Source organism: Protomyctophum bolini (assembly GCF_963924005.1).
Source record: "Protomyctophum bolini genome assembly, chromosome: 23".
In the NCBI taxonomy this organism is placed as follows: domain Eukaryota; kingdom Metazoa; phylum Chordata; class Actinopteri; order Myctophiformes; family Myctophidae; genus Protomyctophum; species Protomyctophum bolini.
The window spans coordinates 4,069,278-4,170,892 of NC_137884.1; the positions used below are offsets into that span (position 1 = coordinate 4,069,278).

The window sequence follows — 101,615 nt, forward strand, 5'->3', positions numbered from 1 at the left end:
TGAAAAAAATGAAAAAATAAAAAAACGATGGGTTATAGCCCATGTTTTTTAAAATTTTGAACAAAAAAAGTTAGCCTCGTTTCTCATCATTTTGGACCATGGGCTATAGCCCATATCGTACGGCATACTATAGCACGCCGTTTTTCATCATTTTGGAGGATTTGAAAAAAATGAAAAAATAAAAAAACAATGGGTTATAGCCCATGTTTTTTGAAATTTGGAAAAAAAAAGTTAGCCTCGTTTCTCATCATTTTGGACCATGGGCTATAGCCCATATCGTACGGCATACTATAGCACGCCGTTTTTCATCATTTTGGAGGATTTGAAAAAAATGAAAAAATAAAAAAACGATGGGTTATAGCCCATGTTTTTTGAAATTTGGGAAAAAAAAGTTAGCCTCGTTTCTCATCATTTTGGACCATGGGCTATAGCCCATATCGTACGGCATACTATAGCACGCCGTTTTTCATCATTTTGGAGGATTTGAAAAAAATGAAAAAATAAAAAAACGATGGGTTATAGCCCATGTTTTTTGAAATTTTGAAAAAAAAAAAGTTAGCCTCGTTTCTCATCATTTTGGACCATGGGCTATAGCCCATATCGTACGGCATACTATAGCACGCCGTTTTTCATCATTTTGGAGGATTTGAAAAAAATGAAAAAATAAAAAAACGATGGGTTATAGCCCATGTTTTTTGAAATTTGGAAAAAAAAAGTTAGCCTCGTTTCTCATCATTTTGGACCATGGGCTATAGCCCATATCGTACGGCATACTATAGCACGCCGTTTTTCATCATTTTGGAGGATTTGAATTTTTTTTTAAAACGATGGGTTATAGCCCATGTTTTTTGAAATTTTGAAAAAAAAAAGTTAGCCTCGTTTCTCATCATTTTGGACCATGGGCTATAGCCCATATCGACGTACGGCATACTATAGCACGCCGTTTTTCATCATTTTGGAGGATTTGAAAAAAATGAAAAAATAAAAAAACGATGGGTTATAGCCCATGTTTTTTGAAATTTTGAACAAAAAAAGTTAGCCTCGTTTCTCATCATTTTGGACCATGGGCTATAGCCCATATCGTACGGCATACTATAGCACGCCGTTTTTCATCATTTTGGAGGATTTGAAAAAAATGAAAAAATAAAAAAACGATGGGTTATAGCCCATGTTTTTTGAAATTTGGAAAAAAAAAGTTAGCCTCGTTTCTCATCATTTTGGACCATGGGCTATAGCCCATATCGTACGGCATACTATAGCACGCCGTTTTTCATCATTTTGGAGGATTTGAAAAAAAATAAAAAATAAAAAAACGATGGGTTATAGCCCATGTTTTTTGAAATTTGGGAAAAAAAAGTTAGCCTCGTTTCTCATCATTTTGGACCATGGGCTATAGCCCATATCGTACGGCATACTATAGCACGCCGTTTTTCATCATTTTGGAGGATTTGAAAAAAATTAAAAAACAATGGGTTATAGCCCATGTTTTTTGAAATTTTGAGAAAAAAAAGTTAGCCTCGTTTCTCATCATTTTGGACCATGGGCTATAGCCCATATCGTACGGCATACTATAGCACGCCGTTTTTCATCATTTTGGAGGATTTGAAAAAAATGAAAAAATAAAAAAACGATGGGTTATAGCCCATGTTTTTTGAAATTTTGAACAAAAAAAGTTAGCCTCGTTTCTCATCATTTTGGACCATGGGCTATAGCCCATATCGTACGGCATACTATAGCACGCCGTTTTTCATCATTTTGGAGGATTTGAAAAAAATGAAAAAATAAAAAAACGATGGGTTATAGCCATAGACTGTAAAAAATATGGACAAAGCGTTCCGCGGGTCTAACATGAACGTAAAATGAAGCCTGTCAGTCCTTGCAATGGAAGTCGCCATCTTTCTAGATCCGTTTTGGCCCAGCTGGCCATTGGCTGGCCCAGACAACGAGGCGGGACATCCCCCCTTCTTCTTCGTTGGTTTTTATTTGACTCGAGTGGGTGGGGGATCCCGTTCATAGACTATAACGGTAGCCACGCCCCTCAGAACATGCGCGACTTTATGGTCATTTCTTTTATAAATGGGACCATAATTTTCCAAAAAGAATATTATGACATTAGAAATGAGACTTTAAACTAGTGACTGGAAGCAGAAAGTATTCATGACCATGTTTATTAAGGTAATACAGTCTAGGTGAAGTTGGGCCCAAATACATGGACTTCTATGGGGCTATGGGTTTTTTTGAGCCCAATGACAGCGCCACAACAGGCCATTATATGAACTTTCATTTCCTTAGTGGCTTCACAAAATATCTGTCTGACTGCCCCCCTGGTTATAGCCCATGTTTTTTGAAATTTGGGAAAAAAAAGTTAGCCTCGTTTCTCATCATTTTGGACCAGGGGTGCCCACACTTTTTTGACTTGAGGTCTACTTTTAAAATTGCCAGCTCAAGGTGATCTACCAACCCAAAAAATATTATCCCATTGCTTAAAATAAATAACATTAAGGCATTAGGACTGTTTCAAAATCAATTCTATTTATTCACCTTTTCAGTTACCCCACATTGCAAAGAAGAGATTTTTTGTTAAAGTTACTCTTTGTAATAACGTCAATCAATTTCAATTTGTAATAACATATTGCTCATAAAATGTTACAAATATTAAAAGTATCACACATAAAAAGCATACACAATCACATGAAGGAATAATGCACCACTCAACTCAACCAGAGCAGAACTCCCACCACAGGACTCTGGCAATCAATGAATACAGTTGCAACCACTATATTAATGGAAAGTATTTCATACAATTTAAGTTAAAAAAATCTGAACTATCCCTTTAATCAGATGACTGCTTGCAGCCTTGCACTGAATGGAGTCCGTCAGCGCTGCGTAATCCGGACAGTCACTGCTGACAGTTAGTCTTAAACAGGCCTCCAAGGCTCCAAATGATCGTCCGTCAACGTGGAACGATATTTGGACTTAATTATCTTCATGTGGGAAAACGCTGATTCACATAAATATGTGGAGCCAAATAACGCTGTGAGCGAGGCTGCACAAGTCCTGATGTTTGGATACTTTTCCTTCACGAGTAAGCTCCAAAACTCTCCATCGCGGGCGCGCAACTTTAACTGTATCACTGTATCAGCCTGCAGTGCCATGATCTCATTCTCCAACGCAGAAGAGTTCATGTTAAAAAGTGTTGCTATTTTCGAGGCAATGGAATCAACATCAGCTTCTGAATGGGAAGCACATGAATGTAGCGATGGGCTCGAGTAAGGCAAACGCAGTTGGACTTGGAATGTGACATCGTGAAAAAATAATCTTCTTCCCACTCTGCATGGAAGTGATATGTTTTAGGCTTCATTGCCGCGCGCATCTTTCTATATGAACAATGATGGATAGATATCCTTTTAATTTGTTTGTTTAACAACAGAACAGACCCGACGTTCGCCACACTTGAAAACAAGGCACTGCATTGTGGGGGTTTTTTAAGCCGTCGCCGCGCCGTCGCCTGCCCGAGGCGAGGATTGTTTTTTTTTTTTTTTTTCATGTCAGGGCCAAGCGGTCTACCTGCGCAGCGCTTGCGATCGACTGGTCGACCGCGATCGACGTAATGGGCACCCCTGTTTTGGACCATGGGCTATAGCCCATATCGTACGGCATACTATAGCACGCCGTTTTTCATCATTTTGGAGGATTTGAATTTTCTTTTTAAACGATGGGTTATAGCCCATGTTTTTTGAAATTTTGAAAAAAAAAAGTTAGCCTCGTTTCTCATCATTTTGGACCATGGGCTATAGCCCATATCGACGTACGGCATACTATAGCACGCCGTTTTTCATCATTTTGGAGGATTTGAAAAAAATGAAAAAATAAAAAAACGATGGGTTATAGCCCATGTTTTTTGAAATTTTGAACAAAAAAAGTTAGCCTCGTTTCTCATCATTTTGGACCATGGGCTATAGCCCATATCGTACGGCATACTATAGCACGCCGTTTTTCATCATTTTGGAGGATTTGAAAAAAATGAAAAAATAAAAAAACGATGGGTTATAGCCCATGTTTTTTGAAATTTGGAAAAAAAAAGTTAGCCTCGTTTCTCATCATTTTGGACCATGGGCTATAGCCCATATCGTACGGCATACTATAGCACGCCGTTTTTCATCATTTTGGAGGATTTGAAAAAAATTAAAAAACGATGGGTTATAGCCCATGTTTTTTGAAATTTTAAGAAAAAAAAGTTAGCCTCGTTTCTCATCATTTTGGACCATGGGCTATAGCCCATATCGTACGGCATACTATAGCACGCCGTTTTTCATCATTTTGGAGGATTTGAAAAAAATTAAAAAATTAAAAAACGATGGGTTATAGCCCATGTTTTTTGAAATTTTGAACAAAAAAAGTTAGCCTCGTTTCTCATCATTTTGGACCATGGGCTATAGCCCATATCGTACGGCATACTATAGCACGCCGTTTTTCATCATTTTGGAGGATTTGAAAAAAATTAAAAAATTAAAAAACGATGGGTTATATATATATATATGTACGGCATACTATAGCACGCCGTTTTTCATCATTTTGGAGGATTTGAAAAAAATGAAAAAATAAAAAAACGATGGGTTATAGCCCATGTTTTTTGAAATTTGGAAAAAAAAAGTTAGCCTCGTTTCTCATCATTTTGGACCATGGGCTATAGCCCATATCGTACGGCATACTATAGTACGCCGTTTTTCATCATTTTGGAGGATTTGAAAAAAATTAAAAAACGATGGGTTATAGCCCATGTTTTTTGAAATTTGGAAAAAAAAAGTTAGCCTCGTTTCTCATCATTTTGGACCATGGGCTATAGCCCATATCGTACGGCATACTATAGCACGCCGTTTTTCATCATTTTGGAGGATTTGAAAAAAATTAAAAAACGATGGGTTATAGCCCATGTTTTTTTAAATTTTAAGAAAAAAAAGTTAGCCTCGTTTCTCATCATTTTGGACCATGGGCTATAGCCCATATCGTACGGCATACTATAGCACGCCGTTTTTCATCATTTTGGAGGATTTGAAAAAAATGAAAAAATAAAAAAATTCAAATTAAATGGAGTTGGAACAACTGATGTTCAGGAGGAGGAGAAACGCGCATTGGCCCTGCCCTTCATGCCACTCTCCTCCCTCCACGTCAATCTACCCGTCCCCTTTTATACCTGCCCAGTACCAGCCAGAATCCTCCTTGCTTCGCCCGCCTCGCTGCGTCGCACACTAGCCGCCTCCACAGGCTCTCGCAACCCACCCCCACCCCTTCACCTCCATAGCAGCTCCTCTCCCCGCTCCCCCCAAAGGAGCCACTACATCCACCTTGCCAAAAGTGGATCAAACGATTAAAACAAAACTCTCTCCCCTCCTTATCAGGTTCCTGCGGGGGGATATCGTCCATGCGCACCGTAAGACGAACGCCTTACGACGAACGCCACACGACGAGTGCCATTCGACCTCCTCCCCAAAGACTCCAGGGTCGGCGACCCCCCCCCGGAACCTACTCGCCCGCATTCATCCATCCCACCTTCATCCTTCCATTTCTTCATTGTCAATAAATTCCTTAAACCTTCCCAATGGCGTGTTTATTCCTACTAGTGAAATACAGGTAATTCGAAAATGTTATTTTTGTACTTGTGTTTCTCTTCTTTATATATTACTTTACTGTTGAAATGTAAAATTTACATTTCAACGAAAGGACCTGTAAATGACAACACAAAAACTAAGGCACTGGTGTCGTACTTCTGGTTTACCGGAACGGGGTGCAACTCCCTGCAGTGCCCTGCTCAATGTGTTGTATTTACATGGTTCATTGGTCCATGGTCTCAGAGGTCATCGCTATAGTCTTCATCATTGTTGAGGATTTAAAAAAAGGTGAAAATCGTGGAAAAGCGAAAGGCTATAGCCCATGGTCCAAAATGATGAAAAAAATTATCAAAAATTCAAAAAACGATAGGCTATAATCGCTATAATACTCCGCAATTAGCATTTCCGCAATTTCCGCAATTTCCATTTTTGCAATTTCCGCAATTCCGCAATTTCCGCAATTACGATTTCCTAAATTTCCTAAATTTCATCAATTCCGCAATTTCCGCAATTCCATTTCCGCAATTCCGCAATTTCCGCAATTACCATTTCCTAAATTTCCTAAATTTCATCAATTCCGCAATTTCCGCAATTCCATTTCCGCAATTCCGCAATTTCCGCAATTACCATTTCCTTAATTTCCTCAATTTCCGCAATTACCATTTCCTCAATTTCCGCAATTCCGCAATTTCCGCAATTACCATTTCCTCAATTTCCTCAATTTCCGTAATTCCGCAATTTCCGCAATTAGCATTTCCGCAATTTCCGCACTTTCCGCAATTTCCATTTTTGCAATTCCGCAATTTCCATTTCCGCAATTTCCGCAATTCCGCAATTTCCGCAATTACGATTTCCTAAATTTCCTAAATTTCATCAATTCCGCAATTTCCGCAATTCCATTTCCGCAATTCCGCAATTTCCGCAATTACCATTTCCTTAATTTCCTCAATTTCCGCAATTCCGCAATTACCATTTCCGCAATTTCCGCACTTTCCGCAATTTCCATTTCTGCAATTTCCGCAATTCCGCAATTACCATTTCCGCAATTTCCGCACTTTCCGCAATTTCCATTTCTGCAATTTCCGCAATTCCGCAATTACCATTTCCGCAATTTCCGCAATTTGCTAATGTTTCCCATCCTTTCCGGTAAATACAACACATTGAGTAGGGCACTGCAGGGAGTTGAACCCCGTTCCGGTAAACCAGAAGTCCGACACCAGTGCCTTAGTTTTTGTGTTACACACAGTTACTAAACCATATTTTTTTCTTATGATCACAAATCCAGAGAGAGAGAGAGAGAGAGAACAGTGATATTGTTTTTGAAAGACTTTTTTAAATGTGCACTTTTAACATCAGACAAAGACAAAGCCGTTTGGATTTCTGGTCCATGTTCAAAGACACAACTCTTGTTTCATTTAAAGAACATTTATTCAGGCACTAGTCATCATCATCATCATCATGGCTACACATTGGCAAAGCAGCTTTGTGGGTCATGTATGTTTATACGTCAACAAGTCTCTAAAGGCCTATTCATGCTCCAGTTTTAGGTGATACGGTGAAACGGTGGTTAGCAAAAAGAGAAATGAGCGCAGTGGCGTGCACACTGCACAGACATTTTGAGGGGCAGGAGTGAAAAAAGGGCACCTTGTGCGGTGCGTGGAACAGCCAGCTGCCTTAATAATGTGTGACATTTATAGATTTGTGGACATAAATAATACAATAATATAGAAGCTTTTAATCTAGAATTGATCAATGTCACCATGGGCCACATACTGTAGACTGTACAAAACAAAAGAAAATGAACAAAGTGTACAAAAAACAAACTTTCAAAAGGGCACATTGCTATCAGAGGGCAAAAGGGCAGGTGAGCTAGCACCACCTAGTGCACGCCCCTGGGTGAGCGGCGTGAGTCGCTTACCACCATGGTGTGATCAACCTGACATCATGTTCTAGTTTTCAGTGGTCACCTTATCACCTAAAACTGGAGTATGGATAGGCCTTAAGGATACAACAGTGAGATGGTTACTTCAGAATCCATGGTGCATTTGAGAGTTATGGAGTCAACTACTCGCAAAGCGTTTGGTTGCAAGGAATTGCATGGCAACCCTTTGGTGTGGTTTGGGCTTTAGATTATACTGTCTTCAATGTTATTAATAATATCATGACCAGCTATATAAAGTGGCACAAGTACTGTAGTCCAAATAACCCAACATTACATGAGCATGAAGCCACAGTCAAATCCAACCCAAATTGGGCAAATGAACCCTCAGTGACGCGTACGTATACACCGATGATTACACTGTACATTCATTGTTAATCTAAAAGGCTGGATTTATGTTTTTTTTTAAAGATAACAAACAAACAAGGCATGATATTCGTCCCATTAAGACCAGAGGCTGATTCTAAAAATAAATGTCTTCTAAATCATTTTTCTGAAAAACCCTGTTTCTAGGTCAGTGGCTCTCAAACGATGCATGTCATGTCAAGGAGCACCTCAATTATTTGGCTGCTGACCGCCCCATCTCAAAATACTTTGTTCCAGGGACCCCCCAGAAGCAAATATTTGAGTTACAAATGTTTGCAAACACCAAACGTGAAAGTACTAATGTCCCGTTTTCAAATATATAATAATCTTTAGAAAATAGCAGATCTACATGCTTACGACGCAAGCTCTGCTATTTTCAAATGGTCGACATGTATATACAGTAGGGCTGAAGTGGTTAATGTATGTTTTGTAATAATCAAAATCTACAAAGTAACTAGGAACTAAAGTTTTCAAATGAATGTAGTACAAGTACAATATTTGGATCTGAGATGTAGTGGAGTAGAAGTACAAGTATTGGAAATTGGAAACACTCGAGTAAACTACAAATACCTCAAAAGTGTACTTAAGTACATGTACTTAGTTACTTTCCACCACTGGTGCCCAGCATATGGCTTCAGGCAATAAATACCTCAGTAAGTCTGCAGTAAAAATACACAGTACTATTTAAGCTACATACGGTATACACAGGTATACTGCATTACATTTCTGTCATATGACCAAAAGAAATCAGAGATAATATGTAAATTCAGGCCATTCAATGAAAAAAAAAAAAGAAAAAGAAGAAACTCCTTCACATGGCAGAATGAGGGCTAATGTATTCCACAAGCTAATAAAACTGTACTACATATAGCAACATTCTAATTAGTTACAAAAGGTAGCAACATGTCATAGACATAGGCTTGGGGTCAATAAAGGAAATTTGCGAGGAACAGGGTATCCATATTTTAAGGTTGTGTGACCTTTCTGGCTGTCCGGAAAGGACAATGGTGTCTACACAGCAGGGATAAGACTTTGTGTGCTATAATCTACTGCATCTACAGCCACCATTCAAGCCACCATTCAAGCCATAATGCATAATGACGACTTTAGGAAGATACTGTAGGGAGTGTAGGCCACCATTCTGCAGTATTAAACAAAAACAAAATTAAAATTAAAGATAAATGCAAGAAGTAACGACACATCACAGATTTAAGGAGCAGCAGGACAGATTAATCATGGGCCGTGAACTAACAGTTTGGGCATTTTGTTTTAGAGTGGTGCAACCACTCCAAGGAACAGCAATGTCCGTGTTCACCTATGTGTCCGCCTATGTGTGTGTTAATGAGCATCAGCCACCAGCAGGGGTGCTCTCTCTCTGCCAGAGACAGAGAGAGAGATAGTGCTGCACGTTCTGCACTGTTTCCTGCTAATGAGAGAGAGAGAGAGAGAGGGGGGGGGGGGGGGGGGAGTTGCACCACTCAGTTCACATGGGTGTGATTTATTTTACTGCGGCTAGCCCGCACCCTCGCATGGGTTTTCACTGCGTCTATAGCCCTCACCCTCACTGGAGGCCATGTTAGCTCACTCACCCTGAAAATGGGAAACGACATGCGCTGTTGAACATCTCCGACCCAACCCGAGCTTTAAAACCCATTTTGGGCAGATCTACAAGCTCGTAGCGCGCCACAGAGTGGCGCGCTACGAGCTTGTAGGTCTGCTATTTTTTTTAAATCGAAGAACGACTGACATAGAAACATAGCTTTTTCAGAAAAGTGTCAGGATGTACAGTAGAAGACATTTTTTTCATCTGATCCCGGGTCAGAATGGGTTAAGTAGAGAAGAATAAGAGCAAATTTAACGCTTGCGTGTGAGAGTGTTAATGTGCCCATAAGTCACAGCTGAGGAACTTGCAATTCCACACCTGCTGGTTTTTACAACGTACACAGTACCGCAACACATTGATGAAACTGCAGCAAACATTTGGCCCATTAAAAGAAAGAAAAACATCAGCAAAAAAACACTAATGAGCTAATATCGGAGTTAAGGGGATGTTGCGTATCAGGCACAGAGACCAGTGCTAACAGCAAAAGACGATACACCAAGAGAACCGGTCTTTGATCCACTTCTGAAAGGCTGAACCCAAAGAATACACAAGAGCAAATTAAATTCACTTTTAATACTTTAATGGGCGTGGAAGTGACGAATGTTTGGACATGCAGTGTAGTGTATTCAAAGTTAAACTGAGAACAGATGGGTGGATTTTGTGGGGATGAACAGAACATCAGTGCAAGCTGACAACGTTGTATCGTTATCATATTGCATATTGTGGGTTCAGTCTTTCAAAAGTCTTAGAGTCTTTGACAAAAACGATGGGTTATAGCCCATGTTTTTTGAAATTTTGGGAAAAAAAGTTATCCTCGTTTCTCATCATTTTGGACCGTGGGCTATAGCCCATATCGTACGGCATACTATAGCGCGCAGTTTTTCATTTTTGAGGATTTGGAAAAAATGACGAAATGACAAAAACGATGGGTTATAGCCCATGTTTTTTGAAATTTTGGGAAAAAAAGTTAGCCTCGTTTCTCATCATTTTGGACCGTGGGCTATAGCCCATATCGTACGGCATACTATAGCGCGCAGTTTTTCATCATTTTTGAGGATTTGGAAAAAATGACGAAATGACAAAAACGATGGGTTATAGCCTATGTTTTTTGAAATTTTGAAAAAAAAAGTTAGCCTCGTTTCTCATCATTTTGGACCGTGGGCTATAGCCCATATCGTACGGCATACTATAGCGCGCCGTTTTTCATCATTTTTGAGGATTTGAAAAAAATGACGAAATGACAAAAACGATGGGTTATAGCCCATGTTTTTTGAAATTTTGAAAAAAAAAGTTAGCCTCGTTTCTCATCATTTTGGACCATGGGCTATAGCCCATATCGTACGGCATACTATAGCGCGCAGTTTTTCATCATTTTTGAGGATTTGAAAAAAATGACGAAATGACAAAAACGATGGGTTATAGCCCATGTTTTTTGAAATTTTGAAAAAAAAAGTTATCCTCGTTTCTCATCATTTTGGACCATGGGCTATAGCCCATATCGTACGGCATACTATAGCGCGCCGTTTTTCATCATTTTTGAGGATTTGGAAAAAATGACGAAATGACAAAAACGATGGGTTATAGCCCATGTTTTTTGAAATTTTGGGAAAAAAAGTTAGCCTCGTTTCTCATCATTTTGGACCGTGGGCTATAGCCCATATCGTACGGCATACTATAGCGCGCAGTTTTTCATCATTTTTGAGGATTTGAAAAAAATGACAAAATGACAAAAACGATGGGTTATAGCCCATGTTTTTTGAAATTTTGGAAAAAAAAGTTAGCCTCGTTTCTCATCATTTTGGACCATGGGCTATATCCCATATCGTACGGCATACTATAGCGCGCCGTTTTTCATCATTTTTGAGGATTTGAAAAAAATGACGAAATGACAAAAACGATGGGTTATAGCCCATGTTTTTTGAAACTTTGAAAAAAAAAAGTTAGCCTCGTTTCTCATCATTTTGGACCATGGGCTATAGCCCATATCGTACGGCATACTATAGCGCGCAGTTTTTCATCATTTTTGAGGATTTGGAAAAAATGACGAAATGACAAAAACGATGGGTTATAGCCCATGTTTTTTTAAATTTTGAAAAAAAAGAGTGTTATCAAACGGCTACGAGCTTGTAGGTCTGCTATTTTTGAAAAATCGAAGAACGACTGACATAGAAACATAGCTTATTCGGAAAACTGTCTGGATGTAGAAGATATTTTCAGAATCTGATCTCGGGTCAAAATGGGTTCAGATCAACGTCAACGACAATCAGCCAAATCGGCCAACATACGAGAGAGATGGATGAGCTGCTAGTCCCGCCCACATGCTTATGTCTGCTGAGAAAACAGTTGAAGAAACCAACGAGGTGTATTCAGGATCAAAGTCAAGACACACATTCACAGACAAGACAGATAAGTGCTACAGTATTACTATATAAACAAGTGTATTGTCCACGGGGCTGGACACACCTGTGCTACACATAGAAACAGACGACTGAAGGTCATTACACACCCCGGGGTCGATGCGAATAAACCATCCGAACAAACGACGCAATTGTTTCACATCAACATACGGATTGGCGATTTCATTCACGTGGAAACAAATTGACTAAAAATAAATAGGCCTTTCTCGCCTCGTTGCTCATAACACGAACGGCAGTTTGAATAGATGCAACCTATTCGTGCAAAAATAATGGCGCCCGGCATGTACGGACCTTTACACACTCTAAGAAATGACATGAAACACCTTCAGTAGTACCCGGTTTCCCAAAGCCATCTTAACCACATTAACCCTGGCAAAAAAACAGCTTTAAGGCCTGCAGTAGTTTTCACTTGGTCGTACACTGGTGTCAAATAGAAGCTCACGTGTCACACATCTTGCGTCTGTCCGAGCACAGAGTCAGTCGTAAAGCAGCAGTGCATAGTTTACGTTTAATTAACTCGGGCCCCACTGCCAGAGACGTTAAAGAAAATAAATATATTCTGCTGTTGTGGGGGGAAACCACCTGAAACCACCTGACTCCATGACATTAACCATATTTTTAAAACAATGCAATACTGCCTCATCAAAGTGACTTCATATATTACTTTATATATTACTTGCATGAGAGGGGGAGAGGTTTTAGTCGTTTAGTTAGTCGTTTCAGCAGACAGTTTGAGGGTCCAATGGAGTAAAGAGGTTTTGTCCAAAGTGCTTTTTAACACTCTTCATTGGTGCAATCATTTTTTAACCACCACACAGACGTAACGGTTGTTCAATAGCATTGATTTATGTAAAAGAGAAAAAAAAGAAAAACCTCAAAAATGGAGTTGGGTGCTTTCCTCCAGACAGCGACAATATGCAACTGCATGACTTTGTTATATTGCTCATCTAAAAACAAGCCCAGGGAAAATACCGTAAAGATCACTCCTTAAGTCTTGATATATATGCATACTCATCATCTTTTCATGTATTCATAGTGACACCGGACAAGTATAAAAATACAGAGAAGCAAGCTGGTTCTAGATTGAAAATCCAATATGGAAAAGTCTTCCTTAATGTTGAGTGTATATGGCACATACATGCCAGAGCAACGGTATATGGTCCTTTAAGATGACTTTGGGAAACTAGGGTCCATTTCTCTTATCTGAGACCATAGACATATAAAGGTAGCCCATTTCGGCTCTGGAGCGTATGTGCTCGAGGGAGGGCAAAAAGAATGCAGAGATTCCTTTGCGAAGCACTGCGGAAGCATGAGTGTGCGTGTCAAGAGCGCATGTTCGGGTCTGATAAGTCCCGGAAAAGATGCGCTGTGATTGGCCAGTAGTCACTTGAGTGGCAACGTGATGTAGCGTGCCTTCCACTCTTCCGGCGTACTTCCTCCCCCAGTGTAAATTCTTCCGCCCTCCCGTCGACACACATGGCTTCAACGAACTGCAGCGTCCAATGAGGCATCTATTTTTTATATATATATATATATATATATATATATATATATATATATATGTCTGAGACAACCAGTTGAGTTTTAAATAGTCATTATCGAGCGCTCATGTCGTGTTCCCCAAACGTTACAGAGTTTGCTTGGCTACCGTGCGGGTCAGCTGACGATTCCAGTCTGTGGCAAAGACGTCACAACCAGATGTATTACACTCGCATTTATTCAGTGTTCGATGGGGTGGCTTTCTGTGCCACCATTTTGCTCACACAAACCTGCTTGCCTTGTGACAAGGAGTAAAAGGGCTACAAATCCACAGAGCATCAAGTCAAATAGTGCCTTTGGTTGTGGTGCGCTACAATGTGATGTGACACATGTCTGTCTCAAATGTGTCACCAGTTTCAGCCTAAATGTCTTCACTATCGGCTTGCATTTGGCAGGTATATATCTACAGTATAATGGCAATGGCTGTTATTAGCTTGGTTCCTGGGGGGTGGGGGTGTGGGGGGGGGACAAAAAATAAACAGATATCTCATTTTGGATTTTGCTTCCTGCTCCGTTTTAGAATACGCCACACTTGATTTCCATTTTCCAACATTCCAGAGTTCACTTACTTAGTTTGAAGTTTCCAAGCTTTCCAAGTTTCCAATCCAGAGTATTGTGTTTGTCAGTTTTTCTTAGGGTCCTATTGTGATCAGAAAGCTGGTTGGTAGAGCCACCATCAGCGACTTACTGCAAAAATAATTTGGCAAATGTTTATGTTAAGGACCCCTAAACGGAACTGTATTTGGTCAGGGACCCTCACATTAAAAGAAGCTGATAAACTATTTATTTAAACAAGTATGAAATAGTGTTAAATTAATTTAGCGCGCACACACACACACACACACACACACACACACACACACACACACACACACACACACACACACACACACACACACACACACACACACACACTCTCCTCAAACGGCTGCTAGTTCTTCATTTAAGGCCCAACAAACGAAGGACAGAAGCAGGCAGGCTTTCTAAATCTAACACATTCTGCTTCACAGCAGCAGCGTCGTCTGGGCAAGCAGAGAGGCCTTTGAGACGTGTGCCCTCTTTCTCCAGAAGGCTCTCTCTGCTAACTGACATTGCAGAGGTTCGCTCCAAAAACTCCTCGTCTTATCTTTTTGGGTTCCCTTCGTGGGCTCTCTGCTACCGACATTCTGAGATTCGCTCAAAAAGCTCTACATCATTGGTTCTCAACCTTTTTATACCGAAGTAGCAAAAATATTTGCCAGTCCAAGTACCACCATAATAACTGATGTTAAAATACAGGTAGCGTAGACCTGCCCCATCCTATTCAGCTATTACATTCAATTCAGCCAATAATGCTGCTGCTCTGACACTAATCAGCACAACTGATGACATATCTAATGTGATTAATCCGTTCTCAAATATTTTATTAACGGCTAGCTGTGCTGATTTCAGCATGGCTGGAGAGCCTATTTCAACCAATTGCTTGGTCAAGAAGAACTACCTGTAGTAATATAAATATTTCATTCCACTTCTGTCTTTTTTTTCCCCTCCGTTTTTTGGGGCGACTCCTGCGTATACCACCAGAGAAGGGCTCCAGTACCACCAGTGAGTGGTACTATATACACGTACCACAGGTTTGAGAATCACCGCTCTAAAAACGTCTTTATCCTTTTTCGGTTTCTTTTTTTAGTGTTCTCTGTCGCGGCGGCGGACGGGCACGGCGAACAGGGGCAGGGTCCGGCAGGTGGACGACGAGGACCCCTCAGGCGACGGAGCGGTGCCGGCGGCGGCGGGGGCCGCTAGCGGGCCGGGCGACGGCTGCAGGGGCTTGTTGCCGTGGTCGACGCAGGAGGAGGAGGAGGAGGAGCCCGTTCTGCCCCCTGGTGGTAGGTCCTGGTAGGCCTCCTGTGGGTACGAGCACTTCCTCTTCTGCAGGGCCTCGGCGCGCGCCGCCAGCGAGCGCGCGCACACGGTGAGCAGCACGATGAGCGTGCCCACCAGGAGGGACACGGTGGGCCACAGGACGCAGTGCAGGAGGACGCTGGCGTCGTGGGAGCGCCGCCACAGCACGTCGTCCGGTCTGGGAACACACAACAACAACAGCGACAACGTAAACAATGAAGCACAGCACGTCGTCCGGTCTGAAAATACAGCAGCAGCAACAACAACAATAAGTAAACAACAATCGCACAGACCGTGCTAACTGAGCGGTGCAGTGTGTGTGTGTGTGTGTGTGTGTGTGTGTGTCAAGCCCTCCTCCCTGGCCTGTGTGTGTGTGTGTGTCTAGGCTGCTCAACAGTGCCATATTTGGTCACATACTCCAGACAGACACACGCGGTCATTGGAGCGGTGTGCACTGCTCAAAAAGGCAAGCGTTGCGGTTCACTGGGAGTCAAGTTAATGCAAAATAAAAGAATAAAACATCACAACGTTGACTTCTGAACGTTGTGGATTTGATAGGAGAGTAGACTGTGAAGCGCTGAAAGAGGAAGTCAAGATATCCCCGTCTGGAACGCAGCATTAGCAGTGGTGTTAAGTAACTAAGTACATCTATTCAAGTACTGTACTTTTTTTGTACAATTTTGAGCTATTTCTTTATTGAGTATTTCCAATTTCCGGTACTTTTACTTCTACTCTACTCCATCTCGGGCAAATATTGTACTTTTACTCCACTACGATTATTTAAAACTTTAGTTACTATAGTTACTTCGTAGACACTTTTGTCTTCAATGTTTGTGTTTACACAAACACTGAAAGTTGGGCATATAGGAGGGGCTAGCGCCCCCTCAAAAATGTCCCGTCCAAATAAACCAATAAAGTAAAATAGTGCGTTAGTGTTTTAGTGTCCTTGAGCAAGACAATGAGTATATATATAGATGTGCTACCCGACAGATAAGACAATGACACCCTGCAGTATGTGCGCTACCCGACAGATAAGAAGCCGGTCGATGCCTTGCATGGTTGTTTCCTCTGTCTGTGTATATGGGTGAATGTAATGTACACTGTAAAGAGCTTCTGTAAAGAGCTTCTGTACCCCGATTCACCGGCACATTTCACTGCAGCCTTCACTTATAAAAGGTGTTATAGCCTTGCATGCTTATTCATGTCCTGCAGAGTCACAGAAGACAGGTCAGCATCCAGATAGCAGAATCCATGAATAATAAATGTTTAAAGCTGACACATTTAGGGTGCTCCCTCCACGCTTCTATCGTTCCACTCAAAGAAAGTTTCCGCTGGTACGTTAATGGAATAATGGAATGGATTACACGGACGACATGTTTACAGACATGCAGACGAAATAGAGAGGGGCAATACATCTGCTGAAGAGGAAAGAAAAGGTTATGGTATATATTGTAGAGCAGTGGTTCCCAAAGTGGGGGTCCGGGGACCCCCAGGGGTCCTTGAGGCAGTTCCAGGGGGTCCCCAGCTAAATGATAGTTTGGAACCAAATGGACACTTTATATGGGTCTGTAACTCTGATAGTGTACACATGGAACCAAATGGACCCTAACATTGTACTGTATATACAAAAAAAAACTAAAATTGGTTCCATTTGTACACTCTCAGGGTTAAATTAACATTGATTTTACAATATAAATTGGGGTCCCAGAGATAGAAATGCCATTAAATGGGGGTCTGTAGACTTATATGCATGTCAAACTGGGGGTCCTTGAAATTGAACGGGTTGAGAATTCTCTTATCGTGCTTCCTGGCATATCTTTTCAAATGGTCTATGAGCCAATTAGTGGCAATTTGGGGCTTCTTGACATGAAGAAGTTTGGGAACCTGCACTGTTGTGTGACGGAATAAGGAATTCTAGACTATTTCCTTATTTTTCTAGCGCCTTAAAATTTGGAAAATAGTCTTCTATTCTTGAAAGCAAGCAAAGACAATGACCTATACACATCCGACACAATAGTGAGTTGAAAAGTGTTGAACCTGATGCTATCAGGCGTTCGTTCAAACTTTTGTCGTTCGCGGGAGTTGTTTACTTTCCAGCTGGCGCAGCTACCATACGTCATATGATTGACAGGTGGTAGCTTTATTGTCACATTGCAGTTTTACGTTAAGTAAAAAAAAAAAGTGGATTTGTTTTTGTGCATAGTTCCATAGCCCATATCGTACGGCATACTATAGCGCGCAGTTTTTCATCATTTTTGAAGATTTGAAAAAAATGACGAAATGACAAAAACAATGGGTTATAGCCGATGTTTTTTGAAATTTTGAAAAAAAAAGTTAGCCTCGTTTCTCATCATTTTGGACCATGGGCTATAGCCCATATCGTACGGCATACTATAGCGCGCCGTTTTTCATCATTTTTGAGGATTTGAAAAAAATTACGAAATGACAAAAACGATGGGTTATAGCCCATGTTTTTTGAAATTTTGAAAAAAAAAGTTAGCCTCGTTTCTCATCATTTTGGACCGTGGGCTATAGCCCATATCGTACGGCATACTATAGCGCGCAGTTTTTCATCATTTTTGAAGATTTGAAAAAAATGACGAAATGACAAAAACGATGGGTTATAGCCCATGTTTTTTGAAATTTTGAAAAAAAAAGTTAGCCTCGTTTCTCATCATTTTGGACCATGGGCTATAGCCCATATCGTACGGCATACTATAGCGCGCCGTTTTTCATCATTTTTGAGGATTTGAAAAAAATGACGAAATGACAAAAACGATGGGTTATAGCCCATGTTTTTTGAAATTTTGAAAAAAAAAGTTAGCCTCGTTTCTCATCATTTTGGACCGTGGGCTATAGCCCATATCGTACGGCATACTATAGCGCGCAGTTTTTCATCATTTTTGAAGATTTTAAAAAAATGACGAAATGACAAAAACGATGGGTTATAGCCCATGTTTTTTGAAATTTTGAAAAAAAAAGTTAGCCTCGTTTCTCATCATTTTGGACCATGGGCTATAGCCCATATCGTACGGCATACTATAGCGCGCCGTTTTTCATAATTTTTGAGGATTTGAAAAAAATGACGAAATGACAAAAACGATGGGTTATAGCCCATGTTTTTTGAAATTTTGAAAAAAAAAGTTAGCCTCGTTTCTCATCATTTTGGACCGTGGGCTATAGCCCATATCGTACGGCATACTATAGCGCGCAGTTTTTCATCATTTTTGAAGATTTGAAAAAAATGACGAAATGACAAAAACGATGGGTTATAGCCCATGTTTTTTGAAATTTTGAAAAAAAAAAGTTAGCCTCGTTTCTCATCATTTTGGACCATGGGCTATAGCCCATATCGTACGGCATACTATAGCGCGCAGTTTTTCATCATTTTTGAAGATTTGAAAAAAATGACGAAATGACAAAAACGATGGGTTATAGCCCATGTTTTTTGAAATTTTGGAAAAAAAAGTTAGCCTCGTTTCTCATCATTTTGGACCATGGGCTATAGCCCATATCGTATGGCATACTATAGCGCGCCGTTTTTCATCATTTTTGAGGATTTGAAAAAAATGACGAAATGACAAAAACGATGGGTTATAGCCCATGTTTTTTGAAATTTTGAAAAAAAAAGTTAGCCTCGTTTCTCATCATTTTGGACCATGGGCTATAGCCCATATCGTACGGCATACTATAGCGCGCAGTTTTTCATCATTTTTGAAGATTTGAAAAAAATGACGAAATGACAAAAACGATGGGTTATAGCCCATGTTTTTTGAAATTTTGAAAAAAAAAGTTAGCCTCGTTTCTCATCATTTTGGACCATGGGCTATAGCCCATATCGTACGGCATACTATAGCGCGCCGTTTTTCATCATTTTTGAGGATTTGAAAAAAATGACGAAATGACAAAAACGATGGGTTATAGCCCATGTTTTTTGAAATTTTGAAAAAAAAAGTTAGCCTCGTTTCTCATCATTTTGGACCATGGGCTATAGCCCATATCATACGGCATACTATAGCGCGCCGTTTTTCATCATTTTTGAGGATTTGAAAAAAATGACGAAATGACAAAAACGATGGGTTATAGCCCATGTTTTTTGAAATTTTGAAAAAAAAAGTTAGCCTCGTTTCTCATCATTTTGGACCGTGGGCTATAGCCCATATCGTACGGCATACTATAGCGCGCAGTTTTTCATCATTTTTGAAGATTTGAAAAAAATGACGAAATGACAAAAACGATGGGTTATAGCCCATGTTTTTTGAAATTTTGAAAAAAAAAGTTAGCCTCGTTTCTCATCATTTTGGACCATGGGCTATAGCCCATATCGTACGGCATACTATAGCGCGCCGTTTTTCATCATTTTTGAGGATTTGAAAAAAATGACGAAATGACAAAAACGATGGGTTATAGCCCATGTTTTTTGAAATTTTGAAAAAAAAAGTTAGCCTCGTTTCTCATCATTTTGGACCGTGGGCTATAGCCCATATCGTACGGCATACTATAGCACGCAGTTTTTCATCATTTTTGAAGATTTGAAAAAAATGACGAAATGACAAAAACGATGGGTTATAGCCAAAAAAAAAAAACTAAGAAAGGGAAGAAGAGAGAGGTGAGTCAAGGCAGGAAAGAAGAAAGGCTGGATTGGTCCTATCCTATCCAATCACCTGCCAAGCTTGAAAAAAGGGGACGGCTTTCTTCAGCGATTGGGCTACAACAACAGTTTTGATTTTAGTCAGAATGTTTTAGTGTTAGTCTAGTTTTAGTCTGTTAAATATAATTTATCATCATAGTATTAAGTCAACAAAATCAACACTACAGTGTCACATGTCAAGCCTTAGAGGGGTTGTGAAACATTTGTTTCACAACCCCTTTAAGGCTTGACATGTGACACTATAGTTACTCTATATACGCAAGTATATAGACTATATACTGTGGTCAGCACGGGATGGATTATGAATTCAAATATGAACGTTATGTGATTGCAAGTAATATAATCTGTTTGAGATTAAAAACTGTTAAAAACAGAAGGTATTAATCTGAGTAGACGAGGATATGGTGGATTAACCCTGGACAGTGGACACGTTTTCATTTTCAGAGCACACTAGTCACCTGACCTCCCTGGGGGGGGGGGGGGGTTATTACCAATGGGCCTTCATGTGATCTTCCAGACCCCTGGACGGTTGCCAGGGTCATCTGGTGTCCCTCGCCTCGGTAAGCCTGGATAATATAACACCTTCTCCGCTCCCAACAGCCTAGCACATACTGAAATAGACGATATCCCACTCTGTGTGTGTGTGTGTGTGTGTGTGTGTGTGTGTGTGTGTGCGTGCGTGGGTGGGTGCGTCACCTCCGCTGCTGGTTGAAGAATAATGAATGAATTGCATTTTTATAGCGCTTTTCCAAGTGCTCAAAGCGCTTTACAATGGTTCATTCATACATTGGGAGGTGAAGCGGCGAACAGTCGACGCCAGCGTCCTCACTTCCCTCATTCACACACCAATGGTGGTGAGCTCATACCGACCAACTCATTGGAGGCAATGTAGGGATCAGTGTCTTGCCCAAGGACACTTCGACATGTGGACAGGAGGAGCCGGGATTCGAACCGCCGACCCAGGGATCATTGGACGACCTGCTATACCTACTGAGTCACAACCGCCCTTGCGTGCGTGCGTGCGTGCGTGCATGTGTTACCTCCGCTGCTGGTTGAAGAAGCAGGTGAAGCTCTGGGTGCTGACCTCCTTGGTGAAGTAATCCTCCCACATCAGCACATTGTCCCTGTTCTTCTGGTTGTCCCGCTCACAGGGGGGCACGTAGGAACACTACACGCACGCACACACACACACACACACACACACACACACACACACACACACACACACACACACACACACACACACACACACACACACACACACACACACACACACACACACACACACACACACACACACACACACACACACACACACACACACACACACACACACACACACACACACACACACACACACACACACACACACACACACACACACACACACACACACACACACACACACAAACAATGCGGCCCACAGGTTAATATCCGAACATTGATATATTATTGATTGTCTTTTTTATGCCCAATGTTTTGTATTTAGTTCATAAAGTTAACATAACTATAACTAAAAGCATTTGAAATTAAATAAAAAGGTTACTTTTCAGGATTCCAATTCAAAAATAGACAAAAATTGTTCAGTATTCAAATATAGCAAAATTAGCTGATCTACAAGCTCAAAACGTGACACATTTTGAGCATGTAGGCTATTTTTGCTACGACAGCAATATGCAATGTGGCCCTCTGGAGTGAGTGTGGAACTATAGTGGCCACCCCTGCTTTTGAGGATATATCTACATTTGAGGAGTGTACATTTTCGCTGTGCCGCACTGATGTGCAACCACAATATAAATGAGGCATTATTACTCCAAGTCAAACCACTTAACCTGACCTAGAGGTCAAATCCTCAACCGAATCTTCCCCCGATTGAAAGCCTGACTCGGAAGATATAACTTTTTTTCCCAAAATTTCAAAAAACATGGGCTATAACCCATCGTTTTTGTCATTTCGTCATTTTTTTCAAATCCTCAAAAATGATGAAAAACGGCACGCTATAGTATGCCGTACGATATGGGCTATAGCCCATGGTCCAAAATGATGAGAAACGAGGATAACTTTTTTTTTCAAAATTTCAAAAAACGTCTAAAACCACCATTTATTTTTTGTGAGGACCAGGGAAATTGTCCTCACAACATCAAATCAAATGACATGTTTGATCCATCATCTCTGATATTTACAGTAATGCATATCTGACATGGCAGGCATGACCTATACTGTGTCACGTCTTTGGCTAGTCCTTTTGGCCGATCGGAATCAGCCATCTGTGTTTGGTTTTGTTATTAACAGGCATTCTTCCCAGACCATTAATTACTCAGCTTAAGCCAATATCGAATGGATTTTTGGACACTGTAAAAGTCACGCTGACCGAATCTTTTCAGTTTCTCGGAAAACAAATCAAGTCAACTCCCGGGCCGGGAACTCTTGATACGACCGGTACGCCCCATGTGATGATGGGAGCATACGGTTCTGACTGGAAGGTTACAGATGACCATTTCCAATAACCCTATTAAAAAACAAACCAATCTATTCCAATTCAAATCTACGATTTTACTGTGTAGTGTTGTACCTCTTGGAGCGCACCAAAGGGGTCCCAACCTCGAACACCTCAACGACACAACAAAGACCAATCTGAAAGACCCGTTTCGTTTTAATGGCTATAGAGAGACTGTGTACCAATTTGCGTGATGTGTGGACAAAATCTGTAGGTGTACTGTCAAAATGTCTAAAATCGGCATCCTGGTGGCGCTGTAACAGGCCCATGTGAAACATTTGGGGCAGAGGTTCAGCTCTGGCATCCAGTGTGTGTGCACAGTTTGGCTGCGGTCAAGCCAACGGTGGCAGAGATTAGGGGCCCTGTTTTCATCATTGATAAACCCCTTGGCTAAACCCTAAACTTATTTTCCTTTTCTTTTTTTTTAATAGTAAAAGAAAAGGCAAATACGTTTAAGGGACAAGAAGTTTAGCACTGACCAAAGTAGGGCCCTAGCTGTCCACAGACGGACACACACACACACACACACACACACACGCAGGGCTCGACACTTAGCATTTTTCCAAGTAGCACGTGTGCGCCTAAGTTGAAAAATCTAGTAGCACACAAATTATTTTAGGAGCACGATGAAAAATGATGTATTTTTAAGGGGCGCTAGCCCCTCCTATATACAGCCTTTGTCCCCACACATCTCAAAATGAGCCATTGACGATCAACAGAGAAATTTCGTCAAAATTCTGCTAAATATGACATAAATTAAACGCCATTGACATTGAAGGGAAAATGTATGTCATATGTAAACGAGCAAATCAGCTAATCAATCACAGGCAACAGTCATTCTGATTGGCCAGTATGAGATGATATCTGATGTATGATGACAAGAGCGCCCCTCACTTAACACTTTAACTGCTACAGGTTCTAGCGGACCATGGCTTACTGGTGCTGAAGGGTTAACATGGGCTTTTTGAACTTTTTGGGGGGCCCACAGCGAGGGGCCTCTTATAGCGTGAATCACACCGCATAAATCAAAAGAAAGCCCAACTTGTCCACTTCAATTTTAAAAAAAAATTATGATTCTACCATCTTCCATTCTGGAGATATTGACCTTTTTCTAACACCTGCTTTTGCCTGCACGCTGCTTGTGAAAAAAAACAACAGAGATATGGAGGCCTGAAGTTGACAGACATTTCAGTTCAGTTTTTTTAGTTCAAAAGACCGATATAAAATTGAGCACAAATAATATCCTATACAAACCATATACCGAATGAAAGCCCTGAATGTCTACTTTTAGGAGGAAAACAGTACACATTGTACACATATACAGTTTGTCACTAATTGGCTATTGAATGCAGCTTGCGCCCACCAGAGAACTTTAGAGAAGGCATGGACCCGAAGAACTATTATTCACAAAATAAGGCCTATAGCGACATGTACATACTATATACCGTATGAAACAGTAGACTCTCTGCTTTCATAAGAAAAATACCACCCAGAAAAATCACACCCCTGTGAAGTGAGCAGTGCAATTGCACTGCTCACTTCACAGGGGTGTGATTTTTATTATTATTACAGTATTAGTATTTTTCTTATGAAAGCAGAGAGTCGACTGTTTCATACGGTATATAGTATGTACATGTCGCTATAGGCCTTATTTTGTGAATAATAGTTATTCAGGCCCATGCCATCTCTAAAGTTCTCTGAAAAAGATAATTTTAGAGAAAGCATGGACCTAACAACTAAATATTCACAAAATAAGGCCTATAGCGACATGTACATACTATATACCGTATGAAACAGAATACTCTCTGCTTTCATAAGAAAAATACTAATACTGTAATAATAATAGAAATCACACCCCAGTGAAGTGAGCAGTGCAATGTTGCACTGCTCACTTCACAACATTGCACTGCTCACTTCACAGGGGTGTGATTTTTATTATTACGAGTAAGACGCGCGAACGCGGAAAGCGAACGCAGATCGTAAATTGCAATAACAATTAGAATAAATTACAGACATGATCTGCAGGGTGTCATAGTTAGTGCTTGGACCACGCCAGCTCCATATATGGTCACAAAAGACGCCATCACACTCATGTCACCATGACTCAGCCATAACCATATAAGGAGTCCCCAAAGCAGGACCACGCCATCACACTCATGTCACCATGACTCACAAATCACTCAGCTCCATATATGGGCACAAAAGGGCCAGGTCCACATATACAGTAAGCGAGACAGACAGACAGACACACACACACACACACACACACACACACACACACAGACAGACAGACAGACAGACAGACAGACAGACGTGATCTGCTAGGTCTCATAGTAAGTGCTCATTGCATTCGCAATTACAGTATTAGTTTTTTTCTTATGAAAGCAGAGAGTCTTGATGCACATAATTATCTGATCATAAAACGGACTTGGAAACTTTCTTCTGCCTGCATCGTGGTCAGTCTCTCTCCTAAGTTGTTAGAAAATATAAATCAGCCTCAATCGTAGCCCCATATGTGCCCTCTCCCTACGCTCATTGAACTCATTCTGTGATTCGAGCTACAATCGCAGTAACAGGGGGGGGGGGGGGGGCAACTAGGCTTTGAGGAAATGATCTTGCATAATCAACATTATTGTCGATTGTCGTGTGCCGCTCCAAACATGTCCAGACATACCACTAACCTCATCGATCCAGTCTCGCGTATCTATAAGGTGAGACGCGAGACTGGATCGGATTGTGTCTGGACATGTTTGGAAAAAAAAACAACGACGATCGTGGATGGATGCGGCAGAAGCAGAAGCAGCACGCAACGTGTTTGGAAGAAAAAAAACAACGGGAAAGCACCACCTGTCGTTGCAAGACAAACACCCGTATGTTGCTGATAGACAGATAATAATCGATCCGATTATGTCCTGCCGTTCATTTTATCACATTAGGTGCAGGGCAGGCTGCTCGACGGTGAGTTTATAATAGCCTGTTGTAACGAGAAAGGGGGGTGGATGGTTGGATACGGCAGCAGCAGAAGCAGCACGCAACGTGTTTGGGAGAAAAAAAAAACCGAGAAAGCACCACCTGTCGTTGCAAGACAAACACCCGTATGTTGCTGATAGACAGATAATAATCGATCCGATTATGTCCTGCCGTTCATTTTATCACATTAGGTGCAGGGCAGGCTGCTCGACGGTGAGTTTATAATAGCCTGTTGTAACGAGAAAGGGGGATGGATCATGGATGGATGGATGCGAGCAAAGCAACAGCAGCAGCAGTACGGCTCGCGATCAGCGACCAACGTATCATGGCGGTCCCTCGATAATGATGTGCAATCTGTCGATGACTAACTCCACATGTGTCTGGCAAACGTTATGAAATCAATTATATACGGGCAGAGAGCAAATCGCGTTGTATCTTGTTCCGAGAATGAGAGTGCAAGCCTTGCAGTTGAAAGCAGTGGGGAATCGGGAGTGGGGGGGGGACTGCCAATGCGATCCAAGAGGAAGAGACCCCCCCCCCCCACCATTCTCCCTCGGGAGAAACCATGTAGAAACAGGAGGGGAGGGGGAATCGAGTGTATTCACACAGACAAGAGCATTGTCCCATCCATTTTAGATCCCCTGACATCTGCGTTGGTCTATGCCGGACGGCCGTCTCCATTACGTCGTACGTCCTCGCATAGACCAACCAATAGGCGGTGCCAGACGCTTCTCAGACCAACACCTCTTTTCAGCAGGGGGGGGTTTTAACTCTTTTTAGAGCCGATCGGTGTTACATTATGAGTTGTCCGGGCGCAAATATAGTTGAACTATAGTAATCAATAAAAAAACGTTTTTTGGACCATAAAACGTATAAAAACGTTATGCGCTTCTTAGGGGTGGCTATAATAAAACGTTTAAAAACGCTTTCAGCATTCTATGAGTTAACATGGGTGTGATTTTTCTTTAATGAAGTGATATGAGGTAGGGGTGGAAATAATGTCAAAATATTATATCACTATCTTTTCAGCAATTATCACAAAATAGTGATATTCATCATATCATTGTTATGTTTGTTTTCATATAATATATATAATCAATTTGTTTTATGCTAATACTTTGTAGATAGTAGCTCTGTTCCATTCCATACCTCTAATACGTGCAACACATTAGAGCTATGGACCAGAGCTAGATAGATAATATGTTGCTCATGGATGGATCCGTTTTTATCCTGCTGTTCTATCATGTTAGTGTGACATTCAGACAGTGCAGAGGCTGCTCGATGGTGAATTAGTATTGTAACATTCTCCTTGGATTTGACTGACTGACTGATATTAATACGGTAATCCAGCCAGTTCGGTCATTCGCATTATCATTTACGCTGGGCACACGCTTTTGTAAGCAAACGCTAAACAAGGGTTGTTTTTGATAAACATCAATCCGTCGACTCCATGTGTGTGCGCGCGCGTGCGTGCACGGCTGCACGCTGTTTCACCCGCTTTTGGTTAAAAGTAAGATACGTTTGAACTTTGAACATTACAAACAAACTTTGCAAGCAATTCCTTCTGAATCTGTGCTATCATGCTAATGCTATCCCGTTGAGTTCGCTCTGACTTCTTTTCTGTCTGCCGCTGACAGGGAAGAGCACGGAGCAGCAACACAGGGAGGGGAGGGGCGGTGGGAGCAAAGGGGACAGATCTTCAAATGAACGTTGTTAGCTTGTAGCTCTTCTCTTTTTGGCGAACGACACCGCCGTTCAGAAATATAAATTTAGGTATAGAACCACGACTATAGAATGTGCACTTGCTGTAGACAGAGACTTGTCTTTATCACGATTGAATGGTCAAATCCTGTAGTCGCACCTGTGCTACAAATTGAATTTTACAACTCGCACAGTGATATTTTTAGTCGCAAATGCGAGTACCTAGTCGCACTGTCGAGCCCTGCACACACACACGGAGTGCAAAACATACTCTCCCCATGCCTCCGGCCTGGCGGCGACAATAATAAGTGACAGCCAGGCCTACTTATTCAAACAGTGATCTGTTGATCCATGCTATGTGAATGTAAATACAGTTCGCATGGAGAATGTATAAAAGTATTTTCTCTAGGGAAAAAAAGGTTCTATCAATCCAGTGTGTGTGTGTGTGTGTGTGTGTGTGTGTGTGTGTGTGTGTGTGTGTGTGCGTGCGCGCACGTGCGCTCACGCAATAAAGTCCATGTCTGTGTCCATTGCCCTGTGTACACGTGTTTACACACACACACACACACACACACACACACACAGTGACCGACAGGTCACTGTGTGTGTGTGTGTGTGTGTGTGAGAGACACAAACCAGGCACACACACACACACACGCACGGAGGTTGATTGGCACCCGCCGCCCAGGGAACAGTTTCTCGGGGTAATGTGTACTGAGTTCCCATGACAACGGTGTGATTTGCGCAGAGGGAGAGCACGTTATCTGGTGATTGTGGACCTGAACTGCTGCTTCACCTCCCTCTCTCCCCTTCTATCATTCACATGCGCGCGCGCGCACCTCGCCCCCTAGGAGCTATGATATAAAAAAATAAAAAGCAGAGACTGTGAATAGACTGTGTGTGTGTGAGAGAGAGAAAGCGTGCGCTCGTGCAATATTGTCCATCCTGGGTGCCCATTGCCCTGTGTGCACGTGTTTATGCACGTTGTCATGTGATGTCATTGTGTGTGCGTGTTCAGTGTTCACCCTCCTCAGCATGTAATTACTGCAACTGTGACCGTCATGTGCCAATTCCCTTTCTTTTCCTTTTCTTTTCTTAAAAACCTTTGTCATCGTTCAACCACTTGAACTCTAGCAACCCGGGTCTGTGGGCAAAGAGGTAATCGATAAGCACACAACGCATCGCAATCACAACACCGGTATAGTGTGTTCGAGTGGTCAACACGAGGCTATACTGTAGCAATGTACTGCAGAAATATTCTGTTACAAGTAAACGCCCGGAAATTCAAAATTTACTTTCATAATTCCATTAAAGTTTATTTCAGTCAGACAACTCATGGAAGGAATTTAGAATATATGTATTGAGCATAGATATATGAAGCATAGATTGGCGTTCATTCCCTGTAGTAGCCTCTGTATGAATATACATTTTTGTTAAGATATAAGCCAAATATAATTAAGGAACAGGGAATTAATGAAGACCCCCAAGGGTATCTAGAAACAACCTATACAGGTGGATGCTGGGGAGGCAAAACTTCATGAGCAGCACAGTAGTTAAAGGACCACTTCACCACTTTTCAACACCTCTTCATATAATTGATCCTCACTAATTCATGCTTTCATCTCTTCCCGACTCGACTGCTGTAATGGACTATATACTCTCCTCACCGCGTCATCTATTCATCAACTACAATTAATTCAGAACACAGCCGCCAGGATTCTTACAAACACCAATCGCAGATCACATATCACACCGGTGCTCGCTTCACTTCACGGTTTGCCCATCAAATCCAGAATCAACTTCAAAATAATTTTAACCACTTATAAGGCGTAACATGGGCTGGCCCCACCCTACCCTACATCTCAGACCTTCTGCTTCCAAAACAAAATGCAAGATCACTCCGTTCCTCAGACGATAAGGGCCTACTGAAAATCCCGGCGACTCAACGGGTAACCAAGGGGCGACCGGGCATTTGCCGTAGCTGCTCCCACACTGTGGAATGCCCTCCCCCCTTTTATAAAGAATGCAGAGTCTGTTGAAAATTTTAAGAAGTCACTGAAAACATATTTATTTCGTTTGTATTTTGAGCTGTGATTTGTCGTTTTGAATTGATTGTTTTTTTACCTTGTTGTACAGCACTTTGTAACTGTTGTTGCTTTATAAATAAAATGTACTTACTTACTTTAAGTTACTTACTAATGTTCATGATAAAACACCACCATTTCTTCCTACTCAGTCTGTGTCTCATAGGAGGGCTTTGGGCAGTCCGGATACCCGTCCACCAGTAACAACATCATTAGGCATATATTTTTTTTTAAACAAGATTTGTTTTAAAATATATTTAGATTTGTATTATCGTGAGAACGATGGCTTCAACTTTTGCATTGCATTTTCAGGCAAAGAAAGCCCATGCCGTTTCTATTAGCTTGGATTCACCATCGATGATGTCACTGGTAGACGGGTTTCTGAACTGCCCACAGCCTTCATATGAGACACAGACTGAGTACTTTAGTATTTTAGTATTTCATCACCAATTATAGGAAGAGAAGTTGAAACGTGGTGAAGTGGTCCTTTAAGCAGCGAGGCAGCAGCAGCTGCAGCGACGCACGTTGGTCCTCCAATCAATAGCCAACACGTGTTTGAACGACATCGTGGCCGCGCTCAGCCCTAAGCCAACGCCCGGCTCCTCCGAGCCCACGCTTTTACGGAGGCTTCCCCGTGGCAGTTCACTGGATCAGTATAACTCATGTCCCTCTCTGAAGCGCCAGTATATCACAGCAGGAGTTGGCCTCGCTGGACCAAGCATTAATCATGGGAATCAATAGACTGTGCGTCTGCTCTGGTAACATGAGCTCCTCGATCAACACTTGGTTATGAACCACGGGAAGCGCACGTTTCACCTCTCTGCTGCGCTTATATGACCATGATTTTGACAGCACATTTTGATTTACCAGTTTCAGTCATAGTCTTTTGAATAATCTTTTTGTCATCTGACTAAATATGTGGTGGACTAAATATCATAACACAAAGGGCTCTATTTTCGTCCATGCTAAACCCCTTATCCCTACTTTTTAATGATTTTTTAAAACATTCTTGAATAGTTAAAATAGCCAATCTACAAGCTCACAACATGTCCATGTAGATATTGGCTATTTGAACTATTCAAAAATGTTTTTCAAAACAGTAAAAAAAAAAAAGAAAGACAATGTAGTTTAGGGATAAGGGGTTTAGCATGGACGAAAATAGAGCCCTTAATGACTTAATGACCGGAAATAGCCAAGCCATAAGCTCACACTGCTTGTAGATCTACTATTTGTGATGAATTAGGAAAGCTGGTGTGCATGTTAAAAGATTTACACACAGAGGCAGACAGACAGACAGACAGACAGACAGACAGACAGACAGACAGACAGACAGACAGACGGACGGACAGACAGAGTCAAACTGATAGACAGACAGACAGAGTCAAACTGACAGATAGAACAGATGAGATGAGAATAGTGACGCCATGACAAATGACTTTATACGAGAGTCCAATGGAGTAAATCAAATTAGCTCACAGACACTGACAAACACTTGAACGCATTACACTTGTAAAGGGCACTGAGTCATTGCTTAGCATCGATTCCAACTCCATTTCTAAAGCCAGGGCGCTACACACTGTTCCCTTTTCAAAATGATGAATAGTGGCGCGATTAAATGTATATTTAATACATTTAAAATAATCGATTATCCTCCTGCCACACTAATTACCGGACGCTCACGTCGTTTATCCATGTCTCTTCTTCTATAGCACAGGGGTTCTCAAAGTTTTTTTGGCTGCATGGAGACCCCCGGAAATGCTTTTGTCTCGCGTTTGTACAGTATGTGACACAACACGGCATGTACTGTACAACATCACGTCTTTCTACCTGCAGCTTTGACGTTGAATGTTTTAAAAACTAAATGTATTGTAATTGGTTCTAAATAATGCTCTCAGGACGGATCAGAAATTAAGCCTCTCTTTGCAGGGTGCTACGATTGAGCAGGTTAAAGAAGTTAAACTGTTAGGTGTCACTAATTGACGAAAAACACTGTCATGGTCCACTCGGATCAATAATATAGTGGTGAGGATGAGTAATGGCACATATGCCATTAGGAGTGCTCATCTGCCAACAGCACTAATACAACAATCAGACTATAGTCATACAATCTCTAGTTCTGTCAAATCTGGACTACTGTCCTGTTATTTGGTCTATACTAAGTGCATCAAAGCAAGAACTTATATAGTAAAACGTCAGCTTGCTCAGAACAAAGTGGCAAGACTAGCACTTCATTGCTCTGTCAGGACTATAGTGTGGATGCTGAGTGAGGGTGAATGACAGACTGGAATACAGCCTCATACTGTTTTTAAAGAAATTGTATTCCTCACAGAAACCCTTCAGTTTGTTTCTACAGCTATTACCTGCAAATGGAATACATTTATTATAATACTAGACATGCACTACTAAATGGTCACTTTATTTTTCCTCTGCCCATGTACAGAGCCACTGCATAACCCCACATTTGACTCTAACAAGAAATAGGCCTACAGTACATCTTGTTTCGAATGTCATGCCCCTCGGGAGATAAGAACGGCTAGATAAGAATATATTGAAAGTATATTCACAAAGTAGTAATCGCCAGGAAATAATAGTCTCTCACACACACACACACACACACACACACACACACACACACACACACCTGTCTATCAGTGCACACATGCAGATAAAATCATCGATCATGTTCCAACAGGATGACAGCACATGACATTCTCGCTCCAGATTGGATCAGTCAAGGAGAGAGGCCTTCTGATTGGACGGTAATGAGGAAACGACATTTATCCAGACTGGAAGTTTAGGCGCAAACAGCAGATATAGCACTATAGAGGGAGGGAGCATGTTATTTATTTATTGATAACGAGCACGTTATTGATCAGGCTTATCGAGCCGGGTTCTTATATCGAGCCCACTATCGAGCATTTTCTATTATTTTGTGGAAAGACAATACATTCTGAACAGGACTATAGGGCCTTCAAACACTACTGTTCTAACAGACAGTTCTAACAGACGGAAGGCAATTTACCTTTTTACTTTTGGTATAATAATATTGAAGAAACTGTTAACTGGTTATTGTGTGTAATACCGGTGACTTTAAAGGCGTCATTTTGTTTCCCCGGGCAGCGCTGGTTGGCACGTATCAATACACCTTTAGACTGATATGTTTGTGCCAGCATGGGTGATTACTGATTTGATTTATTTCTTGATCGCCTCGTCTTGTTTAAACATGACGCCATGGGCAGCTATATGCTCGATAACAGGTTCGATAAGCCCAAAGCTTTATTGATACCATCATACTGGGTACTCAAGCTTGTGATCAGGTTTTTATCTGGTATTAGGTGTCGAGCTCACTCCCTGGATAGTACAGTAACATCAATACAAATCTGTGAAAATCCACAACTAATTAACTAACTAACATTTAACCACTTCAATTCAGCGGTGGAAAGTGACTAATTACATTTAGTTAACCCCTTTAGTGCGCCGGAATTATTCAAAATAAAAGGCGCTAGAGTGCCAAGCAGATGGGGGTTCCATTACCCCCCCAAAACCATTACTACCTCGCCCTGTCAGATCTGATGTCTCTCTAGAAGCGTTTATATCCCAAACGAGATGCTTGGTTAAGTCAGAAATTAGGACAGAACATTGCCGTTTTGATCAAAACCATGGACTACGTAGATGCAGAGATAACAGACAGTGTGTGTGTGTGTGTGTGTGTGTGTGTGTGTGTGTGTGTTGTGTGTTGTGTGCGTGCATACGTACAATGACCTGCGGTTGTCTGCCTGTCTCCACCACTAAATAGATTAACATGGAGCCAGAGGGCCGAGAGAGACAGAGAGACAGAGAGAGAGAGAGATAGAGAGAAGAGGCTCCATCAGCCAGACAGCCTGATGGAGGGAAAGGGAACTGGTTGGAATAACGTGTTCCTTCCAGATACGCACAGGAGACCTGCACATGCAGACTTTAAAAATAGTAGGCTACTGGGTCTAAAAGTGCGTGTGTTCGTTTGTGCGTATACGTACGCACACACGCACTCTAAAAAGCCTGGTGTATAGCTCGGCCTTTAAACTCTATTCGACTTTATTCGATTTTTCAGGAAATGTTTATATACAGTAGTATCTCCCGCCTTAACGGGTATAGTTTGTCAAACAGTTCGTTTCCGAGGAGCCTCGTTTGTTTTGACCTAGTTTGGATCTGCACTGCAGAGCTCTCCCTCTCTGAGAGAGAGAGAGAGAGAGACAGTGAGAGAAAGAGAGAGACAGAGAGACAGTGAGAGACAATGCGAGACAGAGAGAGAGAGAGAGAGAGAGAGAGAGAGAGAGAGAGAGAGAGAGAGGGAGACAGAGAGAAAGAGACAGAGGCTGAGAGAGACAGAGAGAGAAAGAGAGACACAGAGATAGAGAGAGAGTGACAGTGAGAGACACAGAGAGAGAGAGAGAAAGTGAGACACAGAGAGAGAGAGAGACAGTGAGAGAGAGAGAGATTCTCGAGAGAGAGAGAACGGGGGGTACAGGGGTGGGTAGGGGAAAGGTCTATTGCCCCCCCCCAGACCTCTGCCTCGTTACAGTTAATTAGACACTGGAGGATGAAGGAGGGGGGGGGGTGGGGGGGGTGTACATGCACTTGCACGATTCAACGTGCACACATCACATGCCCAAGATCAACTACAATTTTACAACAGGTCGTTTCGACTTTCGAGGAAGCAATCCGATTGGTTGAAGTATAGCCAGTCGTATAATCGAATTACATTTCATAAAAATGGTGTCGGATGGTTTGACTATAGCATCCCATTGCTGAGAGGTCGGCTATAGAGGCAAAAAGTGTTTGGTTGACGAGAGACGAGGCAGCCAATACGGCAGCCAATGAGAACGATCGCTTGCTAGTACGGCCACTATACGGCAGCCAATGAGAGAGATGGCTTGCTAGTCCAGAAAGGCAACGCGACCGATCATAAACCAGCTCCGCTGGGCTTCACACAGAAGCTGGTAAAAACCCAGCAGCACATTAAAAATGGATTAAAGTGCATTTACAACAACCGCTTCTTCCCAGAACTGATGGACTCATAACCTTATTCTCCTCCACGCGTGCGCACACACACACACACACACACACACACACACACACACAGTTTTACAGTAAGTGCATGCACTAAACAAAGCTACACAAGCTCCACAAGTTCACACTGCGATACGTTCAAGATTCAATAATTAATTTGCCATGTCAACAAGTTGATAGGAATTTGTCTTGGTTCATACTCAACATATACAGACAACCATAGATACACAAACAAGAAGGACAGTACAATACAAAAACAAAAACCAGCAGCATAGGAAATTACATTCCGTTTTTTAAAGTGCTATATGCATATACTATACGAGTTCAGATGTCTAATGGCTACGGGGTAAGTGCTATCCCTGAAGCGACATGTTGAGCTCTGGATACTTCTATATCTCCTGCCTGATGGGAGGAGATTGAAGAGGTGATGTGCAGGATGGGAGTTGTCTGCAATGATTTGCCTTCCTAATTATTCTGGTGGAATAGAGTGAGGAAAGTGTAGGGAGGCTGCATCCTATGTTTTTTGATGCGCGACGTACTACTCTTTCCAGCTTTGATTTGTCTTGAGAGGTTGTGTGACCAAACCATACAAGCATAGAGAAGGTGAGAACACTTTCAATAGTGGCCCTATAGAAGTGAGTCATGGCTGCTTGGCTGACTTTGAACTTCTTAAGCTGCCACAGGAAATAGAGACGCTGGTGTGATTTGCTTATTATGAGACTGGTGTTAAGATCCCATGATAAGGACTCATGGATGGTGGTCCCTAGGAACCGGAAGGAGGAAACTTGAGAGCAATCGGCAATCTTTTGAAAATCTATGGGTCCCTGGCACAAGATCCATGCATCAGTGTCGATTTCGTCGACTAAAACTCAAATCAATAATCAATCATATTTATGACAGTTAATTATAAAAAAAAAATCATGATTATGAATCCTTAATGGTCATCACAATGGGGTACAATTTTGCCTACTCGTCTGTGTCTCAGAGGGCTGTGGACAGTTCAAAGACCCGCCCACCAGTAATCCTATCCAAGCTATAATAGAAAACGGCAGCAGGATTTCTATACCTTGAATGTTAGCATGATATAATAAAAGCCATTGTTCTCGCATTAATACAAATTAGAATTAAACAAATCTTGTTTGAAATGACCAAACATGTCACTGGTGCCACTCTAAAAAGACAAAAAAGAAAAGGCACCATGTTATAATGACCATTAGTGATGACAAATTATATGAAGATAGGTTGAAGTGGTCCTTTAACTAACTTCATAAGATTGTATGAGTGTGCTAAAAGCCAAAAAGAATCCCAAGACTGAAAATGCGTTCGTTTCCTCGATAACTCCTTTTAAAATTATGCCCTCGGGGGAGAACTAGCTTCTGACATTTACCTTCATACCCTCTTTAAATTACGCAGGAGGAAATTACCGATCAAGAAATTAGTTGTGTAATAGTTAAGCCACTCCTGTTCATTTTCCCTCTGGTCCTCATGCACGCACGCACGCACGCACGCACGCACGCACGCACGCACGCACGCACGCACGGTACTAGTTGTACAGGGCTGGTGACAGGGAATATCAGGCAGGAAGGTCAGCTATGAACAATAACAGTTTATAATAATCAGCTGCTGTTTCCTGGTCAGAGGAAATGAAAAGGACTCATGCTCACAGATTTCTGAAGTCAGGATTATTTACTGCATGTATACATGACTGAAACACACACACACACACACACACACACACACACACACACACACACACACACACACACACACACACCTAAGGACCAAGGTTGTTGGAGATTATTTCAGCACAAAGAGCTCATGCAAATAGTTCAGAATCCTTCTCATGCACAGTCCTGTAGTATAGAGAGAATCGTGGCCAGTGTTGCCAGATGTACGATAATTTTCATATTTGTAAGATAATTGTACCGTTTGTACAATCCATAAAAAGAAATCCCCTAATGTAAGATAATTTCGCTATATCACAAAAGGTAAGTGAATTTATAAAACTGGCCTGGCTGCTGATTCAGGATCTGGTCTGGCTATTCAAAATAAGTCAGGAAATCAGGAAATCTGACCCCAGATCTGTACTTATCGGTTGCGTCTTTCTGGCAGTTTCAGGCTTTTATTTGAAATTGCCAGATTCCACTCAGCACATGTTTTTGTCACGTATAGGAGTCTCAAACAACTAAGGTTGTTTCTTTACACTAAACACGCAATGTTTTGTCAAATTAAATATTATTGACATGTGTGATTTCTCTTTTTTGGGCTATGTATACGATAGTTTTTATTCTTTCAAATACGATTTTAAGCCTCCGGTACAATAATTCAACACTGATTGTGGCTCAGTCTGACAGAGAAGCAGGAAATGGTGAACACATTTCCCACTCTGACAATTATCTCTGGGTTCGAGGTTTTTATTAATTCATTTTTGTGATGAGGAAATTGGTGCTCTCCACAGCTCATTCTAATACCTATCTGTTTTGACCATTGATCAATGGCTATAGTACATTTTTTCGTCGAAAAGCATGATTTTCATCATTGTTTTTCCCAAAGCATGGAAAAACGACATACACTCTGAGGAAAAGATAAGCATATTAATAAGTCATGTCAACTCTACCCAGAGAGAGAGAGACAAAGACAGACATTAGGAGAGAGAGAGAGAGAGAGACAAAGACAGACATAAGAAGAGAGAGAGAGAGAGAGAGAGAGAGAGAGAGAGACAGACAGACAGACAGACAGACGAAGACATAAGGAGAGAGATGGAGAGAGAGACACACAGAGACAGACATAAGGAGAGAGACAGAGAGAGAGAGAGAGACAGACACAGAGACAGACATAAGGAGAGAGCGAGTGCATGAGACACAGAGAAATGGGCTAAATTAGGGAGGTGATTTCCTCCTTTATATTATAATGATGTTATGTACGTAAATGTCAGGCTCTGTTGCTGCCCTCAGGGCATACGTTTAGACAGAAACACTGTCTGTCTGTCGTATAGACAAACTATGACATGCAGTACATTATGTTGAAATTATGTGAATAGTACACCCCCCCTTGAGTGTGTGTGTGCGTGTAGTTGTGTGCAAGAGCCAGTAAAATGAGTTACAGTCAAGAGAGGACATGGTGACAATAAGAGCTCAGAGGAGAGGAGAGGACAGAACAAGGTTGCAGAGGAGAGGACAGCACAAGGTTGCAGAGGAGAGGAGAGGAGAGGAGAGGAGAGGAGAGGAGAGGAGAGGAGAGGAGAGGACATCATGACAGGACAAGGCTGCAGAGGAGAGGACTCTCGTAATCTCCCTCCAAGTCGTGTCACCAGCTAGCTATGCTGACAACACGCAAGTAACGATTGACCCAGAGTCTAGTAATGTCACGATTTTGACACAATCGTCTAATCACAATTATTCTTGCATAATCATCATCATAATAGTTTCGGTGTTGAAAAATGTCCATGCAACATTTTCAAACATTTTCCAGAAATAGCAGAAATGGTTAGGCATTCACGATTCACTCTACTCAGGAAACGAATCAAATCACGATCACGATCCGATTTTTCACGATTTTGTAAACACACTTATTTTCCAGACAAATTATTTTTTATCTTGACCGGTGCCCGGCTGTATAGAGCACAGAGTTGGTAACGATGTTAGTCGGAGATCCATGCCCCACTCGGCAATACCCGTTGTACCCGTGTCAGAGTACCTGTTCCACCCATTTTATGCCCATATATGGAGATTTCTGTGTCTGTCTCTCTGTGTCCCTTTATTCCTATATATGGAGTTCTGTCAGGCATGCCCAAATATGAAGTGTTTTGCCTAATCTCAATGTGACATCATTGAATCTACAGGTATAGGCTCATTAGGTCCACTGGCAGAGCTTGACCAGAGCCTTTTGTGGTGGTTCTGGACAACCCATTACGCATTACAGTCGTACACACACACATACTCTGACCTCAACAAACCCCTAGATCACCATATATGGAGCTGACCTGTTCTGACATCACAATGATGTTCGTCCAGCTTAACTAGAATGATCAATTGGCAAATTTGGGCCCTGTCCGGAGCATGGGCTGATTTTCTGCTGTTTCTGGACAACTGGCTACGGATGGATGGACTTCACACCGGGCACTGCACTCAGGCCCCTTTTCCACTGGTTGGTTCCCAATCAGTTCTTTTTGGTTTTTAGTCCATGAGCCAGAGCTCCAAAATTGGAACGTTAATTATGAATTGAGTGGGCAAAACCATACCTATATTAGATCGTCCTCACCATGAATCTTCCCCAGTTGAGTACTTACGCGAAGACGATGATTTATTGTATTAACATTTTTACATTTTTAAATATGCAAATTAGGCATTATGTAGGAAAATATGCAAAATAATCGAAAATGTGGAAGGGTTATCATGTATTAATTTACTTGTATTGATCCTATAAACAATTTAATATATAGGTCTAGTTTTTCCCACCAATTTGAACTGAACCGTGTGTGTGGAATGTGTGAAGTCGGCGGGGCAAACATTTCTCGAGTTACGTGGATTACAGACATACAGTACACACACATGTACAGGGACGTGGTGCATTTATATTAGGCTTAAATCGATTCATATCGTGGCCCGTTTGTATCGCTATATCACAATATACGATATATCGTTACATGGATACATGTTTCCTTTATATACACAAGCCATTTGTCATATCTGCTCTGTGCAATTTGTGATTACGAAGCCTAAAAGCCAAACAGAGATCTAAATTATATACAATTAAATTGTTAAATCGGCAAGTTGCCACCCTGCCGTTAACTTAATGGCAAGATGGCCACCATGTGAATGGTCTATAACCAGCATTATCACGTTTCACATGCTGGAAATAATATGTTGCCTTTGTCTCCTGAAGGCCTGGTTTGCTAAAGTAAAATGCACTTCTCATTTCACTTCCTTGGCGTTCGAACCAGAGCCTTAGATATAGACAAAGTTACACAAACTGCGCTCACTTCATGGGGCCAGTCCAATGGCGGCTCTCCTACGTAGACTTCTATTGGGGACTCGCGACTGGGACAAGTCCTGGACCGGAAGTATAGGCAGAAATGCATTGGACTCAGGCAACAGCCCAGCTTTAATGATCTTAAATCCATTTATTTTAGTTGTTGTTAATTGTTTTGTATAATCATACAACATAAACATTAAAGAGACTTTAGTTGTTACTGTACAATACTTTAAAACAGTTGTCATGTTGCACAAATAACTCTTATTTGCGCCGCCCTCGTTGAAAACAATAATATTTCCAACTCCAGCTTGGCTCAGTTCAGGCTGCATGAACATCGCTCGAGCGCTCGGTTTCTGCCCCCTCTATATCGTAACTCTTCTATTAGATGGCTCTGGTTCGAACATACTGACTGTTTCCACTATAGGCATTATGTCTTTATGTTTGCCCCGTTTGTTTATTTATGGTTGTTTTGCTCCAATGGTATTTCAGTATTTGTTTTTTACTACAGAGTGTACTGTACAACACTTTGGTTCAATACTGTTGTTCTAAATGTGCTTTATAAATAATAGACTGGATTTATAGGACAACCTACTGGAAGAGCCTCCAGAAAATCCAATACATTCAAAACAACAGCGCTGCTATAGGATCCAATCCAGATGAGAGAGTGAAAATATTTATGAGCACATCAGATCACACCCTAACCCCCGTCTCCCCTATAGCCTGGACGGTTAACCAGGCTACGTCTCCCCTAGCAGGCTCCCCCAAGACTGAACACCCCTTTGACCCGCCAGCACATCCACAGCAATGCTCCTACAAAGAACCTTCTCAAAACCTCCTCAAAAGAACCTCCTCAAGGAACTGCAGTGCTAACCCCACGACCCGCCTCCTGTATACTGCAAGGCCACTTATTTCACAGGTGCTCTCTGTGAAATACAGAGAGCACCACAGTCGGTCGATGGTTTTATTCAGTAAGCCTTGCCGAGCCCTCAGTGGTGGAAAGTAACTATATGGCAAGTACAATTTTGAGGTTCTTGTACTTTATTGGAGCGTATGCAATTTCCAATAGTTTTACTTCTACTCCATTACAGCTCGGATCCAAATATTGCACTTTTACTCCACTACAATTATTTGAATACTTTAGTTACTATAGTTACTTTGTAGATTTTGATTATTATTACAAAACAACACATTTACCACTTCAGCCCCATCTACATTTCGGCCATTTGAAAATAGTCGATCTATAAAGCTCACAATTGCGTCGCGATTGTGATACATTTCATAATTTGAAATGGGACATTCTACTTCTAGTACCTTCTACTTTTGGTACTGTAAGTACATTAAAAAAAAAAAAAAAAAAAAAAAAAAAAGAATGTGTTCGTTATGCATATCACTTTTTGCCAGCTCGGGACAGGGGAGAAATATCGTGTGTTGACCTACAGTACAGGCAGTCAGGCACTATGGTTTCCACCAAGAACATTACTTATGGATATACAATGTACAGTAGGCAATACACTTACACTATACAGGGACTGTCATGTTTTTACTGTGTGTACAGGCCCAGGTTGCCTATATATCTAAGTATTACTGCGTGTGTTTCTATTCTAAGTAGTGAAACCCTTTTCCGGTGGTCTTGAGACCTGTACCAATTTTGTGCTTTAATGTTTATATTTAGTTATTATTTTCTATATTAGCGTGAGTGCATGTGTTCATATTCCGTTATGAACATAACTTGTGGATTTAAGAGGATTGTTTACAGCTATAGGCTCCAATGTGCATGCGCGGACTGCGTGGAACAAGCGTCAGTACCGTCAGTGGTCAGTCTCCGAGTGTATTTCGTCTGATCTGGAATGCCTTTTGTTTTAATTACCTGCTGCTGTTTTAACTGCTACCACTGCTTTTACTGCTTTTTATACGGCTGCTAACGGGTTTGGCTTATTTACGTCACCATACAAAGTTTAGGTTTAGTTCAGTTCGTGTGTTTATGTTGTGAATGTGTGTGTGCAAAATAAATATAAGAAAACTAGTATCTGAGTTGCCTCGGTGCAGGTGTCGCCTGCTAGCCTGCTGTGTAGAGTTTTTGCCAAGTAGTTTAACATTGTCCCAGACAGATGATTGCCTCGACGGAGGGCTAAAATTATTAGATTAATATGATTGAGTCTAGTGATTTCCGTACAGGGACCCTGGTTGATTTGGCCATCTTTATAGCCGATGTAAGGTGGCTGGTGATGATAATAAAATAAGGAAATTTGCCGTGTGCCTCCCGAGCTGCATGTCGTTAAGTTTTCACAGATCCACCAAAGAGATCCTGCAACATACAAGCCCTTTGTAGAGACATTATGAGCTCATTTTAATGCTCACAAAATGTCACGTATACAAAGTTGGGACACCCAAGTGTACTGTAAACTAAAGAAATTGACCCCAGTCGTCCCGTTTCGTAGGCTACCCCGCTAACCACGGGGTTACAAAAACAGATGGCATTTGACATAATTCCTGCTGGGATCCACTCGTAATTTCCGATGGCTTGTCATGGAGCTGTATGAATAAAACCAAACACTATAAGCTAAAACCCTAAATGATTCCGGGGGCTCCAGGCAACAACGCTGATTGGTCAGCTGGCATATCTCTTGAGAGATTCTACTGTATTTTACTTTGTCAATTCTTTCTGTATTTGCATCTTGAAGAATTTCCCCCTTCTCTCAAGTTTCAACTTCCAACACGAAACAAACTTGTTTCACTTCATTTTTGGCATTGCAGCTGAAATGGCTTGGAATAGTTTCATAGAGAGGATGAAAATTAACGATTTGAGTGGTTGTTTAGGCTTCAGTGGGTATAAAGAGGTATGAAAGGGAAACATTCATATAATACATTTGATTTTAAATTCATGGTGGAGCCCCTTTAAGTAAAACATTTGAGTAATTTTCCCACCGAAGCTTTTGTTTCCATTTTAAAACAAAGCTTTTTTTTCTTATCTATACTGAGCTTACATCCTTTATAGGCTTTATGCCTCCGTGCGATTTTAATCATTTTAAACGCTTTGTCTGGTCAAGATTTATGTCGCTTTTAAGCCAAGGGTTTGGTTTTTTTAATACTCTGTAGCACTTTGAGTTCTGCTTCAAAACGTAAAGTGCATTACAAAATGTCTTACTGTTAGGAGAGGATGGAGAACAACACACAGAGTATAGAAACAGGACTATAAACTCTTCAGTTTAGAAACAAGCACCTACAAGGACAAGCACAAACAGAACAGAAGCATCAACGTACAAACGTAGTAAAGGAAACAAACTGTGAATATTGATAAAAAGGTTTAATCTAGCAGCAGCTGTGTAGATTGACACAACTATATTATGGCCAATTCATTAGCAGAAATAGGTTATTTTCAAACAAGCTGAACAAACTTCTCAGAATCAGCTCTGCTTTATTGTCACATCTTTACAGCAGTGGTTCCCAAAGTGGGATCCGGGGACCCCCAGGGGTCCTTGAGGGAGTTCCAGGGGGTACCCAGCTAAATGATAGTTTGGGACCCTTATGGGTCCATTTGATTCCAGTTGTACACTCTCAGAGTTAAATTAACAATTGATTTCACTATATAGATTGGGGTCCCAGAGATAGAAATGCCATTAAATGGGGGTCTGTAGACTAATATGCATGTCAAACTGAGGGGGTCCTTGAAATTAAACGCGTTAAGAATCACTGCTAGAGACGTAAAAATCTTCTCTTATGGGGGTCCCTGGCATATCTTTTCAAATGGAGGTCTGCGGGCCAATTAGTCCTTGACATGAAAAGGTTTGGGAAGTGGTGAAACTCGTGCATCGTTTACCATCGCAGCGTTATTTCCATACAAGAAAGGGCCTAAAACCTATGCTAATTAGTCGGGGCAGGCCAGTTAGGGCCCAGTTAGGGTCTGATCAGTTAGGGCCGGGCCTTACATTTCAGGCCCGTTGAGAACTCTATACTAGGGATAGATAAGTGTACACCTACTACTAGCTTACATTGTCGCTCCTCTCCATAGATATTGCATTGAAAACTGCCGCCCCATAAACTTTGCATTGAAACTCGCCAGTCGCCACGCTGCTGGTGTTAACATGCAATCAAATGCATATTAACATAATGTATGCTCACACCATGAGTGGCGACCGGCAGACAGCTCATGTGTGAAGCAGCTTTATGAGCCTCTCTCCTTCCTCTGTTCTGAGGAGGCCACCGTGTCCCTGAAATGGTGCATGAGTATCAACCTAGAACACTTTGAGGGAGGCTATCACACAAAGGGCTGTGTGTGTGTGTGTGTGTGTGTGTGTGTGTGTGTGTGTGTGTGTGTGTGTGTGTGTGTGTGTGTGTGTGTGTGTGTGTGTGTGTGTGTGTGTGTGTGTGTGTGTGTGTGTGCGTGCGTGTTGTCCTTGCATGGCCAACAAAAATGGAGAGAAATAAATAAACCCCTTTTCTCTGTGTGTGTGACTCGGTCGTGACTCGAGTTTCCCTTTAATGTCATGCCTGTGCACTGGTCCACAGGTGGCTCATTAACGACAAATCCTAATGGACCAATTAGATCATACATGGGCAACTGGCGGACCGGGAGCCACATGCGGCCCCCACCTTCACTTACACACATGTTAATATGCGAATATTGATTAAATTGATTAAATGAATTATTTCAGCTTTTACAATTTAATTACTTCAATGACTTCAGTCTATATTAGTAGCTGAATGAATAATATTAGAATGTTTTTCTAAAAATTATTAGGACCCTTTTCTAAAAAAAAAAACTCTGTACAAATGTGTACAAATGGACTAGACTACCCCATGCCGACCCCCACACAGAATATATTTATTCAGGATTTAAATTCAAATATAGCAAAAAATAGCAGATCTCCAAGCTCAAAACGCATTGCAGTGCGACACATTTTGAGCTTGCAGATCTGCAATGTCTTTGCAATGTGGCCCTCTGGAGTATGAACTACTGTAAGTTTGACTGTGCAGTTAGTTCTCAACCTTTTGGGATGCATGGGGACTCCCAAAAACCTTTAGCCATGTCTCATACTTTAAATAAAATAAATAAAATTGTATGCATGTATAAGAAATACATAATTACAAATGACAAACTACAAAAAAATACTACTGCTAAAATATATATAACTCTAAAATACAACTGAGCACCCTCTCTCTCTCTCTCTCTCTCTCTCTCTATCACCTACCTCCCCAACTCTGACAGTCTGCCCACTCTCTCCTTCCCCATCTCTCCCCCCCCTCCATCCATCTCTGTCTCATTAGTACTAGTTAAAAAGGTCAGACAACACAGAGAGAGAGTCCCTGTGACACATCCATCCAATACGGACACGCTTCATTTACCTCTATCCCCTCTCCGCTGCTCTCTGCACCCATCTTTGGGTATAGACCAGGGGGGCAGTCAGACAGATTTTTTGTGAAGCCACTAAGGAAATGAAAGTTCATATAATGGCCTGTTGTGGCGCTGTCATTGGGCTCAAAAAAACCCATAGCCCCATAGAAGTCCATGTATTTGGGCCCAACTTCACCTAGACTGTATTACCTTAATAAACATGGTCATGAATACTTTTCGCTTCCAGTCACTAGTTTAAAGTCTCATTTCTAATGTCATAATATTCTTTTTGGAAAATGATGGCCCCATTTATTAAAGAAATTACCATAAAGTTGCGCATGTTCTGAGGGGCGTGGCTACCGTTACAGTTCATGAACGGGATCCCCCACCCACTCGAGTCAAAATAAAAACCAACGAAGAAGAAGGGGGGGAAGTCCCGCCTCGTTGTCTGGGCCAGCCAATGGCCAAACTGGGCTCAAACGGATCTTGAAAGATGGCGACTTACAGTGCAAGGGATTTCAGGCTTCATTTTACGTTCACGTTAGACCCGGGGAACGCTTTGTCCATATTTTTTACAGTCTATGGTATAGACCCCTACATATTCTGTACAATCAAAATCCTTTATTTGTGCCAAGTACTTCTTCACACACAAGAAATGTATTGAGTGAGAATGTCACTGAAGTTTGCATGGACTTAAAAAATAAAATAAAAAAAGAGGTCCTGCTCTTCAGAAGCTTTATACTGTATATCAATTTGGTGGGTGTGTACTGGTGATATTCAGACTTTTTTGAAGTCTCCCAATGCTGGGTTTGCAGAACTACTATAGGAAGAAAGGAAGTTTTTTTTTTTTTTTTAGGATAATTCATAGAGAAGGAGAACGATGTATTCATAAGTAACTGGTTATGTATTTTGTTTATGGTGTGGTGTATCTTTGTGTATGTACATTTTGTTAGTGTCTTGTAAGCCTGTGCGGGCTGGGCATCTTATGATGTAGGACACTTTCATTAAAAACAGTATCTATCCACCTACCTACCTATCTAGATATCTACCTATACCTACCTACCTACCCCTAACCTACCTACTAGCGACAGTAGAAACAGAGCGCCGGGAAGATCGGGCTCAGGCCCAAACGCAGAGAAAACCTCAAATAATGGCGGTCACTCCCATCCGTCACGTATAGGCAGACCTCTACGGAGGCTATAGCCACATGGTCACATATACCAGTATAAGGCTGCTAGGGCACTGCATCAAGCACCCGGAACTATACTAAGGAAGGAGCCTCTTAGGTTTTATCAGGGAAACTCTCCCTGAAGAGGGCTTAACGACCAAAATGTTGGTTTCCCTGTACTCGGCATCCTGAATAAAAGAAATTGGCACTTTGGCTACCAGTAAGACGCCTGAGGCCGAGGTCGCGTGCTCGCATCTGCGTGGTTGACAGCAGACTGCTGGGCGAGCGCTGGCGCTTTGGAATGGGGGGGCAGGTGTCAGATCAACATATGGAATTAATTCTGTACTGGCCATACGTATATGGAGTGTGTCTTAAGTGTACAGGGTTTGCTGAGGGCAGATCAACATTATGGAATGTCAGAACAGGTCAGAATAGGTCTAAGGGTGGCAGCGGGGACATTCTCTTGAGTGTACAGGATATGAAATAATATTAAAAACAAAATGTAGGAAACCAAAGAATAAAAAGGGAACCATAGAAATGTGTTCGTGACCCACAAATGGGTCCCAACCCACTGTTTGGGAACCAGCACTATAGTCCACAGGATATGCAACCGTGAAAATGTGAATTTGATCGGAAGGAACCCTCGTGAGTGTTTCTTATGACGACGATAAACAATATGATATGGCATGTCGTCCAATCCCTACTAGGCTCATCTCGACAAAACATGCACAAGACCTGCAGAATATTTAAATAATCAAACATGATGTATTGTAAGCCTATTGTACGCTCTTCGCAATTTCCACTTCCACAGAGGCGGCTCTGATATGCACATATACTGTAGTGCCACGTAGACTAACCTGAAAATAATGATTGTGGCTTCACCCCGCCATAGAAAACGCTGTACCTGGCCCTTTATAATGCCATTATGAAGCTGCTATCAGCCGTTTGTTTATTCTCACAACTACATAGTCGCATAGTAAATGAGAGAGAGAGAGATGGAGATCAACTGTAAGTGCATGTCATGCACCTGAGGATGCACTCAGTCTCAGTCACTCACGCACACACACAACGTAAAACCGCTTCATCTCCCACTCTCTATCTCTATGCATATCAGTGCATCTCTGCATGCTATAGAGCCCCTACGGTCTAATAATGTATCACTTTGCGCGCGCGCGTGCAAAGTGCACATGCACACAAACACACACACAAGCAGTCTGTCTGCGAACGCAAATGTCCTAATCCATCAGTAGGACTTGACATGCAGGTAACCGGAAAAGTTGGTCCCTTTGATCAGCAAATATTAATGTCAAGTATTGTTCTCACCCAGAAATGTGCATAGAGGGCTTCTTCAGACTTGGCTCTGTCTTTGCCCTCATTTAGAATTCCATGAATTATGCCCATATGCCAATCAATCATCCATATTAACACAAAGCGTGCTAACAATTCTGATTTAACTGCATGCCCCTCACTGCTACGATGATAGCATTGGACCTTTTCCTAGGCCGACAGTATCTCTTATAGCGAGAATCACACAGCATACCTCAAAAGAAAGCGTAACTTGTCCACTCCATTCTGGAGATATGTACCTTTATGTAACAGCGGTTTCATGTCAGACGCTGTGTATCGTTCCAACTGTAGTAGTAGTAATAGTTTGCCTGCTGTGTCCCCCCCCCCCCCCCCCCCCCCCCCCCCGGGTGTGTAGAAAGGCGATTTAAAGTAATCAATAAAAACATGCGGTAAACAGACATCTATACGTGTCCCGCACCGGACCGTTGGGATTCGAACAATGTAGAAATCCCTGTCCCGCGCGGGGTGTGTTAATGCTTTAGGGCAGATTCACACCGAGTCCGTTTGATTCAAACTGTTCCATAATACGATTTCCTGGTCCCCGCTGGCCATGATTCACATTGGCCTTGATTCTTCCGCACTCCGAGTACACTTCATTCAACTGTATTCAATGCTTTCACATTGCAGCGATCCGTATCCGAGTACACTTCAAATCGGTCCCGAGACTACCTCCATGCGGTCCCGGGAACGGTTGGGTGATCTGATCCGGGGAATGGTACGCAGCATTCACACAAGTACCACAACATCTGCCAAGTGGTCCCGAGTGCAAAAGAAACAACTGGATTATGAGTAAACTACAAAAACATATTAACTTAATTCCCACCGGAATTAATTAAATAATGATTACTATATCGCCCCGTTAAAACAGGCCGGCGCCGTTACTGCGACTGCTAAACAATAAGCGTTGTTTTGACCAGAAATGCCGCCTGGGAGGGGGATTTGGAGACTAAAGCGACTGAAAGTGTGCGTGCGCACGCAAGTGTGTGCACACGCAACCAAGATGGCACAGTCCAGCCTACGTATTTTGGAGTGTGTCTTTACAAATACAATAGGCCTGAGTGGCTGGCGTATCCGTCTGGGCACCTAGGCTGGTGGTAATGATCATAAAACTTTCATTGTAGCTTCAAGCAATTTCAAGATGTGTGGCAGATCATTATTTTGTGATTCACATTTACCACCACTTTGTACTTTGTTATCTTAATTAACCGTCACGCTATGGTTTAAATGAATTACATCATAGATTAATTAATCATCTGAATAATCAATTCTGAAAATAATTGTCCATGGTAGCAGATTTTTTTCCCCAAGCTCATTTACATAGCCTCTGATGTATGTGGTGCCTCCAATTGTTACATCCGTCAAGGGATTTGTCTCAGAAGATGCCTAGGCAGGTAGACTGGTAGACAGGTAGACTGCACAACATGTAGAATGAGTCGCAGAACAGTTCTGTTGTGAACTTGTGACCAATCTTTGCGACTAAGAGCCTTTTTGACGGGTTCATCTGCCAACTGGAATAGTTTATGAAGTTTCACCTACATTGGTGGGCTGGAATTAGAGCGCCTAAAAAAAGAAAAAAGTGGTAGTGTTCACCCTTCCTCCCTCTTGCTTGACTCCGCCGCAAATCCACTTTCAACGTTTTTCTGGGGTGGGGGGGTTGTTTAACAATAGGGCTATAGACATGGCACAACTTCAGATATTTGCATACTAGTGCATATCTAGACAACAATGGATTTTTTCCCCTCCCCAGGGAGAACAGCCAAGTCCAGGGCCTTGGGGATATTTCTTGCTAATTCGTCTAAAAGTGCCACATGCAGGGTAGGGCATGCTCAAACAAACAAGTACATGAACCACGTGACCGTGCTGTTTTATTCTCCCTCAATGACAGCACTCTCTAAAAATCTCTGGGGCGCCCGAGCCGGTGATCACCTTGGGAAACTTTGTGACAACTGAAGAAGCCGATTTAGAAGGATGACAACGTTTCGACCCCCTATGGGTCATAAGACCCATAGGGGGTCGAAACGTTGTCATCCTTCTAAATCGGCCATTTGGCCATAGCCACTTTAAATGTGATGACCTCATCACATTTGTGATGACAGCTATGGCCGTTTTTTTAGCCCAAGGAGTGTTTTTTCGTGCAAATTCAGATTCAGAAGAGAACCCCCTAGTGTGACACATCACATGCTACACAGCATAATTAAATGTATAAATCTTTGCCTTATATAGTAGGTTGTTATGGTACTCCAACTTTCAGCAGCTGTCACAAAGTTTCAGAAGGTCGCCAGCTCAGGCGGGCGCCCTAGCTAAATCATTAGAGCATGCCCTGGGCTACATCTGTTTTCATTTTTAGAAGAATTAGCGCAAAATCATCCTTTTCTCTCCCTAAGGTGCTTCACTAATATACCTATATGGAAATTACTTAAAATGAGAAGTTTTGAAAAGATGACTGCGCAGTTTAGCAGAATGGAATTGCACAGTAATGAGATCACAAGTCGAGGAATGATGTTTACATTGTAAATATCTATCATACAAAACCAGCTACTTGCAATTCTCTTTCTACTGTTAACTGACTGTGAAATTAAATGTATATCATTGATACATAATGTCCCTGTATTTATTTACAGAGTGCTTCAGTGAGTTTGCTGAGATTTAGCTGTTCAAATCATGTTTGTTCATGAGAATTCCAAATACTAAAAATCCATACCCGCTCTTGGCCTTTCCACTCTCTTACGTCTAGTCTCTTAACCCATTTAGGGTTGAGGCCGATTTTAAAAAATGTCTTCAAAAATAAAAAATCAATCAATTTTCTGAAAGACCTATTATGTTTCTATGTCAGTGGTGCTCAAACTTTTCTTTTTCATGTCAAGGACCCCCAGAATTATATGTAATTGGCCCCGGACCCCAATCTCAAAATATGTTGTTCCAGGGACACCCCAGATGCAAAGATTTGAGTTAAAAACCTTCGCTCTGAAAGAATATATATTCATAGATTTGCGCCACATTTTCAAGATTAAAAAAATAAAATAGCAGAGCTTGTATATCTGCTTTCAACAGCTAAATGACTTAAAACACCAAAAGGGGTTCCCGTCCTGAATGGGTTAAGAGATCATGGGAGAATGTTTATTTAAACTCTGCATGCATGCAAATTGAATCAAAATCCAAAGACTAATTCTTATGATTTACCAATTTGTGCATTCCGAGTGGCCCACAGGTGGGGCGGCCATTCTGGGATTTGCCCAACAGCCCAATCTGATGAGAGTTATGTTAATCTTAAAATGTTGATCAAATGCTATTTTCTTTACTTTATGCAAACTTGGGCAGGCAGCAGCTGCTCTTGCCTGCGCTTCGAGATCGTGTCGAGACAGTTTGAAAAACGTAGTTTGAATGAAGGACCCCAATGGAAATGAGCCACAGTGCTTTCTTATGGGGTTTAAATCCTCATTGAACTGTACTTTCCTGTGCTTCTTTTCTGCAAACTGTCCACAAAGTATTCAATCAAAGACAATGTGGCCATCTGTCATGCCGAGGGTCACGTGCAACGTCTCTTCTCACCCGCCACGCTGCGAACCCGGCCCGTCGCTTAGGCAACCCAGTAATAAATATAGAGGGAGATGTGTCATCGATGCCGTTTGGTAACCATGGCACCCGTAGAGGCACTATGTCGAAAATGGAGAGAGAGAGATAGAGAGAGAGAGAATGATGACAGTGACAAAGGAAAGAGGCTTGGATGAGCGACGAGGGAAAGATAGTGCGGGATAGATGGAGAACAGAGAGAGAGAGAGAGAGAGAGAGAGAGAGAGAGATAGAAAGGGAAACCGTCTGTCTGTCACACATACACACAGTCTCTCTTTGTCAGTTAGTTACCGGTATGCCAGTTGTGCTACAGATAGACAGACACCATACAGTGGGAATGCTAGCAGCATCCTAATGTTATGTTAATACTGAGGAGTAGAGCAAGACCTCTCACTGCCTCAGCTATCTGTCAGGGAAATGCGCACACACGCACGCACGTGCACACACATGCACCACCCCCCCCCCCTTGTAGACCAGTCATAAGGTCCATGGCCCTCCTTTTCAGCTCAGCATCTCAACTTGACAAACGTACTGGACTCCTGCTGCCACCATGTCTGACAGCAGTTTGACGGCAGTGAAACTGATCCAGGCTGGCCTTCAGAGGTCTAGGCTGATGGGTACCAATTATATACTGTCATGTGTTCCGACATATTCTCGCCGGGGGAAGCGGTCGCGAAAACATAGTGTAATCGGGAGTCCGCAGTGAGCTGTGCTTTCTTTGGAAATGTACTGTTTTCTGGATACTGTTAATAAATCAATCAATAAATGCTGTTCCGCTGCACGCAAGCACTCCCAAGTTGGTTTGCTTACATGTGTGCATAAGCTATAGCGAGTACCAAAATATCCTAATAACCAAAATATAGACAATACATTAAACAATTCACTCATATGAAATTAACTACTATAGGCCTACTAATAATAGGTAGGCCTAATAGAAAATAATTTTGCCATTGTCAGCGATATCTTTTAAAACGAACCAGCAATGACGATAAGAGATAATCCATTTTTAGACACACACACACACACACACACACACACACACACACACACACACACACACACACACACGTTTAACTTGCCATGTTTAAGAAAAAAGTTAACTTTTTTCTTGCCAAATACGTTTATAAACATACCCCATTAATATTGACGATGTGTCGTCATGGGCATCGCAGCAGACGAATATTTGTCTTTTTGATATGTCACACTACAAGATGAAAAGATTAATTAATTAGTCGGGAGTTCAATATCACGCCCGACACAGGACTTTTGTCGGGAGTGACAAATCGGGCTAAAATCGAGCAGTATGTACAGGCCTAAGACGAAAATCGACACTAATAGCTGAATATAGGAGGGGCTAGTGCCCCTCAAAAATAGAGGAGGCGTGAGGATGATGTGTGAAGGGCTGAAGTAGTTCTGAGGTTCAGGTCAACATGTGGTACTGCTGGTGCACAATAGTGTTGTTGTTTACACTGTCCAATCACAACAATACCTGAATTAAAAGGCCAGGGGTTCCCAAAAGGGGCGGCATAGGTTCAGGGGTAGAGTGGCCGAATGGCCCCCGGTTCGATCCCTCCCGGGCCTCCCCCAGAGTTAGTGTCGAAGTGTCCTTGAGCAAGACACTGAACCCCTAATTTCTCCTGACGAGCAGGTTGGTGCCTTGCATGGTTTCCTCTGCCATCGGCGTGTGAATGTGTGTGTCTGAATGGGTGAATGTAATGCACATCTAAATGTAATGCACATCTACTCTATGTAAAGTGCTTTGGATAAAGGCGCTCGGCTATACTGTATAAATGCACCATTTACCAAAGAACTCCATGCCAAGGACACCAAAAATAGACATAGCCCTCTGGCTGTTGTGCCCTCCATTTCAAAATGTAGATTGAATATTTTCTAAAATGTCGACGATAAAGACAATTATTCAAATTATTCTTTCTAAGATGATTCACTTTTAGGTTTTCTTTTCCTTTCACTTAAGTCTCCTCTCCAATCACCCCCCCCCCCCCCCCCCCCCCCCCAACAATAATCATCATAATAATTCCAAGTTTATTTGCCTTTACCTTTGGGTTGAGGACCAGCTGGTGTTCATCAAAGTGCAGCAGGGCCACGGTGTTGGACTCGGAGTTGTTGACAAAGATCTGCAGACACGGGTAGAGGGAGGTTCCCTTACAGTCCGTACCGCACGTGAACACGCACTCAAACATCTCCTCTGGGCGTAGGACAGACACCACCTGGAGAGGAGAGGAGAGGAGAGGTTCTGAACTTCTCTGTACACAAAATTAACAATAGTACCATTTTCTTACAGACACACACAAACCTAATTTATGGCCTTAAACGTATAGGGTGGGATGATATGGGTACCTCACAATAAGATATCCGTGGCTATAGGCGCCCCTTGATATATATCATGATATTCGGTATATTACGATATTCAATATATTGCAAGGGATTTCATCAGCAATATATCACGATATCTGTAACGGAAAATGAAAAAATAACCATAAAAAGGCAAATATGTGGAATTATGAATTTATTCCAAAATCTTACAAGATTCGCATACTGGCCAATAAGTAGGCTACATGATTCTTCTCTCCTCCAAACAGTAAAACACTGACTGACTGCAACTTGTCCACGACTTGTCTGTCCACGACTTGGGTAGCCTACTACTACTAAAACTAATGAATATCACGATATTGGGGGAGGACGATACGAGAGATATATATCTCACAATAGTTTGGGTCCCGGCAGCGGGTATAAACGTCTAAATTCCTCGTTTGGAACACATGTAACTGTAACACTCAAAACATGACTGTCATAATCGAGCGTCTTGTGAATGTGAACCGCATATCCTTCATGACTGGCTAGGTCACAATTAACTTAAGCTAAAAAGTTTGGGAACCACAGTATACACACACACTTACTGCTATACCGACGACCCAAATACAGAAAAGAGTAACCGGGTCCCGAAAGGGGGGTAAATTGGTCTCTGAACCAACCATACTGTATTTATTTACCGTGCAGTTGGTCGGGTTGCTCTGCAGGCTCTGCAGAGTGGGACTCAGCCAGCAGAAGCCCAGGATGAAGAGGCTGAGGATGCCACATGCGATCAGGAACAAGCCCAGCCGAATGCTCTTGTCCTCGGCTTCCGAGTACTCGTACGACACCCTGGTCTTCCCCATAACGACCGGACTCTCCTTTACCGGCTGTCAGTCCAACGAAACGGCATGCATGCGGCGGTCGTGGCGGAGGAGAGGAGAGGAGAGAATTAAGAGCCGCCCCCGGAGGGAGGGACAGTGTAGGTAGGCTACAGTAGCCTACAGGGGAGGACAGCGCAAATAGCCAGGAGTCTGCAAAGTCAAGTGTGACAACTATTAATGAAAAAACGACTTCAGAGTTGGTTTAAAGGAGGAGGAATAACTGGGGCGCTAAATATGTTAGGCTCCTACGGTACTGTACTGCTGCCATCTGTCTGTCGTTTCATCCTAAAACAAACTTCCTCTCTCTCTCTCTCTCTCTCTGTAGCCTATCCCTCATCCTTCCCCAGTCCTTTCATCTCTCTCATCAACTTGTTTTAAAGCAGCTGTTCTGACTCCGAGTCCAGCCTATACTCCCCTCCCTTCTGCGCACACACTCACACACTCACACAGTGACGCCCGCGCGCGGACACACGCACGCACACACACGGTGGCGTGGACGGTGGAGCGATGATATTGCTATGTAGAAATGCTCTGTTACAAGTAAAAGTCCGGAATTTAACATTATCTTCAGTAAAAGTACAAACGTATTGATATAAAAATGTAGTCTACTCAAAGTACGAAAACTAAAGGCTCATACTGGTACATATAGTCTGGATTTTCGGTGGTGGGGTGACCACCGAACTATATATACAACATGACACCACCGCTCCAGCCCTTCTCTCTGTTTTTACTCACCACCGCTCAACGTTATTTCAGCTCCGCTGGTCCAGTGGTCACCTCACCACCGAAAATCCAGACTATGAATAGGCCTTAAAAGTACTCTTTATGCAGAATGTCCCATTTCACAAGTTTTCAAATGTAGGCCTATAATAAAAAGATCTTCAGTGCTCTGCATTTGCAGGCTTGTGAATCGGCTATTTTCAAATGACCGAAATAATAGGGCTGAAGTGATTGATGTATGTTTTGTAATAATAATAAAAATTTACAAAGTAGCTCATAACATGCATGTCTAAAGTGGATTTGTATTAAACTAAAACATTACAGATTGAAAGAGGTGGTGTGCATAAGGTCAATTGCCAAATTATGTGTAAGTAGTGGTAAGTCTAACCATCGTCGTGTTCTTGTCTCCGTTGTTCTTCCACACACCCCAGCTGGCACAAACATTCTGAGTGCCAATCACTCAATCAGCCTAGGTGAGCCTTGGGCGGGGCTTCTCAATCACTGATAGTGGTGGAAAAAGTACTCGCAATTTATTTATTTTTTTACAAATTTGTAAAAGCAATTTACTTAGGTTACTTTAGGAATACCAGGCCACGCAGTTCCGCCGACTGTACGCCGGGGCAAGTTGGTAAAGGGGAGACTCGTTTGGTATTCATAGATTCACACCAATAGCCTGTACCACAGCCATATCATGAACGTGGAAAATAACTCAATGGCTTCTTAAAGATAGAAAAATCACACCCGTGTGAACTGAGTGGTGCCCCCCCCACCTCTCTCTCTCTCTCTCATTAGCAGCACTATCCTTCTCTCTGTTTCTGGCGCCCCCTACTGGTATTAATAAGTCATACTTGTGCTCATGGCCGCATAGGTGGTAGGTAGACACATAGGTATACACGGACATTGCTGGTTGTAGGAGTGGTTGCACCACTCAAAAACACATAGAACTTGAGAAAGCCTGGAGGGGCGAAACGTTGTTGTATTTATAGGTTGAAATAAAAAAAGACTGAGCAGAATTATATTGTGTGCGGACGTTCCACTTTCTTCTTCATTCAGAAAAACACATAGCCCAGCAGATTGATAGAAAAACACATAGCCCAGCAGATTATAGCAGAAAATAAGAAAGTACATTGTTGTGTGTAATTAGATTTGTATATAAAAGTTGTCTCTGAATGAAGATCACCTAATTAAGTACCAGATGCATCGTTAATCTGGGACTTTAGTCCTATAGGTGTAGGGATACCACGTCGCATAACTTCAGGCCACTCGATGCATGGCTGTGATAAATTGCTTAACGAATCAATTGTTCAAACTAAATCAATTGCTCGCCCCATGCAGCTCTGTTCTGACTATACAGCAGAGAGTGAGAGAGATGGAAGGATTGGGAGAGAAAGAGAGGAAGGATGGGATGAGGGGGGGAGAGAGAGAAGGAGGCAGATCAAGGAAAGATTTGGCATGAATGTAAATCAGACAGAAGCAAGAGTGTGTGTGTGTGTGTGTGTGTGTGTGTGTGTGAGAGAGAGAGAGAGAGAGAGAGAGAGAGAGAGAAGGATGCTGAGATAGAGTAAATGTGTGGCCTTGCAGGGCTGGCTCTGTGTACAACAGTCTGAGGATAAATGGATGGATAAAACGTCGCAACTCCTTGCAACGTGCAACTCCTTGCGACTACTTGCAAGTTGCAACCATTATTCCCAATTGGCATGTTGCAAGGAATTGCATTGGTGTGGTTTGGGCTTAAAATGCTAAAGTTGTGCATTTAAAACAAGAAGAATGACGAGTCTAAAGCCCTCACCACACCAGAGGGTTGCCGTGCAACTCTTCGCAACGTTCAACTCCTTGCAACGTTCAACTCCTTGCAACGTGCAACTACTTGCAACCATTATTCCCAATTTGCATGTTGCAAGGAGTTGCAGATGTTGTGGTTTGTCTTGTTTACCAAGGAGTTGCAGCTGGTGTGGTTTGTCTTGTTGCCAAGGAGTTGCAGCTGGTGTGGTTTGGGCCTAAAATGCTACGGTTATGCATTTAAACAAGTGGTAGGCCTTTGGTAAATAAATGCTTGTAGATCAGCTATTTTCAGGGCACGACACTGGGCACTCTGCTCTTGGTGTCCTGTTGAGTCTACGACAGCTCCTTCTGAATCCTGTAAATTAGATAGAAAAAAACAACAACGACACCGGCGGTCGGCATTAGTTGTTTCAACACGACAGCACCATCAGGGAAGCAGAAGATTTCTCTCAACTGTGTTAAGTGGTCTGAGGTACGTTCGTTCACACTAGCAGCGACCAAGCGACGGGCGTTCACACTGGCAGCAACCAAGCGACGGGCTACAAGTCATTTCGGTGGAACCTATAGTGAAATGAGGCTGCAAGACAATTTGAGCCGACTTACACTCTCTCCTTCCCTATTCCTGCTCCACCTGCTGTTAACCAGTTCCCTGTGCTGTATAAACCCAGCCTTTTCATTTGTATAAACCAGGGATGTCAAACTCAAATACACAGTGGGCCAAAAATAAAGAAATTGGTACAAGTCGAGGGCCGGACTGTGTTTCAACACACGGGCACCGGTCATGAGGACGTCCCAGGCAAACGGCAAAAAATGTAATGCATTTCAAACTGAAAATGCATTATTATTAACCTCAGTTTCCTGTTCTATTATCCTCACAAAGCACTGCTTTCATAGTAGCTTTCATAAGTACTATGGTACCAAGTATCATTAATACAGCATGGAATTGTGGACAAAACCATATCCAACGAGAAAGATTTATTTTCAAAGTTTTGGGTCTGAATGGCAAAATGTCATCAAATGGTGGTCCGTGGCTCAAATGCAGAATAAAGAATGGACCTGATATAAAAAGGGTTGAGAACCACTGATATACAGTAGTAGCCGAGGGTTGAGAACCACTGATATAGTAGCCGAGGGTCCACCCATGCTTTCTATGGCATAGGCAATCTAGAGGCAGCTGCGCAACATGGGATTTAAGCAATATTACACGAGAGGGTGTGGGTTAACGTGATTATTCCCACGACAGGGATGCGGTCAGGAACGAGACGAAGTCGAGTTCCGCAAGCCTCACTTGGGCTAGGTCTGTTGAAGAGCGGCGCAACAACGCAAGCGTAAAATAAAAGCTAAACAGAATCCAGGTCTGGTGAGTCGCGGGGGGGGGGGGGGGGCGTGTGCACGGAACGAGCATGCGTGCAAAAGATTCACGGGACCGTGCTCGCGTAAATACGCTTGCGTTGTCACACCGCGACTGCTCCGAGCAAAAACGCAGGTCTCATTGAAAATTAACTATAGGCGCGTTTTATCGCTGCCCGCTTGCAAGGCCCTTAACACACATCAGCTTGAGCCACGTACGTACCTCTCCAGATACTCGTGCACGTTGTCGTGGCCGTTGACGCGCGCCAGGCCCATCAGGGCGCCCGTGGCACAGCGGCCCTCCTTCTTACGACACAGACTGCAGTTGCACACGTTGCGGCAGATAGGACACGACCACACCTATAGAGAGAAAGACGAATAATTTGCATTTTAAAAAAAACAATTGAAGTCCATGCAAGCTTCCACATCAGTAGCGAATGTGCGAAAATCGCTCCTTATTTGTTCGCTCTGGTGTCGTATCTTGCAGAGATTCGCAGGCGAACTGCAACATGCAATATTTCGCATTTTCAGATCGCTTATTCGCATCGCGTCGCTAATTCCCCAGTGTGTAATGACCTTTAGTGTCTAAAGTAGTGCTGCACAATGCTTGCACTCAATGCTCAGGCTGTAGTTGCTGGAAAAACAACACCTGGAGCCATAACTACTGTGGCTTTAAACAGATAAAAGATAAGAGTAACTAAAATGAATAGGACAGCAGCCAACTAGGGCTGCACCATTCATGCAAAAGAATTAGAAATTAGATCTCATAGGTGAATCTAGATCACAATATTTTTTTGAATTCATTGTGCAGCCCTTGGTGTCAACACAATACGGTTATTTTTGTATGGTGCAACCACTCCTACAACCAGCAATGTCCGTGTACACCTATGTGGCAGTGGTCATGAGTATATGTAAAAATCAGACATTTACGGTGAGACACAATACTGTATGATTATGCTTTACAGACAGCGGCGCTCAGATGGCTTTACGCACAGATGGCCTGTGTCGCACGTGTGTGTGTCCGTGCGTGCGTGTGTCTCCACTGACCGGGTCCAGCAGCACCGTGCCCACGTCCTCTCCGTAGCGGTTCTTCAGGCACGGACCACAGAACTGACCTTTGGCCCCCGAGCAGAACCCACTGCGACACACCGTCTTGGTGTCCAGAGTCTTCTGTCTGCACTGGTGGCACGAGCTGCCCTGAAAAACACACACACACACACACACACACACACACACACACACACACACACACACACACACACACACACACACACACACACACACACACACACACACACACACACACACACACACACACACACACACACACACACACACACACACACACACACACACACACACACACACACACACACACACACACACACACACACACACACACACACACACACACACACACACACACACACACACACACACACACACACACAAAAATAGGCTGCATTCTGCATCCCAAAACGCAGTTTATAGTTAAGGGACCACTTCACCACTTTTCAACCTATCTTCATATAATAGGTCCTCACTAATAATCACGATAAAATGGCACGATTTGTTTCTACTCAGTCTGTGTCTCATAGGAGGGCTGTGGGCAGGTCCAGTGACATCATCATTAGGCAGATTATTTTTTAAGCAAGATCTTTTTACCCCCCCCAAACGATGAATCGTTAATATAGAATTATACAAATCGATTTTCATTTTGGACACATTTACACATCCCTAGTCGCGGTGGGATGGGGTCAGAGAGAGAGATACGTACATTCTTCTTGTCCCCGATCTTGCGGGCGTGGCCGGTCCTCTGCCTCTTCTTACGCCCGCCGGCTTCCACGCCCTCCTCGTCCACCTGTACCCAACGGCAAAGTACTGGCGTGTTTTTATTTGAAGTGAAAGTATGAATACTGCAAATTGTACTCTATTGGTTCACCGGCGGGCCTTGATGCCATCGTAAAGACTGATTTTACACTTGCTGAAAATAGCCGAAGCTCACAACGCGTCGCAGCGCGACACGTTGTGAGCTTGGAAAAAATAATTAATTTGGACATATTGTAAACGTTTTCACTTGTTTAATCCCAACGGGGATTTATCTCTCTTTGTTTAAAAGGATCCCTGGCCAGACAAATATGCCTTAAAACACTATACTTGCCCTCTATATCTAAAAAATAAATAAATATTTTTATTTCTTTCATAAATAGAGAATCTTTCACTCAATAGGAACTGCTCCTGTCCAAGTTGAGGATGTCATATGACATATGTCCATGTGTGGTCCAGCCCCAGGGAATGTATGGAATGCACATGCTAATAAAAAAGTATTTAAATATTGCTTTGATGCTCATATTATTCTATATATTATTAAGTATTAAGTTGTTTTATTAGCATATGCATTCCATAGGGCTGGACTAGCTCGGGCTGGACCACACATGGACATATCATCAACCTGCGATCAAGACTCCATTTACACCAGCACGTTGTGAGCTTGTAGATCTGCTATTTTCAGCATGCAACCAAGTGTAAAATGACTCATACTGGATCTCTTTGTCCACTAGTCCCTTCCCAACATTTTAGTCCAGTTTTTATTTCTTTGACAAAATTGTCGATATATCTAGTCTTAATTTTAGTCATCATAGTTTAGTTTTCATTTAGTTTGTTCATTTAGTTTGTCAGTGAAAGTGGACGAGAACCACACTGCTTGGCCGCGAGTGTGAGTGTCACACAAACAGTCTCTCACTCACCATAGCTTTGTTCTCCTGGATGTTCTCGTTTCTCTTCTTCAGACTCTGGGACAGAAGGTCGTCCTGCTCTGGCCTCTTCTTCTCCTGCTTCTTCAGACTCTGGGACAGGAGCAGCTCCTGCTGTGGCCTCTTCTTCTCCTGCTTCTTCAGACTCTGGGACAGGAGCAGCTCCTGCTGTGGCCTCTTCTTCTCCTGCTTCTTCAGACTCTGGGACAGGAGCAGCTCCTGCTGTGGCCTCTTCTTCTCCAGGATCTGGGACAAGAGAAGCTCCCGTTGCGGCGGCCTCTGCTTCAGGATCTGGGACAGGAGCACTCGCTGTGGCCTCTGCTCCTTCTCCACACACTGGTCTGGAACGAAGGAATAGAATAAAGGACATAAATTAGTTTAATGGCTTGTAGGTGAAGGTTGAGAGTTGGCCTATGAATTGAGAGAGAGAGAGAGAGAGAGAGAGAGAGAGAGAGAGAGAGAGAGAGAGAGAGCGAGCATTAAACTTACTATCCAGGTGTTCTTCAGGTTCCTGTTTAACAGAAACAGTCCTGGGTGAAGTCTGGGTGGTTGTGTTCACCTGCAGGCTGGACTCCACACACTGGTCTGGAACGGAACGGAATAGAATAAAGGACTTTAATTAGTTTAATATAACATGACTTGTAGGTGAAGGTTGAGAGTTGGCAGGACTTGTAGATAAAAGTTGCATGTAAAACAGTGGTTTTCCACCCTTTTCATATCAAGTCCCATTATTTATTCATAATTTGAGCCACAGACCACCATTTGCTTAGATTTAGCCTCTCAGACCTAAAACTTAAGAATAGTTATGGTCCTGATAAGATTCTGTCCACAATTCCATGCTGTATTGATGTGGTACCGTTAGGAGATAACAGGCAAATGATCAAAATAACAATTCTTCTATATTCTCTAATTGTGTAGACTTATTGTAAATTAATTATGTTTAACAACACCTGAGAGCGTAAAATGGTTTCATTTTACCCTCTCAAAGTTAAACATCTATAAGGGTACATTGGTTACCATGGCAATCCATCATTTAGCTGGGGAGTGGGGACCACCTGGAACCCCCTCAAGAACCACTGGTGGTCCCCGAACCACTGGTTGAGCACCACTGATGTAAACCATGTAGCTACTATATCTACTGCCTGAAACATGTGTAAAATTTGACTTTTTTTTCCTCGGTTATCCCTTGATTTGGATGTGTTTTGACTGTACTTTGACTGCTTTACATTTCTGCCAATAAAGTAATCAATCATACACATAGGCTATGTGTATGAAATGCACCCTAAACAACAAACCTGCTCTGTGTAGTTTGACGTGTGGCTGTAAAATCACGTCCAGCAGTTTTCCTCGTCTTTCCAGCAGAGTTTTTAGTGTCTCCATCTCTCTCTGGAAGAAGTTGCACATCGACTCTGCAGTGGCACTAAGGCGCTCCAACACAAACGATCTGACATGAAGCTTCGCGTCGTCACAAACATCAGCAGCACATAAACTTTGTTTATCCAAAACGCCCAGTATCTCCTCTCCCACCGACGTGACGTCATGTATTCATTTATAGACAGCCGTAAAGACTCCATTTGAAACATTTGACCTCCTTCATGAGACATTTTTCCACAGTGCTCTTGTATTGTTGCCTTAGAATATATACTAGAAAAGATTGTTGCTCAGTCACCGCCACGCAAAACAACACGCAGTTACTTCCGGGTGACAGCGTGGTTCAGGTATATTCAATAAAGAATCCAGGCGCTGTCGTCCCATAATATCTTTCGCCCCCTAGTGGAGGAGGTGATAGAAGAGGTGATTAGATTAGGTTAGAGATAGGAAGCCCGGCCAATAATTACACTTTAGAAACAACTCCCCCAAAAAAACGCAACCCACCAATATTTACAAGTAACTTTACAGAAAAGCAAGCCCATGTTTTGATGAATTGAACATGCATGGTGGACCCTCTTGTACTAAACAAGTGTAATGCTTAATTGAGTTTGTGCTTGAAATGTACTGTAATTCTGCAAACTGTTCATAAATATTTCAATCAATTTCAATCAATCAATTGTTGAAAACTACACGCAGTGAGTTGCTACTCACCTAAAACTAGAGTATGAAATGAGCTTTTTACAATGACCCCAACCATCAGCTCTCAGAATTTACAATGACCCCTGCTCTCAGAATTTACAATGACCACTACCAGTCCATCATCTCTCAGAACTTACAATGACCCCTACCATCAGCTCTCAGAACTTACAATGACCCTATACCATCAGCTCCCATACTTACCACACGTACCAATAAGGCTCGCTGAATACACCGGGTGGTGGCAAGAATTGTTATCTATCATATCATGTGGGCTAAAGGCAAATGCCATTTATGGCCTACTAGTGTGCAACAAGCAAGTATGCACTTATATGTTCCATGGTTGTTTTGTCTGTACAGTATGTATGTGTATAGTTTCATGTTACAAAGTGGACCACAATGGAAACAAGCTTTTTTTGTGTCTAAGTCCATTTGGCGTCATTTTCTGTAATTTTCTTAAACTGCCAATAAAGTATTCTATCTATCTACACAATGGGGGTGGCTCAGGGGTAGAGCAGCCAGATTCCCAGTTCGATCCCTGTGGGCTCCCCCAGAGTTAGAGTCGAAGTGTCCTTGAGCAAAACTCTGCTGAACACCAAATTGCTCCCGATGAGCAGGTTGGTACCTTGAATGGTTCCCTGCACCCGGCGGGTGGCAAGACAGAGAGCCAAAGAGAGAGAGCTTGAAATAGACAGATGACTAAAAACAGTTAATAGGACAGAAAGAACCTTGACTTTAAAAAGTCTGCCATGTCAGCGCTCCTCATGTCCTCGTATCACTCTCTTCTCCCTCCCTTTCCCCTAGACCAGCGGTTCCCAAACCTTTTTGGCCATGCACCCCCTGTTACCTCCCGAACTAGCTGACACACCCCCCACATGGAAATATAAATTGCATAAGCTATATAGAGACATACATTTCCTATTTATCCACATATATGAACCTGAATATGGAATATATATATGCAGGATAGGCTATATTTTGCATATACTTGCCATATTGGCATATGTCAATCGATTTAAAATAAAACCATACTGTAGCACCAGAATTAGACTTTTCATGTCACACACCCCCTCTCCGTCCCTCCCTTTCCCCTAGACTACTCTCTCTCTCTCTCTGTCCCTCCCTTTCCCCTAGAAAGGGAGTGACAGAGAGAGAGTAGTCTAGGGCCTAGACTACTCCCTTTCCCCAGACTACTCTCTCTCTCTCTGTCCCTCAATCTCGCTCTCTCTGTCCACAATGGACTTTGTTGTATGAACATATTAAAGACAGGAAGTTTAGCCGATGTGTCTCTTTGCACCGCTGCGTATGTGAGACTGCATCTTTAAGGAAGTGTGTTCATATGCATGACGCCAGCACCATTATCTGTGTGACTGTCATTCCATCTGTTAAAGAGAGGGTGTGTGTGTCTGTGTGCGCCTGAGTGAGAGAGATTGCATCTGTAAATTTGTATGCATCTAAATCTGCATATCTGTAGGTGTGTGTGTGTGTGTGTGTGTGTGTACACGTGTGTGAGAGAGATTGCATCTGTACATTTGTATGCATATTAATCTGCATATCTTTAGATGTGTGTGTGTGTGTGTGTGTGTGTGTGTGTGTGTGTGTGTGTGTGTGTGTGTGTGTGTGTGTGTGTGTGTGTGTGTCTGTCTCTGTGTAGGCTACAAATCAGTTGTCACCAGCTAAGGCCCGGTGCCAGGGCACAACTTATCGTCTCCGTTAAAAATGATTGTGTTCCTTTATTCCCTTCCATCGCCACTATGCAGATCAACAGCTGCTGTGGGAGTCGCAGCAAGCAGGCTATATAGGGAACATAAAAAAACACATCCAACCAACAAAAGAGTTACGAATCCGTCAGGGCATTCCAATTAGGTTTTCTTTTCATATCAAGGCCCATCGTGTATTCAGCTTTTGAGCCACGGACCACCTGTTGATGACATTTAGCCTCTCACGCAGAACCAAAACGGGATATTTTGTTTGGATAAGATTTTGTATTGATTTGGTACCATAGAGATAACAATTCTGCTACATTCTCCAATTGTCTAGACTAGTAGACTCCTTGTAAATAGATGCTTTACAACAATTTAAAATTAAACCAAATGGACCCATAGGGTCAAAATAGTAAAAAAGAAAAAAAATGCAAAGTAGTTTAGGGATAAGAGGTTTAGCATGGATGAAAATAGAGCCCTATGGGCCCTATTTTTGCCGGTGCTATACCCCTTGTCCCTAAACTTCTATGCCCCCTTGAATTAAAAAAAGAATTGTTCAACTAGCTGATCTACATAGACTCGGCTATTTGAGCTATTCAAAAAAGTTTTTCAAAATTGTAAAAATGGCAAATAAGAGTGATAGAGATAGGGAGTTTAGCACTGGCAAAAATAGGGCCCAAAAGCTTTCCCGATCCATGCAGAGGTTGGATTTTCTGTTGAACTCAATTATGATCCGTTGTTCATTTCCAAAATCAATCCTCAGGGGAAATCTGACCCGCCAATTAAGCCAACCGCCAAAGTGGCTTCCACTAAAAATGCACATAATTTATATATACGTTTATGCATTTTAAGTAGAATACGACGAGAAACCGTGCTGCTCCTGAGAGAGCCTTTCATACCGACGGTTGCAATGCCAAAGACTGCATTATCATCATCATAACGACTGAAGGCATGTCATGACTGCTCATGTGCCTCTGTGAGAGCGACAGGTTAACTATACTGATTTACTGAAGTAGCCATTCTGATTCTGTCATTTATGTGCCTCTGTGATAGCGACAGGTTACTACTATACTGATTTACTGAGGAGTCATTCATCAGGCTGTCAAATCCGTTATCATCATATTATTGTGGTAAAACCAGTCGCTACAAACTGTGTGTATTAGGTTGTCATATAGTGCCCACTGGTGTTCAAACTAGAATTAGTTGTGCACAAACTCAGTGAGATTCTGAGTCAATACTGTCGGTTCATTGGAGGCCAGTCTAGGACATCAGTACCACTGTACCAGTAGTGGAAAGTAACCAAGTACTTACTTTTGTACTGTAGCCTACTTAAGTGCAATTTTGAGGTATTTGTACTTTACTTGAGTATTTCCAATAGTTTTACTTCTACTCAGTCACTACATCTCAGACGCAAATATTGTAGTTTTAGTCCACTACATTTGAAAACTTCAGTTTGTTTACTTTGCAGATTTGGCTTATTAGAAAACATACATCACTTCAGCCCTGTATACATTTGAAAATAGCCGATCTACAAGCTCACATTTACATTTTGAGAAAAGGGACATTCTGCATGAGTCCTTTCTTTTTTTTGGGGGGGGGGGAAGGGACACTGGGGAGGCACTGGGCAGACACTGGGGAGTCACTAGGCAGGCCCTGGGCAGACATTGGGGAGGTACTGGGGAGGCAGTGGGGGGACACTGGGCAGAGAATTGGGACCCCCATGGCGCCCCAGGCGGCTGCATAGTCGGCCTGTAGGAAGGGCCGGGATTGCCCCCAGGTGTATAATAGCAATTATTTCATTAGATTTCTTACTACCTGTAATCAGGACCGTCAATGCCTGGATCCTGCATGAGTCTCCTGGATCTCCTCATCTCATGGCAGACCCCTGGATTGTAGTTTCTCCTGGATTTGGTATCAAACTCCACAAATTCACCAGAACACAGGGAATTACATCAATTTTTTAAATTCTAGGGTTGGGTATCAAAATTAGGTTCCGAGTAGGGACCGAACCGAAGGTTTCTGGGCACCCATCTAAATGTAGTAATCTAATCGGAATCGATAAAGTCCTAATCAATTAAGAGTCCAGAATTTCTCCCAAAAAATAAAGAGTAGAACAAGCTTTAACTTCTATTTTCTATTGTTTTGACATGGAATAAACATATGTGGGGTTATTAATCATCACATTTCTTAAAGTTAACAATTTGATGTCGAATTATTTACAGGGACAATTGTGTTTGGTTACATTAAACACCAGTAGCCTATTTTCATGACAAAGTTTCTCATTTAACGCTTAAAAGAATTCAGATATAATTATCTAAACAATTGTATATATTTTGTACCTTTGTGGAACCGAAATGGGGAATCAAAGCAGAATCAGAAACTGGGTATCCTAATGATACCCAGTACGATTCTGCTGCCTGCTGGCCAGACTCAGTAGCGGTTATTCTCTCTCTTTAAATGTCTTCTAAATCTAGTCAACCAGGTCTGCAGTAGGCTATGCACCGGACAAATTTAAATGAACTAGAAATCCGAGGAAATGACAGAGGGAGAAGTTGCAGAACTCAACTTTTAACGATCACCCGACAGGAGTTTATGTTTCAGGGTAAGACTACGGTCATTAGTATGTTTGCCATCACCTAGGTGGGTCAGTCGTGTAACTTTATCGACGTTAAGCAGTGTATGTTCAGCAACACAGCCATGCAAAATAACATTGACAGCTATGAGGTGACGAAAGCTTGACCTGCATAGCAACAGTTGCTAAACTATTTGGGTTACGGGCTAATTCAGGCTACAACACACGTATCAAAAATAATGTACCGTACCGAGTCCGACTGGCTAAGTAAGTACTCAAGACAAAGAATATACAAGCCGATAAACCCTTGCAAAGCCACGCATCAACATTACTCAACAATTATAAACACACTCAAAACACACCATATTGAGAAAGAATTCCGCAAAACTCTTGTTATAATTTAATTACCAGAATATTTTTTATTCTTTTATATTTTCCTATTAAAACACTAGCTGCCATATTTAATAAAACAGCCGTAGGCCAAGTGCCTCGGTCGCTCCTCCTCCTCCAATTAAATTCCTCCAAAACGGGTCACGTGGTTCCAAGCAGGCGTGTCCTTGGCTTGGCTTGGCCCCTGTAGTCATGGCAACCGCTGCCGTTTATTGTCGCAGGGGTCGTCGCTAGGTGGAAAAGGTCGCACGTGGCCAGGTGTGTGTGTGGTCCCCCAAAAAGCATCTCCATGGCGTTCATCGTTATAGTTCGGTACCGTTTCTGCGGTCGCAGTCAGTCAAGTCTACTATTGCGTTGTCACTAGCAACCGCCCCGGCCAAATTTATAATTTTTGCCCTTTTCTTCAAAATAGAGGTCATATATATGTAAATTTTATATTTTATATATTTATACATTGTATCATCACATATATGGTGCCTGAAAAAAAGAAAATCCAAGGGCAAAATGCAATGTGAATATAAAATTGCAATGTGATTTGTTTTGTTATAAAATTGTGCCAAGGAGACGGAGTGGAGTTTCATTTGACGTGCCACAGTGACCCTTATGACCCTTAAGAGTCACATCCAATCGGTCGGTTAGAACCAGGGATCACAGTCTAAAAGCAACAGAAAATGGCAGAGGGAATACGTTTGAACTGAACAGAAGCTCTGGTTAAGTCCAGCGTAAATTAAAGAAGTCACATGCTGGAAAAAAAAGATGAAAGGAAAAGCAATGAGAACGGAAATGGAAATGGTTGTTACTATTATAGCCCCGAACAAACCTTAAAAAGTGTTCAATATGTTTGGAGGAGAACATTATTTCTTTGCCACAGGCTGTGGGGAAGAAGATACTAAATATGGGATTGGATTCTTAAAAAAAAATACTTGATTTTGATCCGGTTTTTTTGTTCAGAGGAATGCTGACATTCACAATGACTTGAAGGCAGACTTCACTCTAGACTCTAGAGACATGGGACATGACCAGTGGTGGAAAGTATCCAAGTACATTTACTTAAGTGCTGTAGGCCTACGTAAGTAGAGTTTTGAGGTATTTGTACTTTACTTGAGTACGTCAAATTTTTACTTTTACTTTTATTCCACTACATTTCAGAGGCAAATAATTATTTGAGAACTTTAGTTACTTTGTAGATGTTCATTATTATAATAAAACATACAGTAACCACTTCAGCCCCATTACACATTTTGGCCATTTGAAAATAGACGATCTACAAGCTCACAATGCATTGCGAGCTTGTAGATCTGCTCATTTCAGATTTTTATGCATTTGAAAACATGAAATGGGACATTCTGCATAAAGAGTACCTTCTACTTTTGGTACATTTTGATGCCAATACTGCACTTTTACTCAAGTACATTTTGAGTACTTATGAGCACTTATGTTATTTTTTTACTTAAGTAAAAGAATGGGAGTACTTTTTCCACCCCTGGAGATGACCATAGAGGAAGTTTTATCCGACGATTTTGCAACCCATTTCTTTTACCCAGTGTCAATGTAATCCTGGGCGCTACACTTCCTCTGCCAACCTCGGGGGGGCAGTGGATGGATATCATGCTTCCTTCTATGCATGAGGAGGCTTATTTTCACCTGACAGGGAGGGGTTTCCCCAGCCGGACATAGCGCATGGAAGGAACACGTTATTCCGACCAGTTCCTTTCCCCTCCATCAGGCACCCCGGCTGGCCAGGGGGAGGTAGTTTAGAGACCAGGATTACTAGTGCATGTTTTTTGTGAGGGTACCTACCCTAGGGGACAGTGGACACAGGGAGAACATGCAAACTCCACACAGAAAGGCCCTTTCCCAACCCCGCCTCGGGTATGGGCCCTGATGACGCAGAGGAGAGAACAGCACCCACAGAGTCCCCAGCAGGAATGGAACCCAGGACCCTCTAGCTGTAGGGCACCAGCACTACCGACTGTGCCACTGTGCCCCATCGCTTCCTTTTCTAATGATCAGAATCGGATCGGGAGCAAAGAAACGTGAAAGTGACATCCATAGTATCAACATTATATCCATATCATGATATTAGACTGGATATTGTCTGTGATTTTTGGATATTGTACTATTGTGATAGGGCATAAGCGTTCTATAAAATATCGGATTGGGGAAAATCGGTATCGGCAGATACTCAAAATCAAATCGGACTGAGCAAAAAAAAAGGTGATCGGGACATCCCTAGTTCCAGAGGTTCACAAAGCTAATAAATAATATAGACTGTGGTTTAGAAATGCCTCTCTCTCTCTCCCCGAGTCATTACATAACATCAACCCAAACCAAATATCTTTTATCTTCTTTTATTACGAAATAGTGCTACAATTTACATTGCATTCTCTCTCCTGGTCGCCCTTCTGCTTGTCAGTCTGGCATTGGTTGACCCGGTGTGTGTGTGAGTGTGTGTGTGTTTCCAGTCTGTGCTTTTTGTCAAGGATGAGTTCCTTTTAAAGAACTATAGAGTATGATTGAACATTGCAGACTCTGTAGGAAGAAAAAATAAAAAGTAACAAAAAGTTCACTTCCTGCCAGAGTCCATCAGTGTGTTTGACTGTATGTCTGTCTGCACGCTGCAAAAAACTGTCTGACTGCACACTGCAAAAAACTGGCTGTATGCACGCTGCAAAGAACTGTCTGTCTGCACGGTGCAAAAAAAAAAACTGTCTGTCTGCACGGTTGCAAAAGGAAAAAAAACATCCATCTTAACGAGTGGCGATAACGTCTGCCGTCAACACTTAAAATCTCATTTTCCTTAAAAGAAAAAGAGAAAAAAACAAAACATCCGACAATTTAAAACAAGACTCAATGCACAACTCTCTCCGTCACTGGTTGAGATGGATGCCTTTGCTGCTGCCGTGTGTTAACATGTTGTAGCTAGATTGTAATGTAGGGCTAGTATCCATCAGTGAAAACTGTAGCAAAAAAAAAAAAATCGCTCCAAATGACAGGCCAACAAATGCAAATGGGTGGAAAGGGAAACAAAATGAGGTAAATGAGGTAAAAAAACAAAACATAAAAGTTTAAAATATAAAGCATCTCTTTTGGGCAGGGCTGGGCAGTGAGTCCTCATTGGCCAGATTCAGTTTGAACGTATTGAAAATAAAAACACCTGTGAAGGGCACCTCTAACAGCCAACCACGTGGCTGGGTTGGTCGGTTGGTCAGGGCAGGGGGGGGGGGCGGGGCAAAGTGTTGGTTGATGAGCCAGGAGAGCCAATGGTGTGTAGGCAGGAAGGAGACTGAGCCAATCAGAACGCCTGCTGGGCGGGATTGTAGTTGAAGGTGGAGGGAACGTGAGGTCGCTCTTCTAACTTATCATACTCCAAATGGAACTCCTGGGGGGAGAGGGAGAGAGAGAGAGAGAGAGAGAGAGAGAGAGCGAGAGAGAGGCAGGGAGGGAGGGACACAGAATTATTACTATATAACAGTCATTCAGCGCAAATAATAGAATAAAGAATGGTATAATTCTATTCCAGATTTTGTGCCAAATCTTTGCTACACCACCTATCCTAGGGCATAGGATCAGCACGTTGTGAGCTTGTAGATCTGCTCTGGGTGTCACGTCCGGTAAACAATAGGCTGCAATCACTCAGTTAAAAACTACTAACAAAATAAATAACCAAAAACAATGCATAGACAGATATTTTACCAGGACTCTTTATATATATATAAAAAAAAATCAACCAAGGTTCATGTTTTAGGTTGTTGTTAGAGAAAGTAAAAGACGAGTGTTCATTTTCTTGGGGTCTAGTATACTGTACAATTAAAAAAAAAAAAAATCACTATAAAATTGTGTAAAATAAAAAACCTATTTAGTCCCATATTCGAATGCCCCCCCCTGTAAAATAGCTAAAATCGCTAAAACGAAAGAAAGCAGCAAATGGAAAAAATAACAACCTAAAACATGAACCTTGGTTGAAAAAACTAAAGTTGTCCTTTAATTAATTCCAAACCTTTTCCAGGACTGGAAAATATTATTTTTTTTCCCCCAATTTCAAAATATTTATATTCCAGGAATTTCATGATCTCCTGTGTCTCTGTATTATAAAAGTACAATGAGGAGTTTTTGTTTTGTTTATCATCAAGGAAAGTAAATGGATTTTGTGTTCTTTTTAGATTACCGTGTTTCATGCAGTTTGAATTCAAAAGATGGCGCTCTTATCATACATCACCACATTCCGTGCATAGCCAATCAAATCATCACATTCCGCGGACCACGGTACAAACACAAAGCTGTGCATAGATGGGGTCAAGCGCCCCTCAAAAATGGCCTCCTCTACCGGTTGAACCAGCAGGTCCATCTGTACCTTGGCAACCTTTCTCCAGTTGAGGCAGTCAAAGAAGTAGTAGGTCCCTCTCTCGTAGGCATTGGTTTTCAGCGTGGGCTCCATACCCGGCGCCCGCGTGATCCAAACCCGCTCCTCTTTATGGTACCGCCAGTCCCTGTTAAACCTGGACATAACGTTTTAATAAATACATCTTTAAATACATCATCTGGCAATGTAATTTCCAGTTCAAGGGAACACAACATCCACTAGTTTTCTTCACTGTGTTACACAGTCAGATGTCCGGGATGCTAAGCTATCATCGATTATTTTAATAACCAAGTCAAATTAAGCTCTAATCAAGCCCCAAATATCGCATTTTACGCAGCGATGCACATAGACTGCATGCGTGCATGCAACAGCGTGCAAGTGAGGATTTCGGCCAGTTTTAGGTAGATTACATCGGCCGTTAGCCAAACTAGCCAAAAGTTGCTACATTTTGCTAGATTAAGCCCCCGATTATAGGGAACTAAACGATTACGTCATTTACATCAAGGGAAATGAGGGATTTTTTGATTCATTACTATTTTGCTTCCGGGGGGGAAGCAAAACCTGAACACAGCATTCAACAAGGTTGAGACTGAGGGTGCATGCCATATGTACGACACCTGAATTCACCCACGGAATAAAAACATCTATAAGCCTTTATTGAGATCCATCTGTCGATACAGACAGGCAGACTTTCTGTCTGTGAGCACAGCTCTCATTGGCTCTAATATGGACCTTCTCGGGGTGCGGTGGAGTGCCAAAAAAGCTCCCGACAACATAATCAGACAAAATATCTGTGTAGTAGCCCTTGGAGTACTTTTTAACCACTAGGTGTGGTAGTATTACAGAGTACTTTTTAAATGATGGTACAATAACAGTGTTCTTACAGCTCTACTGCAGCCAATAGTTGTAGCAGGTCTCCTCCATTCATATAGTAGAGATAGAACAGTAAATCCTCCCCGTACCGAGACAACTTGATAGCTGCTAACTGGAGACAGACAGACAGACAGAGAGAGAAAGGTTTTAAATAAGGTAACATTGATACAGATTACAGACATATTCATTATATTTAATTCCGTCATGCATTCCAATAATTGTATTAACCACTTTATTAACTGAAGTCCCTATTTTGGCATGCGATTACTGATTATAGCTAAGATTTAACATTTTGAAAACACGAAACAAAAAACAAAATAGCTCATATGCAAGCCAACATTGTTACGTGTTTGCTTGACAATCTTGATATTTGTGGTGTTCTTTTTGTGGTTAATTGGTTAACTAATAATAATGCAAAGAATTGCATCCTTTTCAGATTCTATGACATTTGTAAAACGCTACCAGATACATTCAACCATTTGAGGAAAACAAAAGGTACAAATAACACTACATTCTAACATTAAGCTACTTCCATAAAATAATGTTTGAGTGGTGTGTGTGTGTGTGTGTGTGTGTGTGTGTGTGTGTGTGTGTGTGTGTGTGCACGAGCGCAGCACAAACCTTGTCCCTTATGTGGATATTAGTTAGATATTCCGATGGTACGTGGAAGTCTGCGTGGATGGGGAGAGAAATGACAGAGTTGACAACGTGCACACCCTATAGGCTACCCAAAACCCTAACCTAAAACTAGCCGCACGGGGACGCCACGGGTGATTTTTAACCCACGACACATGATCTTTAACCCGCAGCACGGTTGATTTTTAAACCGCAGCACAGGTGATTTGTAACCGGCAGCAACGGTGTTGCCAGACTAATGACTGTAGGACTGTTGGTATGTCTAACCCACGGGTTCCCAAAGTGGGGTCCGGGGACCCCTAGGGGTACTTGAGGGAGTTCCAGGGGTTACCTAGCTCAATTAGAGATATAAGGAACGAAATGGACCCGTATGGGTCTGTAACTCAGAGAGTGTACAAATGGAACCAAATTTGGTTCCATTTGTACACTCCGAGTTAAATTTACAGTGGTTTTACAATATAAATTGGGGTACCAGAGATAGAATTGCCATTAAATCGGGGGGTCCGTAGCATAATGCGTGTGAATTTGGGGGTCCATGAAATGAATGAGTTTCGGAATCACTGCTAGAGCCGTAAAAATCCTCCCTTATCTGGGTCACTGGCATGTGTTTTCAAATGGGGCGTCCGTGGCCTAATAAATGTTGATTTGGGGGTCCTTGACACAAATACGTTTGGGAACCACTGGTCTAACCGACGTATGCACCCTGTGTGACTGTGGGTGGTGTAGTGATCTGGGTTCACAGTGTGTCCAAAGGGAGGCCCGAATTCACAGTCGAAGCTTCTAGAGCAGAGGTTCCCAAGCACAGTGGAATGTTTGTTACATTGTATCACAGACAAAATGTGCAGAGAGAAGACCCTTCATAGGAAACCTGGACAGACCGGGCACTGCGTGAGCGCACCAGTACGGAGACTCACCTATGTCTTGTGGTCGACAGGGAGCCGACGCCCACGGAGATGCAAACTTAGGATAGAGATTTCTGAGAATTCATGAGGAGAGAGAGAGAGAGAGAGAGGGGGGAAGAGGAAACAAATTATGTTCTGCCTGTTACTTGTTACATGTGTACACAGAAAGGTTTAATCCAAGGGTTGGGATGAAACTTAAGTTATTCAATGTCATTCAAACGCATTGTATCCTTCTGTATAATTGTATATGCACAATATACAGAGGTTGAGATCGTGACAGGCCTGTATGTGTGAGTGTGTGTCTTACTCAGGTGAGTTGAGGTTGAGACCCAGGGTCGTGAGGTCAGAACCCAGCGCTAGGTGGACCATGCCGGGGTCCGTCTCCGCCGCGCGAATGAACGTCAACAAACCGATCATCCCAAACTGATCCGTTACCATGCCAACCGGTATGTTGGTCACGCGCCCTAAAGAGAGAGAGTTGAAGACAAATCCAGGTTTTCAAACCTGGTCATCTCAAGGACCCCACACATTAGCAAGTCTTGATCTTGATTTTTTTAAATCAGTTACCACCAGACAAGATTTGGAAATTCCAAATGTTTCCACATAAATCACAATGTTTGCTACTAAACTATCAGTTTCATTGGTCATCTTAATAGATATTTCTGGTCTTTCCTTGAGCTTCCTGGGTAGTGGGTACTGTGTAGTGGGTACTGGGTACTGTGCTTACAAAGTTATTTGTCTGTCCTAAATGTCGTCCTGTAGTTGTCGTTACTGGCAGAAACATTATTTGCCTCTTCGCTGGGCGCATTGAGACGTTAGTCTAACGTCTCAATGCGTTTTTTACTGGTTAAATAAAAGGTTAAAGAAATAGAAATGCCACTCACCATCGGGGAGCACCTGAATGCCTTTCTTTAGCTGGTTGTTGTTGCTCGGTACCACAGAACTCTTGTCTCCGGGGAACTTTGGACCGTCTGTGTTGGAGGAGGGTTTCCCCGACGAGTTGAGATTCTGATTGGATGAAAAATCAGAAGATGAGGGACAGTCGGTAGGTTCAATTAGTGTTAATCAAATGGTTTCATGGTCGAGTTGGAACAAGAGAACGATGACGGAAGGTAGGTCAGCTGTCACCATTACACATTTAAGTTGACAATGAACTGTCACACAAATAATTGCGATTGCCGATTTATTTTATTTTTTATTTTTGCATTGAACATTGGAACGTTACAATTTGTATTTCTGTTTGCCTTTTAGGATTCATAATCACAAATCTACACAGGGCAGATGTGACAAATAACTTGAAATCACTGAATGTACAAAATGTACAAAATAGTTGATCTGGAAAAATATGGACATTTTTCAACATGGAAACGATCGACGATTATGCAAAAAAATAACCGTGATTATCTCAAATAATTGCGATCAGGAGATTATGTAATCATTGTGACAGACCTAACGGAAGGAAGAATTAAACACATCAGGGGGAAAAAAGGAAGGAAAAAAAAAAAAAAGCGTGGAAAAAGACAAGCTGGTAGAAAGTAGAGGTGTATCTCACGGTTTTGCTGTCTTCGTTGGTGCTGGTGGGGTCTTTCGTTTGGTAGTTGGGCCCAGGGAGAGCCGGGAAGTCCTCGTTATGGATGGAGAAGTCTTGAGACTGCTCATTGGACGGCTTGGTTACCATGCCAACTGAATAGAGGGGGGGGGGGAGGGGGTGGATAGGTGATTTCTTTACTGTATCTAAAATAGAGAGTATACACATGCATCACTTTTAAACCTGGCCGGCGGTAATGGAAGGATGTTGGATGCCTTGCCTAACAGTAAGGCCGGCGGTAAAGGAAGGATGTTGGATGCACTGCAGCTCAACGTAAACTTTACTCGGGTATCTACCGGTAGTTTGTCAAAAGTGGCCGCTTTCAAGATGCTTTGGCTGTTATATTCCAAACGGATGGTCCAATCTGCTCAGTTCAAAGCTTGTTGGAATGCGTGACTTTGAGGACATTACGCGTCTACTTGTAAAATACTAAAAGATGTTCACATGCCTATTTAGCATGCACAATGGGACCCCAGTACCGTCCCAGATAATGTATACCAAGATGCAATGAAGCGGTTATGGTGGCCCAACATCTGAAGTCTGAACTCCTGTTACCGTAGGGAGCCCGTCCAGCCAAGGGGTTGAGTAGCGGGGTGGGATTCGAACCGCCGTCTCTCCGACTCCGGTCCGCTAATGCTGGGAAATCTGACAGGTCCAAACCCGTCACGTTCTCACTGCCGTCTGGAGAACACACACACACACACACACACACACACACACACACACACACACACACACACACACACACACACACACACACACTTAGCATCTGAGTGGCCATAAAAGCAATTTCAAATAGTGAATAAAATAAACTGAACTTCAATAAAACTGCTGTGCGCATGTCTTCTGTATGTGTGTGTGGTACTGTACCTGTTCCATTGAAGATGTTGCTTGATAAGGAGCTGTTCATGCCGAATGCTGGATTCCTATTCATCCCGAACCCTGACATACTGACAGACAGACACACAGGAAGGTGGTTATGCTGAACAGGAGCTGGTCTTTATCTATACATTTGAGATATTTCTGCCCGTCTTCACAAGCGGGTGGGCCAAGTCATAGACCGTGACGTACGCGTAGAATGCGGACGTGCCGTTGACGCCTGTGCTGTGCTCTGACATCACTCTGACGTCACTCTGACGTCACTCCTCTGGCGTTTACATTACAAACCACCTCATTGATGAATTTTTACATTTTTATTTATTTATTTGCTGGCGATAGTGTGGTGTCACTATATTACGGTTTATTTCATTGGCCCGTTTGACTGTCAAGGGTTCAGCCTCCAGGAAGAAACCCTAAATACAAAGTCAATACACCATTGCACATAAAAACAACTCCAAAGGTGTCTAATGAAGTACTGTCACCTCATAGACACACGTGTGGCACTCCGTCTTTAATAATCTGGGTTATTTTGAGACCGTTCCAATATGGCATTTTTATGGCAGATTCCAGATTATGCTACAGATTATATCGTGCAATCCCTACTTCTCAGTGCTACTTATATTGTCACTCTGTTGCACCACTCTCCGACAAACGACATTGGCGGAACAACACGGAGAATTAGCAACACAGCACGGAAAACCGTCAGTAGGCAATGTGTGTGTGTGTGTGTGTCAGGCGGATCGCACAGTGACACAAACACATGGATGTCAAGACAGCACAGCACAAGCTTCTAGTTCAGTCGTGGTTTTCAACCCTTTTCATATCAAGGCCCATTCTTTATTCTGCATTTGAGACACATTTGATGACATGTAGCCTCTCGGACCTAAAACTTTGAATATTTGATTGTAGTCTTCGGATAAAACATTTCCACAATTCCGTGCTGTATTCATGTTGGTAACATCAGGAGAGATGACAGGCAAACGTTGATAAAAAAATAATCAACTAATTGTGTAGACTTCTTGTAAAATAAGTTTAATAATAATTAAATTAAACCAAATGGACATTGCATTTAACACTCTCAAGAGCGTTACATGAACGCCACGGAACGCTCGCTCCCCCCTGTAGTTTACCTACCTCTCTCTAACCGTAACTAAATGCATTGGAAATGTCATAAAAATTTTACTTTTCAGGATTCCAATTCAAAAGCAGCAACAACAAAAAAAAAAAATCAGGATTTCAATTCAAATATGCTTTTCTGAGCTTATAGATCGGCCATTTTTGCTACGACAGTAATATGCAATGTGGCCCTCTGGAGTGAGTGTGGAAATATAATGGCCCTCTCCATGGTCAAAGTTGCCCACCTCTGTTCTAGTATATATATATATACACACACACACGTATCGGTTGAATAAAATACATACGGTGTCTCCATCTCACCTGCCGATGGGCTGCCGTGCTTGCTGTTGCTTGGGCATACAGATGATGCTGGGTGACGATCGGCTGGGACTCCCCATGGTCGCGCTCCTGCCTCCTCCTCCTCCTCCTCCTCCACCACCACCTCTCTCTCCACCTCCCCCTACTCCTCCTCCTCCACCCAGGCCGCCCACCGGCCCACCGGCTCCGACCTGTTGGCTGTGGTTGAGCATGTTTCGACTGCTCATGGGCAGGATGCCCCTGGGGAACAAAGACAGAAAGAAACGGGAGTTCAAACGGGAGGATAGAGGGATGCGTTTAGGGGGGTCTGTCACCAATCACGATTACACATTTTTAAGTTGACGTTAAATTGTCCCACAAATAATTGTGATTGAGGAGAGGAGTGACAGAGAGGGATTAATTTGTTTAGGGCTCGTGATTTGACAATTAATTGTCACAAATAATTGTGTTGTTTTTTTTTTTATCCTCTGCCAACCTGGGGAGGGCAGCAGACTGACCTCATGCTGCCTTCTATGCATGAGGAGTCCAAGCTGCTTCTTTTCACCTGACAGGGGAGTTTCCCCGGTTGGACATAGCACGTGGAAGGAACTTGTTATTCCATACAGTTCCTTTCCCCTCCATCAGGCGCCCGGCTGGCCAGGGGGAAGCAGTTTAGAGACGGGGAGAACATGCTATATTGGAGTAATAGGGGGTATAAGGCCAGATGGAAGGAGTTGGAACTTGGTCTCGTTACTGATTTCCCTAGCGGACTAGCGGACCGATTAGAGAGGATCAATAATCCATGGATAAGCCATACGTTAACTGTGTGGCAAAAGGTAGTGAGATCATGTGGGTTAAAAAAAACGTCGAAACTTTTCAGATGGTGTGCTTTCGGTACAGATTTTGCCTTTGTATTGACATGCTTTTTGTTCTTGCCTTATGTAAATCGCTCTGGATTAAGAGCGTCTGCTAAATGCCTAAATTGTAAATTGTAATTGGAGATGGAGTCACTTGGAGGGGGGATGACATGGGACGGGGGGGACGCGGGAGGGGAAAGGGGGTGGGGAAAAAAACTGAGAAATGCACTAATGTCTTTTTATATGTCTAAGAAATATGCATTCTATATACTGCACTGCTTTATCCAAATAAAATAAACATAAAAAAAAAGATCTTCTATTACGTTTGAACACACCATTTAGTTGTTTGAAATTGTTTAGTCTCGTCAACTAAATACTAGTCTTACTCAACTAAATTAACACTGCTCAGAGGACATAACGAATTTTGACAGCAGTACCACCTGTCAACCAGTAGAGGTCCTACCAGAACACAGGATCTACTTTCAACAGAAGACCAACAAACCACTACAAGCTACAACCACCACAGTTGTGTTTGTTTTATTGTATTAACATAATCTACATTATAGATGGGTCAAATTAACATTTTATACACGTACTAGTGTAGCTGCAGTGATGCAAATAGTCTGCATCCTTGGGACTCACTAAATTGAGAAAGGACCCAATCATGTCACCCTCCGGGGGTCCTGGGATGCAATAGGTACTGTACTCAGTACTGTCATCGAAGTAGGACTGGGACCCGTCAAAAGACCAGTGGTCTTTTGGAATGAAAACCTATTTACATCACTGGTAGCTTATTTGACTGTAAGCGTGCGTGCGTGTACCTGCTAGGAGAAGGGGGGGTGTGCAAGGTGCCAGTGTTGGGTGCATTGACGTGGCTAGCTAGCTGGCTAGTAGGCTGATTCAGCCCACTCCGACTCAACTGAGGTGCAGCACTACTGTTGATGCCCCGCATAGGAAACCCCAGAGCGCCTGCAGAGACAGAAAGAGACACAGTTACATTTACACACACAGTGTTGATTTCGTCAACTAATACTATACTATTGTCAACCAATTAAAACGGGACTAAAATGTTAGGAAGGGGCTAGTGGAAATTAGATCCAGTAAAAGTCACTTTACACTTTGTTGCATGCTGAAAATAGCAGATCTACAAGAGATCGGCTATTTTCAGCAAGTGTAAAATCAGCCATTTCGACATCAAGGCCCCGCCAAAAGACATTTTAGTCGACTAAAACAACTGTAGATTTAGTCTACTAAAATCTTATGAGATTTAGTCGGCTAAAATGAGACTAACTAACTAACTAAACTAAAGTCAGTGCCGTTGTCTCACCTTTTTCCTCTTAGTAGATGGCTGATGTGCAAGGAATTACATGACTACTGTACATTTAGATATGTTCTGAGACATAAAGTAAAAGCTAATCAATGACACCACAATAATATCAAAACGGTGAACAAAAATGAACATTTTTCTGCGACATCTTTTCTTCACTGACGAAAACTACATAAAAACTAAGCCATGACTAAACCAAGCCATGATGACTAAAACTATGACTAAATATACTGACTAAGAATATTTAACTGTATTTGTTTTTGTGTTATAACCCTGGACCGGGAACACCTCTTGGGGTTGTGTACAGTATGTACAGATTTTTAATTTAATATTTAATATTTAATTCTGCAATATAAATATTTGAAGCATTTCAGAAAACTTAGGTCAGGAGGATTTGAGCAGGCATTTTTAGAATCGCGGCCTCAGCCCCAAAATGTGATATACTAACTTCAGACAAACACAAACAATCTCTGATGACTAAAATATGACCAAAAACTAAACGAAATGTTATTCAAAAGACTATAACTGAAACTAAATGATAATGGACAGCGGTGCTCTGTGCTCACTCTGAGGCCCGCCGTATAAGCTTGCTCCGAGCTGCGACAGCTGACCCGTCGATGAAGGGGATGGAGACGCCAGCATCTGGAGAAAAACACAAAACAAACAAACTAAAGAAACAAAAAGAAAAACAAAAGATACTCACACTTACTGAACTTCAAAGAGCTGCCGGCTTATGAATCAGAATCAATTAAAGAAGCCTAATTAATATCCTGGCCCCCTTAGCGCCCACAATTTAAGCAATATTACAGTCAGTGGGTGTGCGTGACCGTCATGGGCCATGGCACGCCTGAAGTGCCATTAATGGCAGTAACGCACAGCCTCGAGTGTAATATTGCCATTATACAGTTAAAAAAAACACGTTAACTCAATTTCATTATAGCTAAGATATTCGATAACAAAATCATATATTCTTTTAGTGTAAATGTCGCGTGAAAACGGCTAGCCTAGCTAGTAGCCACTCAACCGGAGACTACCCAGCACAGCTGATTTTACATTTTTTGATTAGGTGTTCCATCATGCTCTTTTGAAGCACGGGTAGAGAGCTATTTCATCAGATTGCTTCCTCGGAACTACCTGTTGTAATCATACATACACCAACAATAATAATGGTTAGCAATTTATGTGAGCAAATGAAACCAGTGTGATGCAGCCGATAAGACGATGTGGGCTATATATTAATAAGCAAGCATAGACTAGTATACATATCAATAAGCAAGCATAGGGTTATTTCTCTTACAAGAAGCCAGCCATCACACGCACAGCTCCAGACTCTAGTCTGTCCCCTATTCCCTTATTAAAGGAAGTGTTCTGGTGTCAATCTCTGTCATTCTGTTGAGCGTTTGCTGCTGCCCCAGTACACACAGACTGGCTAAGGGCAGATTCACTTCACACTATGGTTCCGAGTGTGCACTCGGGACTACTTGGCAGATGTTGTGGCAGCGTGCTGTGAACGCTGCGTAACGTTCCCGGGAGCGGATCACCCAACCGTTCCCGGGACGAATGGAGGTAGTCTCTGGACCTATTGAAGTGCACTCGGATACGGATCTCTGCAATGTGAAAGCATTGAATACAGTTGAATGAATGAAGTGTACTTGGTGCAGACGATTCAAGGCCAATGTGAATCATGGCCAGTGGGGACCAGGCGATCGTATTCGGGAACAGTTTGAATCAAACAGACTCAGTGTGAATCTTCCCTAAGATTGCCTGGGGAGACGGAGGCTGTGAACACCAAGCCAATGGATTTAATGCCAAGGGAGCAGAAAAAGTAGCTCTCCACTTCACTGATATGTTTCGACATTTTGTGTTACGTCTCGCTGTCACTCGCTCTTTCAGTTTTGACTACCACAAAGGTAGTCAAAACACCCGTTTTGCGGAAATTTGCAGAAATGATCATTTTCTATCTAACCTCGTGTCACCAGACTTTCCACCACATTCTATCTAGGGTTCTCTTTGGACGTAGAGACTACTCTCTCACGCCTCTTTGAGTGCATTCATCTCCCCATAAACCAAATAACACAAATCAGGAAAATGCAGAACATGCATTTATTATGCAATTTAATCATGAAGCCGAAAAGCATATCTGGATATTTTATAACGAGCCGTTAACCGGCTATACGGTTAGCCGTTGCCATCCCTAATTTATTGTAAAGGATAATTGATCTGTGCTTTCTTTACTCTACAGCGCGATAATATCGCTTCAATCAATAGCTCTCAGCTCGTCACATCGCATTGTGAGCTTCTAGAACTGCTGCAGTGAGCTTGTAGATATCGGATATTTTCTGCAACGCAGCTAAAATAAAAGAGCAGACCAAGTAGAGATGACCAATTTTGACCATGTTCAACTAAGTATTACTTGACTAAGTATAGAGGGTTTAAAACGTGGACCTGCAAGGTTCATATGTGATGTGTCGTTGTCTGCCTCTGTTCTGGACATTTTGGCTGCGCACCCCCTCTGAAAATGTTTTGTGCCAGAGACCCTCATGTTATTAAAATGATATCCAATTTTTTTTAAAACAGCAGTTGTACAAGCTCACAACGCGTCGCGATGCAACACCTTGTGAGCTTGGAGAACGGCTATTTTCAAATAGCTCATGTATATAGGGGTTAAAGTGGTTAAATTGTTTTGGAACTCATTTGGCTGGGGACCACCTGACCCATCAGTCAATCGATTTCCACTACACTCTAGCTTCCTGTTGGGTGGCATCTTTCCTCTCCCTATGCTTTTTTATTGGTATATGTGAGCATAGAAAAATAAATCCCTCATTGGTCTCTGCAGTTCATTGGAGCGACGTGTCTCCAACGAAGGCAGGAAGTCAAGCTGATGTGCTGAAGGCACGCTGCGTCGCTGCCCAAGTGACGTCACTCGTGCGACTCCTCCATGTCTCTCGGTGCCACTGAAGTGACAACTGGCCAATCACAGGGCGTCGTTTCCCCGGGACTTATCAATTAAATCCAAGGGAGCTTTATTGGCATGATTTCTCAAACAAACTTTTACATTGCCTTTCTAAATGGCCTACCGAACGTCCCCTTCCGTTACGCATGCGGAAGCTTTGCTTTGCTTCGCAAGGAATCTCAGGACATGTTTGCCTTCAACAGAGACACGTGCCTAGTTTTAGAGATATAGTTTTTGGGGTCCTTGACATAAAATATGGAGCACCACTCATATAGAAACATGAGGTATTTCAGAAAACTGTCAGGATTTACGTAGAAGACATTTCTTTAATTTCGACGTCAGGCCTAAATGGGTTAACCCATTCAGGACAATAACCCCTTTTGGTGTTAAGGGTTATGGCATACTATTGAAAAAACAGCAGATCTACAAGCTCATAGCGCGGCACGAGCTTGTAGATCTGACATTTTTGAAAAAGCGTGAAAATGTGGCGTTTTTAACCCAAATCTTTGCGATCTGGGAGGTCCCTGAAACGACATATTTTGAGATTGGTCTCCGCGGCCAATTACATATTTATTTTGGGGTGCTTGACATAAAATATTTTTAGATATTTTTAGAATTTCTTTTTTTTCCCCAGCAAACTGTCATGATTTAGAAGACATTTTGTAAAATCTGGCCTCAGTCCTAAATGGGTTACGCACACCATTCATCCAAACAGAAAAGTCCTATCTGATTGCATTAAACAATGTTAAACTCACCAACATTGCAGATGTATGAAAAGCTTGAATTATCCTCTATCTGCAAAGTTTTTGTTTCATAAATATCCACCATAGAGACATTATGAGCTACTTTCTGTCAAGAAATGCCCTGCATTTGATTTGTGTGAGAGTGTGAGAGTTTGAAAGTGCTTGTTTTCAATAACACATCTTGCTGCCTCCTGCATTATGTGACATTTAGAAACAGGTGGTACGCAGGACGGTTGAGTGATTTCCAACGAGCGCTTCCAAACTCCAACACTCCATGCTGCTCAATGTTTTGACACTCAGTCTAGATGAGGGGGGCGTGTCCTGATGGGAAAATCATGCATGTGCATACTCTCTATACTTCACGCTAGGCAGTTCAACGGGTAGGATGGAACATGGAACTAATTATGCTACAAAACGCAGACAGGCTGAGAGACAGACAAGGAGGAACGTACGTCTTTGTCAGTGCGGTGGGGCGGGAACATAGACTGCTGGCCGTAGTAGAGGCTGGAGTCGTCGGCGTAGTCGCTGTCCACCCCCCCTTCCACGAACTTCTTCCTGTTAGCACCAAACATGCCGTGTGTCACCTGGAAAACAGACAGTAGACGCATATGAAACCAGGCTCTCTCTTCCTGAGTTTTCATGTTTATGGAACGTCGTATACAGTTATTATTAGGGGGTGCCACGATTACACATTTTAAGCTGACGATTAATTATTGTCACACAAAATATTGCAATTAACCATTTGTGTTTTTTGGCATTTGGACATTATTAATAGAAATTAATTACATTTCTGTTTGGCTTTAGGCCCGAACCGCACCAATGCACCTAGTCGCAACTCCTTGCAACAAAACAGCTTTAAGGACATGTCACAGACTCACACCAATGAAACTCCTGGCAACTGCCACTGGGGATAATGGTTGCAAGCAACTACTTGCAACCGTTTGGTTACAAGGAGTTGCATGGTGAATTGGGGCGGTTTGGGCCTTAGGCTTCGTAATTAAAAAAAAGTGCAAGGGGCAGATATGACAAATAACTGAAATATATACCAGGAAATTACTGGCATCTTTATACATTTTATACTACGGAAATAGCGGGGGGGGAATGTGGAAATATCTACAACCTTACAACGCTTTGTGAAGTGACGAAGTTGTAAACTTGTAGAACTGCTATTTCTGCTACGAACATTTTTTTAACATGGACACGATACTGACAAAAATAATTGCTATTAAAATGACTATGACTATGTGAGACAACAGTTGAGAAGCATTGTTACAACACAACAGTGTGGGTGGGTGTAAGCCTAATCATGTCAACGTCCGCCCAATAGCAGTAGTGTAGGTTGAATGCAAGCCTGTTGTGTGTGACGTCCTATCAAGTTTCTTCTTTGTGTAACATGATGACGTGACAGTCTCTTCAATAGAGAAAGTGACCTTTCGCTTCTTAACCTAGAACAGTGGTTCCCAAATCTTTTCATGTCAAGGACCCCCAAATTGACACTAATTTGCCCGCAGACCCCCCATTTGTACGGCTCTAGCAGTCACTTTAAACCGTTTCATTTCGAGTACCCCCAGTTTGACATGCATTAGTCTACGGACCCCCATTTAATGGCATTTCTATCTCTGGGACCCCCAATTTATATTGTAAATGTTAATTTAACTCTGAGAGTGTACAAATGGATTTTTGGAGTTACACATAAGGGTCCATTTGGTTACTAACTATCATTTAGCTGGGGACGCTAGAACTCCCTCAAGGACGCCTGGGGTCCCCGGACCCCACTTTGGGAACCACAGCCCTAGAACACTAAACATATTTTTGCTACACCATCACTAAACACGAGTATATTTTACCCAATGTAAAATATTCCATAAAAAATATTTCTCATCAAAATATATTGAAGTACAGCAATACAGCTTGAGTGTGTGTGTGTGTGTGTGTGTGTGTGTGTGTGTGTGTGCTCGTGTGTGTGCGCGCGTGTATATTATACACTCAGCATAATGTAAGTGTATTGGGTAATAAATAATGAGCTCTCTCATTCATAGAACACAAGGCCATATACAATGTCTCAATTCCCCCCACTGACTGCCAAGTGCCAACTACAAAAACTTTTCCTCAGTCATGGGAGGAAACAAAGAACACAACATAGACACAGTTATTAACTTACTGTCTTTGACTCTCATAATAGCTGGAAGTAAGGGAGGAATAATGCTTTCTTGGGTTTTTAAATCCTCTTAGCAGACCTTGTATTGAACTGTACTTTCATGTGCTTTTTACCCCCCCCCCCCCTAGTGCAAACTGTCAATAACGTATTTAATCAATCAAAACATAATAAGTTCTACAATGACCACCGCAAGTAGGTGTGCATTGAATTACTGGCAGACTATAGTCACTAGTGTGGTCTATATGTAGTCCACTTCTGTAAACAAACTGTACAACTCGTGTGGCAGGATTTAGAACATGGTATGGCATACATAGATATATTATATATCTGCACAGAGAATGTCACTGTCTTTTGTTGTAACGTTATTAACGGTTGTAAACAAACATCGGGGACGTGGCTTGTTGTAAGCAAGCATCAGCAGCATGTCGGTCTATCTATGAGTTGTTGTTGCTGTCACAACAAGTGACCCATTTAATGCCAGTCCTTGTGCTAAATAAGCGCTATGTATGCGTGGCAATTACAATGTTACAGTACCGCTCATTTGGGCACACAACACACACAAACAAAAAACCGGCTGCAAAAACCTTTAAGAGAGAGGGTACCGGGATGTGGTTTATTATGCTCCACAGATGACTGAAACATTAGCATCTCGAGCTAACATTTTGCAGTGATGACTGCTAACATGCTAAGCTCGCTCTGGCTGGCTGTCTATGGAGCTTTTTCTTAGCAGGCTAGGCTGGGCTAGCTAATGCTAACTCGCAGACATTGTGAAATAATTCCACCGCGTCGAGCCCCGACCAGAACGCCGAATGGCCGGTGTGAATCCAGCGGACGTTCGGTCCGCCGTCCGCCGAGACCGAGAGCGAAACGAGGGGGAGCTTTACTTGTGTTTTCGTTATGGGGTTTTGGGGCCTGCTACTACTACTACTAGCTGTAGTGGTGCCCACCGTCCGGTCCGCTCTCTCTCATCTCAAACAAAAACACAAAAGACGATCACGTCAAAGCGCCGAGCCGAGCCGTTTAGAGCACCCCGAACCCCGGCTGCATGTGGACTCGGCGCGGTGCCGTGACGGGCCGTCTGGGGGTGATAACCTAACGACAAGGCGTTCATTTAGGAGGAGAAATGAGCGAAAAATTATGTCTCACCGCATCAATCCGTCTTCCCCGCTACATACAATCCAAGATGGCCGACTTCAGGTCGCCAATCATCGAGGATGCTGGGAAAGCCATTCGCCTCTGACCTCTTTAGACCTCATCCATCCATCCATCCATCCATCCACCACTCTGTCTCCTCCTGAATATCTCTCCTCCTCTCACCTGCATGGCATCTCCTCTCCTCCCATAACTGTATCACATCCCATATCATGGGTCTTAGCCTAACTTAAATATAAGTATGGGCCATTACTGATAAATGGTCCCTTTTTTAATTGTTTTGATTGATTGATTGAAGAATGTATTAACAGTTTGGGAGAATTACAGTACATTTCAAGCACAACTCAATACAAGACTGTTAACTGTGGACGACACCATAAAGTATTACACTTGTTTACAATAGGGTCCACCATGCTCAATTCATCATAACATTTAGAGACGTACAAATATAATGATATGTCATTTCACAGTACCTGTACTAGCCAACTGACTTAGTGATAGATGTTATTTCACAATACCTGTACTAGCCAACTGACTTAGTGATAGATGTTATTTCACAGTACCCATGTACTAGCCAACTGACTTAGTGATAGATGTTATTTCACAGTACCTGTACTAGCCAACTGACTTAGTGATAGATGTTATTTCACAGTACCTGTACTAGCCAACTGACTTAGTGATAGATGTTATTTCACAGTACCCATGTACTAGCCAACTGACTTAGTGATAGATGTTATTTCACAGTACCTGTACTAGCCAACTGACTTAGTGATAGATGTTATTTCACAGTACCTGTACTAGCCAACTGACTTAGTGATAGATGTTATTTCACAGTACCCATGTACTAGCCAACTGACTTAGTGATAGATGTTATTTCACAGTACCCATGTACTAGCCAACTGACTTAGTGATAGATGTTATTTCACAGTACCTGTACTAGCCAACTGACTTAGTGATAGATGTTATTTCACAGTACCTGTACTAGCCAACTGACTTAGTGATAGATGTTATTTCACAGTACCTGTACTAGCCAACTGACTTAGTGATATATGTTATTTCACAGTACCCATGTACTAGCCAACTGACTTAGTGATAGATGTTATTTCACAGTACCTGTACTAGCCAACTGACTTAGTGATAGATGTTATTTCACAGTACCTGTACTAGCTAGCTGACTTACTAAGAACTCTCTGCCTTGCATTGAACAGAACATGGTGGACGAAGCAGACACATTCCCAGAGGTCCTTCAGAGAGTTGTACTTTGGCTTCAGGAGAGGGATCTCGGAACAAAGTACAAATATGCCATTCTGACTGACGGGTGAGACTTGTATTATTAGACCTGGAAATAAACACACATTTGAAGTACGACGTTGACTTGCCCTTACTAGAGTGCAGGGCTTTTAGACTTGTATTCGGCGCAATATTACTTGTATAATGTAGAATTATTTCTGTCTGAAATAGTAGTAGATTAGCATAACTTTTAACCCATTTAGGCCTGAGATCAGATTCTACATCCTGACAGTTTTATGAAAAAGCTATGTTTCTATGTCAGTTGTTCTTAGATTTTTCAAAAATAGCAGACCTACAAGCTCGTAGCGCGCCACTCGGTGGTGCGCTATGAGCTTGTAGATCTGCCATTTTTGAATAGCTAAAGCATAACATAATGCTATAACACCAAAAGGGGTTCCCGCCCAAAATGGGTAGGAACCATTATAGTTCTACTTCTACTTTCACAAATCATCTAGTAGGAACAATAATCTTTCAAAAATGTACCAACTTATTTGCAAACGTTGATCATACTGCTCTCTATCTGTCCTCTCTAGATCTTGGGATATATATGAGCAAGTTCCTCAATATCCAGTGCCGCGTAAGCCGGATCAGATATCCACAGTTTGCAAAGAAGTGGATAAACATAAGAAAATCATATGGCAATTTCTACAAGGTGGGATGTTTACTTTTTTAATTTTGCGCTTACATGACATTATATTTGTCATTTTCTTTGTCAAATGAGCGTCTCTGAATGGTCATTATGCGGGTAAAAATATGGTTTGACCTGTAATGGACGTTTTAAAATGAGAATACTATCCACCTGTTGGTTGTCTGTCAGAAGACCTATTCTTACATGAGGCCAATGTCTGACCATGTCTGACCATGTTTGACCACACCTTCAATGTATTCTCTGCTCTCATGTGTGTATAAGAGAGAGCAATGTAAAGGGCTCAGGAGGCTTGCATACGTGCAGTCTCCCTGGGCTGGTGAACCCTTGTATTAAAAAGTATCATTGTTTCAGTCCACTCTCTGCCCTGTGTATTTCTTAATAACTCTGATATGAGTTCTAAAAATATCTACCACAGACCCTAAAAAAATTGGAACAAAAGGTTTCTCAACTGATTTTTGTAGTATTAGGTGTCCTTAATAATGCTATAAGTTTTTGTATCTCTGCCATTTGGACAAGTTCAATGGATTCCTAGGCCCCCAAAACATAGGGTTAGACACAAAAAGTACGGTACTTGGGTCTAGGGTGAATAATGAGGCGTTTTTAATGGTTTTTTGGCAATCTTGGACGCCATCTTGAAAATAACACCATTCGGGTGGTAAAACTTTAGTAAACTTTTAGTATGTTATTAAGGACACCTAATACTACATGAAACAGTTTTTTGTTCCAATTTCTTTAGGGTAAGGTGCTTTTTTTCCATATATTTACTCGCCTACATATTTGTAATTATTTGGAACTAATTGTGTAAAATGAAGATCAACCGTATAGAGTTAGTAATAATAATAATAATAATAATAATAGGGGTTCTCAATCAAAAGCTTTAACAAATGGCAAAACGGTGGGTCTTCCACTCCAGGTTCCCCGCACGCAGACCAAACTCAGCACCATGCTGGAGAAGTTGGGTCTCACGTACGAGGGCCGTCCACTCCCCACTCGGGCCTGGACGACTCGCAGAACATCGCCCGGATCGCGCTGCGCATGCTCCAGGAGTCGGATGCAAAGCTGCGCGTCAACGAGCGCATCCACGGCAGTTAGCTCCTCAACGTGCCCAGCTCCGCCGCCTACACAAGCCTCGCAGCAAAAGGACTAGACGTACGAGAGAGGACGTCTTCCAGAGATCGAGACCTGTGCATATTATTATTATACGCCTTACAACAGCTTCGCTCTTGTCTTTTCGCCATAACTGACTTGAAAAATGTCAAAAAGCACTTTTTACAGGCTTGTTGTAATTCATTTGTCAAATCGCTGAAACATGGAGCCTGTGATCAGAGTATGTTGTGACCACATTGAACCGCTGCTGCTGCTGCTACTGCAATGCCTATTTGAACTTATACAGACAGACATGGAAAACATTACTTTGTTAGATTATTTTTGTCCTTTTAATGTCTGTCAATAATATGGAGATATATTAATTAAAAGTACCGGTAGGTCTATTTTGACAAATAAATCTGTTGGTATTACACCTGTAAGTCTTTCTCTTCTGTACAATATTTCAATCTGTATCCTCCAGATTAATATTTTATGACCCTGTGCATGTCGAGTGGAACATAAGGATTAGAAGTTAAACGCGGTCACTCGATGCAATCCATCCCTTGGACTTCAAACCAAGGGAACGGCGACGGCGCCAGTAGCAAGCAGTGACACCCCATGCACTCCCTCAGGTTTTAAGTTACACAAGACAAGAAACAAACTAGATTGAATGACCTAATTTAACTCTAATGTGACAGGAAAGAAATATAGGCTTTTGGGCTACATCGTTTTTTTTACTTCCTTTAGTAGGTTTAGAAAAGACAACTTCAATCACAAATATGTGCAGTCATTTTGCATATATTTAAACTGAAACGTTCATGCTGTAATAGCTTATACTTTTTTTAGTGGTCATTACTTTGGCACCAATTGCGTCCATCGTCCTTTATTTGCACACTTGGTCTTGGGTATGACAGCCCAATAATATACTTAGCTTATATCTGATCACAATGTTATTAAATACTGTATTCTCTGGCATTGTACTACGTACATTCTTGTGCAATAGAGCACAGAAGTCTGACGTCAATATCGGTAGAGCGTGCAAATCCACGGGTTCATGTACTTTTTATTTGCATATAGGGGGGTTTTTATGTATCATATATGAGTTATTGACTAGCGCAAACGATACAGAGACACCTCCCTGACGACAACGCAGAGAAGGCTTGTTTATTTTTGGACCACAACGTTTAAAAGGAACGATGTTAAAATGATGTTGTTCTCCATAGAGAAGTTACTTCTGTGACCCAGGGGAATCGAGGGAACGAGCAGGAGTGACGTCAGGACTTCGGCGCTCTATATGTCAACATTGTTAGCACTTTGGTAACTAGACATGTCCAGTATATAAGTGACGGTAACGGTGAGGTCATGAACATTTTGATGTCAAGGACCCCCAAGATTATCTGTATTTGGCCACTGACACCCATCTGAAAATATGTTGTTCCAGGGACCCCGCCAGAAGCAAAGATTTTAGTTAAAATCGTTGGCTCTGAAATAATATATATTCAAAGATTTGCACATTTTCACGATTAAAAAGAAATACCAGACCTACAAGCTTGTAGCACGGCACTGAGTGCTGTGCTACGAGCTTGTAGATCTGCTATTTTTCAATAGCTAAAGTATAACATAATGCTTAAAACACCAAAAGGGGTTCCCGCCCAAAATGGATTAACGCTGGTGTCCCTATTTTGGTATTTTGGTACTATTCTAGGTGGAATGCACGTGCCTGCCCAGAGCACTCAAACCATGTCAAGGAAGGGGCCCGCTAAAGCATCCCATACACCACACGATTGTTGACAAGACTTTGGAAAGATTCTTAAAAGGCTACATTCTAGTCTAATTTAGTCTTCTAAAAATCTTGTAGTGTCATCCTGCAACATCTACAATAAACCACAAGATGTCACACATGTGCATTATTTCCCACAAATCCATTGCTTTAGCAATAATTGTCAGAGCCAGAGGTGTTCTATTATATTCCATTGAAGGATTATAAATGTAATAATGATGAAATATGTTAGCTCTATATCATCATAGACCTGAATAAGAATGTCTGCTATTTGAATGAGAAAATATATCAAAAGTTAATTTCAGAATTGTATTATCTGTAAAAGGTTGAGAACCACTGGAATAGAACACAAATTGCACAATAGTCGGTGGCCCAGGGAGCAGAGATTTAGAGCAAGTACCTGAGACCACCGTAACGTCTGCTCTGAGACCCACCATGAGGTCAAAAATCCTTCAAATGGATACGTGCGGTTCCGTGACCAAATGTACAAATCGAACAGTTTTGACAAAGGCGTTTCCCCTTCTCTCATTTCAATTTATTTTTTCACCTTGAACTGCAGTTCCATGGAGTCGACCATGTCTTTGATCTTAAGGACTTGTTGACGGTTTTCCTCCGTTGGTTCCGACATGACAGAATGAATTTCCCTGAATTCCTGTTGATTGGAAGGGTGCAACATCTTAGCTTAGACAAAGATAGTTACAGTTTATACAAACATGATTAAATGCTCCATTTTGCAATGTCCAGATTTAACTTCCTACATGTAAAGCATTTGATAATAATTTCAACAATGCTTGTAATTTTCTAAAATCTTAAGAGAATAAAAAAAGCTTTTACATCCGTAGATTGGCTATTCTCGCAGTTGTTGACTAAGTATAAATTAAGTCTTAAGTGGTTAAGGTAAATGCTAATTAAATCATTTGTTGTCCAAATAACACTAAAGTCTAGGAATGGAAAAGAAATTTGGTTTGTTTCAGATACTGAAAAACCGGCCAGTCACTGGGGGTCTCTTTGGTCAGTGTGAACAGATCTACACCCCAAGCATTACAATTTATGCATTTAGCAGACTCTCTTAATCCAGAGAGATTTACATTAAGCAAAGAATAAAACACATGGCAATATTTCGAAATATTGGCCGGTGGGCAATGACATAATTTTGGGGTCCTTGACGTGAAATAGTTTAGAACCACTGATATAGAAACAGAAAACTGTCATGATTTAGAAGACATTTTATAAAATCTGGTCTCAATGGGTCAAGTCATTAAGTTAGCTATAGTTACATGTTGTACCTCCAACGGGGCCAAATGTTCGCGATCCTCTGTGTATTGTTCCTCATACCGGGCCATGAGTTCGTGAGCCTCTTCGAACTGGACCCGCTGGTACCTAGGGTACAGATAGGAACAAAGTCAACGTCTAAAATCAGAGTTGGGTGTGAGTGATTATTAAAAGGAAAATCACCCCTGTGTGAACTGAGCAGTGCAACTATACATTTATTTATAGTTACTGACTGTACTGTACTGGCATGTGCTCTGTATACTGTGCCCAAGGCTGTAGTGTACTCTGTGCCTCTTTACTCTGTGCTGTACTGTACTGTACTGGCCACTTTAGGTGTAGCAGCTGTCCGTGCTTGGACAGACATACTGCGCACACACACGCGCGCGTAATGGCGCGGAGGAACTGCTCAAAAACACAAACAACTCAGCTGTACCTTTGAAATATAATATGCTGTAAATATAAACATCTCCTCCACACTGATGATCATCTCCTTAACCCTTAAAAATCTAATCCTGTTGCTATATACACAGCATCTAAAAAGACAGGTTAAAGAGGGTTACATGCAAAAGGGGTTTGATAGTAAATACAGTGAGAAAACACCAACTCTATCAAGGCATTGTAAAAGTCTTCTCTTGGGCCTTGCTGAGTATGGAGCAATTTCTGGAGCTCCATCTTCTCCCTGTTGAGCCTCTCCACGTCAGCCGGAGTACACTCCTGAATGTCCTCTAGGGTGAGCTGGTTGGCCTTGTAAGACTTCTCCAGCTCTGCGAATAGGACAACATGGTTAGGAGGACAGAGCGTCGTTGTTCCAGGTACAAATGTGTGTGTTTGTGTGTGTGTGTGTGTGTGTGTGTGTGTGTGTGTGTGTGTGTGTGTGTGTGTGTGTGTGTCAGTGCGTGTGTGCATGAATATGCATGTGCAATTAACCACATTAACGCTGGTGTCCCTATTTTGGTATTTTTGTCCCCATGTCGGTACAAAACAAAAAGGTCTGTGTGTGACTAGCCTCGGACACCGCAGGCTTTCTGTTTTCAGAATCTATTTCATATTTGAACATGTTTGACTAGCTGACTTTAGTTTGACAGTAAGTCAGATCATGTTTTCAGAATCTATTACATATTTGAACATGTTTGACTAGCTGACTTTAGTTTGACAGTAAGTCAGATCATGTTCTATATCCCAGTTATTCCCTGGAGGTATTGAATGGAATGCTAAAAAATAAAGACAATTTGCCTGCATTTCGGTATTCACACATTTCTTAATTTATACAGTATAGGCTGCATAGGCATAGAAAAGTGTCGTCAACTTAAACAACATTCATAGGGAAAATTACATGGCAGCTGAGCTAACCATTTGAAAGGCAAAATCTGCGGTTAATGCATATGGTCTTGGCTTCACTTGGTTCATTTAAGTGTGTAACATTTTATATTTCCAGATTTGGAGATAGAAAATTGAAGGAAATGCACAACACAAATTAGGTGTGTGTGTGTGTGTGTGTGTGTGTGTGAATTTAATACCTCTGAGTTTTTGCAACTTTTCATTGCTCTGCTGGAGGTACTCTGCTTTCCTCCTGGCATCCGGAGGCTTCACCTCCACGTCAAACACCTACACACACACACACACACACACACACACACACACACACACACACACACACACACACACACACACACACACCATCATTATTGGAGGGTTGACCTGATGAAAACAAATGTCACTTTTGTTTGCACACAACTCCGTGGCAACTCAGATTATTCAGTCCAGGTTAGTTGGGGGGAAAAGAAAACAGTCCAGACTCCAGTAAGGATACGGGCCATGATCTTAACCGACAGAGTTCTTCACAGGCAACTAACTGGAACCCGAGCCTGGCTTGTGACAGCAGTTTTTTTTTTTTTTTTTTTTAAATAAAAGTATCAGTGTTAATTTAACTCTGAGAGTGTACCAAACCAAATAGATGGTGTTGAAATTTAAAGGAGAATTTCATGCTAGAAGGCTTTCTTACCTTTATTTGTAGTTGTTACGTCCCCACCAAAGAGGTGTTATTTTGTGCAAAAGCGCATTATTGGCTATTTCCCTTGACCCTTACTGTATATGACATGTTATCTCAGTGGTTTGGCTTCCACACTTACCATAAGCCCTCAATGGGGGTTGGGTTTCGAAATAAGTCGTAAAGTGTGCTGGTGGGGACGTAACAACTATACAAATACAAGGGAGTGATTGGGAGTTAATGGGACTGAATGGGACACATACAGTAATAGCATAGTATCAGTACCCCCCATTCAGTCCCATTCACTACCTTAGTATCAGTCCCATAGTAACAGTACCTCCCTTTCACTTCCATTCAGTCCCATTCACTCCAATTCACTCCCATTCTATCAGTCCCATAGTAACAGTACCTCCCATTCAGTCCCATTCACTCCCATTTTGAAAGGTGTGTTAAAATGGCCTAAGTCACATTTTATTATGACTTAGGCAAAATAAAATGGCCTAAGTCTCCCTCTTGACATAGGCCATTGTTTTAATAGGGTGTAACAGGAAGGCCTTTTACGTTAGGGCTTGGGCGATTTTACCAGAGGTGGCCAGCATCACCAGGTGGTGATTTAGGCCAAAAACTCATTTTCGGCAAAAAATGACTTAGGCCATTAGTTTAATAAGGTGACGATATACTTATAGCCAAAGACAGGAAATCATCATAGAGGAGGGAAAAAGGGAAAAAAACCATATACAGTGAGGGGGGAAAGGGGTGTGTAGGGGCTTCAGATTTTACGGAGGCCAGTTTCGAATTGCAGCCGTCCGTATAAGAGAGCGTATTGAGAGCGGTTTTGAAGGAGTCAAGGGATTCGCATGTCTTAATGACTGTTGGTAGGGCGTTCCACATTTTGGTGGCATACGAGCTAAATTAATTTAGTCCCTTGTTTCTTCCGAATATGGGTTGCACATGATTTGTTGAACTCCCTCTGGTGTTGTGGGTGTGAACTTCGTTGAAATTAAGGAATTAAGTATTTAGATCAGGGGTTTTCAACGAAACCACTGTTTTTTTTTAAAACTTTTAATAACTTACAGGAGTTCTTACTGTATGGTGTGTGTGTGTGTGTGTGTGTGTGTGTGTGCGTGTGTGATATGAAATGTGAGCTTACCATAATCACAGTAATCCTTAATCATATTCCATCATATTCAAACAAAATCACTGTATTTTATTGATATTATAGCTATTTTCTCAAGCTCCCTGTGGTGCATGAACCTAGCCTGGTTAATAAACCAGACCGAATCAGCCGTTAGCATGAACCCCCCACAACTATTGTGTGGGGTGGGTCTATAATGGACCCGTCACGCACAATAGTGGTGGTCCCCAGGTTGCTCTTAGTCAGGATGGTGGTCCCTGGGTCAAAATCAGTTGAAAACCCCTGATTTAGATAGGTACATGGGTATCTTAGTGGTGTATCGAATCTTGTGGACCAGACCCATTGCAAGATGCTGTACTCTGTTGTCAACCCTAAGCCATTCCAGCCTGTCAAAGTGGGTAGGGGTTCGGGGAGTGAGGCCTAGTAGTAGCCTGACCAGTTTGTTTTGGGAAGTCTGGAGCCTTGTTTTAAGGGTCTTTGAGGTGCTGTGGTACCAAGAGGTGCATGCGTAGTCGAAGAAACTTTGTACGAGGGCTCCTGATAGATTCTTCAAGCTGTTTTTGTTGACCAGTGAGGAGATCTTGTTCTTTGGTTGACCTTTTTGAGTTTTGCATTCAAATGTTGTATACTAATAATTTCCACATTGTGGACAATAAATGAAACTAACTAACATAAGTACTATAGGCTTGAACTTGAGTAAAGTCAACAACAGACACAGCACACCGACTGCCAGAGCTTTTACAAAAATAGTGTGCGGACGTCTATTTTTTTATATTGCCTTATACACTGTTTGGTCCTGCACCTGCCATCCTGTAGATGCGCCAGTTACTACTCTCTCTAACCTCACGTCACCAGGCTTCCACTCATCTCAACTCTGCTCTTCGAATCTCTGCACATCTCATCTCAACATATCTCATTTAACATGACCAAATAACATTTCGCCTGGAAAGGAGCCAGCTTAGGTGGTTCTCATTGTGTGGAATGTCACATTTCACACGTTTTGTATAAAAATCCTTTGGAAATAGCAGATGTACAAACTCACAATGTGTCGCATCGAGCTTGTAGATTGTCTATTTTCAAATGGCCAAAATTTGATATAGGCTGAAGTGCATATTTTGAAATGATAATCAAAATGTATAAAGTAACTACATTTGTCGAATATTTGTAGTAGAGTATAACATTAGCCTCTGAGATGTAGTGGAGTAGAAGCAAAGGTACACAACACTGGAAATGCTCCAGTAAAGTAAAACTTTCCTCAAAATTGTACTCGACTATTCTGGATAAAGAACAGATATTGTAATTTTCAGCTTTCCCCCAAAATGTAAAAATAAATCAAAATGAACTACAGAATAAATGTATGCTTTGAAATATTGTAGTAAATAGTTTCAGATTCATGGTACATCATTATCAGACCTAAATTATTGTTTACACAAAATGTGCTTGAAGGATTATAAATGTGATAATGATGAAATGTGTTAGCTCTATATCATCATAGACCTGAATAAGAATGTCTGCTATTTGAATGAGAAAATATATCAAAAGTTATTATCTGTAAAAGGTTGAGAACCACTGGAATAGAACACAAATTGCACAATAGTCGGTGGCCCAGGGAGCAGAGATTTAGAGCAAGTACCTGAGACCACCGTAACGTCTGCTCTGAGACCCACCATGAGGTCAAAAATCCTTCAAATGGATACGTGCGGTTCCGTGACCAAATGTACAAATCGAACAGTTTTGACAAAGGCGTTTCCCCTTCTCTCATTTCAATTTATTTTTTCACCTTGAACTGCAGTTCCCAGGAGTCGACCATGTCTTTGAACTGCCTGAATTCTTTACGGTTTTCCTCCGTTGGTTTCTGTTGATTGGAAGGGTGCAACATCTTAGCTTAGACAAAGATAGTTACAGTTTATACAAACATGATTAAATGCTCCATTTTGCAATGTCCAGATTTAACTTGTAATGTAAATGTAAATGTAAAGCATTTGATAATAATTTCAACAATGCTTGTAATTTTCTAAAATCTTAAGAGAATAAAAAAAGCTTTTACATCCGTAGATTGGCTATTCTCGCAGTTGTTGACTAAGTATACCGGTAAATGAAGTCTTAAGTGGTTAAGGTAGATGCTAATTAAATAATTTCACAAAAGTCTAGGAATGGAAAAGAAAGTTGGTTTGTTTCAGATACTGAAAAACCGGCCAGTCACTGGGGGTCTCTTTGGTCAGTGTGAACAGATCTACACCCCAAGCATTACAATTTATGCATTTAGCAGACGCTCTTAATCCAGAGAGATTTACATTAAGCAAAGAATAAAACACATGACAATATTCTGAAATATTGGCCGGTGGGCAATGACATAATTTTGGGGTCCTTGACGTGAAATAGTTTAGAACCACTGATATAGAAACATAGATTTTTCAGAAAACTGTCATGATTTAGAAGACATTTTATAGAATCTGGTCTCAATGGGTCAAGTCATTAAGTTAGCTATAGTTACATGTTGTACCTCTGTGTATTGTTCCTCCAACCAGGCCTCGCGTTCGCGAGCCTCTTCGAATTGGACCCGCTGGTTCCTAGGGTACAGATAGGAACAAAGTCAAGGTCTAAAATCAGAGTTGGGTGTGAGTGATTATTAAAAAGAAAATCACCCCTGTGTGAACTGAGCAGTGCAACTATACATTTATTTATAGTTACTGACTGTACTGTACTGGCATGTGCTCTGTATACTGTGCCCAAGGCTGTAATGTACTCTGTGCCTCTTTACTCTGTGCTGTACTGTACTGTACTGTACTGGCCACTTTAGGTGTAGCAGCTGTCCGTGCTTGGACAGACATAAAAAGACAGGTTAAAGAGGGTTACATGCAAAAGGGGTTTGATAGTAAATACAGTGAGAAAACACCAACTCTTTCAAGGCATTGTCAGCCTTGCTGAGGATGGAGATTTTCTTCTGGAGCTCCATCTTCTCCCTGATGAGCCTCTCCATGTCAGCGTCAGCTGGAGTACACGTACACTTCTGAATGTTTTTGTTTTTGTTTTTTGGTGTGGGGGGGGGGGCTATTCAGACAGACAGTAATGAGTCAAACGTAATTAAGAATGTGACATATTATTGCTTATAGCAGCTTTAATCGTTACACCCCTATAGCGACACCAGCGCACAATTAAGTATAATAAAGCAAGCCTTACTTTGACCGTGTCAATGAGCCAGATGAGAGCTCCCACCAGCTTGGGCCATGTGTGTGGAGCTCCAACAGAATACATGGAGCTCTTGGACAAATAAATGGTATACCTTAAACCACAAAGAGACAAAGAGGGTCAGAGCAGAGTTCAAGCAAATCTGGCAACCCACCCATTAGATTTGTATTTACAGAATATTGTATGCAACCGGAAATCTTTCCCCTTCCCTTTAACACTTCTTTTGCCTGCAGGGAATATTTCATAATAAAAAAACGTATTTTTATAACATGGTTTGATATCAATAAAAAAGGACCTAAAGACGCCTATGCACGTCCAAGGCACCCATTGGTTTTGTGTATACACGTCATTAAGATAATTAGTATTAACAGTATAGGTAGCCTATATAGGCAAACAATTCTTTGCCTTTACCAATTCAAAGAATGTTTTTACTTTGTGAAGGAGTTTCATGTTAGTGCTCGATTACCCGAGGTTTCTCAGCAAACGAGGTACCTCCTCTTCCACTTTGGCTTCAGGCAGCACAAAGGTTGGGTGCAGCTGTTGGAAAAGGAACTCAAACACTTTGAAGAATTCTTTTGAAGAGCGAGACTGGAATGCTCTGATGGACACCTCTCCTCCTGGGTATTACCGTTCTCTGAGAGGAACTAGAAATAATAATAAAAAGACAATCAGGAAAGACACAGAACGGTCAGAACCAAAGAAATCCTGATTCCTAACAGTACGTTTTAACAGCGGGCGACAGCCAGATGAATGTTTCCGGAAGTGCATTATTTGTCTGAGACCCAGCGACTACCGGCGATAGCAGGCGATGGTCAAAAAGTGGGCGGGGCAACGTCGCCCAAAAAGATGGAGGCAGTGAAGGGTAAGATTCATAGCAGTGTCGTTTTTGAGAGTACATTTCTGTTGATTTTGGTCACAGTCTTTGGAATGAAACTTCATTTAGTTTTAGTCATATTTTAGTCACCTGGAATGTTTTAGTGTTAGTCTAGTTTTTGTCGACTAAATCTAAGATTTTAGTCGACTAAATCTACAGTTGATTTAGTCGACTAAAATGTATTATGGCAGGCCTACACACATCTACAAGCTCACATTACGTCCCAGCAAGCCACCAAGTGTACAATGACTTGTGTCTTACTTATACTGGATATTTTGTCAATATATTTAGTTTTAGTCATCGAGCTTAGTTTTCATTTCGTTTTCGTCAGTGAAAAAGGGTAGTCGCTGAACATTTTTCATCATAGCATTAGTCGACGAAATCAACACTGTACCTCACACAGCTTCCTGACGCACTGCTGCACGTAGGACTTGTTGTGCAAAGGTCTGGGGTCCTTCATTTTGTTGGCTCCCAGTGCTGCAAACTTGCTGCTTTGATTGATTGATTGAAGTATTTATTAACAGTTTGCAGAATTACAGTACATTCAAGCACAACTCAATACAAAAACTGTTAACTGAGTGGACGACACCCTAATTTACCTTTAATGCGTGGCCCCCTGTTTTATCTATCCTATGGTACAATATTACAGCATGGAGTAAATAAATAATGGACCTTATCAGTTATTACATTAGGCTACACCTCATGCACTTTATAGAGCCGACGTTAAAGTGTATAATTGCCTGAAGGGAGCGTATACATAATGTCCCCCAGGTTCTATGTTCCCCACCATGCAAAAAAGGTTCTTAGAATAAAGCTAAACCTAAACCAGAAACCTAACCTAGTCATTTTTGTAATTCTAGTAAGACTAAAAGTATTTTAGCAATTTAGTCTTAGTGTTCATTCATTTTAGTAGCAAAATTTAAGCTCAGTCTTTGAACAATCCATTGACCTTTAGGCCTGCCTAGGCTACTTAAGCATAGTACTTAAACTATATAGTCTTAGCTAAACATTAACACTGCAAATAAAATAAAACATAATTGCTCAGACTCTTCAACAAAGATGGCAAAAACAAACATAATTTGTTCTGTACTGTACTTATACACAATTGTATAGTACAAAAAGACTGAAGTCCTTAAACCAGAAACCTAACGCTAACCCTAAAGTAACGGAACATAGAACCTGGGGAACATAGGGATGACCCCTGCCTGGGAGCCTAGTATTAGCCCCATGGCTGAAACATGACTGTCAAAATGTGAACGTGAACGTGAACCATGGCTAGGC

The 101,615-nt window shown here is 42.0% G+C and overlaps 3 protein-coding genes and 1 long non-coding RNA gene across 4 annotated transcripts in view; 2 read left to right on the forward strand and 2 right to left on the reverse strand.

Annotated features, from left to right (window-relative positions):
• LOC308310873 overlaps positions 1–5,533 on the forward strand; it is a 9,280-nt gene extending 3,747 nt beyond the window's left edge. Inside the window, exon 3 of the long non-coding RNA XR_013963552.1 lies at positions 5,400–5,533. This is a non-coding gene — a long non-coding RNA (uncharacterized lncRNA). The remainder of the gene's footprint in view (positions 1–5,399) is intronic.
• A 9,605-nt stretch (positions 5,534–15,138) lies between these two features.
• LOC308311090 (calcium-activated potassium channel subunit beta-4-like) lies at positions 15,139–53,873 on the reverse strand (the record flags this gene model as incomplete). The annotated part of the gene is made up of 4 exons (XM_080757611.1): positions 15,139–15,532; positions 21,046–21,173; positions 52,755–52,925; positions 53,709–53,873. 4 exons carry the CDS (start codon positions 53,871–53,873, stop codon positions 15,139–15,141), a joined length of 858 nt encoding a protein of 285 aa, XP_080613737.1.
• A 15,690-nt stretch (positions 53,874–69,563) lies between these two features.
• Positions 69,564–87,103, reverse strand: LOC308311163 (CCR4-NOT transcription complex subunit 2-like). The gene is made up of 15 exons (XM_080757730.1): positions 87,067–87,103; positions 84,215–84,346; positions 80,633–80,708; positions 79,561–79,708; positions 77,907–78,143; positions 76,461–76,540; positions 76,146–76,271; positions 75,555–75,685; positions 74,887–75,010; positions 74,310–74,466; positions 74,015–74,076; positions 73,086–73,135; positions 72,476–72,576; positions 71,583–71,727; positions 69,564–70,610 (listed from the first exon to the last, which is right to left on the reverse strand). The coding sequence occupies exons 2-15, from the start codon at positions 84,332–84,334 to the stop codon at positions 70,524–70,526; spliced, it is 1,644 nt and encodes a 547-aa protein (XP_080613856.1). The 5' UTR covers positions 84,335–84,346; positions 87,067–87,103; the 3' UTR covers positions 69,564–70,523.
• A 1,180-nt stretch (positions 87,104–88,283) lies between these two features.
• On the forward strand, positions 88,284–90,103 carry LOC308310612 (3'-5' exoribonuclease 1-like; the record flags this gene model as incomplete). Its single annotated transcript, XM_080756994.1, is given in 5 exon segments — positions 88,284–88,390; positions 88,896–88,905; positions 88,907–89,014; positions 89,925–89,990; positions 89,993–90,103. Coding segments are annotated over 5 exon segments (402 nt in total).
• Between the last annotated feature and the right edge of the window lie 11,512 nt (positions 90,104–101,615).

Excerpts from the sequence above, each read along its gene's own strand:
- LOC308311163 (XM_080757730.1), bottom strand. The coding sequence starts at position 84,334 with ATGTTTGGTGCTAACAGGAAGAAGTTCGTGGAAGGGGGGGTGGACAGC. Across the intron at positions 79,709-80,632 it reads CTTATACGGCGGGCCTCAGA|GCGCTCTGGGGTTTCCTATG; the intron begins GTGAGCACAGAG and ends CTGTCTCTGCAG. Across the intron at positions 76,272-76,460 it reads CAACATCTTCAATGGAACAG|ACGGCAGTGAGAACGTGACG; the intron begins GTACAGTACCAC and ends TGTGTTCTCCAG.